Genomic DNA, 144179 nt, shown 5'->3' with positions numbered 1-144179 from the left:
TTTGGTAAATCCCTTATTGAGCAATAGATAAGTAATGATATTCACTAGATAATAATGATAATACATTTGGAGATATACAACAAAGGAAATGAGTCCGATTGATTGATCCCGTTAAGAGGACAAGTAGACCTGCAGACCTACGTTGCCGGTCTCGCAGTCAGTCTGAAATTTGTCAGATGGTTCAATGATACTGACGGCCGACAAAACTGACAGACCATGAGACAAACATAATATATCCTACTACCTTTCTCTGTTTACATCGTCTTGTTGTTCTCTCTCGCTTTTCTCTCTCTCTCTCTCTCTCTCTCTCTCTCTCTCTCTCTCTCTCTATCTCTTTCCCCTAATTTCTCTTTTTTCATTTGTTCTCTCTCTTTTCTCCCTCGCCTCTCTATTCCACCCCTTCCTTCTCTTTCTCTCTCTCTCTCTTTCTTCTTTCTCCTTCTCTCATTCTCTCGATCTCTTTCTCTCTCTTTTTTCTCTCTCTCTTTTTCTCTTTTTTCTCTCTCTCCTCTTTCTCTCTATCTTTATCTGTCTTTCTCTCTCTCTCTCTCTCTCTCTTTCTCTCACTCTCTTTCTCTTTCCCCTAATTTGTTTTTTTTATTTGTTCTCGCTCTTTTCTCCCTCGCCTCTCTATTCCACCCCTTCCTTCTCTCTCTCTCTCTGTCTCTCTCTTCTTTCTCCTTCTCTAATTCTCTCTCTCTCTCTCTCTCTCTCTCTCGTTCTCTTTCTCTCGTTCTCTTTCTCTCTCTTTTTTTCTCTCTTTTTCTCTCTTTTCTCTCTCTCTCTCTCTCTCTCTCTCTCTCTCCCATCTCCCTATCTTTATCTGTCTTTCTCTCTCCCTCTTTCTTACCATCTCCCTATCAATTCGCTCCCTCCCTTCTTACAGTCTACCAGATCCATGCTAACCCCCATCCGTTGTCATTACCCCCAGTGCGTGCCCTGTTTCCGACCCGTTATTCCTTGTTTACCAGATCAGTCTTTATCTATTCTGGTCCCCGTGAAAGTACGTTCCTATCCACGCAGTCTGTTCATCTCAATTAACCTACTTCCATTATTACAGAGGTCAGACGGCCCATTTACAAATGGTTTGTTGGGGAATAAAAGCGAGATTCTTGTCAAATTCGAACCGTGCGTGAAATAAGCGGATAATGATAACATAGTAGGACGAAATGTGTGTTTAATAGATGCGCTAATTGAAGTTATAGATCAGACATAATCATATTCCATTATAGACCTAGCAGATCGTAATTAGAATACAAAGGTATAAACGTATAGTAGTCTCACTGATCTGAGCATCGGTTTTTTTTTTTGCTTGTGTTTCAGCGCTTAATACAATCTACACTCCTTATCTAAACGTATCGTCCGTACCAAATATAACAGGACTGGCTACTGGTTCTTAATTATCAAAGGTTGATGTAAATAAGCGAAGAGATTACTGTGCGGGATTCATTTTCATTTACTTACTTTCCCTCCTTTTTTTCGTCATTTAAATGGTACGAGTGTGAGATATCTAGTTTATAAATCAAACGGCTAATTCAAAGAAGTATCAAATATAGTGAATAAATGGGTATTCAATATCATTACGCCTGTACTATCAGAACGGAAACCACAGCCTCTCTGCAATATGCCCGTACAACCTAAAAAAGATATTATCACTATTGACTGGCAAGCTAAAACATAATCTGTTGCACCACTGTCCTTTAAAAACGTTTCAGAATTAACCCCCAAAAGATATTCAATAACAGTGGATTGTTAGTCATTTTTAGTAGCTAATTTGTTTTAACGGATTTGTTTAAATATAATAATTATGGTTCCCAAATATTCTTTTGGGAGTATACTGATAACACACAGCGTGCGAAGTGCTGAGTAAATGCAAGGAAAATCTACTCAACGAAAAATGTTGCTTGATTTGGATCAGGTGTTTAGACAGCACTGTTCATTCATAAGTTGCAAAAAATGAAAATGGTTGAACGACCTTCATTATTTTGTTTGTAATGCTTACTGAATTACGAGATGGACATTCCACCTTAAACACCGGCAAAGGAAATAGGCCGATTGAAGTGGCTGAATAGCTTTGATCAACATCAGCGGCAGCGCCACGATCTTATTTTCTAAAGCGAATATAACCTATTCCTCATTCTTTAAAAGAGCGAATATATGTTTGGTCGAACACGACCTGTCACTCACAGTATATATGTGTCGACGTCAGGAGCGCAGGCATGAAAAATTTCATCTCATGTTGTCACGGCAACGGATGATATTACAAACTTGTCGCTCCTCTCATCCGCGTTGGAGCTGTCAAAATGATTACAACGTTACATGGCCGCGATTTATTGGGTGGTGTACTGGAACTGGGGATTATTTTCAAGGGACAACTTGGCCTCACCACCGAATTCTGAAAGCTAATCACAGATTTCAAAGATGAGGAATTATGTTACTGTGATTTCGAATATCATTTTTATATGAATGAATGCCATGAATATAAATGAATGCACGAAGACCTTCCAGGAAATTCTGACAGGCTAATCACAACTTTTTGAAGATGTGAATCAGTGTTACTGTGATTTCCAATAAGATTCCGTAAGGTAACGGTTTCATTGATGCAATTCGTTTGAAAATTGAAAGGATGAGGTCTGTCTACTACAACGTGAACGTTAATCACAATGTTTAAAGATAGGAAAAAACCTTGATGTGACAAGCGATACCATCTTTTAATGATTCGACAGGTTTATTGAAAGAAATTAGTTTAAAGAAAAAAGAACGAACGAGGACTTTCAAATGAATTTTGAAAGCTAATCACAACTTGTTAAAGATGTGAATTAGTGTTCCCAGATTTCCAAGAACATTCCTTAAGTCAGCGGTTTTTAATGAATGAAATTCGTTTAGGGGGAAAAACTAACAGACAGGAATCAACAAATCGGAAACGTTTTAACGGGGGCGTATTAAAAAAGAAACTCACAATAAATAAACGCCATCACCAGATAAATGTGAGATAAAAAGATCTAAACTTGCATGAATATAAGACAAAATAATACAAAAAAAATGATGTTAACAATGGGTCGATTCCCCTCTTCCCACCCCTCTATATAAAATTATGACACTATTACAAATTGAGTTGTGGTCTATAGTGGATAAGTCGCCCGACACTAATCCACCCATTATTATCGTCCTTTGGTAAGACATTAATCTACATTTGCCACTCTCCATCCAGGTGTATATGGGTACCCGATATGCTCGAGCGCAAGTTACTTCGGCGGCTTGGCTGTTAATGTCAAAGCGACATGAGAGCCACTGCATGATCGATATGAGCGATATATAAGTGCCCATTGTCATTGTATTATCCCCCACCATTTAACTCACATACCGATAAGAAAAATAGCTAGAAATCAACCTGTAAACCATCATAGAACACTTAAGAATGTCTTTATTGTACGAAGTTGATCTTAATAAAATCGAAAACGTGTTTAAGGAGGCTTGTGAATATGACAAAATATTTAACGTTGGGTACTGGGGAAAAAATAAGCTGACAAGAAACAACCGCTATCATCAGATTATACGGGCAAGATCGAGTTGAAAATGACACAGTAAATTTGGCCCTTTTTTCTACAGATCTAGACAAAATATATAAAATCAAACATGTATGAGCAAATCTCTAGTATGTACATAACATCCAATACGTTAAAAGAACTTTAAAAATGACAAAATCGAATCGCGTGGATGAGGGTGACACAAAGTGGCACTAATGGAGAAAAAAACTGGTGTAAAATGAAAAACTGGAATAAGACTTCCCATAAGGATAAATATTCGTGAAAAAGGAGTTAGACAGGTTAAATGGGGGTTTATTTCCGACGTATTTGGGGCAATCTCTTCGACCATCTAAATTAGATCGTACCATACAAGAACGCCATCATATATTTGATTACAAGACTTGGTGATATTTCAGATGCAATGCATAATGAGACGAGTACACGTAATAGGTAATTCTATCGAAGATCGTTGGAAGTTGAGGCTACGTAATTGAACTTTTTATCCTCAATGTGTTAAGTTCATGTCCTAGTTATTTTCTTCAGGGGTGGAATACAGATATCTTCAAGGTTCCAAGCTAGCCTACTTTACATTTTAGAAGCAATTAATGTTTGTTGGAAATGAATGGGGAAATGAATGGGACATCGAGAAAACTAGTAAATACCAATATTGGTTAAACGTCTTTTTCTGTCCTGTCAATGAAGGCACTTTTGTAGACCACTGCAAATATCCCCCTGAAAATATTTGATTATAGATTAATGTACACGTGCATGTATTCATCTAGAATCGCGAATGGAATAAGTAGTATATAGAGGGATGAGTTATCTCTTCAGCGGTCTTAAAAGCAGGGCTCAGCGAATGAAAGTGATCGATTCGAGAGGGGAAGAAGACAAGTGAACTGGACAAAAGTTCAAGGAAGATGTGTACATGTATCCGGCAAAGTAATAAGATATGGAACACAAACCTTTGGTCGTTGGAGGAGAGAACAAGTGGGAAAAGAAGGGATTGAGAAAATGAGAGAGCAGGAAAGAGAAAAAGAGAAAGGGGGAGGGGTGGAGAGTGAATAAAAGTGGATATACAAAGTCATGTAGGTTTGTTGATCGGGGAAACGATCAATTGAAATCATTTATAAAAAAGAATAATAATACAGATAGGACGAGAGATAGTCAGGAAGTGGCGGACGCAAAATTTAAATCGCGCCGATTTTTTTTTTTTTTTTTTAACTATTAAAAAATTTTGAGGGGGGGGGGTTAACCCCCAAAACACCCCCCCCCCCCTCCTGCGAACGCGCCCGCGCAGAATGTCCAAATTTGAAATATAAATTCGCTAAAATATTTGATTAAAAAAGACGAAGAACGAATATATCTCGACATTAATTTTGTTCACATACCGTCGAAAAAAGTGCAATGTCCACAGTCACAGGAAAATTTCCAAGATGTAGGTATATAACAGTCAAAAGAGAGTGCACTATACACGCAAAACATCCCTAAATTGAAACATGTGTCACATTCTAATTACTCGTTGGGGATCCTGTCGTTGGTCCGGAGATTGATGGTAAGATTTGTTGTCAATTTATCGAAGAAATACTCCTGTCCTCTTAAGCCCTCAGTCCAATGAATATATGGTCTGCCATCACTGAGGTACAACCTCGCCAAGAATGGCATTTCATCATCTGGGATGTCTTCGAGAAAGACCACGACAACGAATTCAGTCAGAGTGTCACTCACGTGGTCCATGGCTGTACGGAACTTGAGTATGAACCAGCGATCAAGCACAGCAGCACTGCTGAGCACTATGATGGTCTTGTAACTATGACTCACCACGTAGTCAACAGACTCTAAGTAATGCATTCCCAGGACGAGGTCCGCATCTCCAAAGACATTCCTCTGAAAATGCGGAAGCCGTTCTGCGAGAGCCGGTCGGAGGTGTTCGCGAATCCACTCTTCGTCATCATCGTAAAATATGACATTCAAGTCAAACTCATAATCATTATGATCCCTAGCGTCTCGCATCTCCTTGTAGCCAAGAACTGCCAGTTTGACTAGAAACAGTCTGTACCTCAGCGGCCACCGGTAGTGGTATACGAGTGCGACGATGAAAATCAGACAGATGATGGCGAGGGTAGGCAAACATACCAGGGCGATGTTGATGCTACAGAACTTTTTAGGATCGAAATCAATTAGATACTCGTCCCGAAAAGGCTCTAAAGAATCCGATGAACATATGGCTTTGTCGTCGTCGTCATCGCCCTCAATGAGGCTAAGTGGTCCGCTTAGCCATGTAGGAAACCAGCTTAGATCACAGTTGCAATCGATAGTGTTCATTGAAAGGTCGATGAATAACAGAGAAGAATAGAGCGGTTTAAAAGTATTTTGCTCGAGACGTGTTAATCTGTTGCTTGATAGCAGAAGAGTTTTTAACTTTCGATTACTCAAAAAGATCGCTCCATCAAGGTCCGTCAAAACGTTACCAACAAGATCAATGCTTGTTACTTGATCTAATGACTTAAACAAATCGACAGGAAGCTGCTTAAGTTTGTTATTTCTTAGTATTAGAAGCCGAAGTGATTTCAACCCTGTGAAGGCTTGTGGATGAAGTTTAGAAAGGTTGCAGTCTTCTAGAGAAAGATTGTGTAAAGCGGAAAGCTGTTGCAGGACCCCGGGAGGCAGATCCTCTGTATTCCGTGTAGCGCTGTATATCGGATTTTTGCTCAGATCCAAAGCTGTAATATTGAACAATCCGTCGAAAAGAGAGACATTCTTGCGTGGGTTCCACAGGTTACCAATCAAAAGCCTCGAGTGTATCATCTCCAAACGTTCCAGGAGTTCTACATTTTTAAAGGACGTCGTTGGTAGTAGAAACATCATGCGTGTTTTCATATTATTTAGGAAAAGTGATTTTAAGCTTGGGATCATCAACTGAAATCCCATGACATTGCATTGTGACAAATCAATTTTTTGAATGCTTTTAAGTTCCAAAAAAGATGTCTCCTCCAACATGACGAGCAATTTGTTTGAGTGCAAATCTAAAAGCGTTAAATTATGCAGACCCCGAAATGTAGATTCTCTAATTGCAGTCAAAGAATTTCCGGATAACTGTAACTCAGTTAAGTCTATTGTCCATGAAAGATTGTACGTGTTTATATCTTTAATACGGTTATCGTTTAAGTCTAACTTTCTTAAATTGTGCATGTCCTCAAAGAAATTCGGTTCGATTGTAACTATACCGTTGTTTTGAAGATGAAATTGCCTGAGCCTTGTCAGATTCGAAAATACGAAAGGGTAAGGGGCGTGTAGGTGATTATTGTTGAGGTCAAGTATTTTAAGAGAACAATCGCGCAGTGGATCAAATAGATCTTTCGGAACGATGCTCAAATCAGCGCCATTTGTGAATGAAAATGTTTCTATCACTGAACGGGAGATACCGATGAATATGTGTCTCAGTTCCTCGATTGTCAAAGCGTTCCGACTGAGTATCAATGATCTGACATGGAGCGATGCAATTACGTTTTGATCCACTGATGTGATGAAGTTTCTTGTTAGATCCAAAGTATCAGAGTTGCACACGAAGTTAAAAGCATCTTCTGTAATGTTTTCTATCATGTTAAAAGACAAGTCGACATGCCTTGCTGTGCCACATGAGCTTATGTTTATGACAGTGAGTAGGTTTCCCAAAAGGTTCACAGTATCCAAATTTCGACTCCATTTTAGAATGTCATTAGGGATCGATCTCAAGTATGATAGAGACACATCTAAGTGCGACAGCTTTCTTGCCCATTTGAAGAGGCCTGTACCTGGAAGCAAAAGGTTGATATTGTTTGAAATGTTCAAGCGCGTTAAATCCTTGAGAGGATGTAAAGCTGTGGATTCTATCACCCTAATATTGTTGTGGGAAAGTTCCAGATCGGTGATGAGAGGATATCTTCTAAATGAGTAGTTCAGGAGAGATCTGATGTTGTTTCTATCAAGGTACAAACCCTCCGTATCCTCTGGAAGATGTTGGGGTACAGAAATGAACCCTCGGTCGCCGCAGAAAACTTTCTTTCGTTCAAAGTCCTCATCACATCCCTGAAGAGAAGTATCTAGATGTAAGCTCCTGGAGGGAACCAATGTCGCAACCCCGTGCAAGGTTTGGCTTAAACTGATCACCAAATGGAGAATAAGCAGTGAGTGTTTGAAAGCCATGATGACCGATTCCTATCTGCAAAAAGGAGAACCATACAACAAAAAATGTTCTCAGATAATCTAAGCTGTCGATTGAAGTACAATGCTCGTTCGCTGTTACATACGTATTGTCTATAAAATGGATATTGAAAAGCAGTTTTAAGATTGTGTATCTTCTTTTATTTTTTCATTTCTGAAGAAGATTTTTTTTTAAAAACAAATAATTCCCATTATGTTTGCTTAAACATGTATATTAGTCAGCTTAATTATTAAGCTTAGTATAAAATTGTTTACGTGCAATTCATAAGTCATGCCAAAATGTACCACCTTTAAAAATCACAAAAGAACACATCAAAACACACTTAGTTGTTTTAACAAATATAAATGTAGGAGGAAACGCATATTTTTACCTTCGTTTTACACAAGCCTCAGGAAATTCGGGCACCAAAGAAGCTCTTTCTTGATGGTTAATTAAGAGAGGAAGGAGATTCCAGCAACGTTTGTTCACTCTGAACAGTCACAGTTAAATGAAAGGCCTGAATTTATTAAAAAGCGTAATCTTATTTCAATAAGTAACACTCTGCGTGAACAATGTGCAAGTGAAAGCAAAGTCAATAAATTTATTAATTGAATTCATGAAATTAATTTTCATTGTTTTTGTTAGAGTTGTCCAGATAATGGTAAATGTCCAATGTGACGAGTTTATTTAATATTACTTTCAGTTTAGTAGCCCATTAAAGCCTAATGACTTTTGTTTCAGTGTAGAATTTTATCACTGAAGTATATAAAACTACGATTTATCTATGGTTTATACTATATTAAAATAATCGATTGTTTCATCACTGTCATCGCTAAGCACTTAATAAAGACAAATTTTAATTTAGAAGAGTTATTCAGTAGACAAATCGTTTTTTTGGTTTTTATTTCAATTTTTTTATTAATAATTAATCATTACAAGCTGTACCAGTGGCGTACGCATGATTTTTTTCAAGGGGGGGGGGGGGGGGGTTAACATTTTTAAATCGCGCCAAAAATTTCGCAACGACTCGTTTAGTGAAGGGAGGGTAAAGTCATCAAAAATCACACACATAAAACAAATTGAGGAGGGGGGGGGGGAGGGGTTTATCCATCCCCCCCCCCCCCCGGCTGCGTGCGCGCCTGTAGTCAGGGAAAGAGATATCGGACTGAAATAAAGTAGAGGGGAGCTGTGTGGGAGTTCACGATGGTTGGATAGAGAGGGAAAGATTGAGTACGACTGTATTGCGTTCGTGACATCAGTATCCGAGATAGAATTGATAGGGAGATGGTAAGAAAGAGAGAGGGGTAGTGAGAGAGTGAGTGATAGAGAGAGGGGAGAGAGCGAGCGAGAGAGATAGGGGAAGGAGAGAGAAAAAGAATGAAAGGGAGAGAGAGGGGAGAGAGGGCGAAAGAGGAGAGGGAGGGAGATATATATATATATATATATATATAGATATATACCTCTAAGATCAATCTTGATATATTATGTCTTACTGAGATATGGTTGCATGACATGATAGATGATAGCGTAGTTAAAATTGATGGTTATCACTTAATAAGAAGAGACAGGAATAACAGCACTAGAGGAGGTGGTGTCTGTATATAGGTTCGTAATATCATTGTTTTTTCAGAAAGATATAACTTGTTAAGTATTAACGTAGAGGCCACTTGGATTGAATTATCATTGAAATCTGATAAACTTATCATTGGGTGTTTATATAGACCACCGAATTCTGACTCTTCTTATTTTGATAATATGCTGAATATTTTTGAGAAAGTAGCATCTGAAGATAAGGACCTAGTTATATTGGGTGATTTTAATTATGATTATAAGTTTGATGCTGCAAGTTTTAGTGATAATCCTGTTAATATGATTGAAAATCTCTTCTCATTAACACAATTGATCCATAAACCCACCATGGTTACAGGCACCTCTTCTAAATGTTTAGACCATATTCTTACTTCTGTACCAGATAAGCATATACTAAGTGACGTAGCTAAGATATCCTTAAGTGATCATTACTTTATATACACATGTATAAATGTCAACAATACTTCTAAGAATGTTCATAATGTAGTACGATTTAGAGACTATAAGAATTTTAACGAGAATGCTTTTATTGATGATTTAAAACATTCTGACGTACTTAATAATAATTGTACTTTTTGTATTCCCCTACGAGAAAAGTGGGTTGAATGGAAACAGGCTTTTTTAAATTGTTGCAACAAACATGCTCCTGTAAAAGAATGTCGGGTTAAAACTAGGCACTGCCCATGGATAAATTCTAATATTATTAAACTTATTTATAAAAGAGACTACTTAAAGAAAAAATATGATAGACTAAAAATTCCATATCTATTGACTGAATATCGAAATCTCAGGAATTCAATCACTAAGCTCATACGAAAAGAGAAGAGAGAATATTTTGATTCAGTATCTGAGAGATACAGTAATGATAGTAAGAAGTTATGGAAGGAGTTAAGCAAAATTACTGGAAGGGGGAAAAAAAAGACTCTGTTTTACCATCTGATTTAGACAGTAATAAATTGAACGATTATTTTGTAAATATTGGTAAAAAGATTTCAGAAACTTTCAGTAATCACGATTTATCATGGAACCACCCTGAAAGTATACATACCTTTGTCTTGAAATCAATTAGTCCCGGGAAAACTAAACATAATCTCTCTCTATTGTCGAAAGAGAGTAGCCTTGATATCTTAGAATTTGATAGAAAATTGCTTCAAATCTCAGCTCCTTATATTAATATTTCTCTTAATTGTCTTTTTAATGAAAGTTTAAATTGTGGATTTTTACCTAATGATTGGAAATTGGCCAGAACTACGCCTGTTTATAAAGGTAAAGGCGATAAAAATAATATTTCAAATTATAGACCCATCTCAGTTGTATGTCATATTGCTAAACTGCTTGAAAAGGAAGTTCAGTCTCAATTTGTATCTTACTTGCAGACTAATCATCTTATTAGTGTTGACCAATATGCTTTTTTGCCAAATCATTCAACGAATACATGTTTACATAGAGTCATTGATGACTGGTACGATTCTTTTAATGAAAAGGAAAAAGGTGGTGCATGTTTTCTTGATATTTCTGAATGTTTTGATTGTATTGACCATGAACTTTTGTTGTCCAAATTGAATAAGTATGGTATTTTAAATACTGAACTTAAATGGTTTTCTAGCTTTTTATCTGGTCGGAAACAAGCAGTTTATTGTCATGGTAAACTGTCCGAATCAAAGGACATAACTATAGGAATTCCTCAGGGGAGTATTTTAGGCCCCTCACTCTTTCTTGTTTTTATAAATGATATAACTGATTGCTTACGATTAAGTACATGTAATATATACGCTGATGATGTTGTCTTATATGTTTCTGATATGGATATTAATGTCATTACATCTAAGCTCCAAGCAGATTTGTATGCTATAAATGAATGGTATTGTAAAAATACACTGTTGGTCATAATGGTGGAATATTTATTTTTACCCCAGTTTAGGGAAGGATTTTTTAAAATTATTTATTTCTAATAGATCTAGATAATGGCATACATTCTCACATTTTATTGAATATTAATTTGCGAGTGTTTGTTTTGCGTGACTGCTTAATCATATGTGTGCTACTATGCTAATCAGCTAAGGGACCTACGTCCTTCAGTCATAATTGACAGTAATAAGGATTAATGCCTCACAAAAGAGCACTAATATATAGCTGATTGACACGATTTTTTATCCTGGGGCCTCACAGTAACAAGGCCATTGCTTAGCCCCTGAATCATGACTGTACGCAGTGTTTGCTAGGGTACGCGGCCCCTTCCACAAATCCCCCAAAACGAAGAAAATGCAATAAATTATCAATAATTCATTGCATTTTCCCCCGGCCCCCAACAGGAAAAATTCCTCTTTGTGGCCATGCCTTGAACCATAATGCATGGCCCTACAGAGGAATTTTTCCTGTTGGGGGCCGGGGGGAAATGCAATGAATTATTGATAATTTATTGCATTTTCTTCGTTTTGGGGGATTTGTGGAAGGGGCCGCGTACCCTAGCAAACACTGCGTACAGTCATGATTCAGGGGCTAAGCAATGGCCTCATTACTGTGAGGCCCCAGGATAAAAATCGTGTCGATCAGCTATATTAGTGCCCTTTTATGAGGCATTAATCCTCATTACTGTCAATTATGATTTAAGGACGTAGGTTCCCTAGCTGATTAGCATAGGAGCACACATATGATTTAGGAGTCACGCAAAACAAACACTCGCAAATTAATATTCAATAAAATCTGAGAATGTATGCCATTATCTAGATCTATTAGAAATAAATAATTTTTTAAAATCCTTCCCTTAACTGGGGTAAAAATAATTATTCCACCATTATGACCAACAGTGTAGATTACGTATTAATACTAATAAGAGTAATATTATGCTGTTGAGTAGTAACACACGAGGTAACGATGAATTAAGTCTGAAGGTACATATTGATACTGAAACAATAGAACAAGTAAGAAGTATCAGATATTTAGGGATTGAAATTGATGATAGATTATCTTGGGATATCCACATTAAATCTCTTACCAAATCATTAAGTTATAAGATTTTTACTTTGAGAAAGCTCAGTAAATTTTCAAGCTCTTCCATTTTAAATAAAATATACAAATGTACCATACAGCCAATCTTAGATTATTCTTGTTCCGTATGGGGAAACTGTTCTTTACAAAACAGAAATATTCTTTTAAGACTGCAAAAAAGAGCTGCACGTATTGTCGTAGGGAATTTTGATTATAATGTAAATAGCTTGAGCAAAATAAATCCATTAAAATGGCAATCCATTGACACTAGACGGGACTATTTTTTATCATGTATAATGTACAACTGTATTCATGGAAAAGCCCCAGTACGATTATGCAATGAAGTTGAAATGGTTTTTGACAGACATGGTTTTAACACTAGACTTGCCAATACGCTGAATGTTGTTTTACCTAAGCCTAATCTTGAATGTTTTAAGAATTGTTTTAGATACGCTGGAGGTAAAATCTGGAATAGTCTACCTTCTGCTTTTCAAAATGCTAAATCTATCGATGTTTTTAAACGTATGTACAAGGACAAATTTTTTAAACCTGTGTAATACAATGCCGATTCATTTACTGCTTTGACATGGCTTATATCTCTCTCTCTCTCTCTCTCTCTTTCTCTCTCTCTCTCTCCATTTCCCTCTCCCCTCTTTCTTTCTTTCTTTCCCTCTCCCCTCTTTCTTTCTTTCCCTCTTTCCTCCTTTACTTTTTACCAGTTTCCTTATATCTTCTCTCCTCTTCTATTTTTTAGGGTGATATTTTAATGCCTTTTATTAAATGGGATTTGATATTTTTTCCGCTGTTAATTTCATTTATTTCATTGTCGTTTTTGTTTGTTTTTTGTTTTGTTGTGCTTTTTACTATTTTTAATGCGTATTATGCTTATATGTTAGTTTTATACTGTTCTTACCTTTGCCTGTGAGCTTTGGTGATATTCGTTATTTATATTTCCGTGTTTTTATCCTGTTCAGGACCATGATGTAAAACAGATTTTGTATCTACAATGTATATCTGATTCTTGATATCCTGATTAAATATATTTCAATATATATATATATATACAGAGATAGAAATGGAGAGAGAGAGAGAGAGAGAGAGAGAGGGGGGGGGGTAGAGAGACTGTGAGAGGGGGATACACGTCCAGGGAAAGACAGACAGAGCCCGTTTATAGAAATCAAAATATAACAGGCAAAGGAGAGACACGCAGAACGCACTTGAGAGATGAAATAAGGTAGTCATCAGAATTGTCAAATACAAGAGACCCCATTTACTTGTACGAGTCAGGCTCATCTATTATCATTCAGCGTTCCGGTCAGTTGGCGTATTACTCGAAGCTTTGGACGAAAAAACAAAAATTCACCACTCAATTACAGATCTAGTGCTTACTGTCCAATCCATCTCCACTTCCGTCCTCTATTCATATTTATTTTATCAACATGCAATATGATTTCTGAGCTGGATGGCGAGATAGAGAGGAGGAAAGGAGAGAGGGGAAAGGGAGAGAGGGCCGGGGAAAGGGAGTGATAGGGTAAAGGGGGAGAGAGGGGGAAGGGAGAGAGGGGGAAGGGAGAGAGGGGAAGAGAGAGAGGGGGAAGTGAGAGAGGGCCGGGGAAAGGGAGAGATAGGGGAAAGGGGAGAGAGGGGGAAGGGAGAGAGGGGGAAGGGAGAGAGAGGGGGAAGGGAGAGAGAGGGGGAAGGGATAAAGAGAGAGAGAGAGAGAGAGAAAGAAAGAAAGAAAAGAGAGAGAGAGAGAAGAAGAAGAAGAACGATAGGGAAGGAGGGAGAGGGAGGGAGAGAAGGGGAATAACCGCCAGGGAATGAGACATAACGTACGGTACATTATGAAGCATAATAATGCACATTGATCATACAGTCATACACACATTCATATCCATATTAATAAAAATATTAAAAAGCAATATATATCCCCACATGAACGGAAAGAATGATGGAAGTTAGACGCGTAAAAGGGCATGCGAATATTTGATCCATTTCCAATACTATGTGGTAAAATTGCGATAGATTATCTAGAAAATTATCAGACCTCCCCACAAAAAACTCTTTTTCTACAGGGAGCTAAGAAGCTAACATTTACAGATTCTTTATCGCATAGTTAGATATATTCCAACTTGGTGCAATGCCCACTGCTGTCAAAAACCTATTGCATCATTCACACGTTTTTTAATAAACCTTTTATCTTGAATACAATCGCAAAGACTTTCGAAAAATCTACTTAAAGATAAAGTTGAATTCTGGTCATGCGATTGCATTGTGAAAGAAACGAGGTGAATCGATCACAAAAGTTTGATCATCTAGCATTTAAGTATTGATGTGTTCTGCTAGGTTCTGGAATCATCGAAATTATAAGAATTTGGCCCATTTTTGGTAAAGTTACAATCACTGTACACAGAAAGATATATACGGGACTACACGAACATGTGGCATAAAAATCCGTTCCGATTTCAATGATGTTACATGCCAAATTTAGAATATTAAGGCGTTTGGAGAGCCATGCTGTTCAGGAAAATTTGTTATCTGATGTTCTTCCACACTTGCATAATAAAATAATAACTCTCACAAATTATTTTTCATCTCTTCCCAGATCTCAACCTTCTCTTTAAGGCTATGTCAGTAGCCTCGTCCATCGGCTATTGAAAGGTGCGGAAATTACAATGCAGTTTATTAAACGTAATCCGATCATGATTTCTATGGGATATACAATAGGATATTGAAAATTGCCTTTGAGATGATTTTTTTCTAAAGTAGTTGCGTTCGTGATCTTCATGTTACACTTACACTACTTCTCTCTCTCTCTCTCTCTCTCTTTCATCATCATCCTCAGATGACACATGTTACGGGTAGTCCGCAGGTACAGACTATAATCTGACACTTAATCACAATTCCTAAAGCATTGGCGAGAGCCTATGGGTCGTCAGTCTCTCGCTATGTCCGGAGCAGCTAAAGTACAGCGCCTATGCATTACACTGTCAGCCTAGTCTCACAGTGCAGACGCTGTAACGCATAACGACTGACAAGGGTATGTGCATGCAAAGTATATGTCCTCTTACCCCCGTGTGCCCCCCCCCCCCGAAGAAATTCCTGGATCCGCCCCTGAGTAGATTAAGGATTTGTCTGACTTTGGTGAGGGCACTAGGCTGACTAATAAAGCCTTATATCGACTCGAGACTCGAACAAGTCAGTATGGCAGGCACTTTATGCCATGAAGACCGATGTCCGAAAAGATGGATTGACCGTAATAATTATGGCAATGAGGGCCCGCCATAAAGATATCCGCATTTCAAACGGGCAGTGGTCACGTGTAAGCACCATTTTCTATAGCAAAAATAATTACTGTTTACCATTTCGATACATGATCCTTTTTTTCTTGAATTGTAGATAAATTTGCCTGTGTAAATAAGGAAAAGCATTCTTAAATGCTTTCAAGAAAATTGCATAGAAATTGGAAATTAATATTGATATTTCTTTAGGAATAACAGGAAGTCGAATATCCGGACGAGCATTGAAAGCTCAAACACCAAGAGTATGTCAACAGCGAAATATATGTACAGAGAGAAAATCTTGCCATATGTACTCAACCTCCAAAAAAGTTATTCTTCTAGATTTGTAATAGTTCAGTCAATGTAACTAAACACTATTCTGCTCTTCGTGAAAAATGACGTTTTAAGACATTGACAAAGAGACCAAATAAATTATTTTGAAAAAGAATGTGTAGAATTTTCCATTTGGAACTGCTAAGATGACACTCTCATGTTTAGTTTCTCTCTCTCTCACTCTCTCTCTTCATCTCTGTCCCCCTCTCCCCCCCTCTCTCTCTCTCTCTCTATCTCTCGCTCTCTCTCATTTAATGCTGTTGCTGCTTTTCCAAATTTCTCCACCTCTTATAATTCCTTCATCCGTTTAAAATTTTATTGACGTTTTCTCCTGTTTAATTTCTCCATTATCGCTTATTACCAGGGGCGTAGACAACGGGGGGGGGATGAGGGGGATGCATCCCCCCCACCTCACAAGGTGGGGGGGATGGCATGTACAATCATCCCCCCCCCCAGGTTTTGGGGAATGATATTTGCTTACTTAATAAGTCATAATGATGATAATAATAGTAATAATAATAATGATAACAATTATAATATTAATAATAATAATCATTATGATGATGATAATAATAATCCTCATCATTATTGTAATTGTGTTTATTGTTATTATCCGCATTCACACGGTGAAAGCCAATTCAGACGGTAAAAAAAAGAAAATCTTACAAGTATTTTTTGGTTATCTTGTGGTTTGGAAACCACAAGATAACCACAAGATTAAACAGGCGCGGATCTACGGGGGGGGGTTAGGGGGTTTAAACCCCCCCCCTTGGGCGGCCCAAAAAACAAACAAACAAAAAAAAAGGGAAAAAAAAGAAGGAAAAAAAAGAAAAAAAGAAAGAAAAAAGAACGCACGCTGAAGAGAAACCCTTTCAAGTGCAAGTATTGTGAGAAGATATTCAACTCCTCTGGTAACTTAACCAAACACATGATAACTCTGGATATAACTGTGTATTTAACTGTTACTTGATTTAAAAAGACGTTATCATGCACTGCTTTTTATGGTCTCCATTGTGTTAATGGATGCCAGGAAAACATCACTTACGGGGTTCAAATAAACACCCCAAAAAAAATCGGCTCGCCGCTTCGCGGCTCGTGGACGATGCTCCGCATCGTCATTATTGGTCAACCCCCCCCTTAGCAAAAAGCTAGATCCGCCCCTGAGTCATCCCCCCCAGGTGTACGAACCTGTCTACGCCACTGCTTATTACAAACCCGTCTTCATTGACAGACCTCTCCGCAGCAGCAAAGGAGAACAGTTTGTCTGCGTATCTATCTAAGAAAATACAAATTTAAATGGTAATAAATGTGAATCGAACTTCGTTATAAAAGTTATATCTCGTACCATACCCTTTATCTTCATATAGGGGAGTTAACCCAATGACTACTCAATTCTCTTGTTCCCACATGTTTTGATACAGAAGCCACCCAGTTCCGGCAGAAAATGGCTTAAGGCCCGCGGTCTCACCGCCAGAACTTTGCTGGAGCGTTCCTTGAACGGTAGGGAGAGGGGGCCGAATTTCGACAACGCTCGTCACCGCGCACAAAATGGGAAACAAATCGAAAACACGGGCGTTGCCCTCGCGGTGCACCGCTGAAGCCGGCGTTGCTTTAGCGTTGGTTTAACGGTAGCGAGCGGTAGCGAGCGTTGGTCCCGCTCCGACACCTCCATACCAACGCCAAACCAAAGTTCATCACCGCAATGGATCGCTGCTTCAACGCCCGACACTGTTCCAGCAATCCCGTGTCCGCTCGTAAAATGCTTACAACCGCTCCACCAAAGTTTGTGCAACGTTTAATCACCGCCTGGGCAAAGCTGGCAAAGCTGGCGAAGCAGCGGTGGTCCAGCGTTCAAGATTTCTGCGTTGGCCTAGCGGACCAAAGCGTCCACGAACTTGCGTCTAGCGGTGCCAAATTTGACTGGGCGTTGTTGTAGCGGTGGTGAACTTTGCCGGAGCGGAAAATTGCCCGCTCCTCACCGCTCGCAATATTTTGTGCAGCTCAAAACTTTCGGAGCGGTAGGAGGGACCATCAGCGGTGGCCGAGCGTATACGGCGTTGTCTTAACGGGGGCCAACTTCTGTTAAACGGTGGTGAACGGTTACGAGCGGTGATGAATTTTTTTCACCGCTCCAGGAACGCTCCAGCAAAGTTCTGGCGGTGAGACCGGGCCTTTAAATAATAACATAATACTTCAATGCACTCACATATATCCTGTTACAATTTGATTTCTGTATGGATACATGAAACTTAGAAAATGACCATCCGTGACCGGGTCCTGATGAAATTACTATCTCGCACGCCCTTGTCCGGAAAATTGATAATGCAGTCTCCATAACATGAATACTGCTTAATGAGTATTGTTTTGTCGAGAGCGTGTAACGGTACGTCTTGTCGACTACTCTTGAGACCTACTGCATTTTCAAGAGGATGATTACATACCATCAGTAGGTCCATTATTATACCATCTTCTCGGTTTTGAATGAGGGTACGTCTGTCTCAAAACATTCGTTCCACATACGAAACAACAATAATAAGGCCTAGGCCAGATAGATTAATAACTATTTATATTTACATTACATAATCTATCACGTTATCAAATTTTGCAATTAATGTTCAATTTTAAGATTAGTCAGTGTGAATGACATTGATCATGTGTGATTTTTTTTTCAAGGGAACAACTGCTTACTTGAACTTGTCAAGCGAAATAACCATGCCATGGCGTATTTCACCAAACGCTAAAAGAGGCTTTTCAGAATCGAAAAACGACAATTCAGCAACATAATTGAAAGGATTTAAAAACTAAATGGACATAAGACATACATCCAAATGGTCTATGTTCAGCTATCCGAGGCCAAATTGTATTGACCACGGTGGCAAATTAAAGAAACATGATAAATCTATGAGCCCAGTATCTTTTACTAAATGAAATCTGCATGTATGATCACGATTAGATCTTTGACTTCTGTTTATTAACAAAACTATACAACGACCATGGTGAAATCATCTTCACGACAAGCAAGAACAATAAGTTCGTCTTTTGGCCTCTCTTTGATGACGAGTCTTTGACTTTTAGATGTTTGTTTTTTGGCTCGTTCGTCTCATTCACAAGGGACAATCAAATAGCCTAGATTATTCATACCATCAATAATTCGTGCTAGATTGTTTCTTTATTCGTAATGATCACACCTCATGCAGTTATCTTGTGCAATGTCCCTTTTCTACTTGCACCTATTCAATAATTTATGGGGATGATATTACTCGAGTCTCGGGGCCTATCACCTAGGGTGATAGGTTTCCAGGAGAAATGGCGCCAATTGTGTACCGAATATGTGAAGTGCGGGATTTGTGTGGGAAGTTGTTCCTCTTCTAATCCACCTTCTCTTTCTCCCTTCCCTCTCCTTCTCTGTCTCACGCACTCACTCACTCATGCACTCTCTCCCTCTCTCTATTTGATCTTTCTTTAATGACTCTCTTTTTTCTGTTATATTTGTCATATTAAATGCATTATCTGTTTTCATATCTCATTGTTCAGCTCTTCTATCTACCTAACTCTCCTAACTGTTTTTGTTGTTTATGTCTCACTCCCACACACACTCTCTCTCTCTCAGTGTATCTCTCGTTCTCTCAAAAATGTATTCCCATTTACACCCTTTCCATCTCTCTCAATCTCTCACACACGCACACACTCACAAACGCGCGAGCATGCGCGCACACATACACGCACAACAGCACAGGTAAGCTCCCTCCCTCCTCCAGGAATTGTTTTCCTCTCCTCTCAATTTCTCCGTTGCTTCACCCCTCTCTACCCCTCCCCCTCTGTCTCTTTCTCTCGCTCTCTCTCTCTCTCTCTCTCTCTTCCCATTTCCCCTTTTCTCCCCATTGATATTTCCTAATTCCTTCTCATCTCTCCCGTTTTACCCCTTTAAAGATAAACTCCAGTACTGGTAAAACAAAAAAAAATTCTCACAGAATCAAACGAAACTTACACTGAATGTTCAAGATTACAAATAAATGACATGTGCCAAACAATTTTGGAAGAAAATGTATACTGGCTGAGTAATGAGCATAGAAAGACAAGGAAATCAAGGTAGTACTAGCCCCGACACCATGTGTGTTGTCCCATATATAGCTTTCTATGTGAGTGCTTGTTACTTTACCAAGACTCGGTCAAATTTATTATGATTTTGATGACTCCAGAACCTTGCAGTGCACACCGATACTTACATGCTAAATGATCAACCGTTTCTGATCCTTTCCACACCTTTTCTTTCACAATGCAATCGCATTACCAGTACTAAAGTTTATCTTTAACTACTGATACGACCACTACAATAGGCCTTCAATACTTTCTCAGATACCAGCACTTCTTTCCAACCACTCTTTCTGCCACCTGTCTCTCTACACGTCACGGATCATGTCATTTATCCATTCCGTCCTCTCCGCAGGCCTGGTATACCCATCATTAATGACCCTGAAAATGTGTCACCCCTTTAATCTTCGTTAAACTACTAAAGTAATTAAATATGCAAGAAACACTACCTTTGGAAATAAAAACTCTGTTGGACACATTAAGTCGTGTTGGTTTTCTCCAAGCGGAGCGCTTTTTTCGTCTTCAACAGCTTAAAAAATGTTGTTGAAAGGTCATTACATCGATGTGTGCTCAAGAACATTAGTAAATGGTGCATGAAATGATTTGTTAAAAGAGGCGAATGTTGTCTGGCTGTGTTCGGAAGACGGGGAACATTTTCATAAGGCCAAAACTATAATCATATACAAGAGCGCTTAATGTGTGAAAAACTCATTATATCGACGTGTGCAAAAGAACATCACGCATGCATGATTTAAAAGTGATTTCAATGTTATTTCTATTATCCATGGCTCCTGTATTTCAGATTTGTCATCTTATGTGATCTGAATATATCTCAGAAGTGATTTGGTACATCAAAATGTCGACAGACTGTGAGTATCATCTTAAAGACATTAGATAAAACGCGAAACTTGGAATACGTCCATACGAAATTTCATAGCCTGACTATCATATCGAGAACGTTCCGATCGTATAACAAGATTTTGGACTTATCCGATACATTTCTAATTTCTTATCCGATCTTATGTAATTTATTCACATTATTTGACACTAAGAATTAGATCTTCTTGATGTCGAAAATCAAATGTTTGATAATTTTACAAAATTATTACTTTTATGATTTGAAGTTTGTTAACATTTAGAATTTTATTCTTATATCACAAGTCAATTCTTGACAGCAAGAAATGAAAATGAAAATGAATATTTGAGTGAGTAAAATAGTCTAATGAAACAATTATCAAAAAGTCCACATCGACGTATTATGTGCTCTCTGGTTACTTCTCAAATGAACCTGGTCATTAATCAATAAACATTTAACATGATCGATACTCAGACAAGCATGTTTCTTTGAACAGCGGCAACACCGGAACTTTCCATTCGTTTGTTATTCAATATTGAGGGGTGTTAACAATATGATCGCTTTATGACAAGTCGGAGTCCTCGATTTGTAATGGTTGAGTAGTAAAATGATCATATTTCATTATCTAGATTGTAAATCTGCTCCATATTGTGTTCATGAATAATCTTAAAATTCATCTTTTAGATAATCCAAATTCCTCGGGACGTTGATGTATCTTATTAGGAACAATGCACATGACAAGACAGTGACCGGTCTCTCTCTCTCTCTCTCTCTCTCTCTCTCTCCCCCCCCCCCCACTCCTTCCCTACTCCTTCACCTACTCTCTTCTCTCTTCTAACTACTCCTCACTTGTCTACGTACCTTAACAATTTTCTCCAACTCCCCCCCCCCTCCACACCAGAACATAACGTGACATCTTATATCGAATTCAGATGACATTGACTGATTACAGAATTTTAATGTGAAATGTCGGACACTGTTTTTCATTTAAAAAAATAGCATAATGCCATTCTCGTAGGCTTTTTCATCACCTTTCGATATCTGCGAACAGGATAATGGCATATTGCATAATCCAAACTTGATTTCCATAGGCTTTACAATAAAGTATTTAAATTTACCTTTAGTTTATTCCTCGAAAGCCTTTGCAATCTTCTAAATGAACATTGGTATAACCAGTTTCCAGGAAACGACAGGCGTAAAGCAGGCGGCACTTGCGGAAGGGTATCTAGCCGGTCGTCATGGGGACATATTCCCCCCGGATGAGAGAGAAACCTCTGGTGTGAAACTGCTCCGACACGGAACTAAACTCTCTGTCCGCCTCGTAATAAATCCAGCCCAAATAAATATCAGAAACACTCGATCACAATGATTTGTGGCTCTTTTTAACGAGACGTTTTATTTCTGTCTGAGTTATTGGTAGTAAAAGATGGTCTTATTAACCACGCTATGACTCCATAGTGGATGGTGGTGGAGGTGGGAAGAGAAAGGGGAGACGGTTAAGCATGATGCTTAAAGGCCAAGTGCACTCCTAAATAAATTAATAGATGCAGAGAAACAGAGCAAAGAAAATTTGAGTAAAATAGGATAACTAATAAGAAAGTTATGAATGTTTTAATAAGTATTTAAAACTTTTTTTTTATTGGTGGTTCTGATTTTTCTGCTTCCATTGAAGGTGAGTTATTTTTGGAGTGAACTTGCCCTTTAAGAAAACAGTATAAGACTTCTGTAGTAGATCCCAGTTCCATTCCTGATAGATGTAAACATTTTTCCTTCAAAGTTTATATTTCGGCTGGAGAGAGCAATCTGAGATTTCGAGCTTTAAGCGACGTAAAATGTATCTCATGGAATGAAACAAGAAATAAAATATCACTGGAGGGGGGGGGGGTGGGGTTAAACCATAGCCAATAATGTTACATGGGTCCTGCCAGGGAGCGGGCACATGTGCCCTATGAGCATGGGCACAACTCTTATTAGGTGGATAAACTGCGAGCAACGAGACCAAGGAGGGCTATGAAGTCCCCTCTTACGTTGCTTTTCCCATCTCCCCTTCTGCTTTCCCCCATTCGATTGAGAACACCCCCCTTCCCCCGACCCTCCATCCCCAGTTTTGTCCATGGCGTGAACCAATCTACATTTTTCCATCCTGATTCCCTTTGTTCCGATTACTGTTTGTATTTTACTCCGGGGTATTGTAATAGAAATCTCAGATGTCGCATGTTGGTGCATATTTCAAACTAATCTAATACTAAAGTCGCCTTCTATATTAAACATGAACAAATGTATGTAACAAATGGGGTTATAGCTAAACCATGCCTTATTTTGTAAAAGCAGATGTAGAACTTAGCAAACTAAAGACAGGGACTGAAATTTTGCTGCTTTCTATAACTGGAGAGGAAATCGTTTCAATAATCCTTGACTATAAAAGTTAACCTTTGGAATTATATATAAGACCTACACAACAAAAAAGAAGAAGAACTTCGACTTACACATCCGCCCCTGATCTAATTCCGTCCATTATATCAAACCCATGGGGCCTTGACGACCAACAGTCACCGACTTGTTAAAAGTCTCTGAAATTGGGTTAATAACTGTAATGCTTTGAAGTGTAAAATGAATGAATAATAAATGTAATCCACACCCCCTCTTGGAAAAGGGAAATCCCCTACTGCTACAGTAATATATCGTAAACGCAGATCAAGGCCCGTTTTTACTTCGGACCTTAACCCAAGGGTGTCGCCGAAGGAGGGAGCGAAAATCTTGTTATTTCTTTTGCATTCATTAATTTACTATTATTCATTTTTGTATTCCCTTTATTGATTTATTCATTTTATTTAGATGAATATATTCATCCATCTTTATTTCAATAAAAAGAAATATCAAATATTCATTAATTTGTATGTTTAATTTACGTCGTACATTATAGATTTGACTATTTTTCTTACCTTTGATTGAAAATGTTTAACATCGTAAGCCTTCTTTTCGTATACCAGGGGCAGACCCAGGAAAGCGGTAATGTTTTGTTTATTGTATTTAAGATATATTAAATGGGTTTTAAGGAATTGGGTCATTTAACGGTTATGCACCCTTAAATCTGGCGGGGGCCCGAAAAACAATGTTTAGAAATAGTCTAATAATGAAATGATGGTCAGACAACCCTTCTTCTTTGAAATTATCAAGTGACACCCACTGATACGTCCACAACCTCTTTAATGTACTTTGAATGCAGTCAGTTATATAGGCTAAGTTGCTATCAGATTAAACATTATTTGAGTGCTCGTGTCAGCTGAATTAGGTTAAGCTAATCTTTGAGTGGGGGTCATTAATGACTTATGACGATTCTTATGTTTTCTTATGTCTGCTCTGGTGGGCAAGTGCAGACATGAACTCCGTTTTTTAGCTGGAGTACTTCTCATTGCGTCCACATCATAACGTTTAATAAACATTACATGACATCTAACACCCGCAATGGGGTCAGGGTAGCAGCTAAAAGGACCTATGTCCATTCTTCCCTAACTAAAAGATCCAGCGAGTATACAATACCCCAGTCGCAACGAAACAACCGACACCAGGGCCCTGTTTCATATAGCCTTTTGACAAGGCCTCGTGACTCTGGCTAAGCGGCTGAGATGAGTCTAGATACCCCGGGTGAACGCGCGACCGAGTGACGAATGTCACGAGGCCTTTTGCAAAGTGGGTTTCACTGCTCCGCATGAATTATTCATAGATACATATTAGCATGCCAATACGCCTACTTTGGATTTATTGACCAATCAGAACGGCGATCTCCCAGTTGGCTTCGTTCGTGATTCGTTCCATGTAGAGGTCAGTGGTCTTAGCACGTACGTATAGTAGGCATGTAGGTCCATGTTCGCACTATGTAGAGTTTACTTTGTGTGTGTGTGTGTGTGTGTGATGGATACTATATGCTGACGTCGTGCGAGGATACGTTCGCTGATTGGACACTACGTTTTCTGAAGCGAGTTCCAGTCGGAAACAAGGGTTAACATAAGAAATCCAAACCAGATTGATAAAGGCCACAGGTCTGGACAATTCGCACTGGCGTTCATTCAGGTTTTCGCGATTAGTCTCGTTTTAGTAGCTCGGCGTCTATCAGGCATGGGGCCTTGTTTAAAGGCTATGTTTCATAGAACTGGTACTACTAGGTCGAGCGTACTAGCACTGATTTGACAAGCTTTATCCATTCAGTTCTATTCTCCATGATCTTTGGGAGCCCCTGCCTTGGTAGACAGGTGTCCTTTTCTAACTGGTCTATGTAAGTCATTGCTGGGCGCCCTCTGGTGCGTTTGTCCCTTGAGGGCTCCCAGAAGAGCATTTGTGAAAAGATTTCACTCTTGCTCCTCCAGTAAAACTGGTAATCAATAATAAGATACAATACCTGTCCTAAGCTACTGAAATTGTGGCATTTTTATTGTCTGAGAACAAATTTGTCATGGAATGTTAGGATTTGTTATAGATAATGAGTTTTATGAAACAGGGCCCTGACCGTTTAAAGATCTGAGCAAACTTACATTACCATAATTGTTCAAGAATCGGTCAAAGACAAATTACCCCCCCCCCCCCCTCCCCTTGCTAAGACTTAATTTGAGCTAAACGACGTTGTTTGTCTGGTTTTTGTTGGTGGTGTTTTTTCATTAATTTTCTTGTGTTTGTTTGTTTGTTTGTTTGTTGGGCTGCTAATTATTGTTTGTGGGTGTTGTTGATATTTCTTCATAATACCGTTCATTTTTCGATTAGGGGAGTAGGCTGCAGCGCCCCTATCAGTACGCAAGCAGGGCAGGTCACAATGCCTCAACTTCAGTAAGGTTTGACGACCCCTACACTCTCCTCTCTCCTCTGCGACTTCTTTATCGTCTGATCGATAACTTCTCAAAGTTTTAATTAACCACTGGCTAGTTGTGACACTAATATGCCCGTTCATGTATTCCCTTTCGTATCTGTGTTCAAGTTAGCCAGCTCGGACATCAAGTTTACCATTTTATTTGCCCTGGCCATCCCTCTATCTCCCTCAGCGTAGGATCCCGTTGCAATTGACGTGCGGGAGCCGGCAAGGCCGAAATTAATTTCGCGGTAACACGAGATATTTCAAAAACAGGTTTGGTAATAAACATGTCAAATGGGCGAGATAAACGTTCAAGAGTCATGTTGTAAAGTGCCGCTAAGGGTATATGTTTGCAAGTTAAGTTTCATACAGATGGATAGTTGTTCGATAGAGAGAAAAAGACAATCATCTACCTACGCACCAATGTTTCTTTGACGGTAACATTTTAACCTTTTCAGATGAAACTTTCCTATATTTTTTTTGCAATGAAACGACAAATATGATGGAAAAAGCACGAGAAAAGAGGAACTAACTTGAAGCAGAGCTTGTTGAAGTGTTAGTTCCCCAGATGATGTTTTACAATATAAAATGAACAAAGTCTGCTTAGAAATCAATAAATAGACAAGTTTGTAGCTAAGAAATTCTAAATTTGGGCAAGTTGAAAAATAATCCAATTGTATTTTCGACAGAGATGAAATTTTAAATTCAGAACAGATCTCATGGCCACAATCACCATAACGATGGCAATTCACTAATGGTTCCTAAAAGTATTTAAATAAACTTACTTTCACAGCCTATTGTTTGCAGACGACTAGATATAATGCATTTCCATTGACAAGGATAGCGAGGGAAAGACAGGTTGAGACAACAGAGAGAGAGAGAGAGAGAGAGATAGAAAGAGAGAGATAGAGAGAGAGAGAGAGAGGAAGAGAGAAAACATTTAAGGTTCATAGAGAGTGAGAACGAGAGGGGAAAGGAGTGGGGGGGGGAGGAAGAGAGGGAAGACAAATGCAGAGACACAGAGAAATAAAAAGAAGGAAATAGAGAGAGAGAGAGAGAGAGAAAGAGAGAGAGAGAGAGAAAGAGGGAGAGAGAAAGAGAAAGAGAGGGAGAAAGAGAGAGAGAGAGAGAGAGAGAGAAAGAGAGAGAGAGAGAGAGAGAGAAAGAGAGGGAGAAAGAGAAAGAGAGAGAATGAGAGAATTCATATCTACCGTAGATCATGGTCAGCCCGAAACTCCCGCGTAACTGGAGGGTGGGGGAGGGAGCGGGGGAGAAGGGAGTCAAGGGACATACCCAAAATCGATGTTGGAAGATTTCCCCAGCACAACTAATTATGAGTCCATTGTCATTGTTTATATGCATTTACATTCGATTTGTACCGCTCCTCCCACCCCCTTCCACGCAACATGAGAAGAATTGCTGCAATAAAGCCAACAAAGTACCCCCCCCTCCCCTCCAGCAAAAAAGACGAACTAAAACCTTCCGACTCATCAAATGCCTAAGCCAACATCTAAGCACCATGACAGCGGGGCTAAAGCCAGGGTAATAATGTTGGATTAATCATGTAGACGAACATCGCTGCATGTCGACCATGAAAGATACATGCAATAAGTCAAGTTTGTCTCCACAGGCCGAGTGGTTGACATTTCATCGACAAATCCATGTGCTGCTGTTCCCGTGGTTTTACTCAAAATGTCATAACATGTCCTGACGGTAGGCCTAATCTATGAGCAGACATGCAGGGCTAGAATCGGATGGTTGTTCGAAATATTGGACAAAATGTTAGCTTATGTTCGTCCGAGTTGTTCATCCAAGCTCGAGTTCATATCGCGCATGCGCGTTCTGTCATGCCTTCCTTAATTCCTTATTTTAAGCCCACTGCACTACTTGTATAGCTACTTGCTCCCTCTATATAGAAAACAATGCCTAAGCGGTCCCCGTTGGTCCCCCGTGATCCTCTTTAAACAAAAAATGTTAATTGAGAGCTGAGTTGATGAGATAACCTCCTGCCAGAACCACGCTGGTTGGTCTAATCCTTCCTGGCCAAAGTAATGCAGACGGGATTTTAAAATCTCACTTCTTCACAATTTCCGTGTGTCGTCGGGAAAGGGTAAGGAGCGAGCTTTGAAATATTGTTGTAATTGGACGTAATTTAGTTATTTGCAATAGACGATCATCGTAAAGAAATATTTGAGTCGGTTCCGACCTGTTACATTGTATGATAAACCGTCGCCCGACTTTCCTTATTAGCATAGCCAGAAGGGGCGGGGGGGGGGGGGCAGGGGGCAGTCCCTCAATGCTCGAGTTTCACACATTTTTTTCATCACTTGTAGTTGTAATGTTCTGCCGGCAGACGATATTACTTGGCTGTCCTTCCCATCCACCCCACCCCCTCCCCCTTTCCCCTTCTCCCCCTCGGATAACAAGAAACGAGGCAAAAAACCTAGAGGGTACAAAGGAATTGAAGAAATAAATCATCCTTCAAGAATGAAAAACAAATATTAGATTTATTTGGGTAACATAGCACCACTCCCCCCCCCCCCCTCCCCGCTTACTCCGTGCATAATACGCAAATCCACAGAAAAGCGACCGGACTGTCAAAGCCAGAGTAATAATGTTGGATCGCCATGAGCGTCGCTGCATGACGAGCATGAGTGATAGGCGCATAAGAATTCACTAACATTAGTAATATAAGTCTCCATATTGGTTGACATTTTAATGACAAATCCATGTACTTCTGTTGCCATGAATTCATTCAATATGTCATAACATGCCAGGCCGGGAGTGTTAACGTAGATGGCATGCCAATACCAAAGCGATCAATACAGGAATTATCCCAATATTACCCCTCCCCCCTCCGTTCGTTTGAACCCAAATTGTGCCAACATACAAAAGTTCATTTCATGACAAGCTTTGCTTCTAATAGCTACTGCATGGTTGATGCTTAAAGTGTAGGTAGCTCTTGGGGAGTTGGTTTATATGGCTATTACTAAAATCAAAAACATTTGTGCTGTTTCATTAGCTGTTCAACTATAAAACAAAGATGGTATGATTAACTCTCCCAAAGATTGTCAAAGAATCAATCTGAGAGACGTTCAATAGCCCTGTGCGTCACCTATTAAAAAGTACTTCCTTAAAGCTTATCTGTATAGTTTACAGAAGGGATTAGACCGCCCTGCAAGATCACTGGACAGGTGGTTATCTCATCAACTCAGCTCTCAATTAACATACGAAAAAGAGGATCATGGGGGACCAATGGTCACCGATTAGGCATTGTTTGTTATATAGAGGGCACAAGTACCTACAAGTAGTGCAGTGGGCCTTTAAGTACATGATTTCAAAAGAAGATACAATAAGCCATTGAAATTGCCCACACGTTGATTTCTTTAAAAAATCTATTGCGATCGTATTGGATTAACTTTATACCGTATACTACTGGGATAAATTATTTGAAACAGATCAGGCAAGAGACACTTTTTAGCAATATGTCTAACCTACAGCATGTACAATCAGAAAGTGCAGAAGTCGGAAGTGAGGTTACAACGCTGGTCACAGATTTGTGGAATGGATATTGTCGCTCACCCAAGCTGTACACCCTTCCCGCGTAGCTAATTCCCTTCTCTGAAAAGTGTCACCTATTCACAATCTCCGTCGCTTTTTTCAGATCAACGCATCCCCTTATCACCGTTTTATTGAAGTTCTTCCACTGAATCGCAACACCTCAACGCAACGTCCTCACTTAGATAGCCGCGTGACTCCCGCTCCCATGGTGCTGCTGCTAAACCCATCATCTTCCCAGAGCACAAAGGGCGTTGGCCATTAACTTAGAGACGGATCGAGGTTTTGGTATAAGGGTACCGATGGAGGGGCGGCTCAATTCCATTAAAAATCGACAGGCGATAGGAAATGACATGTTTTTCATCCTATGCATGGAACATAGGAGTTTTTTTCTCTTTATAACTTAGCTTACTTGTTTTCCACATTACTATTCAAATGGGGACGGTATCCCCCCTCCCTTATCCGCCAGTTCAAAACTCTTAGCCTTAAACAAAACACAAAGTAAACACCTTTCTGACTCTTAACATACATGAGAATCATTTCCATGGTAATCAAATCTGGCCCAACGCAAAATGGCAATGATTGGTTTTATTTAAAACCATATTGCCATTGTTTTGAAATTTGATAGAAATGAAAATTGAGAAAGACCGTGAATCCTGGCCTGAGGGATATGGTTAATATAATTTGTACCGTAACACTCGGGCAAAGAAATCTATAGTTTACGGATGAAGTTGGCACGTGCTTCGGCGCATGACCAGAAGGCCATGGGCCTACTGTTTAACTTGTAAGTTTGTTGACATCTTGTATTCACTTCAGCAGGGTGGGAATCACAGTTTTTGGTTTAAAATGTAGCACGTTCGTTCATAAAATTGGAGGCAAATTAGAAACTCTGCAAGTCACTGAATCTTATACTGTATAAACACTCAGGAAAATTTTCTTCCAAGATGAGAAAGAAAGGTCATAGTTGTGTGAACAAGCCTTATCAGGGTCTCAATTTCATCCTGTCATTTTATGGACCACTTTCTCTATCTCGCGTGCGAAGAACTTCACACACCTACATTATGATTTCTGTCTGGGGGTATATCCAGAATGTTTAATACAATAGTGGGATGCGCTCCACCGGGGGTGTCCAATTACTTATGAGTCAATAATTATGGCAGTTTGCCAAGAAGTAGAGGGGTACATATCTCCTTCTCTCCCTGTGGATACGTCATCCTCCCTGGGTATATGGCCCCATCAGGTGATCCAGCCAACCGGGGCGTCGAGCAAGTACCCATAGAGGACGTTCCATGGTTTTTATTCGTTGATTCGTTTTGACGCACCTCAAATGCATTGCAGCCCGATGCGCGAAACTATATACTTTCGTATGTGTGTCTCAACGTTACGTCGCGGGTTGGCAAACTGACGTCACAATAAGCGGTAATACGAACATTACGGCAGTGGCGATCGACCGCCCGAAATAGCAATCGACCGATTTGGGGCAAAAGACCATTTTATTGCGCTTTTTCTGAGATCATTTGAATTGATTTCACGTCGGAATTTTATATGGGGTTTCTCTGCCCTCTTGACAAGACTCATAATGTTTTCTGAAAGTGGAATGTACTTTTTGTTCGTCCGTTTGAAATCTAACCTTGTATTTTTTTTTCTTATAAGAGGACCGGTTTAATGGCCACGTGTCCGCAAGGAGTGGTTTACACGCGATGAGAGAATCGGAAACGCCAGGACAGTTAACGTGTGTAACGTTGGTTTATTGCCTTACCATTTTGTCAATTTAATTAGAATTTCACTCGCCCGGCCGGTTTTATTTGGCGAATTATCTAGGGCTAAACACAATTCAACATGCTGACAATTCTTTAATCAATCTACCACATTTGAATGCTAATACTTTTGTATACTTATTTTTAGACAATGTAGCCTATTCAAGCGGGGCGCTTATTGGAATCGAGAAGTCGTTTCAAGACCCCCCTCTCTCTCTCTCTCTCTCTCTCTCTCTCTTCTTCTCTTTCTCTCTTTCTCTCTCCCTCTCTCAGTTTTACACTCTTCGCTCTCTCTCTCTGTGTCTCCCCTAAACCCCTCTTCTTCTTTTTTTCCCTTCTCTCTCTCCTTTCCCCTTTTTCTCTCTACGATCTACGGTAGATGTAAAACTACTACCCACTTGTCTCATAGTTATTGTTTTGGGATCTTCTTTCAACATCGAATTTGGGTATGCCCCCTATGACTATAATCTACCGTAAATATGAACTCTCTCATTGATCTCACTCTCTCTCTCTCTCTCTCTCTCTATATATATATATATTGTACATCTGTCTCTTTCTCTTCCTCCCCCTTTTTTCCCACTGTCTCTCTCTTCTTCGCCCTCTCTCTCCCCCTCTCTCCCCTCTCTCTCTCCCTCTCTATCTCCCTCCCTATTTCTCTCCATCTCCTTTCTCTCTACTCTCTACGGTAGATGTAGAACTACTAACCAAGATAGGTCTAACACTCTTTTTTGTTTAATGTTATTTTTCTTCGAAGTTACATAACTGCCTTCAATTTTGGGTAAACAATGGTAACCCCTCTGTCTGTCAGTATGTCTCTCTCTTTCCCGATCCTCTCTTTTTCTTATCTCCCCCAGATGTGAACCTATTATAATTATTCAAAACAAAAATACTTATAATTTCAGAAATTAATATTCTTCTCTTTCCCCTCCTCTCTCTCCCTTCTTTCTCTATGTCAAACTTTTCTTCGCTCTCTAACATGGACCGAAGGGCTAATTTCCTAAATATTTTGTATTCGAAATAAATTGTTGGAACCCCCCACCCCCATCAAAACCATCTCTCTCTCTCTTTCTCTCTCTCTCTTTCTCTCTCCCTCTCTCAGGTATACAATCTTCCCTCTCCCTCTCCTACTTTCCTCGTATTCTCCCCCATCTCTCTCTCTCTCTCTCCCTTTCTCTCCCTCTCCTTTCTCTCTACTCTCTACGGTAGATGTAGAATTAATAACGAATATAGGACATACACTCTTTTTGGTTAATGTTTTTTGAAAATTTTATTCACAGTTAATTACTTGCTGCTATTAATTTAGGGTGAACAATGGTATCCCCCCTCCCCCCTGTATGTTAGTCTCTCTATTTCCCGATTCTCTCTATTTCTTATCTGCCCCTGATATGAACCTATTATAACCATTCAAAACAAAAATAATTGTATTTTGAATGTTTCAAATAATAATATTCTTCTCTTTTCCTTCCCCCCTCTCCCTTCTTTCTACATGTCAAACTTATCTTCACTGTCTAACATGGACCAAAGGGGCTACTTTCCTATTTTCCTATTTGACATTAAAAAAAAATTGTCTGAACCCTCCCCATCCCATGCCTGCCCCCCATCAAAACCATCTCTCTCTCTCTCTTTCTCTCTTTCTCTCTCTCTCTCTCTCTCTCCCTCTCTCTCTCCCCCTCTGCCTATCTCTCTTGTTCCCTCTCCTTTTTCATTCCCCCTCGCTTACATTAATGCACAACCGCAAACAGAAATATATGACCGTGATTTTACGTCATATAAAATATTATTTTTGGAATCCAAGAAAATTACAAAGCTGGGGGGAAAAGAGCTAGCTCAAAAGAAATAACAAGGCGAATTAAGGGTGAAAAGGACACCAATAAAAAAGAAAAAATATGTAACATAATACATAAGCCCCCAAAGAATCGTGCTTGGGAAACAGAAATATCCTACCGATAATCGGTTATAAAAACGTGAGGTGTAGAGAACAAAAATATCAAGTTCAGAGAAAGACATTGAGAGAATAAGCAAGGGAGAGTAACATGATAGATTTCCAAAGTTTACCTCGTGCAGCCTCGGGGCACGGTAAAACCAAACATAGTATTGGTTTTTAAACGAGTGCATACTGGCATGGATAACATGCAACGTCGTGGGCATGAGCTCGGGGTATAATGATTTCCCGTGGGTCGAGCGCTTTTCTTGGGTAAATATTGATGTTGTAAGATGTCTTTTGGCCGGGACATTTTTCCAGTGGCACATGTGTTTTCGGCGAGTTATCTCTTGCAAGACGCCATTTAGGACAGATCTGCGCAATCCACCGTGGGTTTATTGCCGTCTGTCATGTTGCATGGGGCACAACATTTGTTGTTGGCCTTGATTACTGAAGGAAAAGAAGTATACAGTCACGAAGGCGCCGAAACACGGCTGGTGAAGTACGTTGGTCTGGAGAAGGACATGCTTTTCTAATTTATCTTTATCACCAATTATATGAAGTAGCCATTAACTATTATATATAAATCTGTTACTTGAACATTAAGCTTATATGGTCGCTTGAGAAAGGCATGTTGAGTATGTGTTATTTCTGCTGCATTGCGAGTGTAACATACATATCTGTTGAACGTTAAAGATGAAGTTGAGTTCTGGTCATGCGATTGCATTGTGAAAGAAACGGTGTGGAATCGACCAGAAAAGGTTGATCATCTAGCATATAAGAATTTGTGTGTATTGCAAGGTTCTAGAATCATCAAAATGCTAATAAATTTGGCCAAGTCTTGGTAAAGTTACAAACACTGTACACAGAAAGATGGGACTACACGAACACGTGGCGTAAAAATCCTACCCCTTGAGTTTTACGATGTTACTGACATATTTAGAATATAAAGGCATTTGAAGAGCCATGCTTTTCAGGGAACATGTCTTATCTGATGATCTTCCACACTTGCATAATAAGAATTATTACGCTCACAAATTATTTTTCACCTCTTCCCAGAACTCAACCTTCTCTTTAAGTAGAATAGCTTAAAGATTAACGACATGTCACGCAGGGGACAAAAATGGAACTATGTTACTACAACAACAAAATTAGAAAGTTTAAAGAGACAAAGTAATGATCAGAATGGATGATGGTAAGGCATTCCGGTGAAAATTATTCTGCAGTCAATTTTCTATCCTAACCGAATTCGTAACTTGGATCCAACACAAAACTTTACTCTAAACGTAAACCTAACCTAAAACCCGGTTGAACCCAGGCATTGTACCCCAAACTCTTTGACCAAGGGTTTTGGTAAATTTGACGAAATAAAGCCCAGAGCCGTTGTCGCGGAAGCAAAATATATCTGATAAAAGAAAAGATTCTTGCAGGTATGACAACGTAATTTCATGAGTAAAAAGACTGATCAAGGAAAAATATGAGGAATATGAGGAATATCAAGGAAAAATATGTATTACAAAATAGGATGTGGGGTTAATTGATCTTGTAAGCGAAGAAAACAAAAGGCACGTTTATTATTATGAAAGTAAGAAGACGATTATTGTTGATGCGATGTGCTTAATGCTTTGTGGTTTTGCGGGAGGAAATGACCCCTTTGAATAATGGTAAGAGTAAAACACAAGACCTGGGGAGATAGAAAAGGAGAGAATTCGAGAGAGAAAAAAAAAACAGAGGGAGATGGGGTAGAAGTGGCGATAGTGAAAGAGAAGGGAAATAAAGAAAGAGAAGTGAAAGAAAGAAAAAAGGCAAGAAAGAGAGAGAATGAGGGTATAAGAGGAATATGGGGGTAATTTTACGCAGATATTAGTCGTTGATGATTACGCGAGCGCTAAAGTTATGGAGAAAGAAAGAGATAGAGAAAAAGAGATCTAAAGTGACTATGCCCGGGGGAAAATGAAGACGGATAATATTATTGCAGGTAATAGTTACTGGACAAGCAGAGGTCAACTAAAACATGTAAAAGAGGTTAAGAAATCTGAATCCCATTAAGCATTCGATCTGTCTTCGTGAGCATGGTGATAAAACCTCTTTAGCTTTCACCCATCCTCTAGTTTACACTCTGGACGAAGGACATCAAAACGCAATTTGACGAAATCACCCTTAATGGGCGTTGTACCTAATTACTAATAGTAGCCCAATTCGAGCAACTGTTTCCGGACACCACCTGACATCTCCGGGGCGAGAAAATTAATCCGTGCACTCAAAGACCCCCTGTTACACCCTCTGGCGAATCATCTTAACCATGGATTAGGGGCACGATGTAGATTAACGAAACGCTTTTATTAGGGATCGTCTTACAGGTAATTAATCAGAGGAGAGGGGTATAGTAAAGGAAGCGGATTCGAAGCGCTGATTAGACTAATTAGAACATGGGGGTAAAAGGGGTTTTGTGTTTAATAGTAAAGAGAGTGTAAGCGTGACCCTGAAGTGATGTAAGATCGTGACGGATCACGTTTCCGATTAATCGTTAGTCCGTGAAAGATTAATTGGTTTGCATCGTATCTTAGGTGGTGGATACAAGAGGGAAGTGGAACCCAAGCCTTCCTCTTTTTGTTATACTTTGTTTTAATTTCATTATATTTATATTATTATGATTATACAATATACATAACAATAAAAAGATTTGAATAGCCCTCGAGCCAGGACGGGATTGCACACGCAGTATAGGAGCGCGTTCGAACGCACTAAGAACGAGATGGGGACGAGTTGAACTGTCTCTGAACGGGGTGGTCGGGTTACAAACTAGTCAAAACAAGTTGCGAACCAGTAAGAATTGGTTGGATGTATTGAGAACGAGGTAGAACAAGTTAAAAAAAAATGGGTTTAAACTGACCACGGACGGGCTTGGACTGCTTAGAAATGTCAAATATTATTTACCCGATCTGAACTTGATATGAACTGACTGTGACGGGGTACAGACGAGATGGACGTTATGACGACTGTTTATGAACGAACTAGGATTGAATTAAAGACATTATTTACACATTCTATCACGTCAAAAACTCGTTTTATTATTTTCTAGGACGGTTCCAGAACGTAATGAGAACTAGTTTGATGTGATGGGGCTTTAATATACTGCTGTTAATTGATGCTCAACTACGTCACGTTGCCATACGTTCCTAGTATGATCGAAGTACGGCACTTCCGTTCATAGTACATAAATCAGTCCGTTCGTAGTGCCTCCATATCGTTTAAAGTACGTTGTCACTACGTCTTATTGCAGGACGGGGAACATTTTGAACAGGCGTAAAGTTCTAGAGCAACCCCCCGTCCTAGCCAGTCCGAGCCCGTCCACGAGACTCTTAAACAGATCGTAAACAGTTGCTACTACGCTCAACTCCGTTCGCACACTGTTTGAGCCCGTTTGGCAACATTTTCAAGAACGTAGTGAGAACTAGTTTGGTGTGATGGGGGCTTTAGGCACCTGTAAAGAACTATCAATACAATGGCTTCTGTCCATCTACCCTACGGCGCTCAAAACATTCAAATTATAAATTCCAACTAGGTATATACATGTATTAGTAAGTTTCACCAAATATAACAACAAGAAAATGCACATAATTTACATATCCCTAACAATATTGTTTTACAAAATCAAAGTTAACCTTTAATCAAAAACCGAAAAAAGAAGAAGATCTGGTGCAGTTTAAAAAGTAGACATCACGAACTTGCTGTAAAAGGGCAAGCGGCTATAACCGTTTAATTGCTTACCTGTACTGCAATATACTATAGCCCCTCGACCTTTTATGCTTTTTAAATTAAACAACAAGCGATTACCCTACACAAAACTGGCAACGTGAGATTTTTACCTAACAGAAATAGAGCCATGTCATTAAAAGCTATTTACTTGAAAGAGTCAAAGCGACGAGTGCATCGACCATTTCTAGCGCTAATCATTTCTTCGTCCACATAAAAAAAGTAGTCGTTAATATTGAAAGTTTCAACGCATTAGGGCTTACTATTCTTCTCTAACATCTTCGCAAATATCGTAACCGAAGCCCTATTCATCATTATTACTCCAGCTAGCTATCAAAGGGCCATTAGAAATCAGTTCAATTTCACAACTAATGAAAAGGAAAGCTCTCGTGAGGTTAATGAGAGACCATGTCCGTACCCTCACGCCCGATGCGAGATTTAACGACAGGGAACGCGACAGACACACCACTTGTTGCAAAGGTTAGGCAAATTCAATCAAAGCGCGCGCGAAAATATTAAAAAGGTGGGTATCGTATGACGTGTGTACTTAGAACCCCCGCCGAGAATCTTGGCCTTTTAAGAGAAGATGGAGGGATAAGATGGTCAAATATGAACAGTATATAAGGGCAAAAGTCAGAGTGATGAAAAGAACATAGTTTGATGTTTTTCCATTTGGAGGCTATAAGAAGCGCTTAAAAGTAGTTTCCTTGAAATCCGAGAAGTAATATTTGTCCAAGAATACGTAAACAAGTTGAAATAATGCGAAACTCAAAGCGAAAGCCCATTTCTTGCTTTCTCCACGTTCATTTCCAATTTCTCTGTTTTGTTGTTACGCTTTTGTTTTAAATGTCCTCTACTTCTTTTATAGTTTAATAGTATAAATATCTAAATAATAAATATTACATTTTGTTATCAAGTTGGTTTTTTTTTTTTTTTTTATAGTTTCCTTCCCCATATCTCCCTCATCCATGCAACATAGGAAAAATATGGGGGCATTCACCTTCCAATTTTTTTCTTCATTCATCTCCCCCCGGGGGCTTGGGCTATTCATGCGCACCTAACGGCGGTAATGTAGCTCATATTTTGGATGCATCCTCAATTATACCGAACCAAGCTAGAGACGAGGGAATAGTGTCCAATAGATAACGAGTCGGCAAAACTGAGAGAGTGACTGGAAAATTAAACGAGGTTGGTCGCGTTCGAGAGCTAACACGTGACAAATAAAGGAAAGTCCAAGATAAACCTTTTTGTTGGTTTTGCAATGAATCCCTGCTAAACTTAAAAATCAGCAGTGGTCAAATCAGTCCCTATCGTGAATATCTTGTGACGGAAAGGGATTTGGATGAGAAATTAACAACTTGATGATAAAATGGATTGGAGATTCGCATCTGCCAAAGCCTTTCGGAGTTAACTTAATTCTTGGAGAGATGAGTGTGTGTGATTAAGTGTGAGAACACTAAAACGTAGAAAAAGGACTTAAATATTTATAGGAACAGTTTATATCTTGCTCAAAGTAGACATGGACGTTTTCCTCTCTGGCAAAGTTTTTGCGGTGGATCAGGAAAAGTATAACTGAAATTTACTCAGAGGAGTATACAATTTCCCTAAAACATGTGAAATGTACATCCAAATGCACCGAAAAGCACCTCGTTATTATAGCAAAAGATATTTATAATCAACCAATAGGTTAGTCTAAAACCTTCCTGAACGAAATTATCGACTAGGTTGCTGGGGAGAGAGAGATTTTCTTTACTTTAAATGATAATAATTGTTTGATTATTTCAATCAATTTTTATTTATTCATAAAACATGATCCAATTTTCTCGACAAAGATTCGAGGAGGAAGCTCATCCATAAAGCTAAAAGAAAAAACATAAATAAAGAATAAATAATACAATTCTGACGAAATCAATAGGTGATCTGTCGAAGACGACAGACCACTTAATTAGGTTACGGAGTAAACAAGAAGTGTGTCGGATATGGAAACTGCATAATGACCTTTACGTGTCAGGGAAGCCTGGAGCCGAAAATGTATATATATGATAAACGATATTCAAGAGGAAATGTCACAAACAAAATATTAAAATTAGTTTTCTTTTGCATCATATGTTGTCCTGCAATTCATCTTATTCCTTGAATAAAGTTGCCAAAAGGCACAATAATCATGTTAATGTATTCTTCTGGGATGTCTCTCAGTTCGACATCGGAACAAGTATGACGTCACCCTGCTGCGATACATTTTGTCTTCATGTAGATGTTTTATTGAAAAGCAATAATGTCGCCCAACTCCCCCATGCCCCAACCAATTACCGTAATTTCCGCAGTCACACTTCTTCTCTGATTGTGTGTGTGCGTGTGTGTGACGGTGGGAGAGGGTGTGGGGTGTGGAGTGTGTGTGTGTGTGTGTTGTGTGTGAGGGTTTTAGTCGAAATATTAAATGGACACACTTCAATTCAACAGCGTATTTGATGGGGGTATGGGGCCAAACAACATTTTCAAGCACGCAAATATACGAAAAATGATTGCAATTTAAAATTAATAATCATCAAATTGCTATTAAAGCCTATCTGCACTAGCTTGACCAGGAGTGATTAGACCTCCCTGCGTGGTCACTGGCAGGTGGTTATCTCATCAAATCAGCTCTCAATTAACATACGAAAAAAGGGGACCATGGGTGATCAACGGGTACAGGTTAGGCATTGTTGGCTATATAGAGGGCGCAAGTAGCTACAAGTAATGCAGTCCGACTTCAAGACCTCTAAAATTATTGACAATTTTTCAAATATATCTCTGCTCGATTGCAACGCGACCTTGCAAAACCGGGTAGCTTATAAGGCTAATGTTAAAAAATAAATAGAAGGGGGAAACGGGGGTTAACTCCTAACAGATATAGCATACAAGAAAGTAAACTGAACACTGTTTGTGTGTTATGAGTTGAGACATGTATTATTATGTAGGTCTAATTATAAATTATGCGCTTGTCCTTTATATGGGATTCTATAGGGGAAATGTATGTATCACCATTGTGTCGGATATAGAATGCCCCTTCCCGCCCCTCCTCCGCTCCTCCTCCGCCCCTCCGTCGCCCCTCCTCCGCCCCTGGCACCGAGGTCCAGATACGCGACTGCTTTAACTATTGTGGTGCTGTTCATTTTGTCAATAATTGTTTGGTTTGCTGAAGAAGGAAACAAAAGTATTATTAATGGTGGAGTCATGTTTGCGGGCACGTTCGATGTATATCAATTGCAATATCGGATTGCACATCAACTGCGATGGGAGGTCAAAATAAGAGACCTACTTCGTGATAGCTGGAGATGAATTGCACGTTCCTTTGTTGCTCATCCTAAATAACAATTACAAAAACAATTACAATTATATCTACTGTTTTATATACAATTATAATCACAATTACAATTTTCATGAAAATTATATCCTGCAGTCGCAAAACAGCTGCATTGTAGCGAAGCACTTTACTGCGCCAGCACGTCCAAAATAAGAGACCTGCTTCTTGAAAGCTGGCGATAAATTACACTTTCCTTAAAAAGTACTACGCATGTCGTTTATTGAGAGCTAAAATGGAACTATTATCGTTAAGTTAAAGCAATGTTAACGCCTCTCTGGCTCTGAACATACGATGTGTGAAATATCTAATATTCACAAGCGGTGCCTTCTGTGTAAGGAGTAGCCATAACGACGTTGTATCATCTCTTCAACCAACTTTATAATGTGTATTTCCAAACTGGGTTATGTGACTTATTTTGTCCACTTCCCGATTACTTTTTCAGACATAAATGTGACAAGTTACATACAGTATAGCCCTTATGATTTGTATCTAAACTCAGGACAGTAATTTGTGTTGGTGTATTCGCATTGGAAACTGTTTGCGCCCACTTTTAATGGAAATGCATTTTTTTAAAGCTTGGAGACTGTTTGCGCTCGTAATTAATGGAAATGTAGTTTAAAGCTTGGGGCTTGGTGAAGTAATTTATAATTCATAGAGTCGCTCCTAAATGTCAATCAAAGCATTTCATTGGGGTTATAATGATATGCCCCCTCTCGTCTAGCTATCAACTGTCGCTCTCAAATTAAATCACCAAATTACAAGGTTACCTGGAGAAAAAACGAAAGACGTCAGAGGGATAATGTAGGGCCGAGGGGAGAGGAGGGTGTGAGGTGGGGGGGGGGGGGGGTCAGAGCGAAAAGATAGAAACATGAAGGAGTCAATATGAGGAAAGAATTGTGTAGAATATATACAAGAATTGGGAAGAGAGATATGAAACCCTTGTAGCTTTTTTCTGCTAAGAGCCGAAGGGATATTCACTAACATATTTTTGATAGAATTTTAACTTAATGTATAATACATGAAATTTGTCTATGTTTTATATTCCATGTATGTAACACCAATGAAAGCGAATATCTGTACAGCACGGACACAACAACTTGAATCTTGATTATATCTTTCTCAATTCCGATGTTATTTCTATAATATGAACCACTGTACATTCTTTGCAAGGAACATGCACCTCCAACTGGTATGAATTCAATGAAAGGAAGAAATTGAGCCCCGACAGAACATTTTCATTATATATACGCCAAATGAGGGCGTCGGTACATTTGCAAGACGGGGAGGGGGGGGGGGGGGGGGGTGCACACACACCCTTATCTACATACACTGCATAAAACATCACGCGGTAAGTGCGGTAAACTGCCCCTAATTCACACGAACTCATCAAAAACGAACCCGGTGGATCTGGGGTTAAATGTTTGAAGAAAAACAAACCACTTCGAGGGATACTGCATATACAACTAACCAGGTTGCAGGTTTTGAATGAATTGCAAGCGGGGCACGATCCGCTAGATGTACATAATATAAATAAATGAATACCGGAACATTTCCAATATTGTTTACAAGTCACATTTAATCTACGTCATTCTTATGTTACCAGAGAGAGAGAGAGAGAGAGAGAGAGAGAGAGCGAGAGAGAGGGAGAGGGAGAGAGAAAGAGAGAGAGAGAGAGAGAGAGAGAGAGAGAGAGAGATATATATATAGAGAGAGAGATTTTGAAGAGAGATACAGAAAGGTTGTTATGAAGGAAATACAGAGAGTTTGTGAAGAGATAGAGGAAAAAAGGGAGAAGATAAGGAGAGATGGAGAAATGAAGGAAGAAGGGGTACAGAGACAGAGTATAAGCGGGAGAGAGAATGGGAAAAGAGCACATTAAGAAAGGAAATTGAAATAATTAAAGTTGTAGTAGTGGTGGTTAGTTTACCTGCCTGCTAAGATTGTTAGTAAGCAACCAAAGGATCGAATGCTTTAGGTCCCCTCCGAGGGACATGGTAATGAGGATCAATGCCTTACCAAAGGGCACTAGCACATCGAATTGGTTTCGAACCGGGGTCGCCAGATTACGAGACCACTGCTCTACCAACTGAGCTATCGCGCCTCCAAATATTAAAAATATTTTTGTTACTTCGTTTGTATCGAATTTTTTGGGAATACTTTTCATATCGAGATAGGTGGGAAATTCTATCTTTAATTCTTGTATCAAATACACAGCATGTGCTTTTCGATTCCAAAACATTCTCTAATATAGTTTCTATGGATAATAAACTGAGCAAAGCTTATAATAAGACTTAAGAAAAATGTCTTAAAAGTTGATTGAATACGGGCCATGGAATACTTAATTTCAACTATCTTGATACTAACTTAATCAGGAATAAATGTGATATCTTATTGTACCGCTGGCTCTACTCTCCAATATTGAAACGTATCTCATGACCTTCACAGTAAATGATATAGCTTATTATGAGCATATTGAATTCAAGAAGGAAAAGATTTTAGTTTAAATCGCAAAATTAGAAATGAACTGAGTGATGGGGACAGAGAGAAAGAGAGTCAAAGAGAGTTAGAAGTGGATGGAGAGAGAGGGAGAGAAAGAGACGGAGAGAGAGAGAGAGAGAGAGAGTGAGAGAGGGAGAAAAATGACGGACAGAGACAGAGACATAGAGAGATACTGAGAAGAAAGGGATTGTGAAAGAGAGATAAAAAGGGAGTGGTGAGTGTGTGTGTGTGTGTGGGAGAGAGAGAGAGAGTGTGTGTGTGTGTTACGGACAGAGACATCGACATAAAGGGACAGACAGAGATAGACAGAGACATAGAAAGGGATCGTGAGAGATAGATAGAGAGGGGTGGTGAATAAGAGAAAGACAGACAGACGGATACAGAGAGAAGAGAGAGAGAGAGAGAGAGAGAGAGAGAGAGAGAGAGAGAGAGAGAGAGAGAGGAGCGAGAGACAGAGACAAACTGTCTTGTCCGATGGTAGAAAAAGGTTATGGAAAACGAGGAGGAATTCGAAAAAGAATATGGTGCATCTGACTAACTATCTTAATAAACGTGATAATGCAATTCCTACGAACTAATGCCTGAAGGGATCTCATCTCTATGGAAAATAATATCTGTGATGCGAAGCAGACGATTTTTTTTACCCGGAGTTACAACATGAGATAAATTGTGGAAATATTTTTGGCGGTAAATTCACTTGCATCTTTATGCCTTAAAAAAAGTAATTTCTCTCTTCTTTTTTTTCATCTTTGAAGAGCAATTATTAAAAGTAATTTGATTCCCGCTCTATGTCAAAATGATTGCTTATATAAAACGTATCGGACTGACCTGGTTGAAATGACTGTATTGAGTGGTAAGCACACATACCTTCAATTCTAATAGAGATCTTAGCTAAAGTAAGCGGGAGGTTAGGAATAAATTGAGACTAAAAGACATTTACAAGAATAACGTTTATAATTCCATACACTATGTTCAGCCCAATCTCAAGTACTACATAACTTTATGTCTTCATAAACTACATAACTTGGCGAATTTCCTGATGTCATTTCATTGCCGACATTTTTGTTTTTGGTTTATAGTGAAACATTCTACAACCATGTAAGAAACTACCACAACAAAAATCCTATTTTGTTAGCAGGTGTATCATATAACATTTCAAAATTTATATCAATCGATGATAAGTTGCAAATAAAATGGTAGGAGTAATCTATGCTATACAAAATTAAAGGAAAACATGCATGTAATTCCTTTACTGATACACTGGGCTCGCCCGAAAGCATCCAGCTCATTGTTACAGATGGCCCCCCAAAAAATCACCACCCAATTCCAATCATGACAAAGATCCCCTTGATATCATACACTGCCGTAGCAATTCAAATCGTTCCATGTCCCCCACACGAACCTTGTTTTGTGGACAATGTACACTTTTTCCTTTTAGATGTATGTTCAAACTGTAAGTTACACATTCTCTGTAATCTTGTGCAACTCAAGAAACTTTTCGATCTGTTAAAAGGGATATGCACAACATTAAAGCTGTAGGGAATTATTAAGTGCGAATGTACCTCGAAGGTATAAACATGATCAAATATTAAATTTTTGAACCCGTAGGATGTTTTTATTTTTTTATTTAAAACTCAACTTGTCTGGATTTGCAGTATGTGGCAGGAGATTCGTTTTCCATTTCGAAGGGATTTGAGTGATTTGCTAGGGATACAACAACTTCGACAAGGAACGAAAAGTCTCCTACTAGACAGGTACGACAATTTATATTACTGTTTCTTGAAGCAGAACATGGAAAAATAGCAATCATTCTCCAAGAGTTACGAACGCCAACGGGTCATTACATATTTTGACTAATTGGACATAATGCATATAGGCCTACATAGATCATAATGCGTGGGTTAATTATATACTGAACCTCATCAACACAGATTTTATTTTGAAGAAAAATACATATACTATTTTCTTTACATTTTAACATAACAATAATAAGCAAAGTCAATATTGCTATAACACCAGAAGTTGTGACCCCCAAATAAGACAAGAAAAAAAAAGTTTAGAAAATATTGGAAACTGGCATCGTCGGAGGTGCCGGTCTTACGAGGTAGGTGCAATGCAAATCAACAAGGCTATTATAATAGGGGAAGGTGCGGGATAGGGCCCGGTTATTTTTTGCTTTTAACGTTTCATCCCCCCCATTCTCTCTCTCTCTCTCTCTCTTCTCTCTCTCTCTCACACACACACACACACACCCACACACGCACACACACACACACACACGCACACCCACACACACACACGCACACACTCACACACGCACAATCATAAAGGCTCTCTCTCTCTCTCTCTTGCAGTTTCTCTATTACTTTCTTCTTCTTTTTTTGCATTCGACGGAGGGGTCGTGACCCCCTTCTCATTGGCTACGCCTCTGAAACGGTATCCAAGGCTTACGGTGTGCTCATGACACCGTACAAATGCACCGGACACTCCTGTGGATTGGTTATTACATGACAAAGTGGAAGTGGAAAGAGGAGGATGCACCTGCAAACACTCAACCTCCTTCTGTCCTACGTTTCGTCACTGCCCCACTTTCTGAAAACATGTGTCCACTGGAGAGGCCATCATCAAACACAAGACCGCATCACAAGGGATGTCCAGCACGACATGCCGGGGTACAGCGCTGTACGGGTGTCACTTCAGAAGGGGGGCTGGGGGACACCCTTTCCATTCGACTTTCAGTTTCGTCACTATCTCATTTTCTAAATATATGACCGATGAAGTCTGGAGAGTCCAACGTCAAATACAAAAACCGCATCATTAGTTGCCGGTGATGTCCAGCGCAAGAGGTGTGGGAGGAGATGGAGGAGGGAAGGGGGGGGGATGGGACACCCTTTCCATTCGACATTTCATTTTCGTCACTCTCTCATTTTCTAAATATATGACCAACGGAGAGCCCGTCGTCAAATACAAAACCGCATCATTTAGTGGCCGGGGATGTCCACCACATCAAGGTTAAGGGTGTCGCAAGAGGAGTGGGAGGAGATAGAGGAGGAGGAGGAGGAAGAGGAGGAGGAGGGGGGGGGGGGGGGGGGGAGACATCCATCTCCATTCAATATGTCGGTTCAGTCACCTTTTAAACATGTGACCACTGAGGGGCCATCGTCGAGCGCAGCATCAGATCATTTGGCTTGAGATGTCTAGAGGCGACAGGTATGGGGGTGGGGCTGGTACACTGGTACCTCATTTCGGTCCCACTAAATGTGACCAACAGACAGGCTATTATTCAACGCAACACCGCATTATTTGGCTAGGGATGTCTGACGGATGATGGGTGTAGGGGTGTCAACCGTTGTCAACCTTCATTCAACATGTTAAACGGCTACTATAACCTTGCTTTTGCGACAATGATAAGGGATTATAACTGGGGTTAAAAAATAGTTTTACGGAAGGTAGGGTTAGGATTAGGTATATTGTTTGGTTTTCGGCTGAAGTTAAAGAATTTGTACGTAGATCGTCCGTTACGCCATCGTCACTAAAAGCATTGTGTCAGTCACCGGGGTCATAGAACCCATATTCAACATGTTTGTTTTTCGCTAATCTCAATATTATTTCATTACCGCCTTTTTGATTTTTTTTTTTTTAATCTACGTTGGCCAATTCGAAATTAGATAATTAAAGGGATAATGGCCATTTTCGGTTTATTTTGTCAGCAGATTTGGGTCACTTAGCTTCCTTGCCCATGCAGTCTAAACAGAATACGGACGTCTCATGTATGAGCGTAAACTGAAGGATATGTTTGAGGGGTGTGTGTGTATATACACGAGGGAAGAGATCACGCGCGGTCATCTTGAATATATGAATTCATTTAACTTTTGTTTAATCCTGTATACCCCTCTGACATATTGACAATATTGACCCCTAAATGCAGATCTGAGTCGCCATTTGCTGTTATCAGAATAGTTTAAATCGATGACCCATCCCTGCCTGTGCGTGTTTCTGGATTTCCGTGACTCGCGTCGTTAACACGATTGTCCAGTTATTGCCCTCTCGTGAGTCTCGTCCACCCTGCTATTAAGTTGGTTTTGATAGAAGCAGCAAAATGAGAGGAACAGGTCAATGATAGTTTGATTAAAATTCGATTAATATTAGGAAGTTATGATTTTCTTGTTTAAATTGAGATCAATCAAACACAAATCAGCAACTCTGTGGCGTATCTTGTGAGGCACTCCATCATTTGCTCTGTACTAATTTTTTAATATTTTTTTTATTAGTAGTTTTTTTTAATACAAAAAATTTCTATAGAAAATGTTCAATCGTACAAAAAGTCATGCACCCTAAATATCCCGTCATCAATAATTAAGAAAATAAAAGCAAATTTGAGATGATCTCGCAAGATAAGTCAGTGTTGACAATAAGTGTTTTACTGATGACAACCTCAACAATTCACAACTTTCCTACTTTTAGTCGGATATTGCTCAAACTTTCACTAATTTGTTTCTTTCGTGTTTTCTGCTATTATTACCAGCTAATTACCCGGGTGGACTTTCCCTTTAAAGGTGATGTGGTAGCCTTGGCATAAAAGACCATCCAATAGGTTTGCCCAATGTATCACCAGGTAATTACCACCCCCTGTCAAAAAATTGTTCTGATTTTTTGTAAATGGGAAACAGAGGGTTGACTCTTTCTCAATTTTGTTTGCATTTTGCATTTTGTATTATGTATTTTTTCTTCACTTTATCGAAACTTGTAAATATGTGATTCTCATGGTTTGTTTTAATAAAATATACATCAAAAACTTTTCTCAAATTACATCCGGGCTATCTCAAAACCTCCGAGCCTTTAAAGGTATTAGGGCAGTGTTTGCAAAGAAGAGTTGCAGGAGTTTTGCCCGATTTACCACCAGATAATTACTCCCCCCCCCCCGTTAAAAATAAATGTTATGATTTTTTGTAGTTTGGAACAGAGGGTCGCCCCTTCTTTTCAAGTTACATTCACATCCGGGCTATCTCAACACCTCAAAACCTAAGCCATTGTCTTCTCGTGCCTTTGAAGGTAATACGGTAGTTTGGCACAGAAGCTTGTGTAGGAGGTTCGCCTGATTTTTGTACCACACACACACACTATGAACATGACGGACAAAGAAAGAGGACAAAATATACGGTTCCTCAGGTAGACAAAGGAACACCCCTTCACTGCTATTTTGTAAAAATGAGTAAAACAGGTGAATATGTATGAAACACCTGTTCTACATATTTTTAAATAATAGCAGTGAAGGGATGTTCCTTTGTCTACCTGAGGAACTGTATATTTTGTCCTCTTTCTTTGTCCGTCATGTTCATAGTGACAATAGCCCCCTCCCCATCCTCTTTCAACAAGAAGTATTATGACGCTCTCCCCCTACAATCACAACATGATCCTGGCGGTCTTGGCTATCCAACACCTCCAAATCTCACATTACTAGAAATGATACTATTCCTTGAGAATCATCTTAATCAAAAGGAAGCATTGAATTCTCTTTCATACACATGTACGGGGAGGATTATTGTCATATCCCTCGAGATATTTTCTTCCTTTTTGGAGATCCTCTTATATAAGCATGGTTTCAGGTCATTTTTTTTCAAAACTGTTTCCCATATCAAGATCACGGTTACAGTAGCCGTGGCTTTCCGACTCGGACATACATACCAGAATGTAACTCTTCGCATTTTTCCGAGCCCTTGACCTTTAAATGACGATCATTCAAGACGGGCTCCGAGCTATATCGGAAGCTTGATGTCTCCCTTTAAGCCGGGGGATGGCAGTACCAACTTGTTTGCCCCATACATGGGTAATCCAAGTCAGAAGGGTATTTCATTACAGACTATATGCTAAAGGGGGAGGTCGATGACTCCTACAGCTAGATCTCAGGTGAGAAAAGAAGAGAAGAGAAGAGAAGAGAAGAGAAGAGAAGAGAAGAGAAGAGAAGAGAAGAGAAGAGAAGAGAAGAGAAGAGAAGAGAAGAGAAGAGAAGAGAAGAGAAGAGTGGGAATGAGAGAGTGAATAAAAGTGGAGAGGAGAGATGAACGGGAGAATGGCAAGAGACAGACAGACAGAGAGCGAGAGAGAGAGAGAGAGAGAGAGAGAGAGAGAGAGAGAGAGAGAGAGAGGGGGGGGGGGGCGGAGACTGAGGATAGTTGGGAAGAGAGACGAAGAATGAAAGTGAGAGAGGGAGAGAAATAACATGATCGAATAACGACAATCACTGTCAGAAAAAAAGGCCAACAACTCTTGACTTCCGAATAGAAAATATGTTTGAAAATATTTCTTTTGAAACTGATACATCCACTCACGTGCATATTTAGTTACAAATATATTCTATAGAAATGGCAAGTGAATGCATAAATGCTGTTAAAGAAAGGCGGTATTTCCTATAAATCAACAGATACATTTCTGTAATACATGTATTTCGAGGGAGATCCAATTGCCTGTTTATTTTTCAATGGCAAAAGAATAATCTAAGACAACTGCCCCCATTTATTAGCAGCCCTTGGACTACTATCCTTATAGGACATCTCTCCCGCGTCATGGACATCTACAATTACCCCCTCCCTCTCTGAGACAATTACACCTTCCACTACCGTAGGTATTGTCATGTTTTGTGGTACATAGTATTTGTCAAGGTAGGGGCAGTAGTAGTTATTTTTTCATCTGGAGTATAAAGTGGTCTCTGGCTAATTAGGCAGTGTAAGGTAGTCAAGGGGTGTGCTTTTTATATGCACAATTCAGGAAAATAAGACAGTTTTTATGACAAGGGCTCTTATTCTTGGAATACCATTTGAACCTTTCTTTCTCTCTCTCTCTCTCTCTTTAAAATCTAGATGCACTCACCTATCTTACACTGAATAGATTAAACTGCTTTAAATTTGACAAAAGTTGTCATACAATAAGCTTCACCGAAGGACTTGGAAAGGTAAATTTCAAGCGATCAATTTCAGCAAAAAGGCAATCTTTTAGACATATGAGAATTCTAAAAGGCAATCTTTTAGAAATATGAGAATTCTGAAGTGTCTAATATCCACTTTCTGCTGCATTTTATCACACCTGTAACTTTTGACCTTTTTCGCAAGTCAGTTTAATTGGGTTAGGAGGTCAAAAGCAACTGAGCTCAACTTGATCTTTGGTGTCTTCTTAGGTGCTATCTCTGACAAGAAATTGAAAGGTCCCCTGTATATCCATTTCAATGTGAAGTTCATGAATAATATTTAAGATCATATGTCGCTTTTTCAAACTGTAAATACTTCTACTGCTGCTGACCTGTGCCTGAATCTGTATGCAAACGGTTAGACAAGTAATAATTGATATAAACACAGATTTAAAAGGATTTTGTAGTCCTTATGTATAACCCATTCGTCTTTGTGATTCTGTTTGAGAAGCATAGAGAAAATATCGGCTTGATATAAATATATATATATTTTCTATTATCATCAACAGTTTCCCATGAATTCTTTACCACTTTTTTTGTTGGGGGGGGGGGGGGGGAGGGTCGGTGGGGAAGAAATATTTGGGTATTCAAAATAAATTATCAAAAAGAGTTTTTACATAACTCTGTATTCCATTAGTTACAAATATTTGTCTGCTTGACTAAGGAACAGTGGCTTGATATTTATGGTAATCAAATTTTCATTTCAATATTAATATTTATTTTATTATTTTTCATTTTTCATTTTTTTTTTTTGGGGGGGGTAGGTGTGGGTCTTTTTTGGTAATATTACTGCCAAAGAACTTCAACACTAAATTAAATTTGTCATTTTAGATATCAGATACTGGCACTTCTTTTAAGTATATAGAGAGATAGTCTACTTAATACTTGATACTTGATGAAGTAATCCCTGAAGCAGCTTTTCCAAGCCATACTGGGATGGGATGTATTGTGACAGCAGGTGAAGGTGCAGACAACAAAAAGGTGTACATATTCTAAAAAGGGGGCTTAGTTCAATATGGCTTGAGTTAGTCCAGTGATTTACCACATCAATTCAGTAAATAAAAGTTATTATTTCACAGAATAAAAAAACAAAAATGATTGTCAAGACAATTTATACAAACAAGACTGAATTTTCTCGTAGAAAGAGCATTATGTTGATTATCGCAGGATGAAGAGGTTGACATTCCACACTCCACACATCAATGAATAGACTAACTCTACAAACCTAGCCGAAAGGGCTTACTTAAAATCATTGGGTCATCGTGTCATCGTGTCCGGTCTGGTGGTCGCATTCCACGACCTTGCGTGAAACGAAAAGCGGAGGATGAGGCGACCTTTTGTCGAATTGCCATAGGGTTTTCACAAAGTGTCTGGTAAATTGGACCAGACCATTTGTAGAGGAAATGGGTTTTATTTCACAGACATTACCCGCTACATTTTGTGAATAAAGGGGCATGTTTTCACAAAGGTCGGGTAATGCGATGACCCGGCCCGAAGCGATGACCTGATGATTCGCAGTAAGCCGCCTAAAGTTAGGCAGCTTTAAAAAATATGGGCATAGTCTACTGGGTGGTTAAGAAAAGGATGTTGGACCATTATATTCTTTAGGTATTCAATATTTTATTCTAGAAAAGTCACATTATCTTGTTTCATACAAGACAGATTGATGGTGAATTTATGTTTAATTAAATACATTTTAATTTACAAGTCGAATACATATGAAATATAAAAAGTGATAATGTTTATAATATATAAACTAAGCACTTGCTTCCATCTAACAATGTATACTACATGTATACTTAACGTACATGTCAATAACACACACATGTTTGACAGAAGAACAAAATTGAGAAGAAAGATAATTACAAGTGCGGTCTCACTACAATGATAAAGTTATTTTCTATCAATTTAATATTGGAATTCTTCTTATCAAAATCTGTAAGGACTGTAAGAACAGGCAATCTAGATTATCTGTCTTTTTGTGTAGCTTTGTATCTAATAGTCTATTATTATGCATTACACATTCCAAGAATGTGAAATATATTATATTGAATAATTCAAATTATTGCATCAATTACCTCCAATAGTTTAAAAATATCTTATTAAGCAACAAAACATTTTTTGAAATTTATTTAGCTTTGTATAAATGAGATATAAGGCGGACATGAAAAACATATACAGTACTATTGCTGGCATATTTCTAAAAATGAATGACCCTGAAGTTGGACGCAACAAGACATATCAAACAACGCAGCCAAGCAAGCTATTTTAGAATCCTTTATTGCATGCTTTGAATAGACATGAGGTAAAATTCGTACTTATCTTTTTGTGCAGAAATACAAGAAGTTCTAGAAACTTGTCTAATGCCAAAACTGAAAAAACTGAAGGAATTTCATGTAGATTATGGACAAAATTCTTAGAGAATGATTATTTCAGTACACAAATTTTGACAATAATATGAACTTTCTAAATATTATGCTTGAGAAGTTTATAGAATATGGGGCCAGAACTCATCCAGAACTCATAACGAGAAATGCATTCACTCTGGACCTTGTGTCAAGCCAGATAAAGTGTACTTGGTGTCAGGGGAGTTTGCGAATACAACATCACCATTAATACACTTCTACCTAGGACGATTCCAATTTCTCTTTTCTACTTGCAAAAATGGATTAGTCTTTCAATTGATATAATCTAATTGACTAATCCCTTGATCCCATTTCAATTTGCCATTTCAAGGTCTGATTAAAAATAGAAATAGCCTGTTCACCAATTTCGGTGGCAACAGGGGATTGAAGCCCATACTGAAACTGACCTTCCAAACCTCAAATCAAATTAGGTAAATGACACAAACCATAATGCACTGAAAGGCGCCCAGACTCTATCATTCCAGTCGTTGGATTTCAAATCACTGACCTTCCATACCTTATATCAAATTATATAAATGATGCAAATCATAATGCACTGAAGGCGCATAAACTATCATTACAGTCGCTGGATTCGTATCAAGTGTATATGCATCTATGCAGTGTGTGCACCATCTCCACTCTCTGGGTACAATTTGTTTCAAGAATTAAAACTAAAGAAATTACTCGTAAATGCATTTGAGGAAGGGGCTTCTCTATTAAAGCTACATTCTACTTCCATGTCAGACTGATCTATCGACGGAAAATTGCATTGCAAGAGTTCTTTTCATCATCAAACTTGGTTCATTTTAGAGTAATGAAGGCAGCATCCCACTTTGCCAATGTCTACTGCTTTCAGTTGCAGTTTTAGTTTTATTTTGGCCTAATCTAATTGACTAATCCCTTGATCCCATTTCAATTTCCAATTTCAAGGTCACTGGCTTCTATTCTCTACTACACAGTACTAAAGCAAGCGTGCAAGTAATTTGTCTGTGTTAGTATGAACTGACGAAGCCGCCATATATATTAATTTAGGGATAGTTTGTCGGTTTATTATAACGGCAACAAACTTTGTAATTAACCTACAACTCATCCTCCATCACCACCATTGTCACCATTCAGCGTCTTCTCTTCCACGCTGTGGGATTGGACATTTCATTTCATCCTACCATGTTTCTATTTTTATCTTTGGAATGCATGCAGAATAGGGCTTTGCCAAAGGAGAACCATGCAATGGGTAGTATTTGAACCTGTATTGTTTGATTAACTGCAGCAGACCCAATAGACCCCCAAATGCCTATCAAAATTAATAAATTAATGCCAAGTCAAATCAGAATAAATACCGTTTGCAGGATCTTTATCAATAACATTATAATGAAATCCTTACACATGGACGGATTGGGAAATCACAAATGAAAAAACAAAAGAACTATATACTTCTCACAACAATGCCATGTTCCCAAACTTTAAACTTGCTGGCAAAATGGTTCATTGATATATATGATTATCATGTAAACAATGATTGGAAAAGATAATAAGGTGAAAATAAGTTGGTAAGAGTATATCATCTATTTTATGTTAAGATCTTACATTTTTATCTAAAAACAATGAATACACTGTAGGCTGTTAAAGGTATTACAAAGTTTTGGTAAATTTGGAAAAATGGGTGGATAATGATTCTTTACAATTTTGATATATTTGGATGCCCCTGTGGATGTATTCAAATCACTAGAAATTTTAGCCCCTAAAACACTTCTGCTTTTGAGAAAAATCGAATATAAAGATTTACCGGTGCTCCCGGTAAATTTTGATAAATTTCAAATAGCTCCTACGGCCGTACAATGGTAGCTGCGACCATGAAAATCTCGGAATATGTAGTTGTGCTATATAATTTCCGAACGGGAATAGCTAATCGGTCGATTTTAGTCAAGATACATCGTTTTATAGCTTAATTAATATCTTGACCTTGAGAGGGAGCTATACAACATAAAGTGTTTATTATTTACAATTTCATAAATTTAGAGTCGATTTCGACCTCGACAATGATCACTGCATATTGTAGGATCGCATATGCTTCCAATATGTTCATTTGAACCAAATTCATCATCCCATACCAAAACTTTGTATTACCTTTAAGGTCTAAAAGGGAATTAACTCTGTGTTAAAGGACATAAGTTAAAGCCCTTCTCGCTCTCCGCAGATAAAGCAAGGGGAGGGGGTGGGGGAGGAGGGGGGGGGGGTAATGGAAAAGAGCTTAAGGGACTAGGAGCTGAAATATTGCTGATAAAGCAACCATAACACCCTCTATCTATTAATTGAAGAGCTCCTTTAAGCTCTCAAACTCGAGGTAGACGGCCATCCATACACAGGGAAAGTTTCCCAGATTTCCAAGAATCCGGAAACCTGGACTTTTAGCAGAATATGCACCATCAGGGATGCAATAATTGAGCAAATGTTAAACCAGTGCTCAGACTCATTTCTTGCCGACCTTTCCCTCCATTTCTCATTGTCCTTTAAAGATGGATGACCGAGGTGGAGATAGCATCTTGTTGCGTGACGGTTATCGCTCCTCCTGTCCGTCGTTCTCCTTCTCTGCGAGTGCATGATCCATCATTTCTTCGATCCTGGTCATCTTCTCACGAGGCTTCCCGACCAGCTCCCCCCTCGCTCTCTCCTCCGCATCGATCTTGGTCCAATCAGAGAAAGTGATGGGCGTTACCCCTGGGAGTCAAGATGAAAGAAAGATTATGCAAAATAGAGGAGTGTTACGATTCTCCCGCTGGCTTTTCGGCTGGCTCGCTAGACGCCAAGGGAAACAGCGGGAAGAGATTTCATGGAGGAAATAAAGAGCCTGTCAGATAACCTAGATCATCGCAGTGTAATCTGCATTACCAATTGATAGATTCATGGAGCTTTTCATTGAATATTGATGTCATCACTTTAGGAGTGGCATGTTGTGTCAAGTCAAAAAGCATGTGATATGTCTACCCAATTGAATCTTGCAAGGTTTATTAGAAATCTTCTTCTGCCCTCTTGTCTGCCCTCTCTTTTTTTTTGTGAAGTATCTAGTGAAACAAATCCATAAATCATTTTCTTAAAATAATTCACAAAAACCACTTTAGTTCATATAAATTGTGATTGCATGCACAGCAAGGCAAATGCCAAGTATCGTCTAGCATACGTCTCACGATGCGACTGAGAACACAATGCACATATAAAAATAATGCCATATAAAGCTTACAGCAGTTCAGGATGAAACAAAATGAAACATAACATTACAAAAGAGAAACAAGAAAGGGTACCAAAGAGATTTGAAACAAAGATTTGAGAGATAGAAAGATAGAAAAATAAAAGTTGAGAGAAATAGAAAGAGATAAGAGATTCAATGAACATAAGAGAACAGAGGGAATGAGAGAGAGAGAGAGAGAGAGAGAGAGAGAGGGGAGAGGGGAAGAGACATAGAGAAATAATACTATTAATAATGGATAAAACAGTAGCTAACAATTTGAAAAATAGTGACGAAACTCCAATCTCATAATATAAGAACATTAGCAAGGTGTTTTTTTAGTAGAATTAAATATTTATGATACATGCATTTCTCTTTAGGAGGGAAGGGGCAAGGGAAGGGGAAATGTTTTCAATGCATGGTGCACTTAATGTATCAGAGGTTAACTACTGAATGTACTTTCCAAAGGTGGAAAGGAGAGCCTAAATATCTTTTATACTTATCAAAGAAACCTGAGAAGAATATATATTGACCAATTTTCAAATGTCATGCATACTTCAATAGTGGAGAAAACACAAAAGTCTCGCCTGGCGTTGCCCATATTCAAAACAGCAACAACTTGTATGTTACATGTACACTTTCTGTTGCCCATAAAAGTTCGGAAAATGTCTTTTGTATACCTCTTTTCTTGAAATGACTGTAACAATATATGTTTTTTTCTTGATAGATAAAGGTTATATTATCTCAGAAAGTTATTGACCAATCTCTATGATACTTGAAAGAAGATATAATCTTTTTCTTTCAAGAATAAATCATATTGTCACAAACATTTTACGAAAAAGAGGAAATAATTTGTTGTTTTAATATAACTTTATGTAAATGTAAGATAGGTTCAGAATGATACTACCAGTATTACACACAATTGGAGAATTTATTGTTTCTGTTAAGATCCAGAAGGACGTTAATTCTCTGCAAAAGTGACAGGAGTTATGCCCCTCTGTCTCTCAACAAATGATGTAATACAAGAAACTGTTGGCAGAAACATCAACAAACAGGAATACAGCAGTATGTACATCCGTTTCATTGACCTGCCTGTATAGAATTAGCAAAGGCTTCAAGCAAAACGCATATATTCCAGTGCTTTGCTTGGCTCTCCACATAAATGAAAACAAAAGCCAAGAAATAACAACCATATTACCTACTGTACCGCAGTTTGACATTGTATTTTGCTCATTGATTCAAGCATATTTTGGACTTTTCATAAACTTTGAAAAGAACTTTTTATTCTACAACCCTTCTATGGCCTTCATCTCTCTCTCTCCCCCTCTCTCTCTCTCTCTCTCTCTCTTGCTCTCTCTCTCTGTTAAACCCCTTTGAAATGTTAAAATACAAAATTTTGAATTTTTATAAATCCTTTAAAATGGGCCCTTTTCATATCAAAATGTTTTTAAAATGTGTTGTACATTCAGGATGCCACTACTCATACTGGATTGTTGCACATCTATAATACCAGAAACAACATTTAGCATCCAATACAAATAGATAAGAGAAATTGTTTTTCCTTCATCAAATCATTTATACCCTCTTTAAGTCTACAAAATGGATCCCCTTTATACTGATTGTTCATTAAAATTATCTTATCTATAAATGTAACCTAACTTATAGAATACACCCTGAATAGAGTGACATGCACTATGGCTGAAACAAGAAACATGTTTTATCTCATGATCACCTTCCCTGATAGGAAAATGCTTCCCAATAATATACAACCTCATTTTGCTATAAGTCAATTTAATTTCCAATTGGTATACCCCCAAGCAATAATGAAGGTCCTTTTGTTGCCTTAAATGGCCATTTCCGAGCAAAATCCCGGGCTAAAACAGTCCATTGTTGCTGTTCCTGTGAAGGACTATTCATAGGCAATAAAGTGCAGCTTTTTTCAATTAATTGCTAGTCAATATGTGCCATGAATAAAATAGTGCAATCATTATTTTATTGTTCATTTCTGATACCCTAGCATCCAGGATCCAAATTAATTTCAGCATTGATAGATATGCACTGTCCTCTTGATGCTCAAATTAATTGCAACAGTCCAATCATTTCAATTTATTAAAATGATGTTCTATCTAGATGGTAATTGCAAATATTAGATAGCCAAAGCACACATAGCTCTGGTCTGAGGGTGCTTATCAATCATTTCAATACCAATGGGTGAATGCTGCGCTAATCTTATGATACTAAATTATTAACTTGTGTTTTCCCCAACCTCCAAACTCTAAATTATGGCTACATTAAAAATAAACTAAGCAACTAAAACCACTCACAAGACAAAGACACAACTTTAGCTTATAATTTCACCCTTAAGATGGTCTATTTTCATCTGCACATCCTCTCGTTAGCACAGCTTATTGGATCATGTGAATTTTATTGAATACTACGACGCTAACTTATTCATGCTTTCCTCTATAAACCTTTTTGAAGACACCATATACTCCACAGATTCCATTCCATACACTTCAGACAGCCCCAATCCCTTCAAAAACTTTTGATTCAATTTCGGAGCTCCTAATGCACAATGTGATTTGCCAGCTTCCCAATAATTCCATCCCCCGGTGATTACCCCTAACAAATTCAAGGAGTCACCGTTGGAACAAATTCGAGCGTAATTGCGGAGCCCTCCCAGGACCAAGAGACGGGCCCGGCTCCCACCTTCGAGGTGGAGAAGAAAGAATTATTTTCAAATTAGGCCAACATTACTAGAGGCAGAGATGACTTCGACAAGAGAATTACCTCATGAGCCTCCCTGATGCAAAAAACATTCTACAAACACCACCCAAATGAGTTGGAGGAAACACCTAACAGACTTCTACTCAATCGGGAGAGGGAACATGGAGAGGCGGGAAGGAGAATGATTTCAAATTATCACTATTTTGTCCCCCATGTACTGTGCATTGGATAATTTGATAACCTGTTGTCGCCCCGGGCAACGCATCAAACAAATCAAAAATGTTTGATGAAGAAACGCTTTGAATGGAGAGAGAGAGAGGGAGGGAGGGAAAATAAAAATGGCTTTTTCTCGTTATGTGATATGGCTTGATCAATGAAGAGGATTCTCAAGATGATGAATAATAGTTCCCTCTGAATTAAAAACTGATTTCTCTCATAGTCCTTCATTCTCATCCATCCTCTGGCTTGATTTAAAAGAATTCTTCATGGAACTCATAATAATGCTCTTTCAGGACCAGATTGTGTTCAACATTGATTAACCTTATTTGTTCAGACATCCATTTAATGTTTTTCTGACAATAGGTCTGTCGTCATCAGCCAAGTTGGCTAAACAGCCCGCTATTTTGTGATCCGGGAAATGAGCCCGAAGTTACAAAATGCGTCTTCATCAGCTCGAAACTTGAGCTCGAGAATTGTTCTCAATGTTCCCGCATAGTGTGAGTCTTTGGGCGGGTTAAGACAGACCACAGATAGAGGGCTTTTTTGCAAACTAGCCAAAGATATCTTGGGAAGGCATCCTGAGCAAAGAGCCCACTATCTGTATCTTCACCTGCCAAATAGCCCGCTATTTCGTGGTCTGGCTAATTTACTGGATCAGAAATAGCGGGTTATTCGGCCAACTCTGGCTGATGAAGCCAGGCCTACAAGCTACAGATACAAGCCAAGTACTTATGTATACATTATGTTGTAGCACGGGCTGTATACATTGCACAATAACCATTTCTTTTACACATTTTCCTCTAGAGCATATCCCAGCAACACAAGACAGACAGCCTTCATTCAATATTAACAAATTGAGGGCTGAAGTTGAAATTTTGAAATAAAAAATGTGCCACTGCTAATGTAAAAAAATAAATAAAACTTGAAAATTTGTACTCCCTTTTTAATCTACCGTACAGTACATTTTTATTTGGATGTCAAATGTCAGGGGGGGGGGGAGGAGAAATCTGAAATCCATATTATAGTGACACTCATCAGTTAAAAGGAGAGGAGCAATTGTAATGACAGTTCAACTATCATCTTCACATATAGCACAAGGTATTTTAAGTTTGAACAATGGATGTGCCAACAAGTGATTGAATGAACGTCCTTAAGTTCTTCCCCCCACCTTCTGCACTATACAAAGCAGAACAAAACAATATTGATGGATATTCATGACTTGCGACTGTGCCTTGAGTGGGTTTCGAATGTCTTTCTTTTGATATTTCTTGAGAAATGTGATCTCTGTAACGGGAGCACAAGATACTTGGAAAAGCAAGCAAGAGTGATGTTAAGTTGAAGTGTCAACGTTGAACACTCGACATTTAAAGGCAAAAGGTGACATTTTCACCTATAACACATAAATCTAAAGCTTTGCTTGAGGGAAAAACATTTGAAGCATTAAAACTGATAGTAGGCTTTAGTTCTGTCAATGCATGTTTGAATAAAAGAAACGGGTCAAATGTTCATAGATAGTTTCTTATACATTGTATACATAACCTATATTTGTATATACAGTAAATGGGTTGCTTGGACCAGCAAACTATATACAAACTTAAAGGTAAAGACCAGTATTGGAAACGCCCCAATTTCAAAAAATGAAATGGAAGCTCTCATTACCAATCATGTGAAAGAATATGTTTTGACTAATACATGATGATAAAAAATTTGCCGGGAAACCGCCTACTAATTCATATATTTGGTAAATTTGTTTCTCTCATGGTCTGTGAGAGATATAGGGTAGTCCCATATACATCTTTCTGTGTATAGTGCTTGTAACTTTACGAAGAATGGGCCAAATTTCTTATCATTTTGATGATTCCAGAACCTTGCAGATGCTAGATGCTAGATGATCAACCTTTTCTGATCGATTCCACAACGTTTCTTTCACAATGCAATCGCATGACCATAACTGGCCTTTACCTTTAATAAAGAACGGGGTTGAAAATCGTAATACTGAAAGTCATGAAAACATCATTACTTTTGAGCCAACATTTTATTGACATGCACAGTCAGTGAATTTGAATATTATTTTTTTCCCTTATTTAAAGGTAGAGTATTCTACTGACACTGCTTCAGATTCATGCATATGTGGGAAATGACTGTTGCTCACAATGTCCCAATGTGTCCACAGTCATTTCCCACAATGCATCACCAACTGATGACGTAAGCTGATGATGCTTGGGTACAGGAACCAGATATTGCTGTGTGAACACCTTCAACAAAAGATGGCGCAATTGAAAATACATTTACAACAGTGGTAGTGATGTTGGCAAGGCTGCCTTTTAAAGCCCGTCTTTACTAGTTTAAACAGGAGGGATTAGACCACCCAGTGTGGTCATGACAGGTGGCTATCTCATCAACTCAGGTCTCGATTAACATAAGAAAAAGAGGATCATGGGGGACCAATGGTCAACTATTAGGCATTGTTTCTATATATAGAAGGAGCAAGTAGCTACAAGCAGTACGGTGGGGCTTTAATACTCAGTTATGAAATACCTATTATTTAGTTGTAATGTTTAGCCCTTTCAATGTCATAGGTCATCCAACTCAATTTATCAATTTATTGTATCTAAAAAAAAATAAACTGTGAAAATTTAGTCTTTATCTAGAAAAAACAAAACATGCCCATAAACAGTGAATGTTGATACCATGCAACTTCATACAATGATTGATCGTAAATGTACTATGACTGTAAACCTATTTCAAAGATTGATTATTTGAAATACATGCATGAGTGGTTTTGTTAACTAGTGGCAAAACAGAAATGAGAATTCCAGTTAAAATTACATTACACTACCAGTATTTGAGAATCTCATTTTTCATAATGCCGGAGTAACAGAACTTGAGAGTACCCTTAACACTAAAAAAAGTACTCTTTGATAGAATGACTCAACTACATTAATAATTTTGACAGTATCTACTTACCCTTGACTCATTAAAGTCTGACTTCTAACGATTGCTATATGCCCTACATTAGATGAACATGTAGGGTTTAGGAAAGATACTCCCTTAGAAATCTACTTAAACATTTAAAACTCTCAAACATGTAAAGAAACAAAATAGAAGGAAACAAAGAAGAGGGACAGATAACACCATCATAATTTGGACACTGTTTTAGAAGGATTTGAATAAGTTTTTTTACAGCAGCAAAAGTGCTTTGAAGCATCAGTTTAAAAAATAAATTATATTCTCATATTACAGATACTGTTACTCACACAACAAACTGGCAAACTACATGTAGATAATGGTTGGAATAAGGCAATAGATTTTATTTATCTTGTTCTCAATTCTCTTTGGAAATTTATTTTCCATCAGTCATGCAGAATTAAATCTTTGCAGTTTGTACATAGGTCCTGTGGTGCTCTCATACCCTTTTCTAACTGCACTGATTTTCATCAGATGCATCCGGACTCATCCGATGAAACGGCCAGTATGAAAGCAACAGAGGAGAAAAAGGCGATTAAATAGCCGATGAAAAGCAGAGAAATAGGCGATTAAAAAATTCTCCTACTCAAGAGCAGGAGAAATTCTCATTCTATCGGTGTGACACCGATGAAACGGACAGTTAGAAAGCGTTCGGGAGAAAAAGGCGATTAAAACAGCGATTAAAATGGTCAAAGGTCGCAGTGTACGCGCGCTTTTTTGTAAGCAGCTTGGTTTGTTGATTTATGGTTGAACATGCTGCATGCTAGCTAGATGGAGCGCAGGCTTAATAATTACACAATAATTCTTCACTTCCGGCATGGGCTCGCCACAGCGAGAGAATTTCATCGGCAGTTAGAAAACGACAGGGGGAAAACTGCGGTTTCACCTTTATTTACATAAGGAAAATTCAATCAGTATTTTCATCGGTGTGACTCCGATAGAAGCCAGTTTGAAAGCAGTATCATTTGGTAAAGAATCTCAACAACTCCTAAATATATCTAAATCAGTGTTTGTTTAGTAAAAAAGAAATAATCATGTATTACCATGCTTTCATATGTCAAACTGTAAAGCTCTAATTCACTAGTACAAATCATTCCCTTTAAAGAGTTATTTTTATGCCTAACATCAGTTTCCTTAAGGTTTTTCATCAGACAAACTAAAATTTAAAATGTAAATAGGCTAACTGGGTTCTTAATCCAACTGAAATTGAATTATGAATTTCTAATGATGCAGCGAATGCTCACTTTCAGTATGTACATGATACTGTTGGGGAAGATAAAGTTTTGACGGAAAACAAATATAGAGTGTATGAATTTCTTTCTGTGAAATAATATGTGTAATAAGATACAACTATTATACAACAAACTAACTTGTACAAGCATTGCTTTTTAGTGGACCCCTCTGTTTCCAACATGTATTTCTTACATTTGTTTTAAATGCTTATAATTGATTTGTAATGTTTTGTTGGAAACATGAATAAATTTGAAATTGAATTGAAATTGAATGTCTGAATTAATCTTTCTAAGCTCTGAGTTAGCAAATGTGTTCACTTTAGATGTTTTTTATTTTGTAATTGCTATCTTGCTGTTTTAATACCTTTCTACTTTTCCCTTCTTCAACCATACCTAGGATCTAATTTTAGTCTGAGGAAACACCAGAACTATGGTTTGACTTTTGCTTTGAATCTGGACATTTAACGATTACATGCATGCTCTGAAACTTGGTAAACAGACATGTTTTAAAAATCATCATTGCCTGCAGCATTTGTCGCGCCATTTTGAGAAACATAACAAAAGATGACGGGGGAAACATGGGAGAAAGCCATAAAACAAACCACAAGAAATATGGATCCAGGCAAGTGCCACTACTGCTAGATCGGTGACAATTTCCTGGCCTGTGTTTGATCAGCACTTTACCGTTGTAAGAGAGCACATGAAGGAAAACGGGGAGTTATAGCAAACATGGAACCTACTGAATACTTTATGACGGCACTTCAAATTTGTCACACCGGCCCTTTATGAGATGCTTGGAAAAGTCAAACACACTCTAAAGCCAAATTAATGAGACGGTGGCAGGGGAAAGAATGGAAAGCGATGAATAGAAAGAAATTCAAGGGGCTGTAAATCTTGGCCTATTTTTTTGGTAGCTGATATGGTCGAGGTATGATTACTCGACTGGAGTAAATTGCTTTTTGGCCGGGGCTCCTAGTTCCGTTTAAGGAGTGATGGTGGAATGGTTTACCTAAATCTGGGACTGATTTATGGAACATAATAAATATTTGTAAATACTATGTATCAATTCTTCTCCTGAATGTTTATTCATTGATAATCTTTGAGAACATTTTTTTGGAAAGAGCTGTATGATATTGTAAATGATGTCACGACTCATTCATTAGCAGTCATTGGGCAAGTTTTATGCATAAGGTAGCATACAGCATAAATCAAAGAGACATTTATATCTGTATGATGTGTTGTAAACTCAGTAGTGATTAATTATTCACAAAAATGTATATAATTAGTAATCTTTAGGAAAATCATTAGTAGTCACAGGGCGATTTCTATGCAGAAAGTAGAATACAACACAAATCAAAGGGACATTTATTTCTGTATGATGCGTTGTAAACTCAGTAGTGATTAATTGTTCAAAAAGTGTATACAATAGGTATAAATCTTTAAGAAGAGGTTCTTATAGAAAGGTATACATTAACAACATGGAAACATGTTTAACTGCAGTGTATGTGTATGGAAAGTGACAGTCAAAATAAAGCAAGAGCCATTCATCTCTGTACGATATAACTAAAGAGTGGTGCAATTTAACTAAAGAGTGGTGCACACTACACGATCCCACTTCGATCCAATTTTCATTGAAAGGGCCGCTAAATTTGATATGGAAATCTAAACAATCACTACCCTCTTCTAAACAATGATAAGAATATTAAAGGGAGTGTAACATGACGAGACTACGTGTTTTTTCCGTGGCCCGACTCGGGGCCAATTGGGTATAATACGACTACGAACGATGCGACCGCAGCAATCACGTGCATGCAACATACCCGAAACCAAAGCGTGAGGAGAACTTCTGTCTACTTTGCGAACGCTAGCGCGCACTGACCCTGTAGAGATTATGTCACTAACTACCATTAATCAAGTCTAAAAAAAAGACGTAGATGGCATTAACCAACATTTGCCAAGCTACACTCCCTTTAACACCCATAATTTCAGTGTGTTTATTTAACTTTTTTTAGTAAGAACAAAAGCAGAATCAGCTTCAAATCATAGACAACCGCACTACTGCTCTGACCGCACTACTGCTCTGACTGCACTACTGGTCTGACGTCACTACGATTCTGGACATTATGTTTTTTCCCCTCCAAAGCAGCATGAAATCCCTTGAACTTTAGATTTAATTAATCATATGACAGTTCAGATCCTCGGTCATTGGGACTTTACATGTTTGAATGTTCAAATTTGGATCATGTGTACAGGGCTTTAGTACGGATTAATTTATAACCCACTGGCAATTTTTTAGTCGTGTAAATCTTTTAAATGCTGCAATTTTTCAAACTGCAGTCATTAACTGTGACTTGTTAACTTCAGGCCTCTATTAAAAGCAGTGTCGATGATAAATCAAGAGACATTTATCTCGATAAGATTTATTGTAAACTCAATACTGATTAATTATTCTTCTGTTTTTCTTGTTACTGCAATCAAACTCCAATACTGGATATAGGCATTTCAGGTGCAATTAAGGCTAGCTAGAAGTACATCACGACTTCAGATAAATGTTAAAAGTCATAGGAAATCGTAAAGCAAACTTTCTGATAGTAAGCTGTAATTCTGTGATTCATTAATCAGCATTGAATCTGTGAATTGCTTGTAGAAAGCGACATTAAGAATAAATCAAGTCATTAATCTCCATAAGATATAAACACAGTACTGATAAACACTTCAAATGAAGTACAATCATTGGTAATCTTTATTGCCATAATAAACAAGCTTTTCTAAAGGCTCGTTTACTCATGATGCCGAAAAACTGGTGTCTCACATTTTGTTCCTTGTTCCATTTTGCTCAAAGTTTCATTTCATCAAATGTAAACAATTAGGGTTAGGGTTGCAATAGGGTTTTAAGTTCGCTTCAGGTTTAGGGTTAGGTTTAGGGTTAGGGTTAGGGTTAGGATTAAGTATAATACTAGGCCCAGGGTTGAAGTTAAGGGGTCAGTGAGTGTAGGAAATCGACGCATAGTAATTGACGCAGGAACAAGTGTCATACAACTGAAAAACTGTTTTGCTGTAGATTATTTTCTGTGTTAATGATTGTAAAAAATTAGATGTGCACAATAAAAACTATCTACATGTGTGTGCAAGAAGGTACAGATATATGAAGCTCATTACGCTCTATAATGTCATTTAAGTTATAAATCTGTAAAAAATAACAGTGACATTGTAAATTTCATGTGAAAATAACATGCAGAATTAAAAAAAAAGACAATTTGGTCCCATAAGAAGTATTTGTAAGGCCAGTGTTGATAAATTCTTCACAAAAATAAATGCTAACTACAAATCTTTAAACATTTCTTACCAGAAACTTTGCAAAAAAACTTGTGATAATTCATCAGGGTACTTGGTGGAATTAATACGGAAAGCGACATGTAGAATAAATCAAGAGACATTTATCTCAATATTAAAGATTTATTGTCAACTCGGTACTGATTAATTCTTCAAATAAATGCCATCTCATTGGCAATCATTAAGCAATCGTTAAGTTTTATTGGAAAGTTGTAATTTTATGACTCGTTAATCATCCCTGCCAAAATAAAATTTACATGGAAGGTAACATAGAAAATAAATAAAGGGCGGAATAGCTATTTATACAACTTCATACAATATAAAATAAGTACTTATTAATTCTTCTGTATACACTCCTTGGAAATCTTCAAGCAAGGTTCTTTGGAAAGTATACGATTTGGGAAACAATCATAAGCAGTGATGTTTTTTTTAAATTGTGCATAGTCAAGTGCACAATAAATTAACATCAGCTTCATCAAGCCAACCACAATTCAATTCATTTTTATACTTTTTTTGTTTCACTGGTATCTTATAGTAGAATTGCTTCTTCCTCTCTCTCTCTTTCTTGCTCTCTCTCTTTCTTTCTCTCTGTGTCTATCTATTTATCTATCTGTCTGTCTGTCTCTATATCTCTGTATCTGTATGTCTCATTACACATTTTCTCTCTCTCTCTCTCTCTCTCTCTCTTTCTTCCTTTCTCTCTGTCTGTCTCTATATCTGTATGTCTCATTACACCTTTTCTCTCTCTTCCTCTCTCTCTTTCTTTCTTTCTCTCTGTGTCTATCTATTTATCTATCTGTCTGTCTGTCTCTATATCTCTGTATCTGTATGTCTCATTACACATTTTCTCTCTCTCTCTCTCTCTCTCTCTCTCTCTCTCTCTTTCTTCCTTTCTCTCTGTCTGTCTCTATATCTGTATGTCTCATTACACCTTGTATTGTCCCTCTCTTTCTCTCTCTGTCTGTTTCTCTCTGTATGTGACTCTCTGTTTCATTCTCTCTCCACCTCTCTCTCTCTCTCTCTCTCTCTCTCTCTCTCTTATCACTCCTCTTTATTTCCACATGTCCTCCACTTGATTACCCCCCTGTCCAATCATTGTTTCTCTTCTCTTAAATCTTATCCTCTTCTAAATTTTGGTGCACATTGGGCTCAATCTCTTTTTTCTTAACAGCAGCTTGCAATGTTCTCTCTCCCTCCCTCCCTCCCTCGCTCTATTTACAATGAGGGTTTGAAATGTGTCATTAATGTATCCTTACCCATGCACATTGCCATAAAGTAAAACAGGGGGAGAACTCCTCCTAAAAGATTGATCGCAAAAATGAGAATGCTTACAACATAATGTACTTCCGCACCAATGTGCCATGTACCAATTCCATAATGGTGCCATGATTTATCGCAGGCTTTTTCTTGGTTCGAATTTCCTCGCGATGGATATCTTTTTTTTGATGCACTGGGAAAAAATATTCCCTATTCTCTATTGCTCCTTTCAAATGGGAATCAAATGGCCTCTTTTTAGCACCACCCTTTCAGTTCCATTTAAATAATTGGCAATCAGGAATTCAATTTTTTTTCTCTTCCATTCTTATTTTTTTTTCTTTTATCCCTGTATATAAAAGAGGCCATTAAGAGGGCATCCCTAAATATTCATTCACATAAAACCAGTTGGCAATAAAAGATACAGATTCAGGACTTTTAAAGCCTGTAAAGTGCTTCTGAACTGGACAAGAAGGATATAAAACATCAGTGCAACAAAATTGTACAACATCCTACTAATATATCGTGTGTAGAGGTGTTGGGGTATAGTAGATAAGTCTTTAGATTGTGACCATAAGGTACGAGGTTCAAATCCCTGTGGCAGCACTAACGTCATTTGGCAAGAATTTTTCAAAATTCCCACACTCAACCCAGGTGTATTAAGTGATTACCTTTTAAGAGTAAGAGCTAAAGCCACGGTGATGATATACACAGTCCTTTGGAAGCGCATGGAGATGTTACATATAATACATGAATATATGCACTATACAAGAATACACATTCTTCCTTCACTTTGTCACACTTTCCTGCATGCCTATACTCAGTGCTTCATACAGTTGCAAAGTGTTGAACGATGGGGGTAAAGGTATGTCCCTTTTCAACTCAAAGTCAATGTCTGAAATAGAGAACCAAAGTGCTGTGCTAACGTCTGTATATTCGCTCATTGTCCAGGTTACCAGTTCCAAACAAGAGAGCCTGTGCATGAGGTTCACCATAAAATCATTCAGGCAACAGGCTGGAGCAGGGCAAATTCAGCATTTCGAGCTGGTTTGATCGCCATGCTATTGTTTAGCACAAAATTGTTTGGAAATTATGTAGTTATCTTCCAATCCTTTTTTAAAATAGTGATTTTCTTGTTCTATCACTTACATGTAGATGAAAAAACACGTGACAAACATCCAACCTTTGCAAAGACTATGGATACTTTGGGTGAACAAGAACAATAAAGTAGTTAGAACACTTAAGTTTCATGTGTGGGCTGTTAAAAGCACATCATTAAAATGACCCTATTTTCCACTTGAATACCAACCGAGGATGCATCAAAACTTCTCTTCCAAGATACCATGAACTTGTCCGAATGTATGTCAACTAGTGACTTCACTATTGATTAACAGACCCATTGATGAACCTTGTCCATCAAAGTGAGATAGAAAACAGATGAAGGGGGAAAAAAATCATAGAAAGACGCTCCTGATGACAAATCGGTGAGGGATTCAAGGATGTTAAACTTGAACAAAAATAGTCCAGAAAATATGGCCGCTTAAGGAGAGCTTTTTCCTGGATCGATAAAGAGGGGAGGTCAAAGCTTGATCTTGACATCGCCCGAGATCTCTGTCAACAGAGGATTTGCACTGTAATCTGCTTGCAAGGAGGCACAGGTAGATGTGGTACATTAAATAACATCATGAGTTGTCTTTAAGATAAACTTGAGTTCTGGTAAAAATAGCAAATAAATTCTCACAGAATCCAACAAAACTTACACTGAAGATGATTACAAATAAATGACCTGTGCCAAACATTTTGGTAGAAAATGTATAGTGGCTGAGTAATAAGAATAGAATGAGAAGTAGGCCTGACACCATGTGCCTAATACAGGTCACTATGTGTAAATGGGAGTTGTGGCTTTTATAAAAGATGATGCCCAGTAAGTTTTTGTGTGTTAGTTTTTATTTCACTGCAGGATAAACAATCCAGAATAAATTGCAGCAATTTTCTCTCAAAACACGATTCCCCCATACCAGAGCTCAAGATTAGCTTTAAGGTTACTGGAAGGAAGGAACATATATAAGGAAGGATGTAGTGTGTGATCCTATTCAACATATCATAATTGCCAGACAATATTTGGCCAATACGTTCATTAAGCCTTTAACTTAAAATCTACTGTTCAAAGTTATAACAGAAGTAAAAAAAACAGGGCGAATTGAGATACATGTAGGTAAGGCAGACCTGCCAACCTCTGGAGTTCAAAAACTGTATTCTTTAGTCCCAAAAGTTGCATTTTACTGACAAAAGTTGTATTCTTGAAAATAAACATGGAATGTTACGCGGATCAAAGCCTCTTACAGTTTCTACCTACAGGAAGAATTTTTTTTTATTGATCATTGGTTGAATATGCATGATTTCGTCATGACTGGTGTGTTCAATGAACCAATGAACATCCCCAAATTGCCGATGTGAGATGCTTGTAGGATACTTTACAGGACAGAATGGACATTTTGCCATTGAAAATGGCAGATGCACACACACAATATTATTTTAAAAAAAAACAAAAAAACAAAAAACATTTTGTTTTTTTGTTTTTTGTTTTTTGGAAATCGTATTTTATGAAGGAAAATCGTACTGTCGTATTTGCTTCTAAAAATCGTACTAAATACGACTAAATCGTACTGGTTGGCAGGTCTTGTAAGGGTATATCATTAATTTCACCTTTAGGAGGAAACAAAATTGCAGTGCAGTACCGGTATATCAATTAGTTTATTAGGACCCCTCAGTAAAAAAGCTGAGTAGGACAATCCTTCTGAAATTATTTTGCCATAATATCATGTATATCTGTTCTCTATTCATTAAATCAAATCAAATCAAATCAAATCGGTTCTATCTTTTCATTTACTAACAAAATTAAAGAATATATTATAGACGGAATACCAAAGTGCAACAAAAGCTTCAGACTTTCGAGGAAACAACAGCACTGAATGACACATTTTCAGCTAATTGATGACTCTCATCTAAAAACTATAAATCTTCTTTAATTCGGCATTCTGCTCTGTTAAGCATGATATGAACTGGTCAAATATAAATCATTTTGATTAATGTCCACCCCAATAACTTGCAACTTCATGCTTGGCCTAGTTTCTGTTTTGGCAATCAGCAAGTACCATGAAATACAATAACTGTCTGTCAATCAGGGTATCTTTGAAAGGTTAGCTGTTTATAAACACCTGGCCTTTCTCAGATGAAGTCACCACAACATGATAAAAAGGACGCGAAAGGTGGGAGGCACTTTAAAGAAAAACTTCAAGGTAACAACAAATTGCTCATCATAAAATCACAAAAATATCAGAGAAAATAAGATTTAAAAAGCGGAGGCGGTGGGGCACAATCAGAGTATTTGTATTTCAGAGAGTATTTGTATGTTCTATATTCTGTAGCTTAGTATTTTCATCCATTGTATAATCATACTTTTTTTTTTTACTGTAAATGTATGTATTTTGTTATAGGGCCCCGCTCACAAGCTTAGCTTCTAAAGGGGTCCTAAAACCGTTCAGTTTATGATGTAATCAAGTTAGAATATGTTGATTGATGTACTATTACCAGTCTCTTTTTTATGTAACAGATTATATCATGCTTTGTATGGTTTTGAATAAAAATGAACTGAACTGAACTGAACTGAGTGTTGTCTGGCTCTCATGACCTTTTTCATATGCGTGGGTTCGAGTCCCGCGCTGAGCAGAAAAAATGCAAGAATGATTGTTGCCGCATTGTGTGTATAGCGCGCTCCTTCTCTCTGTTCTTCATGCAGGCTCAAGGTCAGGGAAAAAAACCCTCCTTTTTTAGGACTAGAACATTCACTGGAGGCTCCCTGTGTGGGAGAGTCACACCCTATGCACGTTAATACGCTACACCTCTCGCAAAGAGCATGGTGTAAAAACCCGGTGTTTAGAGCGCTTGAATACAATAACTACAGATCTTTGTGATAGGTTCATAGACCTTTGAAGATTAATAAAAGAAGATGAAGAAAGACACTTTGACAGAAGAGTTTCATCCTTCTTTTCTCATTTTAGAATTCTATTTCTCAGACTTTTCTGCTTTCATTTATAAAAATAAATCATTCTGGGGCTGGGGTCGGCCTTTAAACAAATGCCCCTAGGCAATGTAAGCATTCCCCACTTATCTAAATTTGGAATTCCAATTTACACACATTACAAACAACACTGTGAGCCATTTCAATGATGGCCTACTTTGGTAAAGGAAAAAGTGAAACTTCAATACAATTCTATCCATGATGTTGATTGATGGCGCTAATCAATTATGATGTTACAGGTGCATTGTAAAGTGTAATTAAAACTAAGCACATGTAAAATGAACAGTGGCATAGCAAGGTGCAGACATTGAGGAAGGAGGAAGCCCTGGTATGATGGGGGGGGGGGGGGGAATCGGTCTTGATTGTGGGTAAAATGCGAAGGCCATTTACTAAAGGGAAAGTGTGGAAGGGAGTTGCAGCATCTTCTTTTTACATTCCTTTTCTTTCCTCGCCTTTACTCTTTCTTTTCCTCTTTTATTTCCCCTTTTTTGAAAGAAAGAATGAGGCAAGGGGAGGGGGGGGGGGGGGGGGGATAACCAGTCCAAATATTTCCTAGCATCTGAATTAGTGAGACAACTTATTAAAGGATGTTGAAGGAGGTCAAGTAGCATCTCTTCCCTCTCCCTCCGTCTTTTACCCATTTCATTCCCTCTCTCTCTTTTTCCATGTACATGTTTCTAACATTAATCCCTTTTCCCCCTGTGATGGGGGCACATCCCCCCCTTGCCCTGTTTTTCCGCCACTGACATGTACACACATTACTGGGATGAATGAATGGCAAACGTATGTGCATGAGACGGCCATTAGTGGTGCTTAAGAGCATTGACTTCTTTATTCTCCCCATTTCGTCATTCAAAGAAATCCCCATTGTCACTTGGAAGTAATGTATCGAACCACATGGTTTACATTTCATAATGGAATATGTACGTGCCATAGCAAGCCTTGACATTAGTAGAAATACCGCTCGGTCATAAAAATTAGTCATGAGGGATATCATGTGCGGAAACAAAGAATGAATAAATCATGTGATTTTTTTTTTAACATTGAATTTTATTTTTAGGTTATTTTTCCATGACACTTATCAGGAAGCAAGTGAGACAAACAAATATTGGTAGAATGTAAGCTTTTGAAAGAGGGAGAGAGGGGGAAAATAAGACAGAGAAAGAGAGAGAGAGAGAGAGAGAGAGAGAGAGGGTAAGCTAGAGGGAATAAATCTAAAGATCATGGGGGAGAGGTGAATGTAGACAGACATCAAGAAAGAGAGGGAGAGATAGGGAGAGAGAGAGAGAGAAAGAGAGAGAGAGAGAGAGAGAGAGAGAGAGAGAGAGAGAGAGAGAGAATGTACAAAGAATACTTGATTTTGAATAGCAACATTTAAAAAGAAATCTGTGAAATATGGCCATGTAGGAGGTTAACATCTAACATAGATCTCCAAGAGAAAATGGGCGATACAGGGTGAAAGAAGGGTGGGAACAAAGGAAGACATGAAAGGAAGTGGAGAAAAGGCAGTAATTGCTTTTGCAGAAAGACATTTTGGCAATTCTAATAAACAAGAGATAGGTCCATGGTCAGGCAGTAGGTTAGCATCTGGGGTAGATCTTAAAGAGAGAGAGAGAGAAAGACAGGAGACCAGGGGAGGGAGGGGTGGAGGGGGGGGGGGGGGGTGTTGTCAGAGGAAGACAAAAAAAGAAATGAAAGGAAGGATTAAACAAGTAATTGATATTGATGAGCAATATCGGTTCAGAAAATCAATTACTTGGAGGTTCATCTGCGGTCATGCAGTATGTTAACATCTAAAGTAGATCATTAATAGGAGAGGGGCGAGAGAGAGAGAGAGAGAGAGAGAGAGAGAGAGAGAGAGAGAGAGAGAGAGAGAGAGAGAGAGAGGGGGGGGCAGAGGGGGAGGCGTAAAGAGACGAAAAAAGGAGATATTACAAGGAGTAATATATAGCTAATGATTTGAAGAGCAACATACTGGGAAGCTCTTCAAGAGAACCAGGGTGATAAAGAACAAAAGTGGGAGCAGCAGGGGGGGGGGGGGGGGGGGAGTGGGCAGAGAGGAGCAAAGGAAAAAATAAAAGGAGAAGATGTACAGACAGTTATTGATTTTGAAGAGCAACATTTCAGAGAATCTATAAGCTGGAGGTTTTGGTCTATGGCCAAGCAGTATGTTAACATCTTGGGTAGATCTCAAAGGGGGAAGAAAAGGTTGAGAGAAAGAGAAAAGGGCAGAGAGTGACAAAGATAGACAGAAACAAAGGACAGGGTGTACACAAAATTGCTGATTTTGAAGAGCAATTATTAAAGGTAAAGATCAGTATTGGAAACGCCCCAATTTCAAAAAATGAAATGGAAGCTCTCATTACCAATCATGTGAAAGAATATGTTTTGACTAATACATGATGATAAAAAATTTGCCGGGAAACCGCCTACTAATTCATATATTTGTTAAATTTGTTTCTCTCATGGTCTGTGAGAGATATAGGGTAGTCCCATATACATCTTTCTGTGTATAGTGCTTGTAACTTTACGAAGAATGGGCCAAATTTCTTATCATTTTGATGATTCCAGAACCTTGCAGATGCTAGATGCTAGATGATCAACCTTTTCTGATCGATTCCACAACGTTTCTTTCACAATGCAATCGCATAACCATAACTGGTCTTTACCTTTAAAGAAAAATGTGTCACTGAGTATTAAGCGAGTAGGGAGGTCTTTATCTACAGCAGAAATAAGGTTGATAAAATGAGGTTGTTAGAAAATTTAGGTTTTGATATTCCATACGACCAGTTAACATTGCACACATCAATCTAAATTTTAATGAACAAAAACTTGAATGCAAACCCTGTTATAAAAAACTACCTGACCAAGCCCCCCCCCTCTCTCTCTCTCTCTTGTTATCCCACTCCTTTTGAAAAACTCCAACCTACTTCTTTTTCTATTCTAATAAACATTTGAATATCGCCTAGTCTAGAGTATCGCCTTGTCTAGAGTTGCAAAAGAAATTTGCAAATGAAATTTGCAACTCTAGACAAATTTTGATCAACTGAAATTTCCAATTAATGAAAGGGGACACTCATACTTTGATTACTTTGATTATATTGGCAGAAATTTGATTGACCGAAAACGGGCAATTAATTACACTTTCTATACTGTACATCACATCTCTTTTACTCTTAGCTCTTATATTGGATCATTTAAACTAAATGTATCTACAAACACTTGCCTAGACACATAATCCAACCTGACAAAAGCAAAAGCCAACACATAAGTAACAACTTATCTCCGTATGTAGGACAAATGAGCAGACCTTCACATAAAGCATAGAAAATGAAATTGTTAATATGTACTGAGCAAGAAAGCAAACGCTTAGTACATACTTGTTTATCTTAATCAAGTGATGTAGATGTACAAACAAACACATAATCACACAACCTGTCCTCTCCTCTCTATGAACATACAGGGCTAACAAACATTCTCATTCTGGACTGGACAGATGCACAACCAAGGACACAACCATACACATTCCTAACAAATGATTACAATGATCTGTAATTCTGTACTTCTGTGTAAATAATGAGCAAACAAGCACACACAATAGTATTTAGTCAAATATTGAAGTTGGGAACTCGGTTTGGGTTTTAAGTTGGGTTAAAGATCGAGCAGAGTTAGGGTTGGGAATAGTGTTTAGCCAAGGGTTAAAGTTGGAGATAAACTGCAAGATGAAATACCTCTGACTTTCCTACATACAAATAACCCCATAGACCTTTCCAAAGTTTCCTCACCTCTTTCTGCAAGGAGTGAGAGAACCCTGTCCTGTCCGTTAGGTTTGGTGGTGTCCATGGCCCCTGAGTTGATGTCGTCCAGCATGCACTTGGCTGTCTCTATGCTGTCATTCAATGATGACAGGATCACACCCTTAGGGCCTCGCTTCACCCATCCGCTGCAGTACAGACCTGTGGCAGATGGAGATGTCAAAATGGACTTTAGAAGTTGGGCTCAGTTTGTTCTGAGCTCGAGAAAGGTAAAGGTGTCATAGAAAGTGGCAAGTGGCAAGTGGATTTAAAATCCAAGACATGCTTGTAGGTCTTCAAAAGAGACTGGAATTTTGTTTCCATATGACTGACTGACAAGTCATTATCTCAAACAGTTGTTTTTAGGAAGTAGACACACTTCACTTGGTAAAAGTTGAACCAGACATTATGCAAAGTATGCATGAATCTGACAGTTTAAGCTTATCAAAAATGTTTAAACACAAGTTCATACAAATTTTATGAAAACAATTTTTTTGTTGAATTTGATAAAAAACTCTATGATATTATAGGACTTTCTCTTCTATTTAATTGACAATTTTGCTATAGATATTCATTTTTGAAGATCACTTGTCAATAAAAGCTGAATAGTATTATTTGATACCCCTTTTACTAACCGTTTTAACATGAAACCATTTTAGTCTCATTCACACGATACACCGTAAAAAAAACTCATGTCAGCAAAATGAGGCGTAGTGAGCCTTGACTTTATATCTTATAACACACACATTCAGGTAAACATGTACATTTTGGGGACTTTGATACACACAGCTATATTTTTTTCAACCCCATCTATCCTTATATCAAGTAAAATGCTTTTATTTTGTAATGGTGGATTTCTTTTTAAAGAAGGAAGGGGTATTTTGAGACCACAAGACAAACACCGAATTTTAAATCCCACGTATGACACAACGGGTGTGCTTTCTGCAGCAAACCTCACGCTGCATCTCTCTTACACATGCAGGACACCAGGTTAAAAACCTGTCACGATTCCTACCTTGTATTCCCTCGACCCTGCCCAGTTCGTTCTTGACGACTCCTTTCTGGTGGTCAAACGGGATGAAGTCGTCCACCTGGACGCTCTTGTAGCCTATACTCCTGAGGACCAGGCCGCAGGGAATGGTCTCGCTCTCCCCGGTCTTGACCAACTTCTCCTCACCATTCACGTTCTAATGCAGAAAAGAAACGAGGATAAATTTAGTCTTGAAGCCCGTACTCCTGAGGATTACAGTGAGAGAAAGCGTCTTGCTGTCACCAGAAAGCGATGACTTAACGCCAGCGTGGGAAGGTGAAGGAAATGCCAAGGAAAGAAAGAAGACGAGAGGAGTCAAATGTAGACTCCCGAGACCTGGACTTCAAGAAGTGTATTCAGTCTCCCAACCTTGTAGCGGATCGCATGGCATCGAGGATCTAGAAAAGAGCAAGTGAGAGCGACTGACACTTGTTGTACGTAGGTTATGTATGTAGGTTGCCTCGTACGTTCCGGAGTTTTGATTACCGGCTATCAGATACAGTAACCATTATAGGCAATAATAGTTGTTGACAAGAGAAGATAATCCCAGGAGGACAAGGCAAATATCAAGGATTAACTGTTTCCATAAAAAGAGCAATGCATGAAAGGATTATTTGAAGATGACAGGAGTCTGAAATATCACAGATGATGATTAAATGCCATTTCAAGGAAAGAATGGAATATTTCATTACTCTAATCTGTAGCGGAATTATGAGTATAATGCTAAGAAACTTTTGAAAGAAAAGTGGATTGGAAAAAAAGTAGAATAGAGATGGTGTTTTAATAGAATAAGAGTAAGAAAGAGAAAGACGTATATTTAGAAGGAAATAGAGGGCAGGCTCACATGTATTAAGAGAGGAGATGAAACAGAAAGGGAAAGAATCAGACAGATAGAAGGAGAGAAAGAGTAACAAACGAGAGAGTTGGAGAGAGATAAATAAAAAGAAGAGGGAGGAAATCTGGAGAAAAAGCAAAGAGGGCAAATGAACTAAGAACAATTTAAGCCATTGTGTTACAAACTTTCAATATTTTTTATCTTAAATTGGATTTGCAGTTAAAAGTGAAATAGGAATCAAGAGTTTTAACAACAAAAGGCATGGGAGTTCACATTTCAGAGGCAAAGCTGAAAAAAAATGGAACATAAACTTCAAGTCAACCTTCACATTACACCACAGGCCATACAATTCCTCAACCCAACAAATATTGGGGAACGAGAAATTCAATTATCCATATTTTTTGTGGTTTCTGGTTGATGCAATGATATATTGAAAATGCCTTGTGCAAGGTAAGAAATTCCCAGAGCAGGCTTTACTTCCACCACAACTTTACAGGAGAGACTTGCTCAACAAAACATTTTCTTCTCCCGATATTCTCCGAAATGCCTGTGACATCAACAATTGCACATTGTAAGGAAGTGGGAGTTAGCGGGTGCTTGGTTTTTTATGTTTTTTGAGATTTTTTGAGGTAAAAAGCTTGCAATTACAAACAAAAATACAAATTTTCTTTAAAAATGTAGATCTACTCTAATAATGCTGATTACTTTGTTAAGGTTATCATTTTTTCCCCCTTGGCGCTCAGTGTTCAAGTTTGGTTCCTCATCATTACATTGTACTTTTCCAGTGATCAGTGTTTGTTCTAAGGTTACAAACTTTTTGAAAGACATTCAAATTTGACAAAAATGTATGTTACCCTTTTTCAACATCTCATTGTTCAATACAAACATGAATAACTCATCACAAGGAATGTCTCTCTAGTAATTTCAATGCAAGACAGTATATATCATTTTGTATATCAAGCTTATCTAAAGTTCTGCTGGATTTCAGCGCTATTTCCTGTTGGAGTGGGCGATAGTATTACCCACTGCAATGAACACACATCAATTAGTTGGCCAATCATTCTGCAACATGTAATTAAACAGAACAATTTTAATGGTTTTGTATGCCATGTGTATTGCATAAATAGGCAATTAATGTGCCGTCGGCTTTGAACAATGTGGGCTGTGATAACCCTTCCTGAATGTCTCTCAAGTAATTTCAATGCAAGAAAATCACATCCTCTTGTATCTCAGGCTAATTAAGAGTTCCATCAGACTTCAGTGCTATTTCCTGTAGGAGTGGGTGATAGCGTTACCCACTGCAATGAACACACATTAATTAGTTAGGCGAAACATTCTGCAACATTACAAGACTCTTTGAATGGTTTGTATGCAAAGTGTCACGCACTTAGGCAATTAATCTGCCTTCGGCTTAGAACGTGGCGGGCTGTGACAACTCTTCTTGAATTAATCTCATTAATTTCCCGAGAGGAGCAGCAGCAGCTATCAATTATTATTGTCCTGACGAAATCTCACACTCATTGAAGAGATGGTTGATATAACATGGGATTTTATGTAAGTTTAAACACGAGAATAATGTAAATCTCCAATCGCACATTGCTTTAAATCAGCCCATAATTGATTGCAGTACTCGATTTGAAGGAGAAAAAAATAGACAGATGCTGCAAGCTATTTGGCTCTGGAAAGCTCTAAAGGAGCTCTGGTGAAAAACGATTTGTGATGAAATCTAACTCATAAAGAATACTTTTTCACTCTGTTACCGTAAATCTCTGTGTATAAGGTGCACTTTTTTGCAGTAAAAAAAAATTGAAAGTCGGGGGTGCGTCTTATACACACACACAAAAACTCACCACTCGGAAACTAGAACAACACTCAAATTTGTCTGTCATCTTGGTTTAAAAGTAATCTTTCTAATAGATCTGCAGTTTAGAATAATAATTCCTCCAATTTTGCTTCGGCGTACCACAAGGTTTTATCCTAGGTACTCTACTGTTTTTAATTTACATTAATGATCTTACACATTCTTCTAAAAACAACATTATTACTTTTATTTGTGACAAGTTCACAAGCATAAATCAGCGCCTTCAACTGCACCTCGATGTTAATGAAAGTCCTTCCCTGCGTGTGTTTTCGTTTTGTTTTTTGGGTCTTCAAAATAGGGGTGCGCCTTATAAGCGGAGATTTAGGTTTTGCAGGGTCATGTAGATTTCCTGTCCAACATGTTGTTACACATTAATTTTGTCTCAGATTTACTGTTACAAGATTTAAAAAATTATATCATAAGCTGCAAAGTTATACACAAACATGAACAACATATTCAGAGAATTGACTGAATTTATACAAATTTAAGATTTTGAAGTGCACTTCAGCGTAGATTACTGCTGGAAAATAATTAAAAACAGGAATTACTGTATTTTGATAGAATTCTTGAATTGAATAATTAATGAAAACTACTCTAGACTAGATTACTTTATGGAGGAGTTCATTTTCAAGATTTCAAAGAAAGCGCTTCAAAATCAAATTAATAATAAGCAAACTTAATACACTACTTAATCTTACAGCATTTGCAGACATATAACTTCCCCACCATGATGATCAAGAAAAGCATTACCCCTGAGGTTTATGAACCTGGCAAAAGGAATTCATGACATTTACAGAACTTTTTACAAAAAAAGGAGCTGGAAAAAAAAAACAGCGTGTTTTCTATTATATCCCTCATGTTTCTTTCTTTCTTTCTTTCTTTCCTTTTCCCTTCTAAAGTTATAAAATAATATTTTACTTCAAGTATGGAGCTAGCCTTTGACAGGACTGTGGCCTCTGTTGGCTCCTCCACTTTCAATTTAATTCATCTTACCCCACTTTCTCTCGTCCGTACATGAGTATTGTATGAGTGTGTGCCTATGTGTAATATCTTGTATTTATAAATGTTTTTATTGTTGTTATCTTTTTACGACTTGAAATTTGAAACTTGATCTCTTTACTTGTTTTTTATTTTTAGGATGAGATGTATAATAAGCTTCACAATTTCACACTTTTAAGTAAATGAGCGTTGCGCAACTTGCGCTCAGTTGCAATTCATACAAACACTTAAAAAATCCATGGCATTCTATTTTTGCAGCAGATTACTGCATCATATCTGAACGAGCCTATACCATGTTATGGAAACAAGCCCTTACAGGTATTTGTCATAAAATAAGAAAAATATCAAGCTTTTCGTGAGCAGTTTATTGCCCACTAATAAGCATTTGGATTGCATTCAAAATGGAAAATAGCTTTTCATTCCCACAAGACAACATTAATAAGTGAAAGTGTTCGCAATGGTGTGATGCCTTAAAAGGATCGTTTAACAATGTTAAATCTGAGATACACGGCCCTACGTGTCATCAGTGTCTGTGATATGGTGTAATATTGAAGCCCTAAAAAAATTGCGCTTCAAAATGATCAAGAAGTGCCTCAAAAAAGTAAAAATCTTTGAGTGACCGGTTTTACCATACTCGTTTTCCCCAATAGACTGTAGTGTTATGAAAACCGTCAGGCGAACGGTTTTCAAAATTTGTAATTCCAATCATAAATATCTTGATAATCAGACAGGCGATCGGCTTGTAAAAGTCATGGGGCTCCTGACTGACCTAAAGGTTTATAATTATCATTGCATCATGAGCTAAATCCAGAATTTTATTTCAGAATCTGAGACAAAGTTACCGGATCCCTTTAAGGCATGAGTGTCTTTTCAACAACATCAACAATCCATTTCATAAGTACATGTAGCCGTGGTGTATTACTTTGATTCAGAATGTGAACTTTAAGATTTTTAAGTCTACAGATCTTTTTTTCACCAGCATAAATTAAACAGTAACATATTAAACATCACGTTGATAATACATACACTTTGGGAATTTGAGTGCAAAGAAATATATATGCACAAATTCTCGTAGAAATATTCGAAAAGCCATGGATTTGAAAAACATTTTTTCATATATATATATATTTCATTTAAAAAAGAAAAGTTATTCAAATCAGGTATCTAAGAAAATTCCAGGTCATTGAAGTCTCAAGAGCATTACATGTCTGTTTTAAGAAAGAAAATAACATCATTTATGAACAATATGAGTCTTTACAAAATTAGTGCTGTAGTCAAACCTTTAACTGTCCGGTATCTGACCGCCCATGGCGGATTCCGTTTTGAATTGGATGGTTTCATTTTCCCGTTTTTTTTTTTTTTTTTTAAACTTTTATTTTATTATTTTTTATTTTAGTTTCGATTTATGCCTCTCCACCTGGCACTATGCCTGGCAATGTCTCCCAGCTCAGTAATCTGTGTGTTGACTCACCACTCGGAAACTAGAACAACACTTCAATTTGTCTGTCATCTTGGTTTGAAAGTAATCTTTGTAATAGATCTCAATATGTAGTTTATAATAATAATTCATCCAACTTTTACACACGGCGTACTACAAGGTTCTATCCTAGATCCTCAACTGTTTTTAATGATCTTACACATTCTTCCAAAAACGACATTGTTACTATTATTTGTGACAAGTTCACAAGCACAAATCGGCGCCTTCAAATGCACCTCGCAGTTAAATGAAAGTCCTTCCCCTTTTTTCACACGGACAAAAAAAAAGAAAGATTTTTTTTTTGTTGTAAAATCGTTTAACCGAAAACCATCCGGTTTTGACTGGTGGTTAGACAGAATTGGAGATATCCGTGATGTTACAGCACTACATACTACTTTAAACTAAACTAAAACAAGGAAATCAGGCCATGTTGGTAAATGTTGCAGTCTTGTTTACTAGTTTATGAATGTCCTTGATATCATATAATCACAATGAATATACCGGTATAAGATCCAGTTAAACATCAAGAGCAATTATTTGCTAATAAAACCCAACCAGGCAGTAATGTTGAACAAGAGATTTAATAGGTCATTCCATAAAGTTTGAAACCCTCTTTACTGATTTTGGAAAAGTTTCTTTGGAACTAAAATGCATGGTATGTAACAAGAACTGACGAGATACATGTATGTAGAATGTGTTCACACACTAGAATGAGATTAAAATCAGAAGTGGACATTTCTATACAAAACTAGGTGATTTTCGTTTAAAAATAACAGAACCATCAAGAAATTTGACCCAGTCCCCAACGTTTGCCATGTAAATATGAGCTGGAGAGGTGAACATTTTTCACACATTTATTATAGCTTAAATCTGAAACCAAATGCAAATATTCCTCTCAACAATAAAACTACGGTAGGCAAAGTCACTAAAAAAAAAAACACCTCCAGACAAACAAAACCAATGAGAATTCAGGACAATTCACTAAATTCTGCCTTTTTTTGTTTACTAGTTTGTAACGGTTCTTGAGATTGAAATGCATGACATGTAAATTAAACTTCGAGAAGTGAAATGTGTCATTCACATTAGCTTGAATCAAAAATCAAAAGCACTTATTCCTCTGAATAATGACATTAGGTAATATCATTTTAAAAAGACAAACCAAACCAGCAAGAAATCCGAAAAAGTCACCAATGTTTGCCACTTTTTTTTGGACTAGTTTGTAACATGTCTTGAAATTGAAATGCATGACATGTAATCTAATCTCGTGATGTGAAATGTTTCACCACATTAGCCTATATTTTAATATCAGAAACAATATTCAGGACAACTGCACAATATCATTGAAACAGCAACCAAAACCACAGAGAGATCAGGCCAAGTCACCAAAGCTTGCAGTCTTGACTCGATTGTAAAGGTTTTTTTTAAATTGAAGTGCATGACATGTAACATGAACTGGAAAGGTGTAATGTAAACACATTAAATTAATCTGAAATCGAAAGCAAATATTTATTTGAATAACACAATTCGGCAACATCATATCATTCTTTAAAAGAAAAATAAAACACTAAGAAATGAGGTTGAGTCACCGTTGATTACTAGTTTGTATAAAAAGGTTCTGGGACATGAATTGCATGAAATGAAACTAGAGAGGTGTAATGTGAACACATCAAATTAATCTGAAATCGAAAGCAAATATTTATTTGAATAACACAAGTAGGCAACATCAAATCATTCTTTAAAAGAAAAATAAAACACTAAGAAATGAGGTTGAGTCACCGTTGATTACTAGTTTGTATAAAAAGGTTCTGGGACATGAATTGCATGAAATGAAACTAGAGAGGTGTAATGTGAACACATCAAATTAATCTGAAATCGAAAGCAAATATTTATTTGAATAACACAAGTAGGCAACATCAAATCATTCTTTAAAAGAAAAATAAAACACTAAGAAATGAGGTTGAGTCACCGTTGATTACTAGTTTGTATAAAAAGGTTCTGGGACATGAATTGCATGAAATGAAACAAGAACTTGTGAGGTGAAACGTGTTAACACATTTTTAGCTTGTGTTTGAAAATCAGAGACATAAAAACACTATTGATTTAAACAACAAAAAAAACAACAACAAAAACACAAAGATATCAGGTCCAATCAACAAAGCTTGCAAACTTGTTTACTCATAAATTTGTAAACATTCCTGGAATTGAAATGCATGACATACAACTCATGAGGGGAAATGTGTTGTCACATAGCTTGCATCTTAATCAGAAGTAAATATTCCCATGTACAAAGCAACGACACTATTTCATCAACAAACACCCCCTCCCCCTCCCTTCCCCTCCCTCCCCCTCCCTCCCCCTCCCTCCCCAAAGAAAAAAAGTTTTCAAGCTTGTTTACTGCTTCATGACGTTTCTTGGAATAGAAATTCATGACATGTAATATGAACCAGAGAGGTGACATTTGTTAACACATTAGATTGCATCTAAAGTCAGGAGTAACCAATCCCATAAATCAACTACACCATATCGTCAACACCAAACGAGCAAAAAAAGGTAACAAGAAAACACGCCATCTTGGGGAAGGTTTGCAACAATGTTTTCTGGTTTGTAAAAACTCTTGGAATTGAAATGCATGACATGTAATATGAACTATAGAGGTGATACATGGGAACATGTACATGTAAGCTTGCATCTTAATTAGAATAAAATAAAATATTAAGGAACTAAACCACTTTTAAACACAGCACCTTCCCCCCCCCCCCCAAAAAAAAAAAAAAAAAAAAAAAAAACAGCAAACAAACAAAAAGAAAAAGCACCGACAACAAAAACAAAAGTAGCATGAAATCAGGCCATCTCAGAAAAAGTTTGCAACCTTGTTTGCCGTTTCATGAAGTGTCTGGGAATTGAGATGCATGACATGTAAAATGAAGTGGAGAAGTAAAATGTGTTAATGCGCTACGGGATGATAGCGCCCTTACCTCTAATTTGCAGACGTCAAACTGAACGCCAGCGACTCTACCATTCTCTCCCAAGGGGCTCGAAGACAGGACTTCAGAGGGACTGCGGAAGAAATCCAAGTGCCATTCCCCCGAGGCTGCATCCTGCCTGGCCTTTTCTTGACTGGAGGGGGCGCTCTGGGCAGATTTCAGCAGGAGTTCTGTGATACGTTTCTTTGGCCTGGGTAATTCTGTTATAAATGTACAAAATGTAAAGCATTTTAAATATAGCTAGAAAAATGAAAATAAGGATTGATAATAAAGCATTTGTTTAAAGGGATCATTTAACAATGTTAAATCTGAGACACACCGCTCTACGTGTTATCAGTGTCTGTGATATGGTGTTATATTGAAGCTCTAAAAAAATTCCGCTTCAAAATGATCAAGAAGTGCCTCAAAAAAGTTTTAAAAATTGAGTGACCGGTTTTACCATACTCGTTTTCCTCAATAGACTGTAGTGTTATGAAACCTTTTGGCAAATGGTTTTCAAAATTTGTAATTCCAATCATAAATATCTTGAAAATCAAACAGACGATCGGCTTGTAAAAGTCATGGGGTTGCTGACTGACCTAAAGGTATGTAATTATCATTGCAGCATGAGCTAAATCCAGAATCTGAGACAGTTAAGTTTATGGACCCATCCCAATATATTAAAACAAAGTACAAACCATCTATCTTTGTATCCCTTTATCTTTAAAAAGGAATTTGAGGATGAACATAATCATATACTGGTACCTCTTGTATCCCAGATTTAGACCAGTCCAATTATTCATGGAGCATCCTGCACTTGAAAACCTCCTTATCCTCTAAATGTTATCAAAATTCTGTAACTAATTGAACAAACCAAAAATTGATTTATTATTTTCATATCATGACTGAATTCATTCCATCGATTCATTTTGTGGCAGGATTATAGTAAATTGTGCATAATAACGTTTTAACACATTGCAAGCCATACACGTTCACTAAATTTAACAAGGTTCAACATTTGTCCTCTTTTATAAATAAAGAAACAAGAAAAATACAGAAACGCGATTGGAACTATTTTAGAAAAATCAACTCAAGGTTAATTTCAATGCCCTATTGTATGTCCCATAGAAATCATGTTCAGATTACGTAATACCTCATTGTCATGTTTGCACATTTCAATAGGTGATGCACAAGGCTATTGAAATGGAGTTGCTTTCTCCCTACTCACAATGTAGATACGCCACATATGCCAATGCCATTAATGTAAACGATTTTGATAGAATAACCACTGTGAAAGCATGTTTCAGTTAAAACAAAATGCTTTACATAATAAAATATGTTTAAAACAATCAATTTAATATGCATTTTTGTTATATTTTTAAATCGATCTTAAAAAAATATTTAAAAACCTAATTGTAGAGCTACTAAACAGAAGAAATGCTCTCTAAAAGCTTAGAACTTCATTTCCGATGCCAAGCTGAATAATACATAAAGATTAAAACTATTCAAAAGAGAACTTATAAAACTTTAATTCACAATTAAAGTTGAAAGTACCGGTATATAAAAAGGGTAATTGCCTTGCCACATGGTTGTTCCAGTTGGCCTAATGTAATGTCTCCGGGGCATCCCTGCTCTAATAACCTTTACATGGCCCAACATTATGGCTTTCCTGATTCAATGAACTCTGTAATCATGTACATATATATGAAGAGATATTAAGGAAGGCAACTTTTTTTTCCAACATTTAGAAATGGCTTAGAGCTAGCTTTATGGGCGTATCCATTTGGGAGGTTTGTTGAACTTTTCCAACCAGGCAATTAGCAAAAAAAAATTCGGAAGTCGTAAGAAAAATGGATTTTCTCAAAAGAGTGTAATGATATTGCATTGTGTGTGTTGGTGGAATGTAAATGATTCAACCAAATGCATGCTTAGCAAAAATTGCTTGCCAAAATAAACCCGAACTTAAAAATTATATTTGTGAAAATTGCCTCACATTTTATCGGCAGTCATATGTCCGAGCAACTTTGGGTCAATTATAAGCCAAATCCAGGTGACTTCTGTTAAGTTTGCTGTAGGCTACTTTGCAGTAAAGGGCAATTGTGATTTACGTTTATACAAAAATATTTTGAAGTTGGGCAAAACAAAAATTGGCTGAAGATGATCAGGCACGCATTGCCTGAATGTTGGGCAATATCGCACCTATTATTTTCAAGAGTGCATCGTCTCATTTTTCTCTCAAAGGGTTTGGCATAGTTTTCCCAGATTGTAGTTTCATTTTGTATAGCATATGGTTGTACAATTATGCATTTCAACATCGTTATTATATAATTTCAGATTTATATTTTACATTTTGGGTTCTTGATATCTTTCTTTCTTTCTTTGTCGGGGAGCAGATTTGTGGACTTTTTTTTGGGGGGGGGGGGGGGGGGGGGGGGGGGAATGAACCTTCACAATCTACATCATTAAAAGTCTAATATCATATTCATAAAAAGCAATTATTGTAATTAATTATTGTGTAATTTATTTTTCAAAAGATACTTGTACATAACTGCCCATTTATCCACAATCTTTAAAAGTTCACCTCTTTGCCTTGTTGTCTCATTTTTCATCTCCTTTTCGTTAATTGCTCTGCATTATTTCCTTTCTTCTTCCAAAATCTCCTTAAAATTTTTCATTTTTCTTACGAATTGTCAGCAAAGCCCGTTTAAATTACCACCAATTAAAGCAGATCAAAAGATCAAGAAAACTGCAGCTCTCCTTTTATATTCCAATCATAAATTCATACCTCTAAATAATAAATATGCACTACTTTTTCAAATCAACTCTGTGTCAAAATATGAGTTTTTATTGTCTTTCCAGCTCTTTGCAGACGATATAATCTAACGGTAGTCTACAAAGCAGAGCCAATTAACTTAAGAATTCAACAAGAGGGAATTTGTTCCACTTAATTATTGCGGATGAACGTAATCAGAGTGTGTGAGTTTGTCTTTTCAGTCCCATCCACATTTGAATGGCCAATGTAATTGCGAACAAAAATTAGGTATGTATTTTGAAGAAAACTAGATGGAATTCGACTGCGCGCAGTCGAAAATGATGCCTCCGTCATAGAGCAATTTTACAAACCGAAACGGAAGAAATTTTTCAAATTCAAGTTCAATTGTAATCCATTAACATGTTCTCAGAATATCGTGATTACAAGCAATTTCTCATAAACATATATGACCCTTTGATCTTTGACCTCATTACCCTAAAATCTACTCAGTTCATTGGCTCTGCAAGATTTCCTGAGTTAAATAGTAATCCATCTGTCAGTTCTAATGAGAATGCATCCACAAGCTATTTTTGCATACATAATGAGCCCATGACCTTTGATCTTATGAACCATTCATTGGCTCTGCAAGATACATAAATGATCTAAGTTTGGCAGGAATCCATCAATCTGTTCTAATGATAATACGATCACAAGCTATTTTTGCATACATAATGAGCCGCATGACCTTGACCTTTACCTCATGACCCCAAAATCTAATCAGTTCATCAGCTCTGCAAGTAACATACATGACCAAAGTTTGGCAGGAATCCATCAATCGGTTGTTCAGATAACGCGATCACGAGCTGTTTTTGCATACATAATGTGCGCTGTGACCTTTGACCTCGTGACCCCAAAATCTAATCAGTTCATTGGCTTTGCAAGATACATACATGACCAAAGTTTGGCAGGAATCCATCAATCGGTTCTTCAGATAACGCGATCACAAGCTGTTTTTGCATACATAATGAGCCCTGTGACCTTTGACCTTTGACCTCGTGACCCCAAAATCTAATCAGTTCATCAGCTCTGCAAGATACATACATGACCAAAGTTTGGCAGGAATCCATCAATCGGTTGTTCAGATAACGCGATCACAAGCTGTTTTTGCATACATAATGAGCCCTGTGACCTTTGACCTTTGACCTACGTGCTCCAAAATGTAATCAGATTGTTTTCCTATAGTGATACACACTATCACTAAGTTTGAAGTTTAAATCTCCAGTGGTTCTTGAGATATCATGATAACAATCTCAATGTATGGAATTTCATAAGTTGACCTCTGTGACCCTTGACCTTTGACATACGTGCTCCAAAATCTAATCAGATCGTCTTCCTATGGTGATACATACTATCCTTAAGTTTTAAGTTTAAATCTCAAATGGTTCTTGAGATATCGCGCTAACAAACTCAATACAAGGAATTTCATAAGTTGACCTCTGTGACCTGTGACCTTTGACCTACGTACTCCAAAATCTAATCAGATCGTCTTCCTATGGTGATAAATACTATTCCCGAGTCTTAAGTTTAAATCTTAAATGGTTCTTGAGATATTGTGATAACGTTCAAACGGGACGGACGGACGGACGTACGGACGGACGGACGGACGTACGGACGGACGGACGGACGTACGGACGGACGTACGGACGTACGGACGGACAACCCGAAAACATGATGCCTCCGGCACCACCTTCGGTGGCGGAGGCATAAAAAAAGTACACTGGCTTTAAGTTGCTCTATCGAAATTTGTTCATTTTCAATGGTCATAATCTCCTTCCAATTACGTCTGGTGATACTGCTGTAAAAGTAATTGTTCCTTTCTAGGGCAATCATTAGTGGTAGCCAGAAGATGGGCCGTTAACGATGTAGCTACATGATGTACAGATTAACCTTGCATTAATAATGAGTTGGCCTAGCTTTGAATTGTGCAGGGGATGGTAGGGTGGGGTCTCCTGAAAGGCTGCCCTAAAATTAAGTGTGGGGAGATGTTTTTGTTTTTTTAATTATTAATTCAGGCACATTTATCAACTAGGGCAATTTATAGATGAAATGCTTTGAAGTTCGTTCCCCTTAACACGATATTTAAATTAATTTACGCAAACTGTGAAGAGCTAATTGCATGCTTGTTCTGCTGGAGTGTTGTTGTTGTAAAGCAACCAAAGTATGTGATCATTCATAAGTTCCAGAGGACATACAGCTCCGTATCCTATCTGAAGGGCTACAAAAATGTATAGGCTAGTGTAAAAACCAAATTGAAGTGTTTTGGGGCTTATAAATATAACAAATCCATTCTATTTGTTTTAATTGTCTCTTGTTCTGTTTATCTGATGATATTTGTCTGTCTGTCTGTCTATAACAGTCTGTTTGTATGTATGTCTGTCTGTCTTTACCTGTCTGTTTGTTTGTATATCTGTCTGTCTGTTTATAGCTGTCTGTTTTTATGTACATGTATGTCTGTCTGTATGGTATGAGATAGGGTCACAAGGTCAAAAGGGATATGACCAACTGATTGAGGACATCGAGGACGAATACCTATCAAAATGTACAAACTTGTACCCACTCCAAAGATATCAAGTAACCAACAATTATTTATCCACCTAACTGTAGCAATATCACCTTCTGAAGTGTCTTGAATTGGGGCACTCAACAATTTCTATGGTTTATATAATTTAAAAATAAACAACCAAACAAACAAATAAATAAATAAATAATTAAATGAATTTAAATGCAAATCAAAAGCATTCCTGAACATATTTGACTGTTTCAAAGGTCATTCTTTGATTCTTATACATGTATGTTACTAGACAGATGTTAAAAAGATGGATCTCGGATCTGATGATTAACGATTACTATTTTAGGGGACAAAGCAAAAGTGATATCAGTTTGCCATGTGCAAATTCAATGCATTGTACAACTACTATTAAGCATTTACATGCAGCCAACAACAAGGATTAGTCATTAAGGGCAACAATTCCTTCCCTAAAACTATTTTAGATGAGTTATATTTGATGGCCTGCATATCTGTTTCATCGCAATTAGGAATCTCATAAACATCTCCTGCCCCCGTTACTTTCTAGATCTTGTTGAAGTCTCTTTTTTAATTTCACGGGCCATTGCTGTCTCTGCATCCTAACTCTGCAAACATGCCCACGCCACCCGTTCCAAATCCCCGTCTCCCACGAGTTTGGGATCCTTGATTGCAATTAAAGCAGACATGAATGTCAAGAAAACCTGTAATTTGTCAGGATTCATTAATTAGAGGAAGTACATTACTTGTTTTTTGTAATAATCTTGATGTATTTAACATTCTTTTGATGTCATTAACAGGAGGTAATTGAACATGGGATGGGTGCTTTTCATGACAATTTTCTTGCATGATGACTCTTTATGATGAATTCAAATTACACCTATGTTCACACGACAACATGATAATTTTAAACTTGAAGTTAGCGAAACCTCAAAGCTTTAAACAATGACCCACCAAAAATGTGGGTACACAAGGGACTTATAAGCAAGAAGGGGGTTAAAGTTTTGAATTAACAAGCCTGGCAGGCTTAATTACAAGCTGGCGTAACCTCAAAGTTAATTGCATCTGCACAGCACCTACATGTAGCTTCTATTGGGGGACCCCCGCTGCTTGAGGTTTCTGCATAATTTATCATAAGATTGCTTGTGGTTTAAAACTTAAAATTAGACTTCAGTTTCAAAAAGAGAGCATCAGGTGATCCTTTACTACTAGATTATCTCAAGGTCTGAAACCATGAGATAAACATTTAAGTTTACAAACTCTCACGTGAACCTAGCCTGCAACTATTTCTTCTTGTTTTACCGTATTTCACCTTTGAGGAGTGTAGTCAATGTCTGCTAAATTATTTCCTGTTCCCAGCTTCAGACATGCATGTATTACGCTGACCTAAAAATAAAGGAGTTCTTCTAAGTCATAATCCACACACGTACACAATATTAAATTGAGTTCATGAACTGTGAAATTAGGAAGACAATTCATTTGTTAGAGAAAAAGAAATGATAAGGGTAATAAACTTTGAAATATGATTGAGCTTTCATGCGTGAGGTAGTTTGACCCAGTATTTGGCAAACTATTTCCCTTTGAAATCAAGTTGATGATGTTTCAAATATGGAAATGGGTATTTTTTGTTGACTACTATTAATTTGTCCATTTTTATAATTGAGTTCCTTTGCTCATTCCATTTCTAGGGTTTTCTTTGAACACAAAAGCAATCAATATATCCCTCTTCTTCTACACGTTTTAATTTGAAGTTTCTTATCTCTCTCTCTCTCTCTCTCTCTCTCTCTCTCCCCTCCCTCTCTCTCTCCCTCTTTATCTATCTAGCTCGCTCTCTCACTCTCTTTCCTTTAAATTTATTAGTGCCTTTACCCACTACCTTTTTCAATTCTTTAAATCTTTCATATTCTGAAAAATTAAAAATTGTTCAAAATGTACAAAAGAAAAAATAGAATTGTATTGTTACCCAAAATATTGTAACTAACAGAAAATGATTTGTAGGTAGGAAAACAAAATTGAAGAAAAAAAAGGTTAAACTGCATTAAAGTGACTCTGTAACATTGCCTCAGATTCTGATACAAAATCCTGGATTTAGCTCACGCTGCAATCATAATCATAAACCTTTAGGTCAGTCAGGAATCCCATGACTTTTACAAGCCGATTGCCTGTCTGATTATCAAGATATTTATGATTGGAAATCAAAATTTCAATTTCATTTTCCTATTAGTTTTTATAACACTATAGTCCATTGGGAAGTTGAGTATTGTAAAACCGGTCACTCAAAGATTTTTACTTTTTTGAGGCACTCATGATCATTTTGAAGCGCCATTTTTGTAGAGCTTCAATATTACACCATATCACAGACACTGATAACACGTAACATTGTTAAACAATGCCTTTAAGTACGGGAAACAAGTACTTTCATGCATACTACAATTTGTTCAAAAGGTACAAAGAAAACAAAATTAAAGTACCGGTATATGATTTTAAGGTAGTAAGCATTTAAAGATCTGTTATAAAGCATACTGTGTATCTAGATCATTGTTACATTGTGCACCATTCTCTGTAATACTATTATCATACTATCCTTTAGTTTACATTTTTCTATTTTACAACAAAATATTTGAACCAATATGACCAAATTGTATCATAAAAAAAACTTGCTAATGTTGCAACATGAAGCAAGAATTGTAAAATGACAATGACGAAGCGATTAGCTTTGTCCTTTTTATTCATGTCTATTTCGCACCTTTTCAGAAGAAAATCACATTGAGTTATGATACCAAACTGCTTCAATATGATTACTAAATGAACGAGTGACTCAAAAATTGTTTTCCCTTAATTTGATATAGTTTCTTCTTTTCTTCTTTCCTGCTACTTCATGTAAATTGCTGCTTGTTTCTTAAAATGTCAAGCTTTGACAGAATAAGTGATTTTTAAAATATTACAAGGAAATATAAACTGTGAAATTAACTTTGCAATGCCTCTAATAATGCACTAAGAAATCTGGCCTGATATTTTAACGCTTCACAAATTACAACCCACAATATCTTTTTATCACAGCAGCTTCCCCAAGCTCGGAGGATGATTGCAACAAACCGCATAAATGCAAAAATTGGAGAAAAAAATAGTTGCGGTGCATTGTTAAGCCTCCATCACACCAAACTAGTTCTCACTTCGAACTGGAACCATTCTAGAAAATCGTTAAACAGGTTGTGGTCAGGGTAGAATGTGTAAATAAAGTCTATCAGCCTTTTCACACACAGCTAAAATTCTATAAACATGATTAGTATAAACGTGTTTGAAACGTATTTAAACTAATCACGAGCCTTTCACACACAGAAATTTTGTTGCGATCGTTAATAGTTTCGTGATTAACTACTGCTCGTAAAATGCGCAGTAGTGCCATTGCGCATTGAAGGTCATGTCATATCAATCAAAGCGCACGCTCCATCCAGTTTAAACACGTTTAAACACAAATTTCCTTTCACACACAAAATGTCAAGCTCTCTAGATACAAACTTCGTATCTGCAGCCTGCTTTTAGGGGCGTATGGATCGCGACTTCGTATCTATCCCAACATCGTATAAACGATGTTCACACTGGGAAATTTTGTCTATAAACATGTTTAAAACTGTTGAGTGATTCTAATCATCTCTAGATACGATGAATTTTAGCTGTGTGTGAAAAGGCTGTATAATACAATCCTCTTTTGTTCATACTTCATAAACAGTCCTCAATACGTCTGTATCTTGTTTACAGTCAGTTCTTATCAAGGTCAGATGGGGTAAAGTTGCAATTTCCAAGCAGTCCAAGCCTGTTCGTGGTCAGTTTAAATTTGTTCTTTAAGTAGTTTTACCTCGTTCCCAATATGTCTAAATTTTTTTAACAGGCTTACATGTAAGTTCTACAGCACCCTTCCTGTCCATGAAGTTCTTAAACAGATCATGAACAGTTGCTACTACGTTCACTCCGTTTGCACATAGTTTGAGCCCGTTTGGCAACATTTTCCACAACGCAGTGAGAAATAGTTTGGTGTGATGGGGGCTTTACTATGCTTACAATACCAGTGGCAAATTATTCTGCATTATTTGCCAAATACCATGCGAAAGAATGCATTTCTGATCTGCAAATTTCTGTACTTTTTCTTTTATAAATGTGAACATGGCTTTCAAATAATTAGTTCTACATGTCTGTCAGTAGATGGATATAAGCCCACAATATAAACAAGACATTAAAACTATTTCTCCCCAGTAGAAACCCAATACACCTCCCTCAGCAATATACACAAATTTTCTCATTACATTTCTCAAATTTCTTAAATCAAGAAAACTTGCCCCACTTCACCCCGTTCCGGAGAAATATCGCAAGGGAATAAAAACAAATGCTTGCAGTGATTTGAGACATCTGTTACCCATCTCTGAAATAAATAACGCCTGTTTCTTGTGTAATATGAAACCGGGAGTGATATAGGAGAAAGTAACAGCGTAACAGGACGCAATTTGGTATGTCTGAGGGGCATCTAATCTATACCAATTAAAAGATGCTGTGGCTCCAAGCTCATCCACTTATTTTGCAAGTATCATATTTCGCACATCTCATTTCTATGATTTTTTTCGAGGTTGGATGGAGTAATGAGAAAGTTTAAAGGTACTATCAGAGTTTCTGAATATTTCAGTTACACAGAGTTTCGTATTCTCAGCGATGATTCAGATATATATATATATGTGTAGATACTTCTTAAAGGTAAAGACCAGTTATGGTCATGCGATTGCATTGTGAAAGAAACGTTGGGGAATCGATCAGAAAAGGTTGATCATCTAGCATCTAGCATCTGCAAGGTTCTGGAATCATCAAAATAATAAGAAATTTAGCCCATTCTTCGTAAAGTTACAAGCACTATACACAGAAAGATGTATATGGGACTACCCTATATCTCTCACAGACCATGAGAGAAACAAATTTACCAAATATGAATTAGTAGGCGGTTTCCCGGCAGATTTTTTATCATCATGTATTAGTCAAAACATATTCTTTCACATGATTGGTAATGAGAGCTTCCATTTCATTTTTTGAAATTGGGGCGTTTCCAATACTGGTCTTTACCTTTAAGTTGAATTTCAAAATAAACTTGATCAATATGCTGAAGTTCTTCAATATTATTGAACAATATGTTGAATTTCATCAACTTTCACTACAAAATTCTTAAGTAAACTGACTTGCTATTTTTTATTAATCATATTCTATTTCTCATCAACAGAATGCATATGCTCACAAAGTGATTTTTTTTCATACATCCTTTTTTTTTGGGGGGGGGGGGAGGAGGGGGGACATCATAAACAGTAAATATTCTCACACATTCCTACTACAAGAACAGCAACTCATTTATGTGAAATGTATACAGTTTATGTAAATTTGATACCAAACATGAATAATGGCCTCACCGGACATTTGAACATGTATCAATTTGCAAAATCAGCAGATGCTCAATGACAGCTCTGATAAAGTCTGCAAGCACAAACCCTGGTCAGTCATAAAAGTGAGTCTGCACTATAAGACTACCATAGGCCATGTACTGTAGCTGCTCCTGACAACCAGTAGGTAGCTGGGCTAGACTTCTCTCAAGGCACAATGATTTTTTGATTAAGTGTCAAATTAGGGTCTGTGCCTGCAGACTAGCTCTGATAGGCCAATCAAATGGGTTCAGTACATGTTTTATCAAACGATACAATTCAAAATAAGCAATGTATTGATGTGATCTTTTTTTTAAAAGTCACATCATGGAGGTATCCATGTACACTATTTTTTTATGCAAATCAAATATATAATTGTAAACAAACATATTCAATAATTTTGTTGTATTCTTGAATGGTATTTTACACATGAATATAATGAACATCTTCAAATATATCTCTAGATACAAGGGCATGTACATACTGTAATAATAATAATAATAATAGTGGGTTCTTGTATAGCGCTCATGTCAGTCAGATTTGACCCTCCTGGCGCTCCCGATTATTACCCTGGCTTTAGCACGGCTGCCATACGGCGCTCTAGCATTTCAAGGAATAAATTCCTACCAGGTTCCCATTTACTTCACCTGGGTGGAGTGTGGCAAATGTAGATCAATGTCTTGCCAAAGGACATTAGTGCGGCGGCGGGACTCGAACCGCGGACCTTGTGATTGACAGTCCGGCGACGTATCCACTCGACCACAACACCTCTACCATCACCTTCACTCTCTATGTGTCCTATAAAATAGATGACAAGCTTTCCTAATATCAAGCGAAGGAGAAATGCAATTTCCAAGGTTTTATTTGTGTTAAATCAATACAATTAGTCAGGTATGACGATTCATTAGTACTCATTATTATCACCAGGAGCATTTTACAGTCCAATTTTCTCTAGATATCTGTGTCGTTCACTCGTGCCTCTTTCTCTTTGTCTCTCTCTCTCTCTCTCTCTCTCTCTCTCTCTCTCTCTCTCTCTCTCGTACCTCTGACATTTAGAAGTTTGGATCACTACTTTGGGGTATTTCTCTTTTCTTTTCCTTTTGTCTCTATGCTTTTTTTTCCTTGTTAATATATTTCTAATATCTCTTGAATTTCCTTTTAATTTTTTTCATTTTCTACACTTATTTCTCCCTTGGAGCACTACTCAATTATCAATATTGTTAGCCCAATATTATGGGTCATCAAAATAGAATAGACCCTCTTGAGTCATGAATTTTTGAAAAATTGAGATTTTTGTCATTTTATGGGTTGGAACAAATGGCAAAGCTGTCTGCCACTAAATCACAGAGACATTACTGATTGAGCCCATTTGAAGAGCCCATACCTGTACATAGTCAATACAACATTAACAAATTCATGACTTTCAATTTTTGTCTGATTTCATTCAAACTTCCACCAGTCCACTTCTCTGATTTGTTCTGAAATAGTTTGTTGTCAAGGTTAGATTTCCCTTTAATGAAGGTTAAAGGTTGTCAAACTGCCGGTCAATTGACAACCAGTGTCGCCGCCGAAGCCACTAGCCTATCTCTGTGGTCTAGTGGTTAAGGCATTGGCGCTCTGAGCCGCTAGTGACCCGGGTTGATTCACGGGAGACAATTTTTCAACCTATTCAAAACTTTCGATTATAAGGATATTTGGGCATCTCGCTGTTAAAAGAGATATTCTGGCACTGCGTTGACTAATTTTGTGGATATTCAGGCACTTCATCACTGCCTGAATTAATACCATTTCTAAATGTTCTTCATGAAAATACGGTTTTCATTTTTCTTCTTCACAGGATCGACGTGTATTTCACAGAGCTGCCAACCTTGTGCGACCAAAAAAAGGAATCATGATGGCAAAAAAAAGGAATTTCAAGCAAAAAAAAGGAATTCATAAAAACAAAATTTACAACCACGCGCGACACACTTCCAATGCAGAAATGTTCATTCCTCATGCTGTTTTTTCATACAAGCAGGTTATTTTTTGTTTTGGTTATTTTGGTATTATCGGCATTTCATTCTTTATGAGAATATTTTTCTCTTTAAGTATGTTTTAAAATTAGTTTTCTATTGGATTTGTGATCAAATCACCATTTTAGGGCAGTTGTTTGACGTGTGGTACATAAAAAAAAAAAAAAATTATAAAAAAACGTATTTTGTGAAGAAAAAACGTAATACCGTAATTTTGAGGAAAAAACGGAGTAATTCCGGCAAAAACGGAATGGTTGGCAGCCCTGATTTCATAATGGATCCAAAAATAATTAATGTTTAATAAATTTCTCTCGTGGCACCCCAAGTGATGTCCTGTGATGAGAATCACTGGCTACCCTGCTTTAAGTAATTAACTAGACCAGGCATAAAAGACAAGAATCATGATGAGACAGTATGTAATTCTTGCACCATCTTCCATATATATATATATATAAAGATGAATTTCTCCTGTGAAGATCTTCTGAAGGTCACCAAAGAAATTAGCGAAAATTGAGGATGGTAAACCCTTGATTAATACTCTAGTCACCTGCTCAACTTCTAATTTTCCCCCTTTTTTGTCTACTATCTACTTATTATTATTATTATTATTGTTACTTATACCACGCTTTTCCCATAAGGCCCAAAGCGCTTACAGTGAACGAAAATCAAAATTACATAAATACTTATAATAAGAAAAACAGTCTTACAACTACAAACTGCAAAAAAGATGTGTTTTTAAGGCGTTTCTGAAGGTAATAACTGATGGAGACTGCCTACATTGTAATTCTAAGTGGTAGATCATTTCAGTAGTTTGAAGCAGATACAGTAAATGTCCTATCACCGGCTAATGTGAGAGTAAACTGAATATGTTAGACGGAGAGGATCCCTGGCTGACCTCAATGCCTCATTTAAAATAATTTGTCAGCAAACTCATCGACTATGGGGTCAATACCTCAACATTTTGCAGTTTTCTGACTGGTCGCACCCAATCTGGAGGTGAGTGATGTCATTTCAAAAGCAAGAACCCTTTATACTTTTGGCCTGTACCAGGGAAAAAAAATGGGGCCGTAAATGACAAATTACCCAGATCACTGGGAATATATTGATGACATGAGCACCTTAGATATTCATTGTGATGCTGATCCTTCACTGTTGCAAACAATACTTGATCACTTTGAGGAATGGTGCTGATTAAATGATATGAAACCAAATCCGACCAAGAAAAGGAATGCAAGAACCTCCGAGCCCGACCCCACCCCCCTTCGCAACATCATTCTTCTAGATCTACTCCTGATATCAAGCCCCAGATAAACTTGAGATGAATCCCAAAGGGCTGAATTCACAAAGGAGGTTTAAATTTAACCCATGGTTCAATTTACATAACCCATGGTTTAAAATTAGCGCAAATTAAGTGCGACACAGGCAGAGGTCAAATAATAGATGCGGCAAGGCAAGGTACGCTTACTTTGCGCTAAGTTTAAACCATGGGTTATTTGAGGGTTAAGTTTAAAACTCCTCTGTGAATTCCGGCCAAAGGAAACCACACACACTGAATGTGAATGAATTCAACTCTATTACAATTTATGATTATAATGAAAAGAATGCAGACACTTCTGCATACAGCATCATGTACAATTATAATTTTTGCATCAAAATGTTTATTTTACAGTTATAAAATGCCTCCAAATATGAAATATTCATGAATGAACCCTATAAATAGGGCTCGTGTGCGGTGGAAGCCATCTTTTCCTTTGTGCCCTGGCAGTGAGGACTTCATTTTTGTTGACATGCAGACGGAGGAGATTTTCGAATCGGAGGCTGATGAGTTGACGGGAGCCAAATAAGCTGGTTTTCTATAGGGCAAGCTCGCTTCCTCGCTGCACAGTCCGAGGATCTCAAGAAACTCTCATCAACCATGTCTCAATTTATGGACGTTTTGTCCACAAACAAGAATACAGAGACAGCCTTTATTATGAGAAGCATGGGGAGATGTGAGTTGGTTTAGCAACACGTTCACTTGGTCAGCTTTCTGTCTTCGCCTACAAACTAACTCAGGCGACCCCAGTTCGAAACCGAGTCATGTCTTTTGGGTGGTGACGTAAAAGGTCGGTCCCCAGACGTAAATAATCATATCTGATTGATATTTGATACACGTCTGTAAAACACACACAATGCACCTGTTTTAAACAGGGCCAAAGGTAATTTACTGAGTACTTTTGCAGACAAAAAGTTCTGTCTATCAACAAGCAGGGCAGAAAGCTATGATCCAGAGTTGGATTTGAAGACCAGTGTAATGAAGTCAAATGCAAATTCAAGCTTCATTTCAGAAGAATATGACCTATATCAAGGCACAAATGATCTCAGACCTCTGGTCTTTGATAGCCTAGCGCCTGGCATGACTAAGGCAGTAGCACTTCCCCCGAAGAAAGAAAGCATAACATTTTTTGCGAAGTAATATTTAACACTGAAGAATGCAACAGCAGGTTACACCCCAAGGATACCTCTTTCCACTTTGAAAAGATGGCTACCACCACTCAAGAGCCCCATTTATAGGGGTCTTCACCTCACTAAATTTAGGTTTTCACTGCTCCCAAATGACATTGTTTTTAGGCTATTTGATACCAATATTTGTGGACTATTTGAAAACGAATGAAAAAACGATCAGAAAGTAACTTTAATCTCCGTGCCAGGAGCCCACTTTCACAAGTTCACAACATGAAAGGGCAAGGCTTGAAGCTCTAGACAATCTGTCGAGTAAAATAGGTTTTCATTGTGGCTCTCAATTACACTACAGACTATTCCTTGAAAAACTGGGTTGGCAGAAGATTAAATTGTATGACACTTCATTGAGAGCAAAGGAGTATCACGTTTCACTGATAGTTCAGCAAATCCAATCCATAAGGATGCACAAAAGCTCTTTAGAGATTTGTGATTTGTTGTTGACTCTTAATTTGCTCTACTAACACTTTATTTTACCAAAGGCTTTATTTGTTCAAAGATATAGGGTAAGGTTATAACAGGGTTAGGGATCATCTTTGGGCACTGGTTAAGTTGGAACTTTGGTTAGTGGAGGAAATTGACTGCAATTGTCACCAGAGCATATGCCGTAGAACTATGCGATGCTGTAACTCCATCGAAGAGGGCGCCTCATAGTTAACCCTTTAGCAATAATCAAAAACAGTAATTAAAAACCTGAGAACACTTTCCCTATTAGTCCCTGAAATGCCCATAAAATTGTTATGCTATACCAGTGTAGCAGCAAGAAATCTGGCACCAACTTGTGGGCATTATCCCTGAAGATTCCTTAAACTGATAGGCCTAAATTCACAAAGGAAGCTTGTCGACAAACCTAGGTTTATGTGGGTCATATGACGCGTTTTAATGCGTTTCAGACCAAGGTTCAGACAAACCTTGGTCTGAAACGCGTCAAAATGTTTATGGCGCACATAAACCTAGGTTTGTTGACAAACCTCCTTTGTGAATTAATAATGATAATAATAATATTCATTTGTAAAGCGCAATAACTATGTGGATATATTCTATTGCGCTGCAAGAGCTCGTAAATGCTGTGCTATACATACTACATGAACAAGTGAGTTTTCAGTTTTGATTTAAAATTATCTAGTGATTGGGCTTTCCTTATTTCTAGTGGTAATTTATTCCATAATCTAGGGGCAGCCCAGAGAAATGACCGGTCCCGAGGGTTACTTTGGTTTTATATGGGGGTATTTGCAACATAAATGTGTCTTGTGTACTACGAAGGTTACGACCATGAGTTTGAGACTTGATGTGCAACAATTCAGTAACGTAACTAGGAGTTTGACCATTTAGAGCTTTGTAGACAATCATTAATATTTTAAATGTAATTCTCTAGCGAATTGGCAACCAATGTAGTTCCTTTAGAAGTGGGGTTATTCGAGAGAATTTTGGGAGGCTGCAAATTAGTCGTGCACATGTATTTTGGACCCGCTGCAACTTGGAAATTTGTGAGTCTGGCAATCCATACAATAAACTATTACAGTAATCTAGTTTACTAGTAACACATGCATGCATGATAGTTTTCATGCTGTCCTGATCAAAGTATTTTCGAATGCGTCTCAAATTATAAATCATGAAATAGGCTGATTTGCATATTTTAGTGATATGTGAATCCATATTCAGGTGGGTATCAAAAGACACACCTAAGTTTCTAACAGTATCAGATGGGGTTATGGTTGAGTCACCAACTGATACACTACGCGACCTAAATTTAGAAACCTGGCGTGGAGTACCAATGACCAAAAGTTCTGTTTTGTTATCATTTAACATCTACTTGTTTTGCAACATCCAAATCTTAATATAAACAACACATGATTCTAATTCAGAAATACAATGATCTTCAGCCGGTGTTTTAGGACAGAAAGATAGGTATAGTTGGGTGTCGTCTGCGTAGCAGTGACAACTAATACTAGGAAACTCTGTATGGATATTTGTAAGGAGTCTGCTTGTATACAAGGTAAACAACAGAGGGCCTAATCGCGACCCTTGAGGAACGCCAAAAGGCACATTGAATACATCAGAGACAACGTTATCAATTTCAATTTTCTGTTTTCTATCTGACAAGTAAGATTCAATCCATTCGATAACCTTGCCATCAACCCTAAAATGGCTTCTTAGAGTTTTCAGTAAAAATGAGTGATCTATTGTGTCGAAAGCACTGCTCATATCAAGGAGAAGCAGCAGACTTATTTTCTGGTTGTCCATTGACACAAGAAGATCACTTTTTATCCTAAGAAGTGCTGTTTGAGCCTATATGTCTACAAATAGTGTGATACTTGCCAAAGCTTTTGTGTTCCTTTATCTAAAACCATGTCAATGGTGAGTAAATTAAGGGCTCATTCAGAACTGATGCAGAAGTGAGTAAATTGCCTCAAAAATAAATATGCGATCCAAAAGTATTAAAGCATAAGTCCTATCCAAAATCTGTATGCTACAAATCGTGAATCAGAGAGTACAGGTACATAGAGGCTTTGTTGCCACAGCTACAATTTAAAAAAAAAAAAATGGTAATTGAATTTCATTAGCATTCAATTTTGGAGATAATTTTATATTATGATAAGAATTCCTTAGCCGAAAGGCAGAAGGCTAGGGCAAGGTGCATTACACAAGACCTGTAGGTCGTACAAGAGAAGTCCACTCTCGGTGATCGACAACACCCGTTATTGGGTTATACTGTACACCCGAATGGTGTTAAATTCCCAATAAAATACACTACTCTGAGCCCTTTAAGTAGTCACCTGAAGAATCAAGAGGGTTTTGAATTGATGCACAATTCATATCACTGTGAAGGGGAAGCCTTACTGATCAAATATAACAACTTCCCTCTTTAAAATATGTTTGGGGCCCGCAGTAGTAATCTCTCAAAAATGTTAATTTTGAGATCCAGATTTTCTGCCTTCAGCGGTCCTCCATGAGCGTCAAGATTTGTGGCCACAAAATTGCATTTTACACGTTTTTATGATATCTATATGATTTTTCAGCAAATTATTCCTTTTTTTCAAGAGAAAATCTTTCCATCCAAATATAATTTGTCCATAACAATTAGTTGTCGTGAATATTCTTCGGCTGACTTTTTTAAGCGAATGTGATAAAACAGTACCATACCTGGAATGATCGTCTCAAGTCCTGCAAAGTGTTCTGGATTGATGGAAGTCCGACAGTCTGGCAGCTTGATCATTTCTCTCAGTTCTTTGATCGTAAATGAGATGTTGAGAGGACCTCTCCTCCCCACGACGTGAACTTTCTTCACTTTACTATGCTTCAAGGCTTCAATGGCATCCGCAGTGATGTCAGTTTTCTATTGTGGAATATGACAAGAGTTTACACAGCATTTATCCTTGAGAAACATATCTTTGGTTTCCGGTTCTTTTTTTTCATTGTTTCATCTTGATACAAGTAGTATTCTACGATATCCAGTTTATAAATTAATTTACCTTATTTCAAGAATAAGGACAGTGTTGTATTTTAGCCTTGTCTCATTGTCATGATACAGTATTTAGCAGTACACATGCATACTGGACTTTCCTCTTCATTGCACCATCATCACCATCACCATCACCATCATCATCATCATCATCATCATCATCACCACCATCACCATCACCATCACCATCACCATCACCATCACCATCACCATCACCATCAACATCACCATCACCATCACCATCACCATCATCATCCTCATCCTTATCATCATCCTCATCATCCTCATCCTCATCCTCATCCTCATCATCACCATCACCATCACCATCACCATCACCATCACTATCACCATCACCATCACCATCACCATCACCATCATCATCATCATCCTCATCCTCATCATCATCCTCATCATCCTCATCCTCATCCTCATCCTCATCATCACCATCACGATCACCATCACCATCACCATCACCATCATCATCATCATCATCACCACCACCACCACAACCACCACCACCACCACCACCACCGCCATCATCACCTCATCATCATCATCATCATCGTCACCACCACCACCACCACAACCACCATCACCTTCAATTGACTAACCTTTAATATGTCTAAAGGAGTGAGGAGTATCCTGGCTACATCTAATGCAACATTACCATGACCTATCACTACAGCTGTATCTGTATCCATCATTGGGTCGAGCTGCATAAGAAAGAAAAAATTATTATACAAATAAAGCAAAACTATTACAAAAACAGTTTAAAGTAGAAATGATTGAGCAGTGCAGTTGCAAAAGAAGTAGACTTATTTTTTTTTATAGAAGTACACAAAAACTAATGCAATCAAGTTAACTGAGTGATGCACTTAAACATGGCCCATCAACCAAATCTAGGTAATCCAAGTAGCAAATAAGTGTACCGTCAAATCAACAGTTGTTGATTGAAGTAACTTTGCAAACACTGTCCCCTTTGCCAATTACATTTTGACTCAACAAGTATTTGCTCCTCACCCATTGCCTATGGAAATCAATTGGTTCTGATATAAAGCTGTAGCGATGACAGAATTCAGAAGGCATTTAAATGTGATTTCCAAGGCACAATTTTAATGCTTTTCATATATTTGTATTTTATTAAATTGATGAAATGAATTTAATTTAATTTGTAGCAGCTCTTACATTCGCCCTACTTTTATTGTACATTCATGTCTCCAGTATTTTTCCATCACGATACTTATTTATATTCAGTTATTCGGACCACGTGTGTTTTTCCTTCCATTCATGCCAAGTGTTTCCGCGCACTCCTTCACCCGTGTATTTTCAACGCCACAAGGTTTTTTTCCACTCCCGCTTCCAACTCGGTCGAGTCAAGACGTCTCTATGATTTCCTCTCCCGGTTTTATTCTTCTGTGCCTTTCGTCTCTTCTACGACACGTCAACTCTTTTTCTGCCATCTTCATCGGGCTGCAGTCTCCCAGTGGAACGTTATAGTCAGGACCGACATGGCGCCTGACTCTCCGCTGGGAGCTGCCAGTTTCTTCGCTCCGGTAGCTCTTTCCACTCTCGAGCTCAGACAATTCACCGCAGCTCATCTAAACATTTTTCCATCAAAGTCCAGCGCATCAAACGAGCAACAATTACTACTCAGCACCAGTGCCGGCTTTGCATGTCTAAATTTCTAATCTTCGCCTCCGACCTCGAACGACCCACTGTTCTGACTTCGAGTGCCACTTTTCTTCTCTTCTATTCTCGCCTGAGAGCTTCTTCATCATCTTCATCATGAGCGTCAGCGTTGAGATCCTTCACGGCTCTTCAGCCATGACTACGAAGCTGCATCTCCGCCTTCAAGCTTCCGCATATTCTTCGCGTGAGCCCCTTCCTTCGTTCTTCACATCTCTTCTTTTCATTGGACTTTCGACATCATTTCCATTCAGTCGTAAGCTTTTATTCGTGTCATTCCATTTATTCATGTCCATCGCATTATTATGTAATCTCCGTGCAATATTCACATTTACCATTTATGCATTTTCATTCCAAGTCTTCTATATTTGCTTGACTGCACTTTGCAAGTGTATTGTCGGCTTTGTGTATACCTCAATAAACATAAAGAAAAGGGAATACTTTCTTTCATGTATTTTATTGTCAGTGCAACCTTGCTTCCTCGTAGCTAAATAAAAATAAGAGTTATGTTGTGTGACGAGTGAACACGCTTATATAATTTCCATTCACAATACCCCACACAGCCATATCTCTACAAATTGAATGATAAACTGCTCATCTAGTGAAAGTGTCCATGTACATGTTTCGAAACACAGGACAAATAACATCAAAGTGGACTCTCATTAACAAAAATAAAAACACAACCATTTAAAACATTTAAAAGGATGCCTGTTGCCAGGGACATGTTCTACTCAGTACTAACCGTTGAATGTTCTGGAAGTCCATTGTACCAGCCAACAAACTTTCTAGCAGAGTAGAACCCTGGTAAATCTTCTCCCGGTACGTTCAGCATCTTGTCACTTTCAGCACCATAACTCTATTAATAGGTTGTAGGAAAGTTATTTGATTTGATTAACACTGCTGTGATTCTAATCTATACAATTTGAACATTTATTCTGGACAATAATGAAAGATTTTGATCTTATCTTATGCTGGGAAATTTAGGATTTTATTGTTTAGTGGATAAGTTAAAAGATTATTGACCACCTGAATCATGATTTGAATCCCTGTGACCGACACTTTTATCCTTTAGCAGGATATTAACCTACATTTGCCACTAATGACACAGGTGAAGCAAATGGATAACTGATTTCATGCTTGAGTGCCTTATTCAGTCAGAGAAATAATCTAGCATTTTGTAATTGCAGAAGTAATAGTAGCTTTACATTATACCTTTGTTGTCTATCAATACATATAATAAATAAAAACATGTGAGTTAACTCCATAATTCATATTTATTTTTTTCAATCATAAAAAAGGGAAAAACACAAGATATTTAGAGGTGGTCTATCCTAAACCATAACAAAAAAAAAAAAAGGCAAAATATACACCATTTCAGGTTCACAAGACTGTAAATATTAATTTCAAGACACATACTTCCATACACATCACGTGAAAATATAAATGATGGAAGCTTACCAATACAACAGCACTGTAGGCATCTAAAAGTTCCTTGACCTGTATATCTTTGCCTATGCTGACCCCACCTATAAAGTTGCATCGACCGGCTGTGGCGAGTGTTGTAAACTGGTTGATGACATTCTGCGAAAGGTACAAAATAAGAGGTGAATGTAATACAAATACAGCAATGCATAGTAAAGAAGACCCAATACTGGTACTCATCATCCTCTTTCATGGCTTACTCATCTAGCATCTTCAGTGACCTTCACTCGACCCCTCACCAACAAAGCTGGTAAAATACAGTTTCTCCTCTACTGCCTCCAAACTCTGGAATAGGCTCCTTCCTCAATTGAAATTATCAGTAGAACAACTCAAACAGAGTTTGAAGACATATATCATATTTATTCTAAAACCATATTGGATTCATTGAACTCACACTGTCACTGCTTAATAACTTGTATATTTTAACTCTAACAGTGGATGACAAGTCAAAGCACTGTGTATCTATTGGAAAAGGTGTTACATGAATTGCAACTATTGTTATTATTATTGCTTTCAAAAGAAGGGGCCATTACAGATTATTCAATTGGCTCAAACAAGATCAAATGTAGTGCCAGAAATTAGTTTAAGTTTTCCTTACAGTTTGTAATCTTATAAACAGTTTATGAAAACTTATTTATTCATTCCGAGTCTGATATTGATCACATACCACCCAATCACTGGATGGTGCATAACCTTGTGATAAAAGGGGGATTCAATTTTGATTCTGGTCAATATTAAATCTCCCTGAGACAGCACCATGAAGTAACACACACATTCACTTGGAGCAATTACAGTAAAAAACTTCCTTTTAAAGCCAATCTGCACTAGTTTGGCCAGGAGGGATTAGACCTCCCAGCCTGGTCACTGGCAGGTGATTATCTCATCAAATCAGCTTCCAATCAACATAAGAAAAAGGGGATTATGGGGAACCAACGGGTACCGCTTAGGCATTGTTAGCTGTATAAATGAATATAAATAGTGCAGTCCCGCTTTCATACTGAATGTGGCGAGCTTATTATTGTTACCTTTACGTCTGGATGATCTGGTGCCACACCATACCTAACAAGGCCAAAGGGTACTGGAAGACGGTCGTAGATGTCTACATGTAATGACTTGTCACCCTGTAGGGAGGTCAAGGAAAGAAACAAAACATATTGTGTAACTGCATTTAACATTAATCCTCATTACCAGGTCCCTCGGAGAGGGCCTAAAGCCGTCAGCCGTCTGGTTGCTTACTTTCAAGCATTTATGCTTTCTTAACAGTCACTAGTCAGGTAAAATAAACACCGCCATTCACATTCACATAACAATACCATACGAAGATGGACAGAAGATGGAAAATTTCACCAATTATGATTAACATACATGTACTTCAGAACTTTATGTGATATTTATGCAATTGATATCAAATTCAACAGGGATTAATCACAAAGTATAAAGCTTATACATGTATGTAGCATATTCAAATAAAATGGCAGCAATTTCGTTTCCCATACATTACCAATTAACTAGGAATAACAAGCCTTGTGAAGTGCCTCGATACAAAATTATTTCATTGACCTGATAAGAATAATAGTATTTCAATAGTCAGAATGCAAACTGCATATATAAATGTTGCTAGGTGGGGCAAGCCATAATGTTTGTCCTACCTGACAACAACTAATGTATGCAGTTCGGATTCTGTCTTATTAAAATACTATTATTCTTAACAGGTGAATGAAATAGTTTGTATCAAGGCACTTCACAAGGACTTAAATATATTAAATGTGGTTACATTACGAAAATAGCCCATTAATTGTAACAGTTGAATTAAATATTTTGTATCGAGGTACTTTAATAAGCATAAATTTGGTTACATTACGAAAATGGCCTTTTGTACCAGAATGAAAATACTTGCCTTGAGCAGTGACTGTGCTGTGTAGAATCCAGCAGGTCCACTGCCAATGATGCATACCCTAGGGGTGCTTGCAGACTGGGAGGACAGGAGCCGGGCTGGGTGACTGGTCTGGTGAACGCATGCCGGACATATCAGCCGACTGGAAAGGTATCTACGCAGTACCCACGACATATTCTACCACTCTGATTTAAAGAATTAACTGGAGAAAAGGGGAAAATGTATACGATGATAAGCCTCACAGCCTACTCATCTTTCATGATACTACCTTGTCAAAACTAAGGTTGCATTCATGCACCAATTCATAAGCTGGGATCACAGTTTTGAAACACTTTTAATTTAGAACCACACTGCATGATTGCATTTTTTCTCCAGTCATATGTTTAATCATGATTGAGGATTGCTGATTTGAAATATTTAAAAGGGTGCATTTTGGCCAGAATCACAATTCGTGAAAATAAAGCACAAATGCACGTATGTAACGGACATCTGCATCATAAATACATCACGTCACAATTTGGTTCTTGTTCCATTGCAAAAACTGCAAGCCCTCCTAAGATAAGACTACCAGAGAAAAAACACAGAAAGACATTTAAGAAATGATAGAAAAATAGCTGAAATAAGATAAAAGATAGATGAAATGAGGAGAAAAATAAATAAATATTAAACATGAGAAAAGAAAGGAAAAAGGATGTTACGGGGAACACTGTATTCAAAGAAAAAAAAGGGTCAGACAAAACATGTCCCCAAGTTTCTGAATTGTCACTACAGCTTCCAGTAATATATGTCTTCCCTCCTTCGTTTTGTAACAGAAAACGAAGAATCAGAAAAGACAGAATCACAGACACAATGAGACAATGTCAACATTTCGTTTCCTTCTTCTTCTTCAAGACAATCTGCCTCCTTCAATACTGAAGATTCTTGCAGATGCCGTATACTCTGCCTGATGTGGGTGTGCAGGTGGACCATTACACCGGGGTTTCCCCCTACTCTTATACAAATAGTGCAATGGGTTTTTAACGTGCAAGGGTGGTGACTCTCCTGTACACGGGGCCTCCATTTAACGTCCTATCCGAGGGACTGAGTGTTTTCCACTTGACATAACCTGCGTCTATGAACAAGGGAAGGGGCACGTTAACACACAACGCAGACTTCAGTCATCCGCCTGGGTGGGAGTCGAACCCGGGATCTTTGGTTCGACAAACAGACGCTTACGTCAGAGTTACGACTGAGCCAACTCGTCTCCTTCCTTTAGTGATTTATGGTCATAATTCTGGCTTTAGTAACCAAGTAGACATACTTAAAGGGACACGACTCTTAACAAGTAAAAAGGCACCACACATTCACATTTTAGCCATACCACATAGTCATACCACACACTATGTAGAACGTATGGGACTACAATTAGTCAGTGCAGTTAAGAAACAAAATGTGTTATGCTCGGGTAATCTCAATATAACCACCGACAAATATCATTAACTGCAAGGAATAAGCAATCAAATCTATTCAAAACAAATTTCAACAATTTCAATCGTTCAAATTTTATATTTACCTTTCAAAACGTCGGTGAGGTTGGGTCTAAATTTAGCTGAATTTATCTGTCTTCTCTATTTGCATTCTTCTTACATTTATGGAACGCCAAAGGGTAACCCACGAAAATCCTTTATTATTTTATACGATTATCGTAATTTGTCATTAGTAGTATACAGAAGTAGTATTATCATTTTGTGTTATCAGTATTATTATTTTTATTATTATCATTATGATTGTCATTATTGTTATTATTATCGGTAATAATAGTTTTAGTAGTAGTAGTATGTTAATTGTTGTCGTTTTTGTTGTTATCATCATATCATGATTATGACATTGTTTGGATAAGCGAATAAGTTTACCTGAATAATTCAATTATTTTTTTTGAAGGAGGGATATGCTTTGGAACACCCACATTTGTTGAAGAATGTTTCTGGAATCTGTCACCTCGATAAATCCCCAATGCAGGGTCTAAATTTGTACAGCCCCCCCCCCCCTCCCCCCCCCCCCCCTGGAAACCCAAGTGGGACGTGGGACACCATAAGTATAGGCCTTGCAACTCCAAAGATACCCTTTACCTTCTTTTTTTTCTCTTAGGTCATACAAATATCTGAAAATGTTTTTTTTTTCCGTTTGTGGATATTCTCTAGCTCAAAAAAAATGTATTTAAAGGGGGGAAAAAGTCTGACATAACATGTCCCCAAGTCCAAACGGAATTGTCCCCACAGCTTCCAATAATAATACAGAAATATCTTCCCTTCGTTTTGTAAGAGAACAATATGGGCATATGGTTCAAATGGAATCATAATGAGAAAAAGTGGCAGCTTGGAAAGGTTGCCCTTTCTAAACTACTTTCTTTCTTTCCTCTTTTTGTTTTGGCTAGGAGGGGGAGGGGGGGGGGGGGGGGGGGGGGGGGGGCAACCCCAACCTCGAGGCCCCAGGTATTAAGTTAGTGTTTTTTATCTTCCTCTATCTCACTCTCCTTCTCTTTCTCTCCTATATTCATTTTCTAGTTTATTTTGATAAGTTACATATGTCACACTTAAAAAAGCTAAAGATGAACATCGTAATTTACTTTCATGTTTTAAATTCATTTATTATATCCTTCATATATATATATATAAAGGTAAAATCTCCACTCTTTCTTCTATATATAAGATAGATTAAAATTGACACAAGTGAATTCAAATTGCACCCACATTGTCTTCATGAGGGACGGGTATTCAAGTAAGGCAGAACAATAAAAATATGACGACACAACATGCCTGAATACCACATAAAGCTCACTTTTTGACAAGACACATATATATTCTGAAAAGTTTCAAGTCACGATCACACGCAAGTACAAATAGTGTTGAGAGCCAGAAGGGCATTAACCTTGTGTGAAAGGATCTGACTTAACGCCCTTCTGGCTCTAAGCAAATGACTGTTATTGTTATGTAGTGGCACAGTGTGGCAACCCAACTAGCTCATTTTTATAATGTTACCATTTCACACACATAACCCTTAAAAGATGAATTCTAGTCTATGTGCTACTCGATATGAATACACCACCGTCTTTCCCTCTCTTCTATATTTTTGCTTTTCTTCTTTTTTTCTTTGCTTTTTTTTTTTTTGTCTATTTTTTCTTCTTTATGATTACACTTCTAATGTAAGTAATGTTTGTTGCAGTTATGAAACAATATCACACAAACATGAAGAGAGTTCACCAAAGCTACCTTTTCCATATTACAGCATAGTCAAACTGTATGACTTTATGAAAATCATGTCAGTTCAACGTCTCAATGTTGAGGTCAAAAGTACTGTAGTCAGTAGGGAATTCTTTTTGTACTTTATTCCCCATTTCAAATCAGAAACTACATATGTATATTTATTCCAATCCAGTACTTGAAAGTATGTAGATAATTTCATGTAGAATATAGTATGTACTGGTCAATACAGTAGGTTACCAGCCCACAATCTTACATGTAGAACACACATTTTTACTGCAGTGCATACATGTACAGTTAACAATTAGATTATTCATATCCCTAACATTTGTACTTGTCAAAGTATGTGAAAAATTGATTTGTCCTGATCAATGTTTCTTAAAGGTAAAGACCAGTTATGGTCATGCGATTGCATTGTGAAAGAAACGTTGTGGAATCGATCAGAAAAGGTTGATCATCTAGCATCTAGCATCTGCAAGGTTCTGGAATCATCAAAATGATAAGAAATTTTGCCCATTCTTTGTAAAGTTACAAGCACTATACACAGAAAGATGTATATGGGACTACCCTATATCTCTCACAGTCCATGAGAGAAACAAATTTACCAAATATGTGAATTAGTAGGCAGTTTCCCGGCAAATTTGTTATCATCATGTATTAGTCAAAACATATTCTTTCACATGATTGGTAATGAGAGCTTCCATTTCATTTTTTTGAAATTGGGGCGTTTCCAATACTGGTCTTTACCTTTAGGAATGTGAAAATTCAAGCTTACATCTAAAAGGATTAAACAAAGTCCCTAATTTAACCAGTCTACCTTTCAGTCTTGAGTTACGAAAAACACATCAAATTTAAAGGAGTATGAATAATTTAGTTGTTAACTGTATATGCATGAAGCAGTGATACAAACTAGACACATAGCAATCAACAACGGATGGGGGGGGGGGGGGGGTGGGAGGGTTGGAGGCTGAAAGAACTTTCAAAAAGTAAAATCTGTAGCTACTTCACTCTAGAAACATGAAAAACTTGTATGCACACCATGAAAATTACTTATAAAAACACTTAAAGTCATCTTCGGTAATTCAGTACACAGAAAACGAAATTTTCCGCTTTTTAATATATTTCTTGCAAATTTTGGCACTATGTTCAGCTCGCACCTCAAAATACAAGTATAATATTCTCTGCCTTGTCACTTACCGGTATTGAAACATTTGCAAATGTTGAAATACAAATGTGTTTTTTGACGTTCATTGATAGAATGACAACCTATTGTTGTAAAGCATGTCACTATGCATATCCTCAATACAAAAATCTATGAATACAGCTTGAAAGAGAATACAAAGGTAACATCTAACCCAAAAAATGTGGAAGAACTGGGGACTCGCCATTTACATTTGAATACAGGATTTTTTGTTTGTTCCATTCATTCGATGAAGCCCGACTGAATACAAAGGGATTGTCATCTCTGAATGCCATGAGATTCCCTCTCTCATTTCAGAAGTTCAGCATATTTCCACCAATGTAAAGAAAATGCATTTTTTAACAGGAACTTGTTTTTTATTAGTCTTTAAACCAAAAAATCTAAAGAAACAGATATTTCCTAGGGGGCAAAGTCCACATTCCTCATTATTATTTTCATACCTGTAGTTCTTGATTTTTCGGTTTTATAGAGCTATTTAAATTCTTGTATTTACATTATACCTGTATTACATTAGGTTCTACTCCCAAGTAGTCGTGTTTTCATCACTGGTCCTCACATTCAAGTATACACCAGCATTTGTAGTACATGTACAATTGAAAATCTAACATAAATGTTAACTGCTACTTATTTGCGAGCGACATGAAGACTGAGCTACAGAATCCTTCAGTTATAACTTATTGCCAAGGCTTTTTAGGTGAAGCTCAAACATCTTGGAGTGGATATTTAATTATTTATAAGCAAGCAGGCAATTCACCTCAACACAGGATGATGCAAAGCTTTTGGAAAATTTCACTCATGCTGAGGGGTACGAACAGTACACAAGAAAACGTCCAAATAATGAGAGAGCAAAGTCTAACAATATTACCAAAATCCAAGCAATTACCAAACCCACATGCGAGTGAAACTAAATTTCCTCATCCCCCGAGACCCCCCAAAGTTGGTAAAAGAACTGTTCAAACCACACACCCTTGAAGACTAAAGCTTAATATTCTAACAAGCCAAATGAATTGCAAAGTGCAAGCGACTTGGATGTAAAATTCTCAAAGAGCAAATTGTTGGGCTGTCCGCAAGAAGGCCATTGCCAATACATAGCTCTTATTAATGGCCTTTTTGCGGACAGCTGACAAAATGAATTCCCTAATCATCATTCTTTTCCCCAAGAACATTGATGAAGTAAACTACAAGTAATTTCCAGCATTACATATTCAAAGTGAATACATTCTCATTCTGCTTTCCACACCCATTCAATCTATCATATATTTTTTTCCATACAGTAAGAATGTGCTCCTCTCCTATAAAAAATATATATATACTTTCATAAGAATCTCTCTATATATCTCTCTAATTCTGATTGCTACTCCATACATCACACCCATCCCACTCATAAAAAGGCATCATTTAGACCCTGAGTCGGAGTAAAATCTGAGGCTGACCAATGCGCTTCAAAGGGCTAAATTCATCAGTATATCACCAGTGTACTTGCTTCGTAATACATAATGTCCGTTGAGAGGCAGAAAGGCATTAATGTAATAGACTTTGTACAGATTTTTCTAATGCCTTTCTGTCTTTCAGGTGAAGGTGCTAGGAGATGGACATAGTACAGGGACGGGAGGATGAAGGTCATCGTTATGTCTCTCCATCCATGACAGGCATTAGTCTCGTTAGGCATAGGCTGTCCCAGTCAAAGGGCTTGAAATCTAGAGAAATCAAAGATGAAATGAAATTAAAACAAATCATTTGGTGGGAGCAAGAAGGGCGCTAAATTATATCATTAGATACAGTATTAACACCTTCTGGCTCTCAACAGATGAGATGACTTTCATTTATAATGACATAATATTTACTAAAGCATCGTTCCAATATGCAGAGGCTTTTTTTCTTTCTTTAATGACATACATTTAATATATATGCTTTACAGTTCTGTATGTTATAGTACTGCGAGCTCAGTGAGCACACACAGAACCTTGGTTGTGCACAGCTGTTATTCATTTGTTTTTAAAAAACCGCCATGGTTTACTACTTCATTATCACATGATCATCCTCAGTGGGAAAATTAACTATTCTACAATTGTAGACTGTGCTCTGCTCAATGTTTTATCAATTGCAGTGCTCCCCTCTCGTTGCTTGTTAGATTATTTCTAAAGCAAGTGGTGCTGGATTTTCAATGGAACAGACACTGTAGATGAGGTTCATGAAATAAAACACAATCACAAGACAATAGGGTATTTATTAATAAAAGGTTGAGTTCTGGTAACGGCGAATAAAATGTATGATCTTTCTTGATCTCTCTATGTCAGTTTTAAAAATATCAAAAGAAATGTCTCCTGAAAAGGAATTGCTCTTCAAATGCTCTCACATTCATAATGTAACAAAAATGACTTTAAAAATTGGACCAATCATGGCACCTGTAGGTGTAGCCCCACATATCCAATTCTGTGCGCAGTGTATGAGAATTTCAGATACTTTTTTTTTGGGGGGGGGGGGGTGATTCTGAAGTATACCCCAATTCTTGAGTACTACACAATCAACCTTTTCCAATTGCTTCCAGACAGTTTCTCTCATAATGTAATTGCACAACCAGAACTCAACGTTATCCTTAATCAGAGGTCTGCTGGCACACATGGAATGAGAATATACTACATCTACTGTAGGCATTCAAGCATACAAATTAACAACCTGGGCCAGTATTCAATTCAATACTCATCTAAAAAATATGAGTACTGTACAGTTTTCGGCTTACTGGTACATAAAAACTTTGCCAACTTTGGTATTTCGGCCAAGTCAGTTTAATAGCTGACTTACATGTAAGCCAATACTTTTGAGGCCTTGATTGTCAGGAATGTTTTTTTCATACTCAGTCATTATAAGCTAGCCACAATTATATAAAGTTGTAAGAGCGCATTTCATGTGACATGTTTATTGCCCATTATTCTGGATTAGCCAAGTGATGTCACAATGGCAATTAGGAAGGAGATTGTCTGATATTTGGCTTATCAAAGTGTACATGTCTTTCCCAGATTTGATCAGAATAAGACTTGATCAAGGAAAATGCTAAATTATCAAAGTAATGTATTGAATACGGTCCCTGATACTTACATCTAAGAGATGGATTTTCTTCTTTATCTACAAATTCCTCTACACACGTTCCTGAAATGAAAGAATACAAATTTACATAACTGTAAGCCCATACGATTCAGTCATATTCAGACAAAGGTCAAACAAACAAATAAAATGTTATCCATAAAATCTACCGGTAATTGAAACATTCAAGTTATTAGGAACTTCTCTTCCAATTTTACAACACTAAAATAAAATCTGAATACATATAAAACGTTTGACTTATATCTCTCAAATCAAATGACTCATCTGCAATAAAGCATGATCACCCAAGATCCTGTACTTGAATTTTTGACCTCTACAGGTATCTATAAAGGCAAGAAGGGCACCCCCCCCCCCTCTTCATATGAAAATTTACTTCCGACAGAGTTTATAATAATAAAGATGATAATGAAATCGATAATCTCCTGATCTTGATGAAGTATCATAGTATTATTATTGCTTTTATTATAATAAATCTATAAAGTTTTAACTGTTGGTTACATTGTAAATTTTAATAACGCTGCACGCATTTCCTCAAATGCATCGTACACAATGTACAATTGTCATATATGAGCATATGAATAAATGATTTAATCTTTTGTCGAAAATCATGTTAGACAAAGGGAGTTAGACTGAGTTTTCTTAAACACGATTTTAGGCACGATGATCACGATAATGCTAGTAACACATTGTATTATCAGTGGCTTTGCCCTATTCATAATAAATCTAATCCATTTATCTCTTTATTTATGATGCATACTGCTCAGTTATCCATCAAATGTATGTACCTCTCAAAATACTTTTAGTGCAGTAAATAATGATAATAATGATGATGATAACAAGAAGAAGAAGAAGAAGAAAAAAGAAAGAAGAGGAATCAATTATTATGAAGACTTTACAAATAGAAAAAAATAAAAAATTACCTTTTCTTCCCTGTCTACAGTCATTGAGTTCCTTTTGTGTCATTTCCCATTCTGTAAGAGAGAGACGTGGTAAAAAAAAAAATGTAGAAAGAAAGAGAGAGAGAGAGATGGACATAGAGACAGACAGAGAGGGAAAAAAACAAAATTAAAACGTATTCCGGTAGCCAAATAAAAAAGGATTAGTTTATGTGCAAGGTTCATCTTTCATGTGCACCGTATGTTTGTGAATGTTCGCACATGTCATGAAACGTATGTTTGCAGACCATAAATGAATAAACCCATAATATACTGTCTGCAAAGAAAGGAGAACGGATGTCCCTTGTACATTGTACACAAATAAGTCATAATGTACACAAATAACTTTAAACTATAATAAGATAACACTCAATTGTATGTAAATAAATGCCACTTGGGTATTTTGGAATCAATATTAAGTTCAACAAGTACGGAACTTTACAACTACAAACCTCTTCATATCTTTCAGTTCAAACTCAAAGGGCTATATACTCAAGGTTATACTCAAAGGGTTTATACTGAACATTATCTACATGTACTAACATGGTCCCTCAGCTTTAAAGATAATAATGGTTGAAATAACCAATCAATTGTTGAGATTAAACAGTTTTTGTCAAGTTAAATACATGTGTAAAATCTATAATAGGCCAATAGCAGAGAAGAAAATTATTTATTACAATCACAATGCTTTAAAAAATCCATTTTATTAACAGTATTCAATCTGTACATGATCTAAATCACACATACACATTAACATGTACTGTAACTACTTATCCAAACATTATCTCTAGAATGCTTTCTCCATGTTACATTTCAAAATCATACTTTAACAAGCAGCCTGTGAAAAAAAATTGGTTTACAATGTCAATCACACATGCACACAATATTTATCATAAAAAAGATTACCTGAAGGCTTTTTATAACAATCATTATGATAAAGATAGCAACAAAAATTTAATGATAAATCTGAAACCTATATGTTTTTATTGAGACAAGGTGACAGATAATTCATACCAAGTGTTTTACCAACCTGTATTCAACATCTTGACTAGTTCATAGTGGTCTCGTCCAAAGTGGTCGACAGAAAGCCCTGGTAGTTTTGAGTGGTGATCCTTTTTACGGCCTGATATAACAGCACTACTAAAGGAAGGTCTAGGTGAAGTCTGTGGGCTAGAAATGACAATCACACACATTTTACCGTAGACATGAAATAACCACAAGAATAAAATTCTATAAATACATGTACCAACAATAACAAATATAAATGGAAACTGTTGTCATTAAAAAGTTTTAAAATTTCCCAATTTTGATCGAAAAGAATGATTTTGAACTTTTTAATGTGTTCCCAAATTAAAGGATTTTAGACAGACTAGATTTTCACTATTTCTGATGTCAACTGCAATGTGGTAACAAAACAAAAATGGACACAATATGTGCTGAAATGTTTGCCCTTTCTTTTCATGCATCAGGGCCCTGTTTCACAAAACTTGTTTTCAATAACAAATTATGCTAAATTTAAATGACAAATTTTCCCTCAGCCAATCAGATGCCATGATTTCAGTAGCTTATATTACAGTAATTGTAACTTGTTATTTAAAGATGAAGTTGAGTTCTGGTCATGCGATTGCATTGTGAAAGAAACGGTGTATGTGGAACCGACCAGAAAAGGTTGATCATCTAGCATATAAGAATGTGTGTGTATTGCAAGGTTCTGGAATCATCAAAATGATAAGAAATTTGGCCAAGTCTTGGTAAAGTTACAAACACTTGCACAGAAAGATGTATATGGGACTACACGAACACGTGGCGTAAAAAGCCGGCCCCCCTCCCCCGATTTTTACGATGTTACATGCATATCTAGATTATGAAGGCATTTGAAGAGCCATGCTTTTCAGGGAACATGTCTTAACTGATGTTCTTCCACACTTGCATAATAAGAATGAGTAATGCTCACAAATTATTTTTCACCTCTTCCCAGAACTCAACCTTCTCTTTAAATATAGTTTTATGAAACAGGTCCCTGGCATATTTTTAGGGCTCTGAATAAAAAGTTAATGAGCCAAACCAAAAAATGTGGAATGCTTGTCTTTGATGCAAGTACAACAATATCAGACTAATTTAACATATTTCATTCCAATCAAATTTCAAGTGTACAAATCACCAAAATATGTTTTGCATTCCATAATGCTATAATACTACATTCAAAATATGAGCTTTGAAAGTTTGAACATAAATTCTACGAAGAGATACATTGCAGTGATCGGTACATTATAAGGATAACAGAGAAACAAAATAATGTGAAAATGTGAAAGACTGCAGAATAGAGGAGAACAAAGGATGTTGTAGTTGTTTTAAGTCATTTACTGTATGGTGATTAAGATCAGTATGCTTTACCAGCTCCCTCCTATGGGAATACAATAATGGACCACATCCTTTTACCCCACTGCTGCCCTTGTACGGGTAACTAACAGACAGGTGGCTGCATTACCAACACGTGAAACTTCTTCATACACATTGTACATGTACAATGTACACACACATGTTCATTACATGCAACCACGTGTTTCAAATGTGTGCGTGTGTGAAGAGTCCAAACACAAACTCACATGGAATTGAAGTGGCTTACAGTGTAGTTGTAAAACTGAAGTGCAACACCTGGCCGCATTGAGAATTTCATTGCACAGTAAAACTTCAGGATGTACTTTGTACATTTGGAAAAAGGTACTGGTACGTTAACATAAAGTACCGGTATAGGTCTTCATGTTAATAGAAATAGCAAAAGTCAAGGAAAAAAATCGTGCTGGACATAACTTCATTTACAATAACTGCAAAACATAAAAAGTCAAAATGAATTGTGGAGAACCTAGTTTGTTTGCAAATGAACCTGTCATTTTACAGGCAACAAGAGAGAGAGAGAGAGAGAGGGAGAGAGAGAGACAGGCAAAAAATTAAGTTTTTCATTTCGGGGGCTCCATTTCAAATTTTGGGGAAATTTTCGGGGGCTACTTTTTCAACTTTTGGGGGCTCTTTTTTCCATTTCGGGGGCTCTTTTTTCTGGGGCTACTTTTTCATTAATTCATAAAAGGATAGGCCTACAGTTTGTTGAGATTTGTTTAGTAGGCTAAGGTTTCGGGCTTCCTGCTTCATAATTGCCTATTAAAAAAGAAACCCCTTTTTCTAGTTCAATAACTAAGTTTTCATGTATTGATTTGATGCAAGAACTGTAACATAATAGACCCTAGATTGTGACTATTTCTGGCCATGAATTTCGATAATCATTTTTCAAAGTAAAATTTTCACAAGAAAATCAGACAGTCGTTTAAAAACGTAGACATTAGTAATACTTTTACTAATTCTAAGCTCAGGTTTCGTAAATCTATTCACGAAACTATATTGAAATCGCGCCAATAATGATGCAAACCAACAGATAACAATTTCAAAGTGTCAAATCTCTTCGACTCGAGCTCAGCCCAACTCACACACATACTGCAGCTGCAGGAAACTTCAACACCGGCGCCGCAGGCGTCGGACGCCTGCGCTGCCGGTGTTGGAGCTTTAGCCCATCTTCACTCACACACACTGCACAGCGGCAATGCACTGTATTGTACAAATGCGTCAGTCACGGTGATTTTGTCTGATTTTCTTTACTTTTAAGAAATGATTATCAAAATTACGTAAACATGGCGAGAATATCACAAAATAGGCCTTAATTTCATACCTCTATTTATGGCAACTTTATAAAATTGCGGCAATCGTGAATTCGTGATGGAAATTGATTGCAGTTTCGCGATCATTTAGTGGTTCATGGTCTAGATTCAGCTTCTACCAAAACAAAATCGACCGCCAAAAACTCGACCCCTACGCTCCGTCTCGATCTCTCGCAACTGCGAAAATGTACGTGTTTTGGCGTACTTGCGTGCGACATGGTAAGCCAGGTAAGGTATAGAATATGGTTCGAGTTTTTTTACGACCGATTTTTGTTTATACAATTTTACATGGAGATTCAGCGCGCGGACCAAGAAATGCACGCAATGAATACGAAGCTAGAAGAGAGCGCGCGACCGCTCGTAATCGTTACGGGGGCGATTTGAGATCATTTCACTTTTTGATGTCGCCCCCGAAATCGGATTTTGAGCCTATTTCGGGGGCTGTTTATGGTCTTTCCGGGGCGAATCCGCCCTCCGCCCCCGTGTATTTTTTTGGCTGGAGAGAGAGAGAGGGGGGGGGGGGGAGATAGAATATACATGTAACCAAATAGTAAGCTTGTAAACATAGCGGAATAGATGTTCTGTTTAGATTCACGTATGTACATGTGTATGTAAATGTCTAGAAGCTAGGCATTTACTTACTTGATCATGTTACGGCCATTTTCTCCTTCATCTACTGGTTGCTGTAATCCTGTGATTTGAATGAGAAAAAAAGTAAGAAATTACTAATTTTCCATTTACCCGGTAAGAACTAAAAGATTGAATGAGAATTTTATATTGCAAAAAAAAAAAAAAAAAAAAATTAAATACAGATTCATGCATACATTATTTCAAATTTTCAATCATCTCAGTCATGTTAAGTATATTTCATAAACATAAGCAATACAAATAGGGTACTCATGATAGTTGTCCATAATAAATAGGTACACTGTTACAGAATGTTCCCAACAGTTATCATAATGATGCAAAATTTGTGTTATGTCTACAAAAGAATTTTGATGAAAGAAAAAATGCATGTGGCACAATGTTATCATCACTTATTCACTATCTATAATATTAATAACATAGGTAACTTTTGTAAATGAATTAAATAAAGATATTGCATGGTTTCTTATAGAAAAGGAGTGAAAATTCACAGCATCAAAATACACAAATGCTAAATTAAATACTGAAGCTAAGACATCAAATACTAGTACAATTAATTATCAAAAATTTACTAATATTATATAAAATCAGTTTTATGAAAAGTTGAAAAGCATCATAATTCACCATTGACACCATTGACACCATTTCAAAGGTACTAGTCAGACTCATAGAGGAGCTGAAGTCACGAGTACCAACACAACACTACACTTTTGTAGCAGTTGATTTTGTTCATGTTATTGAAGTTGAACTGTTTATCCAACATGATTATGAATACGCCTACGCAAGCGCGTAGCTAGGATTTAATTTTAGGGGGCGGTAGTGAGCACGCAAAGCGTGCGATGCAATTACAGAGCTAGACCGAAAGCTTCAGTCTCTATACCGTCGGTTGTTCCACTGAGACTACGTCTGGCTCCACTAGACCTCCGGTTATAGAGACAGAACGATCGCCTATGCCAGCCTATGTTGAAGATATCACGGCTAGATTTTAGCCGTTAGGCCCCTCCCACAAACATGAACAAACTTGCCATGGCCGTATTGTTATGCCCCCAAAATCCCCCAAAATGTCATTTTACCTCGTGCATATCCAATTTTACATTAGGTCTAGGCTATAATACATCGGTTCCACTTACTAACTTGATTGAAATAATCCGTTTAATGGTCCCTTTTAAGGAAATTATAGGTCAAAATCGACATCCATGTTGAAAATCTTGCAAGCCGTGTTAAACTCTCGCTGCCGTCAATCTCATCCCTTCTAGTCTACGCCGAAGGCAAAATGATTATGAAGGAAAAACTGTGCGCCATCTACACGTTCGTAATGGCGTTATCACAGTTTTTCCTTCATAATCATTTTTGCCTTCGGCGTAGACTAGAAGAGATGAGATTGACGGCAGCGAGAGTTTAACACGGCTTGCAAGATTTTCAACATGGATGTCGATTTTGACCCATAATTTCCTTAAAAGGGACCATTAAACGGATTATTTCAATCAAGTTAGTAAGTGGAACCGATGTATTATAGCCTAGGCCTAATGTAAAATTGGATATGCACGAGGTAAAATGACATTTTGGGGGATTTTGGGGGCATAACAATACGGCCGTGGCAAGTTTGTTCATGTTTGTGGGAGGGGCCTAACGGCTAAAATCTAGCCGTGATATCTTCAACATAGGCTGGCATAGGCGATCGTTCAGTCTCTATAACCGGAGGTCTAGTGGAGCCAGACGTAGTCTCAGTGGAACAACCGACGGTATAGAGTAGGGTGTCTGAACGATTTTTCAATTTTCAATTTGGGATCGTTTTTCACCATTTTTGTTTGATATTTGAATTAAAAATGTAATCAGAATAATACATTTCAAATTTCAAGTCTCGCCGATGTTTCTATCAAAAGATACAGCCCCTTCAAAACGCTGAAATATTCATAGCATTTTGCTCAGAATCGACGAAAAAGACGTACACGCAGAGTTATGTTGTTTTGCTAAATTTAGCCAAACAGCTGTATCGCGCGATATGCAAGCGTATGCATATCGTACGCAAGTTGCTCAGCCAATGCGCGACTTGCAAGCTTGAGCTACGCTGTCTCCGCGACACGTGCCATTGACTAGTATGGTTAGCGTTCGTCGCACAAAAAACCCGGAAGTGAATGCACGTTATAGTCAATGGCAATATCGCGGAGATGTCTCCGCGATATTGCCATTGACTACAACGTGTATTCACTTCCGGGGTTTATAGTGGGAACGGCCATCCATACTTTCATTCACTATAAGCGCACATGTTACGCGATGTAACCATGGTTTGGACTGAGCGGAGCTCACGCCTCCCTAATTAGCTGATTCCAAAAATGTGGGAGGGTATTTTCAAACTGTTATAACAAATGATCCCTTGGGGCTAGCAAAAAAAAAAGCATCTGGATATTATCCTTACGTCTAGCCCTGCTTAAGCCGCGGGGCGGCAGCTCAGGAAAGTGGCAAATTTTGGAGCTAGGATGCAAACAACATTTCAATCGCTATTTTGACCAAGATATTTTTAGAATTCTGGGGGTGGCCCCCGATGGGGAATATGGAGAAAAACCTGCTCTTTCATATGACACCTCATTTATTGAGTTTCACCTTCAGGATCATTTGTTATAAAGGTTTGAATTTCAAATTTTTTCATAAAATCATTGACCAATTTTGGATGGTCGCGCAATGCACGTAGACCACATAGGGAAGCGTACAATCTCTATGGGAAGGGTTTTAGCACACAACATTGGGTGCGCGATCAGACACCCTATATAGAGACTGAAGCTTTCGGTCTATTACAGAGCGTGCTCCCTTTTGGGGGTGGGTGCAGGGCAGGGAGGGGGAGTTTCCTTTCTCCTGTGCAAAGCGCGGAAGTTTTGATGTTTATTAGAGAAAGAAGACGATTCGTTGTACCGTTCTCGACTCTTCTTAATCCTTGTCTGAATTCAATTTTTCCCCTCCCGCACTTGCGGAAGATTTGATCATTTGACGTTCCATTTAATTATTAGAGTAAGAAGATGATTCGTTGTACCGTTCTCAACTCTTAATACTTGTCTGAATTTAGTTCCCCGGGCCCTAACGCCCCCCCCCCCCTGGCTACACGCCTCAGGCCTAGACCCTGGCTAAGCCTATTCTTTTTTTTTAACATGGCAAATCATGATCATGCGATCAGGTGACTGTTGCATCACATTCATTTGTCACAACCTGTCCTTGCGTTCTGATAACCTCATTCAATCTAGACTAGAGGTCAACATAATCTCAATTATAAGAAAGTGTTTATGATCAGAATATAGACTCTACTAGAATCTACCCCAACATGTAAACTGTAATATTAGCCTAGGTCTCACTCATAATCACACGTACGCGACACCCCGGTATAGACCTATCTACCAAAACGTAGACCGAAAGCTTCAGTCTCTATACCGTCGGTTGTTACACTGAGACTACGTCTGGCTCCACTAGACCTCCGGTTATAGAGACTGAACGACTGCCTATGCCAGCCTGTGTTGAACTTATTCCGCTAGATTTTAGCCGCTAGGCCCCTCCCACAAACTTGCCACGGCCGTATTGTTATGCCCCCAAAATCCCCCAAAATGTCATTTTACCTCGTCCATATCCAATTTTAAATTAGGCCTAGGCTATAATACATCGGTTCCACTTACTAATTTGATGTAAATAATCCGTTTAATGGTCCCTTTTAAGGAAATTATGGGTCAAAATCGACATCCATGTTGAAAATCTTGCAAGCCGTCCGTTAAACTCTCGCTGCCGTCAATCTCATCCCTTCTAGTCTACGCCGAAGGCAAAATGATAATGAAGGAAAAACTGTGCGCCATCTACACGTTCGTAATGGCGTTATCACAGTTTTTTCCTTCATAATCATTTTGCCTTCGGCGTAGACTAGAAGGGATGAGATTGACGGCAACGAGAGTTTAACACGGCTTGCAAGATTTTCAACATGGATGTCGATTTTGACCCATAATTTCCTTAAAAGGGACCATTAAACGGATTATTTACATCAAATTAGTAAGTGGAACCGATGTATTATAGCCTAGGCCTAATTTAAAATTGGATATGGACGAGGTAAAATGACATTTTGGGGGATTTTGGGGGCATAACAATACGGCCGTGGCAAGTTTGTGGGAGGGGCCTAGCGGCTAAAATCTAGCGGAATAAGTTCAACACAGGCTGGCATAGGCAGTCGTTCTGTCTCTATAACCGGAGGTCTAGTGGAGCCAGACGTAGTCTCAGTGGAACAACCGACGATTATAGAGACTGAAGCTTTCGGTCTAACCAAAACGTAGCCCTGAACTTCGGGGCGGCATCACATTCGAGGACCGCTGAGCTTCATGTAACACGCGTTAAACGTCGCGCAATTGGATGACGCAATTATTCGTGAAGATATCGCACTCAAATACTCTAGAAAAGAAAAAAAGTTTGAATTTAAATGTTGAAAATCTGGTAAACTTACCCCTTCTCTTCGAAACATTGAACTTGCTTGGGCCTTGAGTCAATTTATACATGTTTTAATGGAAAAATTGTGAAGACGTTCGGCATCGCGTTTCAAAACAAATTTACTATTTCAGGCGATAGCTGCTAGGTAATCGATCTCATTGAATAATAAATATTATTCTTATTCCAGGAAGATAAACAAAAATTATCAATTTCTATTTACTTTTAGGGTAATTTTTTTTCATTGTTTTTTATCTGTTGGGTTTTTAAAATTATATTTTATATATTTGATGAATGGAATTGAATGAATTTTTCACTATGCTTTTATTTCATACAAAATTAATTTTACAAATAATGTCTAGAGACTGAATGCATTTTTAAATACCATAGATAGAGTCTTAAAAATCCTCCAAATACGTCATAAGCACTGCTGGTGTAGTGGTATCATGCAAGATTCCCATTCTTGCGACCCGGGTTCGATTCCCGGGCAGTGCACTCATTTTGGCATTTCAAAATTCAACTTTCTTAAAGGTGAAATTCAAAGAAAATCAGAAATACATCAACTAATGTTTCACTAGAAACTGGTAAGCTAACAGATGGCCATCGGACAAGTTTTAGGTCAACTACATACCAGGTGATTTAAAAAAATACAAATACAACCACCTCCATAGCAGCTTGGATATACGAGAGATTTGCCTGAAAAATAACGATGTTTTAATGATGTCACTGTATGGACCAACACTGCCCAAGCAGACGACATCCCATAGAGAATGAACGTAATTGCAAAGCTATTATTTCTCAAATTATAACGAGTTTAGTGTATATAAAAGTAATGGCATGTCAAACCATTCAAAAGGGGATATGACCCGATTCTGATAACTAAAATCTATTGCTTGTAAATACACAGGATAGGGGTTAATTAACAATCAAAGAAACCAGACTTTCAAATTGATAAACCCCCGGAATGATATTAAGGACATTTGTTCCCTCTTGAAACGCCGAACATACCCCGGTGTGTGCAGCTGAATATACATAATAATAATAATAATAATAGCTCGTTCTTATATAGCGCTTTTCAGGACCGGAGGCCCTCACAAAGCGCTTTACAGATAAGTATATTATTACCCCGGTCATTGGATTCAGGCTTACCCGCACACAATGTATGCACATTCTCCACTCCCTGGGGAGCATTCCATCCAGGCGTCATTTATACATGCGCACACTTGCTAATCTAACCACATAAGTTAGCTTTCGCATCCTACCGGGTACCCATTTAACACCTGGGTGGAGAGTGGCAAATGTAGATCAATGTCTTGGCAAATGTAGATCAATGTCTTGCCAAAGGACATTAGTGCTGCGGCGTGACTTGAACCACGGACCTTGTGATCCACAGTCCGGCGACTTATCCACTCGTCCACAACACCTCTACTATACAATGGCATCTTATTTTGTTTACAAGCGACAGATTCCTTTATTTTTTGTATCGCTGCATTTTTCATTAAAATAAAATCATGTGCGGGGTTTAGAGCGAGGCAATAGATTATACATTTAGCCTGACGGTAGTGAAGTAAGAAAAAGAACTCAAGAGAAGATGAAAACGCAGGCACTGAAAATGTGTGAGATGTCATGGGAAATCGTCTGCTTGTGCAAGTCATGTCCATACTGTGATCTCACACATCCCAGCAGCGTTCGGAGAGCTCTTCAGGTGCTATGCCGGGGTTGTATTTAAGCGTTTTGAAATTTATAATAATCATTACTTTGAATGTTTCCAAGCATTGAATTTTGATAACCTTGTCGAATCAAAGTTTCAACTTTGCAATAATGAAAATAAAGTTAGTTTTTAAATTCAATGAATATCTACTTTAATGTCAATTTCACAGCTAAATATTTTCCACACTTCATAGAGATTCCAACAAGGGAATGCAACACTCAATTTAAAAGTTGATCTTTTATCTCGATCAATCATAATGTAAAAATGTTTGAACAGGAGATTCTCTTTGCACCCATTTACCAAACAAGAAAAATGAAGTGAGAGGAAAAGCGATTGAGGAAGAGAGAATATTTTTCTTCACACTTCCAAGTACAATCACATTTTATTTCTTGCCATTGCCATTTCATTTTTGTTCTTGTTGGGGGGGGGGGGGGGGGAGGGCTGCATGTGCCAAACCAACTAATCAAAGCTATCAAATAGGTATCAATATTCACACTAAAAATGTAACACAGCAGGGAGGCAAGAGACTAAAATTGAAATTGCCATTGAGAGATTTAATATGGATATATTTTGAAAACATGATTAGGGTAACAAATGATCAATGTAATTGCTATCATTTTTTGCAGCACAGATAAGAACATAAAAGCAAAATTTACAAAATACAGGCAGACAGATGATTTAAAGAAATACTTTTAGCAGTCCACATGCATGATATTTCACTTTTGCTTGGCATTACCAATGAATTATCACACATGCAGCTAAAATTGTTGCCCCACCTGGGAATTAATCAAGTTTCAGAGAGGGTTCAGGTATTAAAAGGGGGATTTATGATGATGACCTTTCCTTATGGCACGTTTCTCCTGAAGCTGGTGGTAATATTCTATCACTCTGTGTGACAAACTGAAAATCATATTTTTCAAGCATTTACAGGGGGGGGGGGGGCGTCGGAGGTCTAACCAGTAATATTCAATAAGATCAATTGGTAAATATAACCAGGATATATCATGCAAAGTCAAGGACATACAATTGATTTCTCTTGTACTGAACCACAAATTCTAGTGTTCTCCAAACTTGGATTACAAAAAAAAAAATCATCTACACGAGTTAAGTCCACCGCTTCTTGAAATAGCAATTGTATTGGATATGGAAATCTACTCAAACATTTTTTTTATTTAGGTTCTAAGTAATGGGAATACTAACAACTGGAATTTAAGTGATAAAATAGAAGCTAAGTAGACTTCAAATATTAGACAATCAAACTAATAGTCTGATGTCACAATGATTCTGAGCCAATTTAGCTGTTCCTTTTTCCAGGACTCACTTGGAATCCACTAAACTTAAGATTTCATTCATCACTTTTCAGGTCCTCAATCATTAAGCTTTATAACTTGAAATGTTTATATGCTATTACAAATTTGTCAAAATTTGGATCACAATCAGATCTTATAGTGTGCGGGGAGTTTGACATGGATGACACAAGACAGATATCTGAATGAGAAAAAATGTACTTAAAGAGAGAAGGCCAACAAATTCTTCGCAAAGACTCAAAAAGAAGACAAAAAGATAATAGAATAAAAAACAAAAAGGAATCAAGAAATGTATGTAACTGTCATAGAATAAACAATAAGAATGTAGCAAAACTTTATAATGTTTCCATTTGATTCCAAGTCCACAGATGAAAATGGTGATCATAAAATGAACATGTACCAATTAATCTATTTGTATTATAGCTTGATTCTTCTGGTCTGTTAGATGATTCTGCTTTCTCTGTTCCTTTCATAGGCCTTGATTGGTCAATATTTTCAGCTAGGGATAAATCCTGAGTCACTTTTGATAATTTCACATCAAGTTCTAACTGTTCTGATTTTGAGGTCTGATCCTGAGCAGAACTTCCATGACAATCATAAGATCCCATACTTTCATTTTTGAGTGGTGATCCTTTCTCATGTGCTCCACCATCAAGACGATCACTAGGAAGTATGGAGTCCTTGGCAGAAGATGATGTATTTGAGACTGGTAGCCCCTTCTCTAAAAGGGGTGGTGCGCTTTCAATCTGAGAGAGTTCTGAACCTGGTGCTAAAGGAGTTGTACTGAATAAACAGTCTGAGTGGACTGGTGACCCTATATTGTGGGTGGGTAATGTGTCACATGGTTGGGAGACAGCTTGAAGTGTGGTCCTGCACCAGTCTGCTCCATACGCAAGTGATCCATGATCCATGTAAGAAGCGATAACTGACATGGATCCATTCCCTGCATTAGGATGAAGAAATGAAGCAACAAAAGCGATCAAAAACGGAGTTTAAACTCAATAATTTATTTATTTATTATCATTAATCAACATACTGGCATCATGGCCTGGTGGATACGTCACCAGAGTGTGGATCACACTGATTCAGTTCAATTCCTGCCGTGACACTAATATCCTTTGGCAAGATATTAATTTATGCCTGCCAATTTCATCCAAGTGGTGTAAATGGGAACCCTTTAAAAAAATATCCTTGAATGCCAGAGTACCTTATCAGGACAGCTCGGCTAAGGATAATGGAAAGCAATTTCATTTACTCATTCATTAGTTTGCAAAGTGGTATCACAGAATGGAATTCAACAGGATGGTTCACAAGGGGTACACTTGGACATACCTGTATTTGCCTCATTGCAGTCAATAATGTGGAATCCATTGTGCATACAGGCTGCTAGCAGAAGGCTCCCATCCAGGGGACACCACTTCAACCTCCAGACCCCGCCCCCAACGGACAGCTCTGAGGTGGGGCATCTCATGCTGCGTGTGTCCCACAAGAAAACATTCTCATCGTAGCTGAGGATTGGAAATAAGGAAGAAGAAAAATGGTAATGTTAGAGGATTACTATCAAAAGAGGATTTAGTAACAAGGATAGAAATTTTGTTTTCCCAGCGAAGCCTTATCAGCATCCGGCATTGCTGTCCTTCCATCATTATTACCCCCAGCAACTGCCCATTTACACCTGGATGGAATGAGTATTTGCTACAGGACCAGGCTCAGATTCGAACCCCTGACAAATGTTCATGAAGCATATATTGGATGACAATAAACAAACAGCAATAATCATCATAGTATTATAGGACAAATTGTTTACAATTACAGATCAAGCAAATGAAAGACATTCATTTTACTGTCTATTTTTTTAAAGTTTTTTTCCTTCTTCACTCCTTTTTTCCCCCTTCCTTTTTTTAATTTCATAATTCCTTGTTTTGTAAGGGGAGCTATGGTAGTTTAAGAACCCTTCATAATCACACTAAATTTCATAACTCACCTTCCAGAAGCTAAGCAAAACTCTTTGAAAGGATTTGAGTGAAGACTACAAATTCCCATCATATGCCTGGTGTAGGACAAGATTCCAGGAAAGAAAAAGAGAAAAAAAATGAAACGAGAGATCAATTTGAATATCAAAAAAATATATAATACAGTGAAACCTGTATAGAAAAACCACCATAAAAGACACACAAAGGGATCCTTACACACAGGTGTTCTTTAACATTTGTTTCAATCGGAGAAGCATAATTTCAAAGGAAATACAAATTGTGGTCTTCATATACAGGTGATTGCTAGAACAGGTATTTAAAAGTTAGCCCAACATATGTAGCATGAAAACCATAATTCCTTTCAAAGCAAGCATACATATGTAACTATAAAAGTAATATACCTTTGTTTTTGTTGTTGTTGTTGTTGTGTTGTTTTTTTGTTTTTTTTGTTTTTTTGGGGGGGACATGTGCTTTGTGTGATGGGGGGGGGGGGGTGTGTACGTGTTTAAATCATTGTAGACCACACAGGTCAATAGTGAATGTGACTGTTTTAAACATACCACCAAGTAGTGTTAGATTAAATATGAAAACAACAAGAGTACAGGCCTATATTAATGAATTGCTATGAGCAATGTACCATTTGCTTATGCAGAAGTTATTACCTTTTACTTGTAAACAATGGCTGTTGGCAATCTGTCCGTGTGTCCCATCCCTTAAACTTACAGTCATCACCTCCTGTAAAGAAAAGAAGGAAAATACATTTAAAAAAACTCTCAAAACCATGAAAAACAAGAAATGATTGATGGATAAGTAAAAATATACAGGGGGAGTGGACAAACAAAGAGACAGGCAGGAATCAAAATAATGATATAGATGGAAGGGACGGGAGGGGGAAACACAGACAGAGATAAAAATAGAGAACTAGAAACCAAAAAGTAAGGGACTTATGTAATTTTTGTTTAATATGTAATTGTTTATCAATGTATTTTGTTTGTTATGGCGCTTAGAGACTTTGGTGGTAAGCGCTTTATAAGCACCATTTTTATTATTATTATTATGACTTGTTTGTATGCAATGCTGTACATACACTATCTATTTGTATCTTGTATTTGCAGAGCAGTTTGAGAGAATGCATATAAAACTTCTCCAATATGTTTTCTTTTCTTTCTTTTATTTCCTAATGATGAATCTTCTACTAACTAGGAGACATTGGCAAGACGATTAATCTACAATTGTCGCTCTTCATCCACCCAGGTGATGTAAAATGGGTACCTGGTAGGAATTTCTTGATTGCTTCGAGTCCCTTAGGGCAGCTGGGCTAAAGCCAGGGTATTGCTTTGAGCATCCCCTCGGATGGATACGTGTACAATATAAATGTAGGATTATTACCAGAGTAAACAACGGATGAAGACCAGTAGTTAAATGCTGTGATCCATGCTTCAAAGCCATGTGCCAACCACTGCTGTTGGACTACGAACGATGAAGCGCCCTCTTGTGCTGTACACAGAGACAGTCTCCCCTTTGAGTCACTACAGATAATACTTGGTTGGTTACTGGGATGCCAAAAGAAAACCCAAGAGGGAATTAATCACACCGTGTCCTTTACATGGGAAATAACGACAATGACTGAAACAGGTTTCCCACCTGATATTGATTTTGTAGAAGCTTGATACCAAAATTCAGTGGTTCAATGTAAACAGCAAGTCCATAGAATAAAGTTTCTTTGATTTTATTGAGACATACTTCTCAAAAAAATTGGACATCCATCTCCATATAACAGCTAAGACTTCATTGAAACACACTGCCACTGGTAAAAGTAACATGAATGTCATTGTATCATGAACAAAAGGCTTGTGCAGCATTTCACCTTTTGAATAATCACGAATCATCAATCATGTGATCGTGTACATTGTAGTAAATCAATTAGTAAATAAAATCATACAATTTCTTCACGATTACTGCTGTCACTTTAATAGTCATAAAGTTACCTAGCGTATTTTCCAGTCGACCAGTCAAGACTCAGACCAAGACAATCTTGTCCGAGGTTTGTTTTTGAAGAAGGGATCAGCTGACTATTTACCTGCCATATTGCAAGAGAGCACAAGATATTCAAAAAATTAATAGTCATCAGTCAGGTTCACAAGACAATCTGTAAACTTATAGTTTAGGTCATGGTTTTAAACTTCAAGGTTATCTCTTAGTTACAGACTGTGCGGACACAATCCCGGTTATGAAACTCAAAGTTACAAACTACAAGCAATCCTATGGTTAGCAAAATAACTACAAGCAGCGGAAGGGGTGTGGTGGGGGGGGGGGGGGGGAGGGACTCCACTCAAATTTAATGCCCTTGTGGATGCAAGTTATTTCGAGGTTAAGCCAGCTTAAAAAAATCACCCTGACCCTACCTTAACTGAAACTCCAATTCTGCCCCTAACTCCAGTACATTGTACTGATGCTTAGCGAGGTATTCTATTCTGCAGTGCAGTTAAGCCTTGGGGGGGGGGGGGGGGGGGGGGGGGTAATTAGCATACCAACTTGATTTTAGCTACCTCTGTTTTATTTAGTGTGAGGAGTTGTAGATCCCCTTCTGCATCAACTAGTCCAAGATGTGTTTTGCCATCAGTCAAATGTTGATTCCTACAAGAAACAATCAACAAATAATACAATTATTGCAAGCTTATGACTGCCAATCAGACTTGAGTACAGCCACATCCTAAGACCCTTTTGAACCTTTTCATCCTTTGGAATCATGCAGTTTAAAGCAAATTATCATTCTATTGTTAGATGAACTGTTGCTACCTGTGACATAGATTTGGTTTGATATCTACTCTCTGACAATATGTAGCTACTGTAGGCATTTAAGTTTACAACTGAGTTTATCATTTCAATTTCATTTCATTTTATTTCAATTTATTGTCCAATATTGAAAATTTGTTTTGCTCACATTTTACAAACTTACAAAGAATAAAAATAAAGTATACATACATAATATATATAAAATACTTTGACATAGAAATCCTTCAAAATATTGCTATACAGCTATTTTCTTACGTTTTTGTATACAAAATAAGTGAATCATGTTATGTATAGGCAATGCCTTCCGAAATAATTCTGTCATCATAACAAAACACACACACCTTTCAAATTACCTTTACCCCCCCCCCCCCCCCCCCTCCCCCTTTATCTCTCCCCCCTCTCTTTTTCCTTTCTTTCAATTTAATTATTATTATTATTTTTATTTTTTTATATTTTTTTTTTTTTTTTTTTTTTTTGGGGGGGGGGGGTGGATGTTTGTTTACAATTTTAGTCCAGACATTATTTCAGTGCTCATTTAGAGACATATATCAGCTGAATATGGAACATGGTATTTGTACCCCATTCTCACCATTTGATATCTAAAATTCCAGGCATATCAATCTTTTGAACTTCTTCAAGGGTCCCATTCACATCTGATGATAACGTTTCTTCCACTTGAAGCTTGTAGAGTTGGAGGTGTCCCTTCCTGGTACTTTTTCTATTATCTGTTGCTTCATCTTCAGAATCCTATTAGTAGAGAGAGAGTGGGGAAGGGGTGGGGATATTAAGCAGAGAGAATGATAAAGACAAATAAAGGGAAATCAGAAGATGTGGACAGTAGTACAGGAGGGGGAGGGGGTGGAGATTGAGATACAATTTAAGAAAAGGGGATAGGGAGAAGAGAGATATTGGAGGGAGGTTTAGAACCAGGAGAGAAGAAAAAAGGAGAGGAGAGATTAAACGAGAGAGAGAGAGAGAGAGAGAGAGAGAGAGAGAGAGAGAAGGTGCCACATTTTAAGGTTTTGATTTATGGCTCATTTAGCTTTTAAAATTAACTCAAATATAAGACATACACCATAATTTTGTTTTTAGTTTATAAGCAGACATGAAAGTAGGTTATCAATTACAACAAGTTTGATGCTTTGTATTATGTTTTCTCCTTTTAACTCATGATTTGGCATTATAGTAACGTAAGAAAACAATCATGAGATATTTATTTCAGAATTTGAACCATAAATACCTTGCATACCTGAGCTTGACCATTGCCTGTGCTTGCATCTTCTTGAAGTTCATACGTCCCACAGACTACATAGTCCTGTAGAGTTGGGGTAGGACACCACTCTACTGAGTCTGCATAGAGTCCAGTATCAATCTTGCATTGTGTTGCAATTCGACCAAGCATGTTGCCAGCTTCAAACATTGTTGAGTTCTAATCTACAAATAAAAAAGAATAAACACATTTTAACATTTCAAAGGATCCTAAAAAACAGGAGTACCCGCAGCCAGCACTATAGTCAATAGTTGATACCGCATTACCACTACAGGCAAAACAATTGGGAACTAAATGACAAAGAAGATCAAACTTTTTGGATTGGTGATCGACCTTTATAATCTATTGTCCTTAAAATGATTTATTTTATAGTTCACTTTGTTTTTGTCTGGCCGGGTTACCTCCATTACCGTAAATGAAACCAAAAGAATACTTCCTCACTTTCTCATTATTTTCTGTCCCTTTTCAAACCCAACATAATTAACAGTCCTGATCTTCAACTTATACTACCCACATGAATAAAAGCTAGTTAAAACTGCAAGCCCATGGCCATGCAATAAAGTAATGCAGCTGCAGTAGGGTCTACATCTTGTATATGACTGCTGAGAAAGCATAAATGCTCGTTCGTAAGCAACCGGAGGACTGACAGCTAATTTAGGTCCTCTCCGAGTGACCTGGTAATCATGAGGATTTTTGTCTTACCAAAGGACACTAGCGCATACACGTATCGACTTGGTACCTGGGTCGCCGGATTACGAGACCATGCACTGCTCTACCAACTGACATTACCACATGCAAAATTCAATCTTCGAAGAGATCATGTGAAAAGCGACACTGCTCAGTCATATATTACCAGTATTTATAGGCCTGGTCACTCATGTCACTCACAAGGGTCGCAGTCTATAAACAATAAAGGGACTTTTAGATTTACACAACGCGCGAGAGCGTGGACTGCTGCGTGTGAGGCACTGGGCCGTGCGCGGCATTGGCTTAAAAGGATGTGTACGTCACATTACCTTAAAAGGATGTCACACATGGCGGTCCACGTTCTCGTCATGTAAATCTAAAAGTCCCTACTTAACTGAGTGACTCAGACACATCACAGTTGAGCTGACACAGTCAATATTAGACCTAATTATAATTTAAAGTTATCGTCATGATTCATTGATGGTTATTGAGATTATCTAGATCTATTTCCAATCATGAAACTGTACAGTAGGACTATAGCGCAGCTTTCGTTTAGTTTAGTCTTACTTCATCTGATAGGGTTCACATATTCAGCAGTAACACTTACACATCCAGTTCTTTATTCAGTCAGCTCAGCTCAAGCTCAGCTATACAGCTTTACAGACTAGTACAGCTACAGTGCTGTGCACGTGCAACCATATGACTGCCGCTTGTTCTATGCGTTTCCTTATATTTCTTTTCATTTTTTATCCGCTCATCAAAGCCACCGTATTTCATTCGTTTTTAGAAAATTTTACGATAATAATAACAAAAGTCAAGACGTTACCAGTGCTGTCAGATCAGGCGTCATAACATTGCAACTGTGGCCCTCACCTGCATTAAAAAGAAGCGATTAGATAGCTGAAGATGGTAAGATGTTTATTTCGGCAGAGATCTACCAGGTACTCGTTTTATTGGCAATTCATAATTATTAGTCTAACTTTGTCGGTTGCGAATTGCGTCAGCGTCAACAAGGAAATATCCCGTCCGCTCCTGTGCTGTGTGCAGCTGCAGCAGCATACGCTGTCACAGAGATCTCCCATGTTTACAAATCGAATCGGCGCGGCGGGGTCCCGGGTGCGTTATTTTTTTATGCGGCACAGATTGGGGCGTTTTTTTAAAAGGGGTCTTGATTTCCAGACTAATACTGGTCGTGTGCGTACTAGACAGTATAAGTAGTAGAGGTCTGTTTTTAATAGTGTTACATGTAATCCACTACCGCATGGAAAATCATTACATCAACAATTAAAATCAAATTGGAAATCTGAAGAGGAGGCAGCACATGAATAAGGAGAACATCACAATAATTAGTCAATAAAACTTAACTAACTGAACTGACGAAGAGGAATGTTATCTAAACAAATAGTTCGCGATGGATATACAAACTTCTTCGCAGCGCTAATGCGCTAGCGAACATGACTAGTCTCACGTACGTGCAGACACTATTCAGAAGGGAAAGAACATACTTCCCATAGGTTTAACACGCGCCATGCCCCAATCTGTGCCGCATAAAAAAATAACGCGTCCCGGGTGTGCAATGTGTGAGACAGAGCTCAGAGTCCATCATGAAACCATCATGGCCATGGGTTATGTAAATGAGGTTTTAAAGTTTATTAAGTTAACCCTCCTTTGTGAATTTGGGCCTGAGAATTGAGTGAGAGTGTGTGCCCGTCATATGACGTGCACTTGTCATTTTTTATTTTTGTTCCCTTTCATTCATTCTCTTAATCTTATTAGAGTAAAGGAGCCGGTTTTCGGCCACTTAAGACAAAATCCTATTTTTTGGACCCTTTAGTCTTTACTTCCTATTTATTATCATTTTTTGTTCAAATCATGAAGCAAATATTATTATTATTTAAACAAAACAAGAATCCCAGAAAAAAATCACGAATTGCCATGACAATATTCATTTCAATTTTCACTGTTTCGGAGTCAGTTTTCGGCATAGCGTACCAGTTTTCGGCCGCATGTACAAAGTAAATAGGAAGCGCGCGCACGCGCCGTGCGTTTCCGCGCTGATCTATAGCACTAGCGGGCGGAGCAGATATCCAACGCCGGAGCTCGCCAGGCCGAAAACTAGTACTGCGGTGATCGGATATTGGAATCTGAATTAGACAGAGATATCGTGTGTGCGTTGCGGTGTGCGGCTGCATTGATTTAATACATGCGATGAGATACTTTTGAGCTTGCGACTAGCACAAAATCGGGCTCTAAATCTGAAAAATACTTGAAATAAAGCTCATTTTATGGTACCCATATTTCTTACAGACACGCGTAAGATACTCGATTTTTCAGATTCGGGTAGCGGGACCACCGATTACATCGCTAAAATGTGATATTTTAGGATATATTTTTCATTGCAAATGTGGTTCTTCAGTGACACTGGCATGGTATGGTATGTGTGGGATATGTGTTATGCTATTTTGCGATGTATTTTAGAGGGATTTTACCTTGCATCCAACCAATCGGCCGAAAACTGGAGCTGGCCGATTACCGGCTCCTTTACTCTAGGGGTCTAAGTGACTCGGTAACATTGTTACAGGATGATGAAAAAAAACTGTAATTTTTGTATGAAATGTTACTTATTAATTATATTTCTTCTAGAGTAGATTACTAACCCTCTAACATGCAAAAATCCAGGAGATATAAAGTTAAAATCACAAAGATATTTTGGTTTCTTTGAAGGCGTCATGCTGTGCAACACCCTCTATCAGTAAATTCTCCCAACCATTTTTGAATTTCCCTACCGGTAATCGTTTTTTCCATGAAAATAAGACATAAGAGTTAAGACAGGCTTTAACAAATCTTTCAATACCACCCTTGCACGTTAAGAACCCATTGCACTATTCGTATAAGAGAAGGGGGAACACCACCCTTGCACGTTAAGAACCCATTGCACTATTCGTATAAGAGAAGGGGGAAACCCCGGTGTAATGGTCCACCTGCACACCCCAATCAGGCCGAGTATACGGCATCTGCAAGAATCTTCAGTATTGAAGGAGGCAGATTATCTTGAAGAAGAAGAGGGGGGAACACTTAATGACTGGAATGGTATGTAGGGTCTAGGGCCAATTCATTGATTTGTGACGATTTACATACACAGGTAGTCTATTAATCCATTCACCTAAAAATTGTAATAATATAGCTGGGAGAATTAAGGAATCGATCAGATCAGTTTTTCCCAATTTTTATCATTAATAATGGTCTGCTTTCACTCAAACTTTTAGATTATCTTAAGTTGCACATCTAGCATTTGAGTCACTATAGCTTAATTTCCCTCGGCATTTTCTTTCATCTGAACAATGTTACCAAGTTCCTTTAATGTTCAATTGTCTCTTGGCTCTTGCTTTTCAGTATTAGAGTTTTAGATGTCTATAGACATACTATTTTGTTTATATTTTTTAAAAAAGAGTGGAAGATACATGTACATGTAGGTAGTAGGCCTAATAGGTAGTGCCTTGTCAATTGTGACCACCAGTACCACAACTTACGAGAGACACCACGCCACAATTTCCTTGTTTAGATGCTGAAAGAGGCTTTTGAAGAGTTGTGGCATGGAAGAGTTGTGGCATAGAAGAATGGAAGTAGAAGTTATATTATAGTACTAGACTAGATCTACTTTTGTTAAAGAAAATGATGATAATGTAATTTCTTCCTGCACCATAAATTATTTTTCCAAACAGGAGATCGAGGCCGAGGTGAATGATCTTAATCCCATGTTGGATTCGCTGGCTGACTGGAAGCACATTATAGTCCGCGCAGATGCGTGGTTACAATGGGACGAAGACTCTTACCCGTACATCATGTGTGCTGCAATCACTGTCTTCTACATGTAAGCCCCAGGGCTGCGTTTCATGAAACCGTCATAAGTACAAGTTCAGAGACATCCCATTGAAACACATGTTAAACTTAATACACACATTTGAATGGGATGTCTATGAACTTGTACTTATGACGGTTGTGTGACAAGCTGCCCTGCTTCTTTATTCCCTAAAATGTCTAGAATATGTTCAAAATCAATTTTGTAAATATAATTGTTGTATAGTAAGTTGTTTAGCTTATTGAATCCCTAAAGTGGCTCTATGCTTACAAACAATTTCTTATTTATCATGCTGCAATATAAAGTGGCAGTTGCCACACCATAAGAAGTGGACATTTAATCACAGTTGTTGTGATTAAATATATGTATTATCCTGCCTCTCAAAGTCAAAATGAACAATGAGTTATGTGTTTGATAGTAGTAGTATCATCATCATCATCATCATATCATTTTATTATTATTATTGTTATTATCATTTATATTATATACTATTAATATTATTTTTATTATTGAATAAACTAAATCATTATCATCATTGTCAATATTATTATGATTATGATCATTCTTATCATCACTGATCATTATCATCTTAATAACTAGGATTTCTCTTCTTTCCCCTATGTCACTGTAGCTTGATTTGGTTGATCCAGCCCTCTATCCTTACCACAGTGTCTCTCATCATCATGACGGTGTGCCTTCTAGACTTCATGGTACCCAGTGTCTTCAAGGAATACTTCAAGAAGCAAGCATGGTAGGCATAAGCTTGACCTATGGCATAACCCTGCGCTGTGTGTTAACGTGCCCCTCCCCTTGTTTCATAGATGCAGGCTATATGAACTGGAAAACACTCCGTCTCTCGGATAGGACATTAAATGGAAGCCCTGTGTAGAGGAGAGTCACCACCTTTGCATGTTAAGAACCCACTGTACTATTTGTATAAGTGTAGGGAAAACCCGGGTGTAGTGGTCCACCTGCACACCCACAATCAGTTATACCAGTAGGAGGGTTAGACTGATTCAGTTCGCTTTTCGCCTCCCAGGCACATGTGACGCCAAATACTTAATAATACATGTATTAATAGTAATAACCTATTAGCTCTGAGATGTTGGTAGCTTAGGAAAATGTAGTGACATGAAGAGGCGCAAAAGGTGTAACAATTAATGATGTTTGTGAATTTAAGAAACCTTTGGTACATATCTGAATAAAAGTTTGTGTAAAATTAAGCCAAATCAAGGTACAGTCAAACCTGGTTATAGCGACCACCTGTCTACAAAGACCACATTTTTTTGTTTCCCTTGAAAATGGTTTCTCATTGAAATATGTACTAAAAGAACCTGTACATAAAGACCACCTGTCTGTAAAGACCACTTTTCTTGTCTCGCTTGGGTGGTCTTTATAGACAGGTTTCACTGTAGTACATGTATTTGCCAGCTTCATATCCTAACGATCTCTAAGTGAAAATATTATGATTTTCAACAATCATGCTCATTGCATTCCTGTCCAGACTAGGGACCGTTCTATTAGCGCCACTACATTTTGCTTTGCTACCTTTGAGTGTACAGGTGTATGTCTACATGTATGCTGCGTCAGTAAAAAAAAGTCTATCACACACAATGTAAATGTGATAGTTTTCACTTTAATACACTACAGCCACCGAGATGTGCAATCTATCAATTGTCATGTGACCTCATTTAGACCATTGTCGTTGCAAGATTCTTAGTATGCGTGATATGGATACAAAATAATAATAGAGGGTTACAGTATATTTAAACCCCCACTGTACTACTTGTAGCTACTTGCTCCCTCTATATAGAAAACAATGCCTAATCGGTGACCAATGGTCCCCCATGATCCTCTTTTTCTTATGTTAATTGAGAGCTGAGTTGATGAGATAGCCACCTGTCAGTGACCACCCTGGGTGGTCTAATCCCACCTAGTGAAACTAGTACAGATGGCCTTTAAAGCTATTAAACAGTGCTGCATGATTTTAAGAAAGAGAGGGAAGATCTGTGGCAATGCTTTGGTGATTAATTGCTCCAGGCTCCAATTTAGAAAGATATTGGATGAACGCTGGGTTACGATTGTATTCATCATCATCATTCAATGTCCAAATTTTCTTCTTCTGTTTTTCATGGTCTTTCTCCAAACACTGCAACTTCAGTACAATTGTTTTGTTTTGACAGATGGCGAATTTAGCTCCATTTAAAAGAGAGACCAGATTGAGGAAGTAGAGATATTATGCAGAATGTACATTACAACATAGGTAGAATCACTCTGAAATTGAGATTTGAATTTCATGTTTCTTGTCACTTTTAGGTCAGAATTTAAACAGAGGAGGTATGAAAAATGCTGCAGTAAACTGCTCAACACACAGAAGATGTTCATGTCAACTGGAAGGTGGATTCTAAACTTACGAGAAAAGAAGCCCAAATATGTAAGTAAGATAAACATTTTTTACCCTCCCTAGCAAGCAAATGAATTGTATGGTGGTTTCTAAATCTGTAGCATTGTAAAACTGACAATTCTTCAAAAGCATTGGCAGGAGTTACAAATGTTTAACTTTATCAAAATCTGTATGAAATGTCATTTAATACAATAGGAGTATATATGCTCTACGGCTCAAGTTGATACTAGCAACAGATTTTTTTTTTTTTTTTATGGGATTAACCCATTATTTATAATTATGTACTTCAAGATGAAATTTGCAAGTGATCAAGAAAAGCAAAACTCAAGACACTTTCAAAAATTGATGATGTATCTCCTCTCCTCTCCCCTTTTAATGTAACCCTACTGTACTCTAGAAATGGAAGAGTATTAAAAGTTCTTTCACAAATGAGTTATTACAATTTTGGAGAAACTTGTGAATGATTTGATAGTGTTTGGGTGTGTGTGTGTGTAATTGGGTTTTTACAGACATGTATCAATCAAATATGATTATTTACGTCTGGGGACCGACCTTTAACGTCACCATCAGAAAAGGTTTAAATTTATCTTTTTTCTTTTTCCTGTTTGATATACAGTACTTCCTCGGAGCTTCAGTGACACTTCTAACTATTGCATTTGTGGGCAATTCCATCCATGGTCTCTTTCTAGCATATCTATCCAGTGAGTATAATTTTTAATTATGATATACGTGTATAATCCTTGACATGGCACTAATGTCTTTAGGCAAGGCATTAGTCTACACTTGCCACTCCATACCCAGGAGAGAAATGGGGACCTGGTAGGATGACGAAAGCCTTTGTGTAGGTAATTGCCATATGCCCCCATGGTGACCATTTGGTAGGAATACTCCCCAGGGAGTGGAGAAGGTACACATAGTGTGTGAATGAGTTCGATGACAGGGGTAATGAAATCTGTAAAGCGCTTAAAGACTGTATTTCGTTTTAAGCACTATATAAATCGAGAATATTGTTAAATTTAAATACGCAAACATCATTTTCCAAGGAATGGGCATATATTTGGACGGATTTCACATTATTTAGGTGAGAGGCATGTCAGCCTCAAAACTTTGTTTGATACAAGTATAACTTAGTATCACATAGTAATTTGATTACTTTGCAATGGTGAGTAAATTTGTGTCTTCAAATTTAAACATGTTTCCTGAATTTCCTTTATGTGTATGTGTTCTTCTATCACTACACACGATGTGCTTGAAAGAAAAAAGAAAAAGTAAAATTATTTCAAAAGCTAGCTAGACAAACACTTTATCAAGTTGTATGCAATGAAAAATCCAGAACCTAAATAGGTAATAGTGAACAAACATGTAGCCCCTCTGCCTCTACGTGAAATACAAGTAGAAAGTTTGTGAAATCGGCCATTTCAATGTGTGTACTTGTATCTAGAGTAAATTTTCAGGCCTCATTTTCTTTCTTTTTTTTTATGTGTCTTTCATTTCTTCCCCCCTCAGCTATATTTCTGGCATTGTTTCCCGGTCTGCTGTACTATGGAATCTTAGCGTCGTGGTACGCTAAGGTGCTTGAGGTGTTTGTCAATCTGCTCAAAGGACACAAAAAGAGAGATTAGTTTTGATCAAGTCTTCATACATGTAGTTACCGGTACAGCTCTTAGTGTATGACATCGATGCAACACCACTTCCATGGTGAATGAACATTGGAACCTTGAAGTTCTGATTTTGCTGTTGTCTTTCATCATCTATGGTTAAATCTTCTAAGGCATCCTCAGGATGCCTGAAGGGCCGCAGTAGATGGAGGTCATCAAGGCTTATTGAAATGTTGCCCACAAGTCTTGCTAAATGTGACATGAAAATTCTAGAACACTGAAGGAAATCTTACAAAGTTGCTGGTGCTCTATCTTACCATTGATTACCTAATGTGTTTGATGAGCCCCTCCCCCCTCCCCTGCCGTGACATGACTCTTTTTTTAAATGCAGTGATATGATGTTGAACATGCACAACTTGTATTGAAAATATAATGATAATAATGATAACTGTAAAACCCAAATACTCGATAACTGTTCATGACATTTTTAGGTTATCATTATTCATGTATGCACGGATGGGTTATTCTATGATAGGCAAGTGGAAGTATTATTTTCAAGAGGGCAAACAAAAAGTTGTCTTGAAGTACCTACATTACCTTTGAAAGTGACAATGCTAAAATATTTACAAAATGGGACGTCTCCATGTTTAAAAGATAAGAGGATATTTTGGGGGTCATTTGTACTTACCTTATCTATGAAACGGTCTATTAAAGACTCATTACTGCTAACATTTCCTATTTTGGAGGAGTGATTCTATTTTTCTAGAGTTATGAACCCTTCATTCCTCTTTGTTTCTTCTAAAAAACATCTGTAAAGAAGCATTATATCCCTGATTTTGGCTATGGAGATTCCTAATTTGTAGTGTGGAAGGTATGATAACTTGTAAAAACACATGTGGAAGGAAGTCTGTGAACATCTCAACATAAGGTAGTTCATGACCGATTTGTACTTCCTTCCGTTTCTTTTCCTCTTGAAAGTTCACAGGCCAATTAAGTTCAGTATGCAACTAAGTCAGAAATTCTGAACAGAAATACAAACTAAGGTAATTATTTGAGTATGGCAGAATTTCGGTGGGGAAGTGGGAGTTGCTTGCATTTTAATCCCTTCTGCTATGAGTTATGTTCCATCTTTTTGTAGTTGCAGAAAACTTATGTGTTGAGATCATTGAATTTTTTTATTTATTTATTTATTTTATTTTATTTTATTTATTTTTTTTTTGGGGGGGGGGGAGGGGGGGGGGCAAGAGTTCTTTGCTTCATCCATTACCTTATCTGCAAATGTAATAATGATAGAACAAGCATTTTGAAAAATATGTTAAGAGTGAAATATAGATCAAACAACTTGATTTCAATAAGATGAAGATATAATATATTGTATGTTAATATAATGTATGTATTTTATATGTTATTCCATCCACCTGTATCTAACATTGAAAATAATTTGTATATATTATGGTATTTACAGTATGTATATAAATTTAAGATATTGTATTATTGTTGTTCCAAACATTGTTATTCCATTACTTGTTGTAGTTTGTATGTATAAATGTATATAAGATTTCTCTATATAAGTTGCATGTATATAATTCATGTTA

The 144179-nt window shown here is 37.6% G+C and overlaps 5 protein-coding genes and 1 non-coding gene across 12 annotated transcripts; 2 read left to right on the top strand and 4 right to left on the bottom strand.

Annotated features, from left to right (window-relative positions):
- Positions 1-4825: 4825 nt before the first annotated feature.
- Positions 4826-6331, bottom strand: LOC105440421 (toll-like receptor 4). The gene has a single exon (XM_011670528.2). It carries the CDS (start codon positions 5847-5849, stop codon positions 5040-5042), a length of 810 nt encoding a protein of 269 aa, XP_011668830.2. The 5' UTR covers positions 5850-6331; the 3' UTR covers positions 4826-5039.
- A 47798-nt stretch (positions 6332-54129) lies between these two features.
- LOC115926669 (NADPH:adrenodoxin oxidoreductase, mitochondrial-like) lies at positions 54130-109343 on the bottom strand. 3 transcript variants are annotated; one of them, XM_030991697.1, is made up of 11 exons: positions 109257-109343; positions 107708-107902; positions 106836-106931; positions 105787-105909; positions 105071-105184; positions 103254-103355; positions 102324-102516; positions 83895-84103; positions 75733-75904; positions 74709-74879; positions 54130-54605 (listed from the first exon to the last, which is right to left on the bottom strand). In XM_030991697.1, exons 2-11 carry the CDS (start codon positions 107876-107878, stop codon positions 54445-54447), a joined length of 1512 nt encoding a protein of 503 aa, XP_030847557.1. In that variant the 5' UTR covers positions 107879-107902; positions 109257-109343; the 3' UTR covers positions 54130-54444. The 3 variants fall into 3 exon arrangements, with proteins under 3 accessions (XP_030847557.1, XP_030847562.1, XP_030847567.1); XM_030991702.1 differs by having other exon boundaries at positions 107708-107906; positions 109257-109341; XM_030991707.1 differs by having other exon boundaries at positions 107708-107889; positions 109257-109340.
- Positions 109344-113489: 4146 nt separating this feature from the next.
- Positions 113490-125132, bottom strand: LOC115926666 (mapk-regulated corepressor-interacting protein 1-like). The gene is made up of 6 exons (XM_030991690.1): positions 124999-125132; positions 120531-120579; positions 117212-117351; positions 116167-116217; positions 115241-115291; positions 113490-113841 (listed from the first exon to the last, which is right to left on the bottom strand). The coding sequence occupies exons 1-6, from the start codon at positions 125048-125050 to the stop codon at positions 113771-113773; spliced, it is 414 nt and encodes a 137-aa protein (XP_030847550.1). The 5' UTR covers positions 125051-125132; the 3' UTR covers positions 113490-113770.
- A 271-nt stretch (positions 125133-125403) lies between these two features.
- On the top strand, positions 125404-125474 carry TRNAG-CCC. The gene has a single exon. It is a non-coding gene; the product is annotated as a tRNA-Gly (tRNA).
- Positions 125475-127243: 1769 nt separating this feature from the next.
- On the bottom strand, positions 127244-135486 carry LOC100893130 (diphthine methyltransferase). Its single transcript, XM_030991283.1, has 10 exons — positions 135331-135486; positions 134016-134200; positions 133356-133513; positions 132502-132607; positions 131959-132050; positions 131360-131523; positions 130633-130705; positions 129982-130047; positions 129330-129505; positions 127244-128940 (listed from the first exon to the last, which is right to left on the bottom strand). The coding sequence occupies exons 2-10, from the start codon at positions 134184-134186 to the stop codon at positions 128333-128335; spliced, it is 1614 nt and encodes a 537-aa protein (XP_030847143.1). The 5' UTR covers positions 134187-134200; positions 135331-135486; the 3' UTR covers positions 127244-128332.
- Positions 135487-135570: 84 nt separating this feature from the next.
- On the top strand, positions 135571-143745 carry LOC578490 (ADP-ribosylation factor-like protein 6-interacting protein 1). 5 transcript variants are annotated; one of them, XM_778654.5, is made up of 6 exons: positions 135571-135632; positions 138446-138594; positions 139214-139333; positions 140899-141016; positions 141603-141687; positions 142493-143745. In XM_778654.5, the coding sequence occupies exons 1-6, from the start codon at positions 135630-135632 to the stop codon at positions 142606-142608; spliced, it is 591 nt and encodes a 196-aa protein (XP_783747.3). In that variant the 5' UTR covers positions 135571-135629; the 3' UTR covers positions 142609-143745. The 5 variants fall into 5 exon arrangements, with proteins under 5 accessions (XP_783747.3, XP_011678975.1, XP_011678974.1 ...); XM_011680673.2 differs by having other exon boundaries at positions 135596-135632; positions 138449-138594; XM_011680672.2 differs by having other exon boundaries at positions 135623-135664.
- Positions 143746-144179: the final 434 nt, after the last annotated feature.

Source organism: Strongylocentrotus purpuratus, unplaced genomic scaffold, assembly GCF_000002235.5.
Source record: "Strongylocentrotus purpuratus isolate Spur 01 unplaced genomic scaffold, Spur_5.0 spur5_contig_845, whole genome shotgun sequence".
NCBI classification, from domain to species: Eukaryota; Metazoa; Echinodermata; class Echinoidea; order Camarodonta; family Strongylocentrotidae; genus Strongylocentrotus; species Strongylocentrotus purpuratus.
Note: the sequence above shows the minus strand (reverse complement) of the source record. Positions and strands in the feature narration are given on the sequence as shown.

Excerpts from the sequence above, each read along its gene's own strand:
- LOC578490 (XM_011680672.2), top strand. The coding sequence starts at position 135,638 with ATGTTTATTTCGGCAGAGATCTACCAG. Across the intron at positions 138,595-139,213 it reads GCAATCACTGTCTTCTACAT|CTTGATTTGGTTGATCCAGC; the intron begins GTAAGCCCCAGG and ends ATGTCACTGTAG. Across the intron at positions 139,334-140,898 it reads TACTTCAAGAAGCAAGCATG|GTCAGAATTTAAACAGAGGA; the intron begins GTAGGCATAAGC and ends TGTCACTTTTAG.
- LOC105440421 (XM_011670528.2), bottom strand. The coding sequence starts at position 5,849 with ATGAACACTATCGATTGCAACTGTGATCTAAGCTGGTTTCCTACATGG.
- LOC100893130 (XM_030991283.1), bottom strand. The coding sequence starts at position 134,186 with ATGTTTGAAGCTGGCAACATGCTTGGTCGAATTGCAACACAATGCAAG. Across the intron at positions 129,506-129,981 it reads TTTTGCTTAGCTTCTGGAAG|CTACGATGAGAATGTTTTCT; the intron begins GTGAGTTATGAA and ends TCCAATCCTCAG. Across the intron at positions 128,941-129,329 it reads CTGCAATGAGGCAAATACAG|GGAATGGATCCATGTCAGTT; the intron begins GTATGTCCAAGT and ends ATCCTAATGCAG.
- LOC115926669 (XM_030991697.1), bottom strand. The coding sequence starts at position 107,878 with ATGTCGTGGGTACTGCGTAGATACCTTTCCAGTCGGCTGATATGTCCG. Across the intron at positions 105,910-106,835 it reads CAGATCATCCAGACGTAAAG|AATGTCATCAACCAGTTTAC; the intron begins GTAACAATAATA and ends TACCTTTCGCAG. Across the intron at positions 105,185-105,786 it reads CCTACAGTGCTGTTGTATTG|AGTTATGGTGCTGAAAGTGA; the intron begins GTAAGCTTCCAT and ends ACCTATTAATAG.
- LOC115926666 (XM_030991690.1), bottom strand. The coding sequence starts at position 125,050 with ATGTATAAATTGACTCAAGGCCCAAGCAAGTTCAATGTTTCGAAGAGA. Across the intron at positions 120,580-124,998 it reads CAATGTTTCGAAGAGAAGGG|GATTACAGCAACCAGTAGAT; the intron begins GTAAGTTTACCA and ends TTCAAATCACAG. Across the intron at positions 116,218-117,211 it reads AGTCAAGATGTTGAATACAG|AATGGGAAATGACACAAAAG; the intron begins GTTGGTAAAACA and ends TCTCTCTTACAG.